The sequence below is a fragment of the Taurulus bubalis genome (assembly GCF_910589615.1).
Source record: "Taurulus bubalis genome assembly, chromosome: 19".
Classification (NCBI taxonomy): Eukaryota; Metazoa; Chordata; class Actinopteri; order Perciformes; family Cottidae; genus Taurulus; species Taurulus bubalis.
The window spans coordinates 2,454,522-2,598,700 of NC_136607.1; the positions used below are offsets into that span (position 1 = coordinate 2,454,522).

At 43.1% G+C, this 144,179-nt stretch overlaps 5 protein-coding genes across 6 annotated transcripts in view; all 5 read right to left on the minus strand.

Annotated features, from left to right (window-relative positions):
* Positions 1–10,698: 10,698 nt before the first annotated feature.
* Positions 10,699–11,811, minus strand: purg (purine-rich element binding protein G; the record flags this gene model as incomplete). Its single annotated transcript, XM_079234875.1, has 2 exons — positions 10,699–11,655; positions 11,698–11,811. The coding sequence occupies 2 exons, from the start codon at positions 11,809–11,811 to the stop codon at positions 10,699–10,701; spliced, it is 1,071 nt and encodes a 356-aa protein (XP_079091001.1).
* A 1,898-nt stretch (positions 11,812–13,709) lies between these two features.
* On the minus strand, positions 13,710–27,133 carry il6st (interleukin 6 cytokine family signal transduce; the record flags this gene model as incomplete). The annotated part of the gene is made up of 16 exons (XM_079234877.1): positions 13,710–15,964; positions 16,177–16,258; positions 17,656–17,752; positions 17,949–18,089; positions 18,212–18,358; positions 19,217–19,318; positions 20,049–20,219; positions 21,352–21,568; positions 22,826–22,905; positions 23,418–23,580; positions 24,341–24,495; positions 24,615–24,772; positions 24,943–25,090; positions 25,295–25,600; positions 26,243–26,315; positions 26,996–27,133. 16 exons carry the CDS (start codon positions 27,131–27,133, stop codon positions 15,359–15,361), a joined length of 2,784 nt encoding a protein of 927 aa, XP_079091003.1. The 3' UTR covers positions 13,710–15,358.
* Positions 27,134–39,042: 11,909 nt separating this feature from the next.
* On the minus strand, positions 39,043–61,434 carry tpm2 (tropomyosin 2 (beta); the record flags this gene model as incomplete). 2 transcript variants are annotated; one of them, XM_079235417.1, is made up of 9 exons in its annotated part: positions 43,378–43,744; positions 46,056–46,125; positions 46,234–46,296; positions 47,100–47,175; positions 49,518–49,588; positions 50,147–50,264; positions 50,736–50,869; positions 54,995–55,120; positions 61,205–61,434. In XM_079235417.1, the coding sequence occupies 9 exons, from the start codon at positions 61,316–61,318 to the stop codon at positions 43,662–43,664; spliced, it is 855 nt and encodes a 284-aa protein (XP_079091543.1). In that variant the 3' UTR covers positions 43,378–43,661. The 2 variants fall into 2 exon arrangements, with proteins under 2 accessions (XP_079091544.1, XP_079091543.1); XM_079235418.1 differs by lacking the exons at positions 43,378–43,744; positions 54,995–55,120; positions 61,205–61,434 and adding exons at positions 39,043–40,206; positions 52,090–52,221.
* A 2,291-nt stretch (positions 61,435–63,725) lies between these two features.
* On the minus strand, positions 63,726–118,606 carry tln1 (talin 1; the record flags this gene model as incomplete). The annotated part of the gene is made up of 55 exons (XM_079235188.1): positions 63,726–65,682; positions 66,022–66,147; positions 69,272–69,454; positions 69,540–69,602; positions 70,242–70,367; positions 70,674–70,798; positions 72,339–72,444; positions 78,551–78,658; positions 79,560–79,745; positions 79,943–80,059; positions 80,392–80,517; positions 80,963–81,146; positions 86,760–86,926; positions 87,044–87,190; positions 87,307–87,426; positions 88,438–88,686; positions 89,534–89,704; positions 89,803–89,904; positions 90,137–90,269; positions 91,478–91,659; positions 92,438–92,578; positions 93,499–93,660; positions 93,772–93,915; positions 94,422–94,544; positions 95,270–95,359; positions 96,587–96,680; positions 96,769–96,908; positions 97,539–97,736; positions 98,174–98,293; positions 98,808–99,016; positions 100,464–100,566; positions 100,673–100,801; positions 101,197–101,331; positions 101,951–102,064; positions 102,352–102,465; positions 103,452–103,580; positions 103,700–103,866; positions 104,181–104,475; positions 104,607–104,774; positions 106,586–106,684; positions 106,773–106,981; positions 108,169–108,277; positions 108,390–108,503; positions 108,998–109,178; positions 109,484–109,560; positions 109,972–110,073; positions 111,345–111,500; positions 112,596–112,700; positions 112,961–113,021; positions 113,164–113,291; positions 114,821–114,963; positions 115,435–115,587; positions 115,852–115,981; positions 117,402–117,499; positions 118,477–118,606. The coding sequence occupies 55 exons, from the start codon at positions 118,604–118,606 to the stop codon at positions 65,548–65,550; spliced, it is 7,626 nt and encodes a 2,541-aa protein (XP_079091314.1). The 3' UTR covers positions 63,726–65,547.
* Positions 118,607–140,165: 21,559 nt separating this feature from the next.
* Positions 140,166–144,179, minus strand: part of hmgcs1 (3-hydroxy-3-methylglutaryl-CoA synthase 1 (soluble)) — a 6,776-nt gene continuing 2,762 nt past the window's right edge. The window contains exons 5-9 of the mRNA XM_079235375.1: positions 143,631–143,801; positions 143,136–143,242; positions 142,887–143,012; positions 142,120–142,277; positions 140,166–141,800 (exon numbers count right to left, since the gene is read on the minus strand). Coding sequence (XP_079091501.1) covers positions 141,723–141,800; positions 142,120–142,277; positions 142,887–143,012; positions 143,136–143,242; positions 143,631–143,801 — 640 coding nt within the window. The 3' untranslated portion in view covers positions 140,166–141,722. The remainder of the gene's footprint in view (positions 141,801–142,119; positions 142,278–142,886; positions 143,013–143,135; positions 143,243–143,630; positions 143,802–144,179) is intronic.

Here is a 144,179-nt window from a genome sequence, read left to right on the forward strand (position 1 = left end):
TTTTTCCTCTCTCGAAACTCTGCGAAACAGACATTTCCTCAACGCGGTTTGAGGGGGAAAACGGAGCATTTCTCTCTCGAGTTCGACTCTTCTTCTTTACACGCAATTATTTTGTTGCATTTGCTGCACGTTGCGTTGTTTGAATCTTTTTTTGTAAAATACAGCTAAACTTTACCATCCGGCATTTTCTCTGTTAACCCTCTGGAGTCGGGGGTCATTTTCTCAATTTTACATAATTTCTCAAATTCACTGTAACAGGACCCTGTTACTCTTGTGCGTCTTGACCAGGCACAAAAGAGGGCAACACACTTGGCTTGCTTATTAATGTCTTTTATTTCAATGTGCACTCTCCCTGAGGGCACCCGCCTTGTCGTCCGGCTGCTTCAGCTGTCTCGGCCGTGTCCACTCCGCTTCCAGCTCTCCTGTTCCACAGCCGCTACTACTGTTTCTATTGGGGAGAGACACAAACACAGATTGCCCCCAGTTGAGGCCAATTACACCTCATGCTCACACCTGTTCCCTGAACCACCCCCTCGTTCAGTTCCCTCTGAGCCGAGCGCAAACCCCGCTTCACTGCCACATTCACCTTTTTAAAAGGCACTTGCATCTGATAGATACCCATGTGTTTTTACATAAAAAATTGCAGAACATCTCAGCTCTCTATATAACGAGGAACCATTGTGCTGAGACACAAGTGTAAAGTGATAATATGGCCCTAAAGCTGAAAAATTGACACTCGATTTTTGAAATTCTATATATCTCTTGTGAAAAGATAGCTTTACTCATGTGGACGAACTGTTTTGATGATAGAAATTGTTTTACCAAAGGTATTAAGTTCACAAAAGCTGTGGAATACAAGAATGCAATTGTAGATACATGTACATAAATGTCTAAAACCAAATGTGTTATTATATGGTGGGGATGATGTGCTGTGTCTGCCGCTGTGGCCGGCCGGCGGTGGTGATCTGTTTGGCAGGCAGAGACGGACTGGGAGGCTGCATGTTGTCCAGTTGGCAGCTGTGAATCCTCTGTAAAATACTTCACTACTAGTCAGTATAAATTCACTGAAAGAAAGTTACGATTACACACCGACACGTAACGGAGATCTAACACGGACTATGCCCAAGATATGAGCTACATGTGCTAACTTTGCTAAGCAAACGTCAACAAACTATCGATAGTTACAGTCTTACAAACACGTAACGGAGATCCAACACTACAAGTTGTATTATATTCACTGAAAGAAAGTTAACGGTGATTGACAAAAGTTGATTATGCACCATTCAGACACGCTGTAGTCAGCTATCTCTCCCGTTAGCTACTGTTAGCTACAGATACCATTACTCACGTAAATATGCTATTGCAGTAAATAGCACTTACCCATCTCAAATGGATCCCTTTTATTGGCGTTGTCCTCTCTATCGCAGGAATCGAATCCTCCAGGCTCTAAAGCTCCGAGATCCACTCCAAAATAACTTCGCTCAGGGTAAACTCTTAGCTGGGCATCTTCTCTGTCTTCTTCTCTGTCTCCCAGTGAAGCTCTGGACGCGTCATCGACATCTTTAGATGCTCAGATCTCGCTGTGAATCTCGTACGATCTCGCGGGAAGAAGGCAGCGGAAGCGGAAATTCTAATGAATCTTTGAGAGTTTTTTTTTTTTTTTTGCAGAATTATTGCGAAGAAATTAATATTTACAAAACGTAAATATTGTATACCGCGGATCCACTGGCACTGATTTCGAAGGGTTAAAAGGTTGATGGCTAGCTAGCTACTTTAGCTACACAACCTGCTGCCATGGCGGACTCATCAGAGTAGTGTAAAACAAGTATTTCAATTGGCTCAGGCACTGAAAGGAAGTACCGAAAGGAAGCGGTGCCATAGCGGTTTTCGGTACCCAACCCTAGTAATAAACGATGATATTCGACAGACATGTGACCTTCATTATATTATATATATATTTGTATATTCACATTATTTACCGGTTTTATAATTTAATTATTAACAGAGTGGTAAACTAATTGAAAAATTGTTCTTTGTGAATATGAACCACTGGATACATGAAGCTGGATACATTAGCTGGACCAGCAGACACTTCTGGACTTTCTGTTATTCTGTTATTCCTTCATTAAGAACCATATTAATGACTCATCTTGTGTTCTGACAAAAACATATTTTCTGTTGTATCCTTTCCCCCTCCCTGTTTCCTTATTCAGTTCTAAATAATTTAACAAAATGATGTAAAGCACCTAAACAGTTTTAAATGGTGCTTGATCTTGAAAATGTGGAGGACAACATTGTTATGATTGTTACGTTATGATTTCATGATCAAGTAGAAGCTTCCTTTACACTACACTTCATCTTTTCAGGAACAGAGCTGTACCCGGCCCACCCACTGGCTAGAGTCTCTCAATGAAAAACAATTGAAAACATTGATAATCCTGTAAAACATTTAATGAACAACATAAAAAGAACGATGATAATACAACCAATAAACATAGACATTTTCTTTTTCCAAATTATTTTCCAGCAACAATCAGCACAAAGTTTTCTAAACTCAAACATGTTTGACCTTTCAAAGACTATATTAAATATGTGCTGTCCTATAACTCTGCTACATGAAATGAAATATTTAAACACATAAACATCGGAAGAATTAAGAGTACAAAATGATGTCATTAGATTGTCTATAGATCTTTTAGGTCTTTGTCACAAAGGCAGTGTAACTGTAAATAGACATGACATGTTTCTTCTCTTAAAAACAGAACCACCTTCTTTAGGTTGAAATACTGTTGTTTTTTACGTTGCCTTCATGGTTAATTTCCAAATCTAATCATCCTGGCTCAGGGCTACACACATTCAGCCTGGAGCCTGGTTCTGGAGCCTGGTTCTGGTATGTCTGACAGCTGTGGATGCTGGTAACGATGACATGTACAGTTAGACTTAGAGATCCGGTAGGATATCTGCCACCTACTATGCGTTCAGTCAGAAATAATTCCGTGCTGGCAGATTGTAATTACCGAGTTCAGATGCCCCTGGCCAACAAACACTAAACATATGTTTGGAGAATACTGAAAGAAACATTGTGTGCTCAGGTTTGCAGAGCCGGCCGACGTGTTGTCAGACTTCTGTGTCGTACACCAGAGTCGGAATACGAACTTGCTGCATTTTAACAAACAGAAAGTTGGAATTTCCAAATTTCTAAAATCTTTGGGAGGCAGCACTCTTTTGAGAACAGCAGTAGGACATCACTTTTGTCTTTTTTTCTTCTCTTGATAGTTCCTCTTTGCATGCATTCAGCTGGGGTCCATAAAAGCACCTTTATATAATATAACATAGCACCATTTTTTCATATAGTTTCCTATTATACTGGGACCCAACCATTGACATGCATAGACTCTAAAACTTTGTTTTCTTGATTACCATTTCTAAACGTAGCATTGTTCAAACATTACAAGGCAAATCATGAATATTCATACAGTACTTTACATGTAGAGGATGAACTAATACAGTACACATTAAAGAAAGTGCTAGAGTACAAAAGTTCCTTTTGTTCTTACCCTAGAGGAATATAGGATACACTCATGTATTACATTACACTGTAAATATACACCTTTTCATATTTTCATTATTCACTTCAGACGGTCTTTAAATGATTTCCAAACATCGACATGTCTATATTTCCCTCTCCAAAGCTCTGATGACAAAACAACAGACCAGAACGTCTTCTTCAGTGTGCACACATTCACATCACTCTGCACAGCCACAGATATACACAGACACTTTATCAACCAGTCCCACCTCACTCCTTTGAATACTCACTGTTGTAAAATGATCATTTTCATCAAGGTATGTCATCCAGATATATAGTAACAATCCGATGAGAAGGAGTTTTCTGTTAGCTTTCAACAGTGGACCGTTTTATCATTTCTCATTTGCTAAAAATAAAAGACAGAATTGCAATAAGCAAAGATACAGTCAACTTGTAAAGGTGTGTTAAGGCGTCAGGGTTGGAAACATTAGATCCTTGTTAACAGTCCAGATCTGCTTTCATCAAGTTGTTCATCAAAGTCCAACATCCTGTTGCCCTCCTGCTGTAGGATGGCTCTCTATCCACTGACAGCTTGATTCCTCTCAGCCCATAAAAGACCATACCAGCAATTAGTATTTATGGTATTCGTCACTCCAAAGTGATGACCCCATATCTGTCTTCCAGCTTGATGCTTGTACTTTCCTGAGTGACAAGGAAGAGCAGCTGTGGTGACAACATGTGTGGTGACACTGCTTCTTGTTGTGCTCTCATACTCATGTCATGGTCTCACACTGACCCCAACACTGTATGATGCAGTTCAAAGTTAGCCAGTGGACCTTAATAAGAGTTGTCTTGTACGTGTCAAAGCAATGTTACAACTTCAATTTCGATCCTTGTTTTCCACTGATTCCACGGATCTTGTCGCCTTTGGATGTTGAGCTGCCCACAGCTGCTGTTCCCTCTCAGTGAGGAATCTACACGTCCTTACAGCCACCTCTAAAGTCTACAGACGGTGTTTGATGCACCTCTTTACATTATTAAAAAGATCACCTGTTTTCAGATTCCATTCATGTCAGTTTGCCATGCAAATAAACAGTAACGCTTTACTATACAGGTCCATCATTTGTGATTCATTTAACTGGAACGCTGGGAGGTCATTTCACTCCACTTATAATGAAAACGGAGAAAGTGCAATAATCCAGATGACCGATTTATTTAGAGATAAACTGAAAGTAAGTGCACCTTAAATGTTGCGAATAGGCCATGTTTGTAAACATATTTTAAACTTCATTACATGTTTCATTTAGAAAAGTGTGGGTTTGTTCAGTTAACAAATTGGTAAATTCAGCTCCATGCTCATTATCTTCTCTTGTTTTTCCCCCTTCAGTCTGTGCAGTTGATTGCAAAGGGCTTTTTTGTTATTTTAGCATGTTGCTTTACGATGCTGACTGCTGGCACACAAGGCGCATGGTTGCTGTTGCAAAAGGCAATCTTTTTAATTTGAGAAGTTCACAGACTCACTCCCTTTTGCATCATCCATGTTATCTTATCATTTGTCTTCTGGGTCAGAGGGTTGCTGCTCAGCGGTAATATGAAGGACGCATGATCTGTTGGTAGTGGGACATAAAAGCAAAGCACCAGTATGCCTCTAAGAGAACAAAAAGCATAACAAATATGAACTTATTAAATACCCACTTTTTATTACGCAAATAAGTGACTAACATTGTTAGAAATACAGACAGAGCATTTTAAACTTTTTTGTCCTTCTACCTATTTAGTTATTTTGATTTTGTAGGAAGAAGAATGAGGGTTAATTTGTTATTCGTATAAGTCAGGGTCACAAATTTTAGACAAATAATGAAAGTCTCACTCGGCTTTCCCAACAATCTTTTTAGCTCTGCAGTACGACATCATTTCCCAACAATTAGGAAATGAGGGCTCCACCGCCGACACCCAGTTCACCATTTTGATTCTACAGAAAAGACAGGAGCATACAGGACTAAAACAGGGGAGAGATGTTTTTCGAGCAGAGAACTCATTCATCTCGGTCTCATGTTGTGAAATGAGCACAAAGTCCTAACATGAAAAATCTGCTAACAGCAGTGAGCAGCTCCAGAGGGGGAATAGTCTGTTTGACAGAGGAGCTTTCATCCAGATGAGATAGTTTTCATAGTGTGGGATACAACAGTTGTCATTTTGGTAGCAAACCAAAAGAATCCATGCATTTTTTATGTGAGGTACAATGTCCTGTTTTCTGCTCGAATCAGAACAAACACCTACATCTTTTACATTTATCTGAATGTAATCTCATGTTGAACCACATTGTAGTGTTTACTGGCCCGATCCCTCACAGCTCAGTCTACTGATAGCTGGTCATGGATCAGATGGACAGTGCATTTACAAACTGCCCGCTCTCTTGAGCTAATAAACTGTGAATTTTTAATTCAATGCGAAGACTACACGTTAAACTTTTTTAAAACATTTTTTGAACCTGTAGTTCGTAATTTCATGTAGAAATCTGTCCTTCAAATGTTGTGCTCATTTCACAAAAATCAGAGAGACTTTAGTGTCTCAGTACATCTGATAATGACTGTTTAATATGACATTTAATTTGACGTTAGTATGCGCAGGATGTTCAACTCCAGACTGTCATCACTATAAGAAGCTGTCGAAAAACGGACACAGATCATAATAAGAGTTGTGTTTAGCTGCAGCTCATCAGATTCTATATGCAGGGATCCATGATTGTCACTTCATACCAAAGGCATGGATAGAAATGGTCCCTCTACGTCAACTGATCAGCAAGCAGCAGAACGAAAGTGCAGCTTTTATTTAAAGTGCTTTTTGGAGTGATATTTGGAATACAAAAGACAGATAACTTTATAGCTTTTAAGGAATTCTCATTCCACTTTCAGGGGAATAAATATCACGTCTTTATAATAATTTAATAATGATTAATATCTCGACTGAGGAAACATTGAAACATTTGCCTCTTGAGCCAAATCCTCTGGCTATCAACGCTGAATCAAATCAATGTAAAGAATCGGATATATATTCTGATTGCACGTCATTTTTTAAATAAATTGTGCTTTGAGTTATACTTCCACACTGCTTTATATAACTTTTGCCATTTATATGAAAATAAAACAACTCACGGTATCATTAAGGTTCATGCCTACACCAGACAACAAACACACCAAACCCAACTAGTCCTGTGCTTCAATGCACCTAAAGGCATCACAAGACCTGGCTGCCACCAATACAAATATTTTAGAACTGTTTCTGCATTTTTTTCTCCCTCCGATACCAATATCAGTCATGTCACTACATCTCAAGACCATTAAACGTGCCATTACACTGAGCGCAGTCAGTACACAGTAGAGTTACACTAAGACAAAGGGCCCGACTCAGACACTTCTGTGTGCTTTGTCTTGCTTCTGTTCAGACAAGGACTAGTCAGTAAGTGGACTAACATTATGATTTTTACATTTTACACTGCCTTTCAATAAGTAGTTGCTTTAACTTCATTTATAATATCAATATGAATAAGTACAAGAGGACTTGATTGCAACCTCAGTGCTGCAGCTCAGTGGTATCCAATCACAAGGGAGCACAGTACAAGAATAATACCACATTACAAACCACAGCAGGATTCATTCACTCTGTGAGGACACCTCAAAGTGGACTGTGCCACGTTGATGAACACCATAAACGCTGTACGCTAATCTCATCTTTTAAAGCACTGATTCCCAAAGACCGGGTCCAGACCCACAGGAGGGTCGCAGGAAATTTGATCAGGGTCGCCAAATAGTTTAGCAGAAATTCTTCCATACAACATTTCTATCTGCAGCACAGCTTCAGGCCACATGAGGATGCACATCCGTATTGTTCTGAGAGTCGTCGTCTAGTTATACCGTTCAATCTAATATGAAAGGTGAGTGTACAGTATGTTAACTCTGCCTAAATGCATTTATTCTGTCTCGTTTATAAAGTATTTAACATAAAACAAAGCAGTAATTATAATGTGCTTGTTATAATTATGAATAATAATGAATGCTGTTAACGCAAACTAAACAGAATGTAGAGCACATGTTAGTCATGTTATACTCACCGCTCTGCTGCTCTCACGTTTCTCTTTTGCGACAGAAATTCAGTTTTCATTCACAATGTCCGACACCAGTGAGTTGAGTCTGGGTTACATTAGTTTAACAGTGAACAAAAGAGTGAAGACGGTTGACTCTATAGTGCCCAAGGAGTCTTTGCTTTTGGGTTTGTACATTATATTGAATTAACCACTAGGTAAACCGACCCGGTCCTAGTGGAAGACTGGTCTTGTATAAGTGTAACGCCTATTACTTCACGACATCAGAAAACGGTTGTGAGCCCTTGATGTTGCTGACAGAATGATCTTACGGAAGACCTTGACCCACCTGGTACTGATCCAAGGCAATCAGCAGAGCGCACCAACTGTGGTTGTCAAAGTCTGAATCGGGTTCTTTGTCATGGTGACCAGCTCTCGCACAACACAGAGCTCAATGTACAGCAAACCATTGGGCTCTTTCAAGCTCTCGGGAAGTGGCAGCACTTCATGGACTCTTTGAGGGACTAACAGCCAAAAAAAGAACCAACAAGTAAGACGTGGACGTTTTAAGACAACATCACGTCCTCATGAGTAAATAGTGGGGAAAGGTCAAATACAGGGTTCAGCAGAGACGAGCACTGAAAGGCCTGATGGAGCTACCACGTCTCTGCCCGGGTGCCAATGAGCAGTGAGGCGTTCAATGACATCAAGGAAACAAGTCTGGTGTCTAAAACCACCTCTGTGTGTCATGTTGAAAACACAGAGGCTCAGATATAGGCCCTTTATACGACAGACAGAAACACGTTTCTATAGCACCACATATTTCAGAATCAAATCCATTATTCAGCCAGACATTAAGCAGTAAGACCTTAGAGCTAGAGTGATGTATAACATGAGTAGATAACTCATTTCCATGCCTCATCTTAAAATAATATTATCAGTGAGTAATGGTTGGAGGGGCATGTAGAAAAATAATATGAAATATAATTCGTAATGCTTCAAGTATCCACTAAAGTTTTAAAGGCATCACTATGCAACGGGCACTTGGCCTGTCTCTGTCAATGGGGTTGTGAGATAAATCTCAGGGCTCATAAGAGGATTACAGGATAGAAAAGCAATATATAGAATATATATATATATATATATATATATATATATATATATATATATATATATATATATATATATATACATACATATATATATATATTTCTGTAACACATTTCTTCCATACTTTGCTCCAATTTTTAATTTTTACTGAAATTTTTTTTTACCTCATGAAGGAAAATGTAAAAAATAAAAATGAATCTGCTTAGGAAATGCCTCTTTGGTGAACTGATCACAACTCGTGTGGAAAAATAAATGATAATTATTCAAAAGTGGTGACAGGTGATGCACAAATGGAAGAAAAAAAGATGTATGTTTCTCCAGGTTTCAGTGCAGAGGCGGTTTAGGTCTGCCTCCAGCTCGGTGCCTCGTCTCTGATGGAAGTGTTTCAGCTGCTTGTCTCTGCAGCGTGACTGCGGCCTGTTTCCTGCCATGAATAACATGACTGTGCACAGTGAGGCCACTGAAGACGAGCTGCGCGCTCATCTCTTGTGTGCTCAGCAGAACACATGTAAAATACCTTTCCTTCAGCCAACACAGTGGGTAAACCTGGCCTGCCGGGCTAGAATTACCAAACCGTGTAAATAATGTGGCAACAACACACTGGGTTGTTGGCGGATAGAGGAGACGTCTTTTCAAAGATATATTCATACAGAGATCTACCACGGCCACAAGTCAATTATTTTTCATGTGTTTGAGGTCCAAAGAAAGTATGAAATCAAAGATTAGTATCTGAATGCATCACCAAGCTAGATATGACAAACACGGCCCTGTGTTTGGGTAGAATCATAAAGGAGATGTATTGCACTAGCTAATAAATGTTTGGATTCATTTCTAGTCTCCTTTGCGAACTTCGTTAACCATCGCGAACTGTTTGGTGCTTTTCCCGCTGACAGCAGAACAGAAAAGAGGAGGCGGTGTTGTCACGGGCAAGTCTTGACTAAAGGCTCGTCAAAAAGCAGTCCTGGTTCTGGCTTTAGGCCGGGCTCTACGGCACGTTCTCCTCCGGCCTCGTCTCGATGCTGCCGAGGGAAGATCAGCACGATGCTACATCACTGCATGGTATTTTACCTGGTCTGGTCACGTGCACGCTCTTCATTGTTGCGTTTTGAAAAATCTAACGCGAAAGCCGATCATTTTTTATGTGAAAGCCTGTGTGTGTGTGTGTGTGTGTGTGTGTGTGTGTGTGTGTGTGTGTGTGTGTGTGTGTGTGTGTTCTGCAGTATTATTCAAAATGTGGCAACTGTAATAGACGTTGTAATTCTTGAATGAACTACACACTATAGTAGGAAACAGTCGTAGTTGGAGGCCACTGGAGGGCAACGCACACCGGCAGCGTGTGTGTGTGGACACACACACGTCTGTTCTTTTCTGTGTGAGTCCACAGCGTGGGTCGATGCAGCCGGCGTGTGTTGCACTTACAGCTAATTCTTGCTCGAGGCTCAGTGGCCAGCAAGCCAAATGTACCGGTCTTCTGTTCCTTTTAAGTCTCAAAAATGAAAATAATTGTTATTACAAATTTGTCCTATTTTTCCTTTTTGCGGAATCTATACTGGATACTTTTACTGTCAGTGAGGTTTCTGCACATGTGCACATCCTAAAACTACCAATGAGCTGAATTATTCAAGAGGCTGAGCCGGCGTTCCTACTAACACCTTCCAATGCAACTCATATCTCACACAATGCTGTAATTTATAGCACGCTCTTCAAGTTAAGGGGGCTTGGCTAAAGTGCATTACATAGCACTGAGAATTACATATACATTTTGTTTTACCACTCAAACTGATGTAGGCATTCTTGGCAGGTTATTGGTTTACAGCCCTTGGTGACACGAGCCAAAGAGTGAAGGTGGCCCTGCGTCTCGTGCAGGAGGCTGCGGGACCCACGCGGTGTCTCGGGGGTCTCGGGCGCGCTGCACAAAGGGGTATCTCACTAACACGGTCGCTAGAATACATGCAAAAAGCGAAGCCTACTGCCAAGGTCAGTCCTCCTGCTCCTCGCTGTCCTGCCGCGCGTCCATCCGCTTCTCTTTGTGGCAGGAGAAAATCCGTCGCATCTCCTCTTCGTACCGGATGAAATTCTCTCCGAACCGGGACCAGGCTTTCAGGGGAACCGTGATGGTGTTCCTGTACGGCTGGCGCACCTCGCTGACTTTTAAAAAGATACCGTACCGGTTGGAGCCGACGTCGAAGTAAAACCTCTTGTTGTCCACGCGGAAAGACGCGGCCTCCGGCAGCTCGGGGTTGTCGTCGTGGCTCCTGGTCCCGGCTCGGCCGCGGTCGTCGCTGTCCTCGTCGCCGTAGTCTTCGATGAGCTGCGACAGCGCGTCCCTGAACTCGATGAGCCCCTGCGCGGGCAACACGATGGTCTGCTCGATGCCCTGGCCGTAGTAGCCCATGGTGCCGTGTCCTTTGCTGACAGTCTGCCGTATGCGGAGGAACCGACCCCTCTGGTTCTCCTTCAGGTCCAGGAAGTACTTCCTGTTGTCTCTCTCGATGAATTCGCTCTTGAGCACGCGGTGGGCATGGTCGTCGGACACCGGGGAGCCGGTGGGAGACGGCCCCGCCGCGTGCGGCTCCGGCGCCCTCCTGCGGGAGTCGAGCGCGCGGCCCTGGCCGTTGCTGCTGCCGCCGCTGTGCGCGTCGGGCTGCGGAGGCGCGAGGCCCCCCCGCAGCCCGATGCGGGCGTAGTAATCTATGAAGTCTCCCAGGCAGTAGCGGAGCGCGGGAGCCATCGACATGGACAGCGTCAGCTTGCTCTTCCTGATGTTGTCGTGGCGGCCTCTCCCGATCCACACCTCGGCTATCTTCAGGAAGCGCCCGCGCACGCTCTGCTTGACGTCCAGGTAGAAGCGCTTCTTCTGGATGTCGACGCGTTTGGAGGCTAACTCCTGGATGTCACTGCCCGGCTGCTGCTGCTGCTGCTGCTGCTGCTGCTGCTGCTGATGCTGCTGCTGTTGCTGATGCTGGTGATGCTGATGCTGCTGGGATCCGGTGTGGACATATTGCTGTGGATATGTGGGTCTCGGTAAAGAATCGGATGCAATCTTACCCCTGCCTCTATCCATCCCTCTGCAACATACATCAGCCATCATGATTTATATTCCGCCAGCAGACAGCACAGGACAAAGCGATCCCTCCATCCCAGTGGGCGACTAAACAGGAGAATACAGCAGGCTTCTTTTCATACAGACAAGTTAGCCAGATGCCTCGAATGACCTAAAAAAAATGGCAGCTCGTCTGGAGTCACCAGCTGATCGAGCCTCCGTGTCCCGAATATAAGGTCAAGCTCGACTGTTTAGCCGTTTCCACTGCAAACTTCCACCGTCTTCCTTCTTCCATCACCTACTTGCCTCACAGCGACCCCCTTTCACCGAGACAGCCAGGGAAGCAGCCAACCTGGAACGGGAGGAGGCGGCGTCCAATACTACATGAACCCGATGAACCCATCCACCCTCCCCGTCCTGAGAATACCTCTGTTAAAGAGACACGGCGGCTCTCACGCGCTCAGCTGCACGAGCTGCATCCGCACATATTCTGAACAGGAACGTGGATTTATAATGATAACTTCATTTATATAGCAGCTTCAAAAACAAAGTTTACAGAGGGCTCTACAGAGAAGCAAAGCATAGTCATACATAGCTTAAATACTGGTGAACAAAAAGGACCATAAAGGCAATGAATACAACAAAACCAAACAAATAACCACATAGAGCAAATGGAGTAGAAAACAAACAAATAAATAAAATATAAAAACAAAAACAGGGGAACAAAAGAACTTCATAATAAATCATAAAAGGATGACATCACTTAAAAGCAATTCTATAAAAATGTGTTTTAAGACATGCAAACGCAACTCAATTCAGCTTGTTATTTAAAATGTGATAGTTATCCAGTAATTAAGAAGGTGTGCATCATAATGCACTAATCACATAATTATCATTATTGTCAGACAATTATATCATATTATTAAAGCCAAATAATGAAATCAATACAGTTCAAACCTATATTACATGATTTAGAGATGACTGGCGACAGGTAATAACTGCCCTTAAAGCCATATGCAATGTGTGCCATCTGTTTGGAAAAACTTGATTTGATGAAAAAGTGCATCATCTTCTGAAACAATACTAGTGACATGCCTTGCGGCTCTTTATTAACCTGACACACATGGTCAATGTGACCCAGAAGTCATTTGGTCTGGCCATTGTAGTGTCAGAAACCTGTCTGCTGAGTGGAGCTTCTCCTGTTTCACACAGTATAATATTATATTATATTCAAGTCAAGAATACGTTTCCACCTCAAATAAATCCACTGTTAGTTCTAATCAGCTGACTGGCTGTTATGATAAGGTAATGATTATACAGGTGTATTAACCATTAACATGGTACAGCCTCTCTTCTCTTAGTTCACATAGCCAGCCGGCCGCGTGCCCTTCAGTGCATGCGAGTGAAAATTAGTGCATGTTAATGCATTTTAGTGCACGTATGAGAGTGCCTTTAAGGGCATGTTAGTGAGTGTGAGTGCATGTGAGCTTGCCCCACTGGTTAGCTAAACATGAGACGTAGTCTTGGTTGTTGTACTCTTAGAGCTAATTAACGATTCATAAAAACATACATACATATATATATATATATATATATATATATATATATATATTATATATATATATATTACATGTTGCTGAGCAACAGCAGCAAAAATGGAACATCCACGACCCAAATGACCTTTAATCGACGAACAGGGTTTCAGTGCTGCCTCATATGTGCAATGTATCAATTTTGATTCACACTTAGTGGGCCCTTTTTCCTATCCTTCATTATATCGCTATACGATACTACTATACATTGCATGATAAAAACAAAACATTGACGAGAAAGTTATCAATAGATACCACTCTAAAAGTCAACATTTTGACTTGGTATCAATATATAACCTTTATTCTCTTTCTTTACAAGTCATAAGCACAATAAAACCAGCGGACATCAACACATTAGTTAAAACATTTATTTCATATTTCATAATGATCATCATTTACAGCATTTCAAAACAGGGAAACCCCTTAACCTTGTCAGCAGGTAATGAAATGCATGACCTCTGCGACAGCTCGTATTGAAATAGTGCTTTGAAAAAAGTGAATAATATAATAGTCAGTCATGTATTTTCATTTTGTAGAGAACTACGGTGGCCTTCAGGTAACATGTCACCGGAAATGTCCCTCTCTAGAGCCAGCGCTTGGTCTGCTGTTACTTGATGACATTCATGTGAAGAGTGTGTACTCCAACCGAGAACACACACTTTAAGTGACGAGGCGCGGGTGACCAGCCGTAACGTGCCTGCAGAGGTAAACCCGTCCACAAGAGGGCGCTACAGCAAGAGACTGCTCAAACAGAAACAAATCAAAGACAGCTTCATCCTCAATCCGCCTGCTGTAGCACCCATCACTCCTGAAACTGTGGTACACAAACGCAACATTTACTGAACATACATGTGCGAGTATGTTTTGGGTATTATTTACTATAAAGATGTGGCAGTGGAAGTTTTCTATGCGACTGCAAAGCTAGTAAACTACTGCTGCAAGCTCTAATTCCCCTTGAAGAGGACTCTCCCGAAGCATCTGGAAGAAGTTACACTTGGCTACGTGTAAAAGACTGCATCAAGAATTGAAAAGAACATTGTGACATTAACGTGGCAATAGACAACTTTTTTAAATCCCTGCAGCATTTACAAATGATATCATTGTTGCCACTGCTGTTGCAAATATAACAGGATTGCTTTAATTTTTCTTCAGAGAACTGGCAACAAATTTCGCAACTATCAGACCATCAGGGGAAAAAAATAGCATATTCAAATACATATTGCCATTCAATCCCAGTGCTGCTCAGAGTAATCACAGGCTCTTCTGTCAACAGTACGGGGGTAAGCTTTACGCAAATGAACGCACCACGATGTCACCAGTATGCAAATGAGCGAATGATGAATAAAGAGAACTGGCATGCTAATCTTTCCTATGAACGTTGCTGAGTGGCGCATGAAGTAAAAAACGTTTGACTTCCGAGTATAGGATTCAGATAAAGATGCATGGATCTTCCTGATCCCCAGATCCATAGAGCATGAACACCATTGTTGCCTTTAGCTCCGCCGCCCAGCCCTCGGTCCTGTCGCGATCTCATTCACATGCATAAAAGGAAGGAAAATAACTGGTTTCAACTATTAGTGCATTTTAGAACTTTTAGAACCGAATGAGTTAAAAAGGGCCATTCAAGGGTTCCAACTAGGAAGTTGATAGGCGTCTCTTTCCCAATGTAAGTCTATGGGAAAACGTCTTATCGTTTCCATGGTATCACGTGACGGATAGGGACGTTATAATTCCTCCGTTTGGCCACTCAAAGCTCAGCGCTCTTCCTGTGGGTTTGGAATGACGTTGGAGCTGGTGCTATCATTGGAAAAGAGCTGTGGACACTGCCTTTTGTTTTCCAGGTACTGCAGTTGATCCACCGTCTGCCACTTCCAGGCTTATGCGGAATCAATGGAAACAATGAAATTTACTTTGTAATGAAGCCAAAAACATGCCTATTGCCACTTTAACAAAAAGGTACAGAAGCATTCACATGGATGACACCCCAAGGTCCGTCTGCACTCCTACTGCGGCCTGTAGCCACCCAGCTGAGGCTTGTAGCTGGAGACCGGTGCCGCTGACTGGCCATCTGTAGGTGTTGCCTGCTCACAGTTCTCTTCCAGGGGACAGAAGTCCAGAGGCTCCAGCTCCCCCTGCTGCTCCGTGATGTCAGCAGGGTTGGTGCCGTCACCGCTCCCTGCAGTGTGTGTGGAGCATGGCCGGCGGGGGAAACGCTGGGACTGTCTGCTGCCCTCCTGCAGCAGCGTGTCTGGGTTCTCCTCAGAGTCCAGCAGGGGCTGCGTGGACTCGGACCGTGAAAAAATAGCCTGCTGGGGCTGGGAGTTCGGGGTCTGGCCCTTGTAGCCATTGGAGGCCACCACCGAGGAGTACTGGACGGTGCTGGCCGTGGTGTCGGCCATGTCGCCGCCCTCGTCGCTGTCGGACACACTTTGGCGAGGTGAGGACATGCAGGAGGAGCCGCCGATGCCGCTACTGTGCTCCTCGGACAGATACTTGTCCTTCTTTAGAGGCAGACTGGCCTTGTCGTCCTCAAACACGCATTTCCCATCGCACACGTCCACATCGAGCACACTGACGCCACACAGACCGTTCTCCTTTGGTGCCTCTGCCTGTAGAGGAGCACAAGTTGAAAAGAAAAGCCTAATTAGAATCAGACTGAAAACAAACTGACCTCTAGTTTCACTAGTGAGGCGGTGTCTGCTAACAGAGAGAATAAGGAAACCTCTTTGACAGGTCAGACTGTTAGGATGTTGGTTTGTCGCATGTTGAATACTATACATGCCGTCACCCTCATGTGTGTCACTTCAAAAGGACTCCTCACTTTTAAAGGATAATCAGGAGACCAGTTTCCAATGGTGCTCTCTCCGGGGTCTGGAATCCGGGGCCAAAAGTTCTCCTTGATCCTACAGGATGAGAGGAAACACTGAGGGTTATATATATGCGTAGGGACTGTGGCTCCAGAGCCAACAAGAACTTTAAAAACATTTTCATTCATTATGTTTTTTCTAGCTTCTTCTGGTTGCTATGGACAGTCCTGTGGCTTAGGGTCAGGGTACGCTCTAGATCAGGGGTCGGCAACCCGCGGCTCCGGAGCCGTATGCAGCTCTTTAGCCCGTCTGTTGCGGCTCCCTGAGGCTTTGACAACAAAAACAAAAAAAGACGTTTTTATTTTATTCTTTTTTTGCCCAGTGGAAAATCTTTCAAAAGGGAACTCCTCTCATCTTGGAGTTTTTGGTGATATTGGGTCACTGAAAATAAAAATAAATGTTTAAATATTTAAACATTTATTTTAAATAAATAAATACATAAAATGTGCTTGACAGGATGTGCATCACATCCTGTCAAGCACATTTTAGTTAAAGAATGTAGGATGTGCATTACATCCTGTCAAGCCTCTTCCCCTGCAGCTGGCTCCTCGTGATTCAGAGCCCCGCCGTCGCTAAACTATCAACGGATGAATAAATTAACGGAGGAAAGTAGAGTTTAATTCTGCGTGGACATATTAATTTGCTTTCACTGCCAACGATGCAGGCTGACCTGTCTGCTTGATATGTGACGAGAAATTAGCAAACAACAAAATATTTAATGTTGAAAGACTCTTTCAGAACAAGCATCTGCTGAAAGGTGAAAGCTGCAGAAGAGCGATTCCTCAACTGCTGCAGCAAACTGAGCAAAGTAAATATACTTTCAGGAAGTGGATCACGTCTCCAGACTCAACTACTGCTGCTGGTTCTGTGGCAGCTCATGAGACACTGAGGCGTCCGCTAGAAAAAACGGATCCGTCCTCCTCCGTTTGCGGTGATCTAAAAGTCCAGCGTAGGGAGGACGCTCAGTGTAAACGTAGCAAAAGATATGCGTTTAAAATGTAAAACTCACATGAAAAGGACAGGTATCGAACCTGCTACCTCGTGGTTACAGGACGAACACTTTACCACATGAACCACAAATATAGACAGTATTTAACAACCGCATAGTTGTGGTTTTAATGGACCTCAATGTAGCCGGCACATGACTATTTTTTATTTGATAGTTATAACTGGTAAAATAGCAATACAATGTCAAACATTGTCTTTATTCTTGTTCTATTATTTCATAAATACAACAAACTATAGTTTTTTTGTATATATAATATGACTATATATAAAACTTCAGAAGCTGTGATATCAAATAGTTAATCACTAATGTGATGAAAAGCCTGCCAACACGAGGAGTCACAGGACGCAGACAATTTATTGTAATGGTGCTCTTACAGCTCTCCTCAGAGACATTTGTGTTGAGCTTAGGTGTTCAGTTGACTTACGCATCCTTTTTGTAGACACAGAGCAGCATGGTCACAACAACGATGAACAGAAAGCCGAGGCTCACGCCGACCACAATGCCCTCCATCTCTCCTGGAGCTGAGGGAAACACAGAGAATACCACATTCTACCAACAAGCCAAGAGCAGAGAGAATGTCTAGCAAGCATGTCTAATAAGGAATAGATCTCAAAACAAAGCGCTCTCCGCTGCTGAAAGCATCAATATAAATATATATATATATATATATATATATATATATATATATATATATATATAACCAAGGTTTCCACCCACCATATTTCAGAGTGATGAATGAGTGATTGAAGCTGGGGGTGGAGCCGTTGACGGTTGAGGCTATGATCCAAGTGTCATACTTGGTGTTGCGCGTCAATGACTTCAGAGTGTATGAGGTGGTGTCTGCTGGCACGGTTATATCTGCAAATGAGCAAAACAGAAATTAAATGAGAGAGGCGTTTGGGTAACGTCAGGAAAACAACTCCTGGGGTCTGACACTAAATAGACAGCCGTCTGGTTCTATTCATGTCAGAGATACGTACTGGCTGTTTCGTTTCCACTTGAGTAGAATATGGTGTAGTTTGTGATGAAGCCTCGCCGGCTGCGTTCAGGGAGCTCCTTCCAGACCAGCTCTGCCTCGTTATGTCCTGGTTTACCGTTCAGTCGAACAGCGGGGGCTTCCAATGGAGCTGCATGAACACAGCATGGAGGCTAATCATGCAACTGGATTCAGATATAGTCTGACTTTGTACTGATGAGTTGTGGCAACATCTCTGGAGGAACTGGTTACAAATTAGCAATACGTCATATTATCAAGTCGACCAAAACTTGGTCGTTTTAATCAGTTCTTGTTTTTGCATGAAGAGTTAGACGACGGGAACAAAACACGTGAGCTGCTGGGACAGTTTCCAGCAGCCTTTAAAAAAAGTTACATAATGTTAGATCTGACCTGTAGACTTGAAGTTTATAGACCTCATTCAGATTTATTTATATGAGTATGCAAATATATATTTATGCGGAAACGTGCTTGTATCTGCATTGTGTGCGATCCTTTGTTCTTTTCATGTCTGCCTGTGAATCCCTTGTTGCTTGTTTTATAGTTTGAACTGTTATCAACCACACAATATGGCCAACAAACTAATAGCCAACAATGTAGTGGTGAATATTACAATTACACAGAAAAATAGGATTAAATATTGGACAACACGTGGTATTTGTTGTCAAATTGTCAAATGTGTTACCACGAGCCAATCAGCTCTTCGATCAGACAACAGCCAAACGTTTCCCATCATGCCCTGAGTCTTGTCTGGTGGAGAGTAACTGCAGCGTCTGGCTCTAAAACGGCCTTCAGCTCCTCGACCACGTGTGCACGGCGTCAGAGCGGGTAGAGATCAAGCTGGACACAAATGCACTCTTGGTCATTCTGTTTGAGGGTTTCCAGTTTTGATTAATTTTCTTGTCTCTTTGCCTTTTTCCATTTCCGTTCTGTGCATCTGTCTGTTGGGTCCCGTGTGTGTGTGTGTGTGCGTGCGTGTGTGTGTGTGTACCTCCTTGCTCCAGAAAGGCAGCTGTGCTCGCTGGTTTCCCAGTCCGTCCAGAGTATATAGGATACACAGACACGGTGTAGCAAACAAACTTCTCAAGGTTGCCTAGATTTTACATTGAGATCAAGAGTTGAAGCAAGTGTTAGTACAGAGTGAAACCCGTAGAAACCAATGTATTTAGAGTAAAGCGTATCAATTAAGTGATACTTCAGTATGACACACCCTGTGGGCTTGAAGTGTGGCTGTTAGCAGTTTGCTCTTCCATGGAAGAAAGCTGTGTCAGCTTGGATTTACACATTTTCACAGACGTAATGCAGTGCAGCAATCTGCATAAAAACTACATAACCATGCTTAATATGAATGCAGACTTGATGTGGACTGATGGATCACACAACATAAGCAGGTTTCTGAGTCTGTTCATTGGTTTTCATACTGTACAAAAATGAGTGCTAACGGTAGAACAATTCAGTCTGTATTCATGATTCACTCTGTTGGTATTCTAAGCTGCAGATAACCGCCTCACCATCACTGCAGTCAAAAAGCCCTACATCATGTCTAGATCACCATATCGGCCAGCTCCATTCAAAAGAGCATCTCCAAGTGATTACATTTGCATTCCCTAACATAATAGACTCCCTATATCATGAATCATGTTTCTATGAATGTTCAGACTGAAACTCATGACAACTTATTATTGAAAGCTATGGCAACTGTGTACATCCAAGCTGACCACAGTCCATGATGGAACTCCACAACTTTTTACAGCCACTTTACAGTTCACATCTTTTGGATGAAATATGTCTTTGATGGCCTGTTGGAAAGTAAAAGAGATGACCTTTAATGGCAGTGCGCCTGGTGTTTCTGCTTTCCCTCTGCCAGTCTGTCCGATCACCACTGACCCACTCCACCACGTACTCCGACAGAGCTGTGCTGTTGGGGGGTTTCCACTCCAACCACAGTCGGCCCCCTTGGGGCCACACCTTCAGCCCTCCAACTGGAGCTGGCTCTGGAACCCACACACACAGCTAATTTGAGCATTTATAACACTCAGAAAATGTCATTATTAGCCGTGTTGTGCAGCAACGTGCGTCTGTGTGAACAGGACTAGACAAGACGCAGCAGCGAACTACAGTCCAGCCTGCAGCTGAAAGCAGTACGTTGGTTGGTCACAACCGCCTCTAAGATCTTTGATAGAAAAGGTAGTTTTTAGATAGGACTATAGTTGCAGGATGTAAGTTTGTTTTCTTTAATATGGGCTGGGTAGGAAGGGACACATCCTGTAGATAATGAGGAATTAACAATAGCTGTTACAGAAGGCCAATAATTCGCAGAACTTTTGGATCCAGAGGGCGAGACGATGGCTTCATTTTTCATCACGTTTTGTAGGTTGATAGGCTGGAAATAGTCCAGAACAGTCGGAGAACGAGAGGGGCTAGAGTTGGAGGAACAAGTCCCAGAATTAACCCTGGACCTTAATAGCCATTACCTAATCAATAAAAAAGGTAAGCAACTTATACAATCATCTATAGCAAAACATGGTAATGTAGAGAGCGCCAGTGAAGCAATCTAAATACTGTCGAATAAAATTGTATGATTTCTTTTTGAGGAAGAAATTAAGTTTGCAAAGTAAGCAGCCTTTAGTACAGTATAAAAGAGTCTTGGAGATCTTTGAGGTACGTGGGAACCTGTTCTAGCCCAGTGGCTTTCCACAACTGCTCTGTCCTTTCACCTCAGGGAGCAGACAGCATCATCCACGGAGAAGTGTTGCAGACGGCCCTAGTCTAATCCTTAAAAGGAGCCACTTTGTCCAGCAACGTGGTGCAATGCTCATTAAAAGACTGCAACATCATAGAGATGGTTACTATCATAGCAAAATGATAGTAACTATCGGGGACGCAATGTTCGTTTAAGACACAAGGGGTCACCATTTACAGAAAGATTTAAAGAAAATACATTTATGATCACTGATCTGTAGGTTCTCAGGAACACAAAAAAACAGACCCACTGGACAATAAATGTAAATATAATAAAATGGCTTTGTGCATATGGTGTGTAGTGTTGCAGCACTGAAAATAATACATGCAGCAGTTTAGATTATACATTGTATGTGCATTTAGAGTGACACCATGGACACCTACCATGGGATTTTTCTGGGATGACCAACGATGCCTCAAAGGATTTGCCCACAGAATTGACAGCGGCGACGTATATTTTGACAGATGCATTGCCAGCCAGGCGAATCTGTTGAAGGACAGTGATAGCGCCACTGTCTGACCTTTTGACTGGGATGGGAACCTTTTGGTCTTGAATCTTTATGTTGAATTCTGTTATCCTCCCATTGGCAAACACAGGATCCTGGCAGAAACAAAGTCACACACTGTGATACCTTTCTGCATAAACTCAGATTAAAACTTCTGCCAAAACAGTGTGGTCTTCAGAAACTGGGTTGCAATAATCTCAAAGAAACCATTTGGGTACATTTTAACATTGCTTTGGTTACTATTATGGTGATGCCATTGTGCGTATTGTTACGTAGTGTATATGTCTAAGGCATTTCTTGTTTCTTGTGAAAGGCAAGAACGGAAGGATCTAGTACGTGCGGTCTTTGTCAAAGTGTAGTATGAACCAAAATGGCAAACTTTATTGCTCCATTAATCTGCGTTGTTGTTGTTTTATAATCCTAATAAATATAGAGGCAACTCATAACCTGTCGTGTCCAGGCGATCGATGAGACCCGACCATTTGTAAAAACCCTCGCAAGATGGTTGATGTTAGGCATTAACCTCTAATAGTCAAAGTTAGACATTGACCTCCAACGGTGAAGGTCAGGCATTGACCTCCAACGGTCAAGGTCGGGCATTGACCTCCAACGGTCAAGGTCAGGCATTGACCTCCAACGGTCAAGGTCAGGCATTGACCTCCAACGGTCAAGGTCAGGCATTGACCTCCAACAGTTAAGGCTAGACTTCGACTTCTAACAGGTGAGGTTAGACTTCGATTTCTAACAGGTGAGGTTAGACTTCGACCTCCAACAGGTGAGGTTAGACTTCGACCTCCAACAGGTGAGGTTCGACATTGACTTCCAACGGGTGAGGTTAGACTTCGACCTCCAACGGGTGAGGTTAGACTTCGACCTCCAACGGGTGAGGTTAGACTTTGACCTCCAACGGGTGAGGTTAGACTTCGACCTCCAACAGATGAGGTTTGACATTGACTTCCAACGGGTGAGGTTTGACATTGACCTCTGGGTCATACAGGTTGATGGGTAGAAAGTCTCACAGTTTTCGCAATTTCCGGGTTACCATGTAGACAAGGCCCTCACAACCCTTGGCTACATTATAGTGTACGTTTCGACCTGACGTCTGTTTCGTACAACGCAATTGGTTATTGACTTTGTTTAAGGTGTGAAAGCTTATTAACATGATGGCTGAAGAAAGAAAGAAAAGTTCCCGCTCCACATACGCACTGCTCTCGCAGTACGTGTGGCGCTAGAGTCTGCACAAAGACTTTCTACCATTTTATTGTTTTGTTTTTCCAATGCAAACAGTAATATGTGTATCATTAGGTGTGAGCGTCTTTGGGAGTTAAATTGAATGTGATGTGGTTATTTACCTTACAAATAAACTGCACTAGTCGTTCGTTTATGCCTTCACCGTCAGCAATTATTCTCCATACATCTGGTTTACCTGGTTCTAGAACAAAGAAGAAAAGAAAAAAAAGGAAGCTACAACTTAAATATCTCGTTTAACAAAACACAAATCATCATACCATATATATTACAAATCTACATTACAACGGGCAGATTCGCCGGTTCAGCAAGTCCTTTCACCACGGTACATTTGCATTTGAAATATTTGTGTCATCTTACCGGTTAGTGATCAATGAGGTTGCACGAAAAAAAATTCAAAATGTGTTTACCAGACTGCACACTGTGACACACCACTAGCCGAGTGAAAAAATGTTTTCCGCAGTTAAGGAATTTTAAATTTTAAATTTTAAAGCATTTCGCCGTTTCCATACAGCTCTTCTAATGCGAGACTTCAAAACGTGAATAAAAATATGTGACTGGAAATGCAGCTATTGTGTCCATCAAATAGAACAGATATTTGACAATACATCTATCTGAAGTTCTTCCATTGTTTTGTAACACCACGTTGTATTCAGTGGTCAAACTATTTCACAAATGTCATGTCATCAAACTCACGGTCTTCCGGTGTTCTCATGGTAGCGTTGGTACTCCAGTTGCTCCAGTAGCCATAGCCCTCTCCCGAGTTTTTGCAGCACACCTGAGTGACATATACCGTGGCTGGCTGAAGGTTCTGGAGTCTGAAGGACTGGATGTCCATGGCAGTGTCAACGAGAGGTACCTAAAGGACATTAAACACCACTCTTTCATTGATTTGGTTAACTAATAATGAGAAAAGACAAACAGCAAACTTGTCAGTTGACCAGGCATCCACACGTAGAAAATATCACCAAAATATGAACCTACAGCGATGCTCTGTGAGCCTGTACTTGGTTAGCCACAGTGATGCTTTGAGATAAATTCTCAAGCATCACTTAAACGTAACAGTGATGTGAGAACAAAAGGATGTGATGCATTTCATTTATTGATTTGTGTAGAATATTTCCTCATTATTAATTTCCTTGCTGTATTTCCAGCACATCAGAATATATTGTGAATAAATGCTAATATCATTGGCCAAATTACAATCTGCTTGGAGTTATTCATCAGCCATCTGAATGTTAGTGACTCTCAACAGCCTTGTTTAGTGCATCCAAGTGCTGGACAGTTTCAGAGTGAGTCCTGCACCAGGTGATGGGTAAAAAATGGATTTCAATAAATTCACAAGCATGGGTAAAAATAAACTAAATGCTGGCGGTGAGTGGGAGACAACCTTTAAAAAAAAAAAAAAAAAAATTCCACAGCTGGATTTGTGATTTAAGAACAGGGCACGAAGCCAAGGCTGTGCTATTGTGCAATGCTGACTCACTGATAATTGTGGGAAACTTAAATTGGAACCGCCTGCTTTTTGGGGGGGGCGGAGATTAATTTAATATCATTAGTTCCACCTCTGAATGAAAAAAAGACTGTATGTATTAGAATGAGAGAGAAAACATTCTTACATATGTCCAACTTTGAGATCCATGTGGGCAGAATCTTATTTGATATGTTAATTTCACATATTCTTTAGGAATAGGATGAGTCCAGTTTATCAGAAGGGAGGTTGGGAAACTCTTCTCTGAAATGACTTTGACGTCTGATGGAGGGTTTGTTTTCACTGTAAAACAAGACACAACAAGCTGCCGTCGTTAGTCACATCTCAGCATAGTGACTGGTGTGTATGGGTCATAGCCCTGACTTAGATCAGAACAAGCCGACATGAAGAAGCAGACTTACCAAACCAGCCGGCATCCTTCTTCAGATGCTCGGACTGGATTCTCCCCAGTTTATTGTGAGCCTCCACCCAGATCTCCAGCGTCATATGATTGGGGAAAGCGGTCAGAAATTCCACTGTGGCGTTGTTTTTTTGGGTTGACACATTATAGGTTGTAGAACTGTTGACAAAAGATTTGAATACTGTTTAGAGGAACTCAACAGCAAGGACTACACAAGCAATACATCTCTAGTTCTTGAGATATCCTGTTCATGAGAATGACAGACAACCTCAAATAAAACATAATTCCTTTTGCCACAGAGACATAAATACTTCTAGGGGTATACTCACGATATCACTGCGACCGTCAGTGTGTATGATGTAGGGACATGTGTGGTTTGACGTCCTACTGGGTCCCACTTACAGCTGATGGTTGTCGAGATGTACTTATTCTCCTGAACGGCCTGACAGGACAGATTCTCAGGCTTCCCCGGACGATCTGACATTGAGACAAGGGAGAAGGTTTTTAAATATACAAAATGACAAGTGTACTTTTTTTTTAATGACACAGGTATTAATGTATTTTAGAAACAAGTCAAAGATAAAAGTGAGGTTACGTTTAATCACATACATGTGTCTACTACTTCTTCAGGTTGCTTTTGAGCTCAAACTTAGATGACATTATTCCTCAACACAAACTTACATCCTTTCGTAAGGTAGATCCCGTGAATAAATTTGCCTTTGTTCAGGGCAAAATAGGGCGACGCTTTCTTGCAGAGGCAAAATAACCACTCTGACTTTTCATCGATGATGGGGATAGTGACACTGAGAGCCGATTCGTTGATCTTGGTGTATTGTTCTTTGGATATAGTCTGAGACAGATTCCAGTAGAGGTCATCTGCGGTGACTTCGGCTGTGTTGATGATCACGCACGTAGCCGTGAAGTTGGTCCCGATCTCTAAATCTGGAGACTGTGGGGCTATCAACAAATGGCTGGTGTCTTCTGAAGCTGAAACAGAGCAAGGCTATCAAAAAACAGCATCAAGTGAAGAAAAAGGTAACACATGTTACCCTTTTCTTCAGAAAACTAACAAAACAAGAAAACAATTCAATGCTTGTTATCAAACTAGTGGAACAACACATTTGTCTATCTGGTACACTGCATGCCCATCAGCTCAGCCAACTCTTAAGGAGCCACTTCAACCTGCAGGGCAAAGGTTATGTAACCGGGACAGGGAGGGGGCCGACGACATGGACACCTTTTTAATACCCCCCTGCTTTAGGAAGCAGGTAGGGTTAAATGTATTGTCAGGGCAGACATACTGACTTGTCATAGCAGGGGGGGAAACTGATGGAACTAACAGCATCAACAATGGTTATTGTGATATGTATGCGCTAAACCAGAGCCCATGAGTACAAGCATCTAGTTAAATGGAATTCACCCATCATTAATGTAATTGGTTCCACAGTGTTTCCTGCTGTGACACGTAGACATGTCGAGTGCACATCATTGTTAAAGTGTATGTCCACTCCTGGGCAGCAGCAGATGAGACATTTAGCTTGCAAACAGCAAAAGAGACGTGACTACGGCGACTACGTGTCCGCTAAAAGACAAATGGTGCAAGGACTCGGAAGGGAAAAGGGCACTGACCGGCTCGAGCAGGGAGAGCAGAGGCGATGCAGGCCAACAGCAACAGCTGCGCAGACAACATGATGAAGACGAGCTAGGAACATAAACAGAGAACAACACGTCAGACTGGAGAAAGTACAGTTAGCGTCAGTTCCGTCTCAACTAATAACGCTACAAACGCACAACGTCACCAACTAGTCCCAGTAATTAGTCCCAGTAATTAGTCCCAGTAACTAGCTAATCATTGAGTAACGTCGACGTCACTTATTGGCTGTTCCTCTGACCCGACACTCTTCACGTCTCATGTTCTCTGTTCTCACTTCGCTAAGATACTTGTGTTAACACGAGATAAGAGTGTATTACAGTGTTAGCTAATGGTAGTAAAGTTGTTCTAAATAAACGGAAGCACAGGCTATGTTTGCGTGTGGCTAACACGCACGTCGCGTTACATTGCAGTCATAGTGCTGCGAATTCAATATTTAGGATAGCATTGAGAGATCACATTTTTGCCATCGCCGTTAACGCCATGTTGTTTCCGCAGTCAAAAGCAAGGCGTTACCACTTACCTAACTGACTTCAATGTTGGTCCCTGTGTGCTCTCTGTAACGTCGATACCATATTTATGTATTCCTTAAATCTGAATTTCGCCAAAACAAGAATGTTAACGTTATTATGTTGTCCCGTCCGAGCCAATGATTCTGGGTTAGGACCGCCCACTTCCCGTAAAGGGAGACCTGTGTCGCAACATTGTTGCGCGTGCTGCGCCACACTGACACGATCTGACACCGTACCGATGGGCCCGCCGCTCGCTGTGAGCTCGTTGGTACACAAGTGAGAGTTTAGCGATCTGGTCAAACGCTCAGTGAAGACATACTGCTTGCTGATTCGTCCGATAAATTGTTTGTCAAACATTCCTGACGAATCAGTGGTTTCCACTGTTCCGGTCCACGCGTCCCCCGCCCTGATGTTTTCCAGTATGTCTCCGCCTCTCTGGTACGAAAGAATGGACGTGCCCAAAAGAGTTCATTGACTTGGCAGAACAAGACATAACATAATGTGATTGGGGAGGGGATCATTTTACTGTGGTAATCCGATTTTTAAAGGAGATTGCATGTGTGCCAAAGTATTATTTATTCTCAAACAGAGAGACAATAGTCCTACAGTAAATAGGTACATCGCAATGGAGTAGGTTATATCATTGAATGCAAAATATGTTTAAAAGCTTACAGTTACACACACCGATAGAAAGAAAATATGGCAAACCACAATGGCAAAAATAGGCTTTTACACAAGGCAGAGGTCATGAAAAGAATATACTGTATGTGTATAATTTTTTTGATTTTCCAGCAAACTTCAGTAATCAGCATATGGCAGCCCTAGATAAGAAAATCATTACATCTCCAAGATTCAGAACGAGTTGTATATTGTCAAATACAGGGGACCTGATATGCATCTAAATCTTCCCCAATCACAGACTTTAAATTTAGGATTTAAGGCATACATGATGAGCCATGCAACTTAAATTCTACATACGTGATTTTCTCTCTCACCTCATATCTTTTCTAGCATTGTCTTCTTGCAACGTAATGCAACAGTAATTCCAATCCAAATGTAGTCAGAGCATATTTAAAAACAACAACAGTTGACCAAAGTTAACCAAATAAAGCAAAGGGCATGAATAAAACGCAGTGAAACAACATAATAATAACGTAAAACCATAAGAGCTAAAAACAAAACGTACCGGAAGCCAGAAAGGGAGACCAGAACGGTGAAAATGTGCCGACGCCTGCGTTTTCCTGTTAAAAGACCAGATGCAGCATTGTGGAACAATTGCAGAAGTGAAAGGAAGGCCTGGCTGACCCCCAACATAAAGTTCATGAAAGGACCAGTCCGTATATGATTGAGGGGGATTAATTGGATGTAATTAAATGTAATATGCATTGCCATGTTTGGTAGCACTTTACAATAAGTACACACTATTTAGCATTAGTAAAGCATGGATAAACACTGAATTCATCGTTTATAAAGCATTATTCCAACATTAACACTCATTAGTATGCAATTCATGAACAGTTATAAATGTTTCATTCTTGATTAATAAGCTTGGGTTTCATACTTTATAAATTATGGATTCCCCATTTGTAAATTAAGTATTAAGGACTTATAGATGGTTACACAGGTAGCCAGCAGACTCGGCCGTATTGCAGCCGAGTGTCAGCTGACTCAGCTGTGTTCCAGCTCCATGCGGCCAAATGTGAGCCACCTTTTTGCCCATTTCATTGTTGCCATATCTGGCCCAGATGTAGCTGTTACGGACATGGGCCTATTCTGGCTGAGACATGGCAGCCGGGTTTATCGGCACCAAGCACTGAAACGGCTCTGGCCCGTTGATGGCTGACGATTCTGGGCCGGTTCTGGCATTATAGAAGCGAGCCTAAATTGACTGAGACACACAGACACACATTCTCATCAGAATCAGAATCAGCTTTTATTGGCTATGTGTGTAAAGATACATGGAATTTGACTGGTTACACGTTGATCTTTGATAGTTTTATAATGCAATAAATACATTATATTACATTACATATATGTAATAACACTAAAGATATCCCTCAAAGTTGTCTCTCTCATATAAAGCTACACAATAAAAAACTATTTTAACCAGTGGCGGCTGGTGGATTTGTTTTGGGGTAGGGCCAGCCAATCAATTTCAGTAAACATCCTATTATGATTCAATGCAACAACAAAAAAGGTACTTTTGTAACTTTGCAGTTACATTTTTATAATGTATTCCAACACTGACATAATAAGGACATATTATTCATACAATTCAGCTCACCTAGACCAAGAGGTTCCCTGGACACAGAGGAGATGTGACATAAATGAGTAATACCTGAAATGACTTGAGTTTTTTTAATAATAGGTGGCTCTGTAGGTTGAGCCACCGTCTTTCAGTAGATTTGCATTTTGCTCGACAGGGATCGAATCCAGGTCGTTGCGATCTTTTTATAAATATATTTTCTTTAATGTATTTCTTCATACGTGGTTGTGATGCAGCGCTCACTTATACAATCACGATCGCTGCAATGGAGATGAAATGTGGCTTGAAGATCTCCAGCAATATGTTTGTGAATTTGAGACGAATCTGGTGACCAGACAGAAAACCGCTGCAGCTGTGAAGTGAAGACAACGCACGCACGCGAAGGGAAACCAGTAGGTTTGAAAACCAGTTGGGGTGTAACACCGGTAGCTCATCGGTAGCTACGATGAGTGACAAGCTACAAGCTACACAGCTCATGAGACATTCACTGACTTCCTGAACCCAGTAATTACAATAACCAGTCTTCTTATCGAGAACAACTTCTTCCTGTAAACACAATAACACTTTAAACATAACAGGTTCACATGACATGTCACTCAGTTCGTTACAATATAGTTATTTACCTGTTTTTGAATGCTGTCTATGAACCTCTAGACAAGTCCTTTAATGAAGACAGGGTCGATGTTCCTCTTCTGCAGCTGGTTGAATAGCATGTCCACATTTGGCATGATCTTGCCCCGTCTGTAAATAAACAACCGTTTTCTCTTTGGTAAGCTAGCTGGCTAACGTTAGCCAGCTAGCTAACCCCTCGCCACTGCTTGGTTTCTGGAGGGCAATGCCAGGGAAAAAATGTAGCATAGCGTTGTTTACTTCCTCCAGAATGTAATCCGCAACATGTCCACATGTGCTGCGCGGTCTGTTCTTGTGCTGATTTCAGGAAGTTGATCTGGGCCCAGTCGTTTCACCAGGAGATTCTCAGCCACAGCCAGAGACAGGCAGGTGAGAACAGAACGAGACGAGAACACGCAATCTGGGGCGAGATGAGAATTGCCCCACGTGGGCTGCGGAAGTGACCATATATGGTTACTTGATTAAACAACAGGCAACCATTAGGGCCTCCCTCATGGGGTCCTTCTGCATAAAAGAACCGGGCCTCATTCTCGTTCGTTCTTTTCGTTCTCCACCGACATCCGCTCTTTTGGTAAGTACCCGCATTATTAAATTGTTCAAATATGGTGGGAGATCTCTATTTAAGACATATTTATAAATTACTCGTTTTTGAGAGAAGCTCAATTCCTCCACATCGCCCGTATATATCCAATGCTAACCTCGCTTAAGCTAGCACGTTAGCTAGAAAACGTGCCTGAGGACCCGAATAATGCTGTTAGTTGAGCACAGTAACAACGCCTCGCACTGCATCGTAAAACTGTTTTAACCGAGCCAGCTGGTTTACAAAGGCAATAAGGGTTGGAGTAACTTGAATGTTAATCAGAATGTAGTTACGATCTAGCGGACGTTTTTATCGCAGTGAAATGTGTGTACCGCATGGATTAAAGTAGAATATTCTTGCCGTGAGTTTTGGTCCAGAGCCTGCTTCTGGATGGATGGATGGACAGTGAAAATGATAAGAAAACTTTGCAAGTCGATTTATAGTGTGCGCCCCTAAATTTTCAGCTTGCGCCCCTAAAATTTTAAGTTGGGGGGGCCACTGTGCTCCTAGTAAAAAAAGTTAGTCTGGAGCCCTGATGTATGGTACATTGATGAATTAATCCACAGAGGAACTAGCAAGCGGTGACTTGTTATAAAGCCGTATTGCTGTCGGCAGGAATGTTCTCCTGTAACGGTCCTTATTGCAGCAGAGTGTGAGGAATCTCTTTGAGAAAGTGCTCCTCTGGCCCTGCAGCAGGTGGTAGAGAGGGTGGTCCAGGTTGTCCAATATGGACACGTTTCTTCAGCGTCCTCCTCTCCACCACCTGCTCCAGAAACTTCTGCTTGCAGCCGATGGAGCCGGCCTTCTTAACTGGCTTGTTAAGTCTGTTGGTGTCACCGGCTCCAATGCTGCTCCCCTAGGAGACGATGGAGAAGTACAGGGCGCTGACCACAACCGACTGGTAGAACATCTCCAGCATCTTGCTGCACACATTGAAGGATCGAAGCTTCCTCAGGAAAGAGTCGACTCATCCCCTTCTTGTACACAACTTCTGCAGATGGCATGACTCCGTGTTGTACTGGAAGTCAGTGGTGTACAGGGTGAACAGGAAGGGAGACAGAACGGTTCCCTGTGGGGCTCCAACATCACTGACCACCGTCCCAGACAGCACACGGCCCATTCTGACAAACTGTGGTCTGCCTGTGAGGTAGTCAGTGATCCAGGAGATGGTGGACGAGTCTACCCCCACCACCCGCAGCTTCTCACCCAGTAGCAGTGGTTGGATGGTGTTAAATGCACTGGATAAGTCAAAGAAAGTGACTCTCACAGAGACACCGGTTCCATTCAGGTGCGACTGAGCTCGTTGCAGCAGGTAGATGATGGCGTCGTCCACACCCACATGAGGCTGGTAAGCAAATTGTAGAGGGTCCAGCGACGATTTCACCTGCGGTCGGAGGTGGGCCAAGACCAGCCTCTCCAGCACCTTCATCACATGGGAGGTGAGGGCTACCGGTCGGTAGTCATTGAGGACGGATGGAATTCTTCTTCGGGACAGGGACCAGGCACGACGTCTTCCACAGCACCGGGACCTCCTCCTGCCTCAGGCTCAGGTTGTAGAGGTGCTGCAGGACACCAGACAGCTGGGTGGCGCAGGTCTTTAGGACCCTGGGGCTGATGCCATCAGGTCCTTCAGCTTTGCCTTGGTGGAGTCTCTCCAGCTGATGGTGTCTGTTTCCCATGATTACATGCACCTGGTCTGTTTAGGTGTGATGAGAAAGCTCCTAGAGCTTTGGGCAGGGAGCAAAGGTCCACTAGGTTGCCGCTTGCGCTCCAAGACATCAGTTATCAAGCAGTCGTTTGGCTTTAAAATGCCACATTCCTTCAGAGTCTGCCAGAAAGCCACGGTCTGTGGTCGAGACACAGATGGAAGGCTACTGAATTTAGGAAACTACTCTTGTATACTGGGCCAGTTGCACTGCTAGATGTCCTTAGTTCACCAGTGTACAATAACTTTATGTTACTTCATGTTGCCATATCAATTTTGACATGTCCAACACTTTGTCCAGTTCTCTGTGAATTTGCAAAAACACTAGTCTCTTTTGTAGAACACTTTGGCCAGCTTTATGGGAGGGAACATCTTGTGTACAATGTTCATGGTCTTATTCATCTGGTTGATGATGCAAAAGAACATGGTTTCTGCTTGGAAAACATTTCTGGCTTTCCTTTTGAAAATTTCCTTGGCCAAATTAAGAAGATGATTCGAAGCCCACAGTTAAGTTGCACAGATTGTGAGACGTATCTCAGAGTTTGAAAATGTAACTTACTGCAGAGATGCAAGAGATGGTTCAAAACTGAAAACCTCTCACAGTGAAGGCCCAGTTCCATCACATATATCCAGTCGCTCAGTACAAAGAAATAAGTCTTCCAGAGTTGTCAAGTTATGCACTGGTGACAACTGCATCAGGAGTAATGGCAAGATCGGCATAGTCAGAAATATAATTGTGGTTGAGGGAGATCAGTGTTTGGTGTATGATGAGTTCACCCAGTCTTCAGACGTCTTTGACTATCCAATAGTCAAGCCAGATAGGGATGTTCCTTCTTGATGACTTATCTCAGGATGTAAAATGTGTGAAGGTGGATGATAGCGTTTCCAAATATGTTCTTCCATTCAAGAACAAATATGTAGGAATGCCTATACATCATTTGTTGTAACTGCTTGTACTACCTGTGAAGTATATTGAGTTTCATGGTACAGTTGAAAGCTCTAGTATAGTCTGTCTGGGTCTAATTGATCACTTCCTGTTTGTACCCCTGTGTACTTCTGCCCTTTGTTTCCTTGTTTTGGAAGAATTTGGTTCCTCACTCTCCGAGCCAGCCGTGACAGGATGATTATTATTTGGCATGCAGATTAATATCAAATGTGTTCTTGTTTCTCACAGTATTTTTGAAATGTCCAGTCCTTAACATTGAGTCCTGCATGATGTGACGCGTTGTCTTTTTATTTTTTTAATTTTAACAGAACATGTACCACATAGTGGAGTTTCTCAACACCGGGGACATTGAAGTTGTTCCCGAGCAATGGGTGACTAATGGGAGAGCGGTTTGTGCTGTGTCGAAAGCTGAACCCCCTGTTGCTTCATGGGAAAGCGACGCCATCAAAATCGGGTCAACTAAAGGTAAGAATCTCACATCACATTTTGTATAGAAAGATTACGTGAACTTTTCTGGTTCAAGTATTTCCATTTGGACGTCGTATATATATTTTCTCTTCACAGATGCACATAATGGGGCTCTGCAGACCTCGGACCTCCAAACGGAGGATGAAGTGGACCAGCGCCCCGCTTGTATACAAAGGAGGAAAAGGTAAATATACATAATGTGCATCTTTTGAAAGTGATTATGTTTTTTTGTATTCTATTTGTTTAGAAAATATATATATATATATATATTTGGCAAATAAAATGTTCACTGCTATATTAAATGAAATTTGTATTTAATATATAGTATATATATTTTTTAACATAGTGCCCTCTGTGATACCTGTAGTCACCCATGTTACATAAACACTAAATTCATATAGAGCTTCTTGTTCATTACATTCCTTACACAAGTTCTTTTGTTCAACAGAACCACAAAACGATCCCTATCGGCAAGTGAAAGCGACGTGGAGCAGCCCGACGCCTCTCGGTTTAAGAAAGAAAAACAAGCCCCACTGCCTGCTGCCCCACACATTCTTTCTGCACCTTCGACTCCATCAAACAGGTCTCATCAGTCTGCTTTCAGTCGTAAGTATTAAAGATGAGCAAGTTGATAGAAACTATATATATATACACACACACAGATTCTGACTATTCTAAATACCAAAAAACTATTATATTCGTAATGGATTACAATGCAAAGTGAAAAATCACCAAAAAACAGGCACACTTTTTTACTACTAACCAAGACTGAAAGCAGTTATTAAATAATCAAGTATAACTAAACAAGTTTCAGCAAGAAAATATTCATTTTTCACATCATTTAATATCTTGCATAAATGTGTTATCTGGGTGTCCTAAAAAAACATCACATCTTAGCAAAGCAACCAATCACAAGCACTCATTGAGCTTCTTTCTGCATAGTGGATTACAAATATAGGTGTATTCAACTTCACAATGCAATTCTGCTTATGTGCATTATTTATTCCCCCTTTCCACTTCCAGTACAACACTTTCCACAACCATTCTCTCTGCCTAAACCCTCCTTCTGACCTTGTAGCAGCACCAATGACGGCCAGAAGATGGAGTGGGTCACAGTCCTGGTCGGCCCACAATGTGATGACATCTTGCCCTCCTTCATGTGAACGTAAGTGTTATCATCGTTTAGCTGCGTCTTCAGTGATACCACAAACGTATTTGACATAAAAGTTCCAAGATCTATTTATTTTTAGCAATCCTTCGTGAGATCCTGACCCAGCTGGAGATCATTAAAGAGCAGCAGAAGGAAATACTGGTACAGCTGCAGAGCCAAACCAGCGCAGCTCAACAAACTGAAGTGTCCGGATTTCCTCTTGCAACTCCCGAAGACCTTCATCAGATGGAGACTCGCATATCTGTCGATACAGATTTGAAAGAGAAATTGGTAGAGTAACGTTTTGCATACTATTGAGGCTTTTTAAATTGATATTTGACCCTTTAGTTAGTGACTTATTTTATTTTAGTATTCCAACATGACTACAGAGCTTTACAAAAAACGACATATACGTGGCGATAAACTATAAGCCAATATTTCTCTACTTTTGTCAAGTCTTGCTAAGTTTGTGACAAATGTGGAATTTTTGGATGTTGTATATATTGGAGTTATTCTGTGTTGATATCATTCCCCCAAAACATGTTTTTTCTCCATGTGCCCTGCGTTATTAGTTCATGTTTTATTTTAATATTTAGACGGTTGTGAGAAAATAATTGACTGACATTATCGTAATTTCCATCCATTATCCAAACCGCTTATCCTGTTTAGGGCCACGGGGGCACGGTATCGTAATTTATCAACTTAATTGTTTTGGGGTTTGCCTTTTTTTTCATTTTTTCTTTCAGGTCACCTATTTTGACCTTGTTGGGGGGTTCTCCGTTAAAGAGACAGTGTGGCGGGTCCTAAGCAAAATGATGTCCAACTCATTGGCTAAGAAAATTAATTGGAGGGGGGTGAATGGGAAAACGGGCTTTGAGTCCCTTGCCCTGAAAGATGTTGTTTTGAGTAAGTATTTCTTGGTTTCTCTCATTCTGAATATTTAACACTTACTGGTCTGTCAATACATTAATTAATAACATTTCTTTTTATAAAATTAAGATTATTTCAATGCATTTTACACGATTAGGGAGTGCTCCATAGCTTTGAACATAGTAGTAATAAGTGTCACCAAGAAATTAATTGTTTGTACTTTTAACACGTCGGAGCTCTAAATACGGTATTTACATATCAAACTTTTACACGGTTCATCATTTTTTATAGTTAACATGTAATTCTATTCACATGGCATTATTACATTATACATTCCCTTAACTCCTTTTGGTACTTTTAGGGTATATTTTGATGTAAGCACTTTGATGTGATTGTTGTATATCTTCCTTAAAGAATCAGTCCGTCGCAATTCTGTTATCGCAAATGCAAGCGAAGGAGAAACGGAGCGTTTCATAAAGCGTTGGCTCCAGCTGGCATCAGACCGGGAAGGAGGGAGAAGAGCAAGGAGGCAAGCGGCCCCTGAACCACAGCCTTAGTGAGTGTGCCTTCAATACTTAACACATGTGTCATTACACATATACGTGTCTTATACAAAACAAAAAATTCCCCAAAATGTGAGTTGCGACACTAACGACTGACTTGGCTAAGAACTTGGTTACGCATGTTTACAACAGTGGTGTCGTGACAAAAGTCCTGTTTGTTTGACCCGTTCACCTGTCTTGTGTGGACTATCTCACACGTCACACTACCTCGGATGTTCTCAGCTTGTAATAACAACGCATGTGTTGCAGTTAGTTGGAAGCCTGGAGTGTCAGGCGTGGGCGGTGTCGGACATTTTTACATTACATACATAAGGAGTGAGAACGGTTTGCAATACTATTGATAGATTTACCATTTATGTTTTGTAAATTGTGAGATTTCACAACTCTCTCTTTTTTTTTTCTTTTTTTTTTGTCTGTTTCTACCAGGCTGCAGCCTCCGGATTTTTTATTTTTCTTTGGAAGTGAAGATGCCGGAGGGACTGTATTGTGTTCAGTTAGTTATATTTTGAATTTAATTTGATGCGGCGTGCATTCTGTTCATAAAAATGTACTGTAACATTTTGGTCTACGTGTCTTATTTTATTGTATTGTTATATAATAATAAACTATATTTTCTTATTATATATGTTATCTTATTTGGCATTTGTTGGACTGCTTGTGGTTGCAGAAGTGTCCCAAATTTTTATTTTAATTTGTACAAAATATGAATGAGATGCATCTTTCTTTCTTGAGCTCTTTTCTCTACATACAACTATCACATTATAATAATTATTGTTGCCAAACAATGGGATCTTGATGGGCTTATTTTTGTAAATAAAATGGTATTGTTTTTGTGTCATAATGAATATATTCAACCCGATTCTGGGGCTTCATTCGTACTGAGACTCCAGAGTCGCCAACCGGACTCGAACCGACGTGTTCAGGCCGATGCTGACCCCGGTTATTTTTATTATGGCCGGATTCTGGGGTGTCATTCATGCCGCGTCGGCAACCGGACCCGATCAGAGTCGGCGACCAGGTTCGACGTGTTTCTTCTGGCGTGCCGGCTTCGGGCCGGCTTCGGGCCGATGCTGGCCTCGGTTAGTTTCGATTACGGCCCAGTGTTGGCCGCCAGAATCGTTGTATTCGCCGTCATTCATGCCGACTCAGCCGAATACAGTAATTTGTAAAGTGTTAGTAAACGATTAATTCAGGTAGTTGCTACCCGTTAGTTAAGCATGTTCTGTGACCTAATCTAAAGTGAAGACTCTGCTTTACAAAGCATTTATAAGCAGCGTCTGTTATCTTAACAGAAAAGGGAAATGGACACAACACAAAGTGATAAAGAACATTAATATGATGGTGATGGGGGTGGGGGGGGGGCGATGCCCGTCAATGGCATGAGTGTTCATAGTTGGTTATATGTATGTTCCACATACATATTATTGATTATGCTAGCTATGGCTAGAGAACAAACTGCCTGAGGGCACAGCCATAATATTCTTGCAGCAGTGGGTCAATTAATTAATAATTTAAAACAAGCAAACAGTCTAAACTCAAGTACAAAGGAACCACTAGGCAGAAATATGAATTCAACCCAAGTTTATGATACATTCCAATAGCTGTGTATCTTTCCTTCGGGGTGTATAAAAGGAGGCTAACAAAATCGAATGTGGAATCACCGTAGAGTTCAGAAGAGGTCCGGAGGAGAAGGGAAGGAACCACAGCGCCTCCTCACCCCTCGTTGATCTGCGGCTTCTCATTGCTCACACGGCCTCTCTCGGCTGTATTTGTCTCTGCAATGCTCTGCCGGCGTACTCATTGCTGTTAGTGTTGTATTTTTCAGGGCATTATTTCATGGTTTAAGAAGTTGGCTAAATGAGTGACCCATCTTTGTTCTATGGTCCCCAATTTAGCCGTTTCTAAACCAGACCTGGGCATTGAACGGCCCCCGGGCCATAACCGGCCCTTCGGCTGTCGGGAAATTAGGAATAAATGTAAATAAGTGAACATCATGCACGGAATACAGCTGCATTGCTATTATTTTATATGATATTGATATTTATTTTATTAGGTGACTGTTGCTGTTTCTTTTTTCTCAATTGATGTACTACGAAATGCATTTGATTTTTTGCCATTTGGAACGTAATTTATTGCTTTGGAAAAATGTCATCTAATCTGAATATTTTTGGAATATTTCAAAATCAAATATTGAAATATTGCACATTATACCAAAAAAGTGGACACATAATTCTTTAGACATCTCAAATTTGTTTTATGCTATTAACATGCGTTTTACATATTCAGCATTTAGAGTTGGTCAAATGAACCCTTACTTGACCAAAAGGTGAACTGTGTGTATTCTATTACATGGGACGCCGTGTTTTTTGGTAAGCGGAGGACCTATGTTCCTCTATCATTTTCAATAACTAAAAGGAATACAAACTTCAGTAAATAATCATTACAAATAATGAAGAATATATATATATATATATATATATATATATATATATATATATATATATATATATATTTATTTATTAGGAGTACCCTAACGTCCTTTATAAAGTAGAGCATATCCTGCATTTTGAATTGATCAAATCAAATTACCTTTCCAAAAATATTTTCTGGCATAAACACAATATTAAAGACGTAATCAAAAATGAAACAAGTAATCCTTTACAATGTAGTTATTTCTTAATGGTTGCAATCTAACCCTGATCGCCTGTTCATATTTGGCTTATTTAAAATGTTTTACACTCTTATGTCGATGACTGTCTGTCATTGTCTGATCCTTTTTCTTATGACATTTATTCACTATCCTAAGTTTGTAATGGTGTCTCCTTTTGCCATTGCTTGTTTATGTTTGGGTTGTGCTTCGTATTCTTCCTGTTATTATTGTGTTTGTCAGTATACATTTTGGGACCCCTTGATATAATTTATCCTGATATCCTTCATTTGGCTTTGGGTCAATTGGCCGGATCCCTGAGCCAACAGGCTAAATCTGGGAAGGTGGGACAGTGAGACCTGCATTCTCAGCTCTTCATCATAAATATATAGCTGAAATGCATTGAGATTCAGGTTTTTCACAATAATCACTCAATTGAAGTCAAGTCACTTGTTTTGTTTATTCCCAATGGTTTACACTGGTGATTTTACATCAGTACATGGGTAACAACCCAAACAATCAAACTTCACTTCATTTCAAAGTAAAAAGAAAAAAGAAAAAGATATGACTACTGCAACCAATTATTTGTGTGGAATGGTTTGTCGATCACTTAGTTAACTCTCTGTAGGGTAGTGAACAATGTTCATGTCAGACTATAACATCACTGTAAAACGTGATACCATCTCAAAGAGATCATATATTTTAACCATATATTAAACCTTTATTCAGTATTATACCTTCCACCAACACTATTCAATTCATCTTCTAACATGGAAAATCAGTACTCTCATATTTCTATTAGTAACTTAAATCATATTAATTCATCTACTACTGCAATGCCTAATATACCTGACAAATGACTTCAAATAATGTAACCAATCTAAAGGTGGTTCATTTGACTAGAAAAGATACGCTTTGTGTGATTTTGAAGGCAATACAATTTGTACGTTGCCCCGCAAGGTAAAAGACATTTTCCTCCACATTAAAAGATAAAATATGGCTTATCACTTCTTAAATATGTATGTTCTAATCTGATGCCCCAATCCGACAGCATTTGACGGCAACCTTCCAAAACTGTTAGAAATGAATAACAAAAATATTAAAAATAGTGTTTTCTGACTCGCCCCAGTTAAGCTTTGGTTATCATTATTCTTAAAATATGGTACACATGTGAACTCTGCTACATACACAAATATGCCCAATGAGGAATGCTTCGTCATTGTTGGTCAATCAAGAGAAACGTTTCTAGCAGAAACAATTGCTCTTGAGATGGTTGTGCCCAAGAGTGAATGCAAGGAACTATTTATTGATTGTAAGATCATTTCTGATGAACTTTACAGTGCATGAACACAAAGTAACTTTCAGTTTGAATAGACACATATTTGCTCATGTCTCTTCAGGGGCTCCATAGAAATATATCTGAACCAATTCTCACATGACTTGACATGTTTTTACCTATAACAACTGTTGGTGTTACGTGAGAGATTAACCATTGCTGTCCCCCACCTCTCTGCAAAGGTCTCTATAGGTTGTTGATTTCCAGAAGAGTTTGGTCCAAGACCTGGTGCATGTCCAAGTTCTCTTCTTTGGCTTTGGCCAGTTTCTCTGGAGAAGGAAACAAAGTAGCAGATGAGTTTCCATATACACGTCTTAAACTGAAAATATAGAAAATCCAGAAACCCTCTAATTCTACAGTCTTCATGCAGGTTGTGAATTGTATTACCATGAACAGGTTTGGTAAGAGAGACAAGAAGCTCAATCAGCAGGTTTGAGAAGATCCAAAGAGAACAATGAAATGCTGCTGGAGAACACCTCAAACCAGCTTTAAAAAGAGGTTTATACTTGGGCTATGGTTTTATACTAGAACTTGTTTACATGCTTTAATGTTCAAAACATATAAATATTCTCAAACTGTCTGTCTGAAACGTGCCTGATTCTTAAAGCCCCTCCCCAAACGGGAGTCTGTTCTGATTGGCTTGTGAGAAAAATATGGTGCACTTTTGCAAAGGTAGTTCTGTTTCATTCTCTCCTGGCTACCAGTGGCAGTAAACAAAGTGAATATTCCTCATTGCGCTCCACTTAGGTCAAGATTTGGAGACTCAGAAACGTTCCTCAGCGGCTCTATAAGCACTGAGCTGGGGGGAGGTTCTGCCCACTAGGAGCCACAGTGCATGCTTCAGGCGAAGGTTGGGCCGGATGATGTGCCAGTGACTCAACTTGTGGGAAATTGGGAAATTGTGAGAGCTCCTGCGGCCCAGCCTTTTGAAGTTCTGCTTTTTTGGAGGAGCTAATGCACTGCTGGGCAGACTCAAGGGCATCAGCTCTTCATGGCAGGGATGTAAAGACCCCTGGCCTCTCTGCGGGACGCAGGGAACATGCCCCCAGTGTATTGCCTCGCTGATCCTATCTCCAGATGATGCATTCAAGGACCAGGCCCACTGTCCCAGGCCACAGTGGCAGGTAATCTCTCGAAAGCTAATACTGCCGCATGGATAGCTCACATTGGAAACACCCTCCTCCTCGCCCAATTTGCAATGGTGCAGCCAGACGGTAGAGAGTTGAGACAAACGATACGGCGTTTTTGTTTGATGACCAAAGAATTGGATGGACTGATGTCCACCCCATCATGATTCATGACACAATGTCAGGTAAGCCTCGCACAGGCACCTGTGTCGGACGACTGCAGGCAAACCCTACAAAAGCGTCCTGTTGTGCCTTGTGAGAGGGCATTGGACCGCAGGAAGCAGTCTAGCCAGGCGGCACAAGCCTGGCGTTATCTAGGTAGGGGCATGGGACCCCCAGCTCAGCGCTCCAGAAGACGTGGTGCACGGGACCCCCTGTGTTCGCTGGACGTCAATCCAGCACCACAGCACTAGCAGCACTAACATATCACAGGCTTACAGGATGCAGTTCCAACGAGGTCGTACAAGGCACCCACATGGTCCCTCAGTTACACGGGTGGGTTACGGTCAGAGAAACGCACAAGTGTCTTTTTCAATTCCGGCGGAGGAGGGATCGCACATTCTTACTGCATGCCAACGCCTAGCCAAGTGGTATTCTCTATGCATTCATAGAGAATAAAATTGAGACCGTGCAGAGTGCAAGGGCTCCTTCCACAAGGCGTATTGAAACTGTTGGGTTTCCTTCATGGTGCAGAGACACGGGGTCAGATCCAGGTTGCAGGACACACTGAGGTTCTTGCATGCAGGGACGGGCTATTCTACCTTTGGCATCGGAGGTTGACCAGTAGGGAGTTGTGTGTGACAGTCATGCCGGTAACTAACGAGCTATAACAACAGGTATAAATACCATGTGTGGCCTATACCCGGCCTCTCAGCATCTTCTGTGACGCACATAACTTTGTTTGCATAAGATCTTGACCCGTACAGAGACATATCCACTCTGGTTACTGCCACTCAGTCATCCAGATATTCACGAAACCATAGTTGCATTCGTAATTTACAACATTGCTGCTGATACATTTTCTGTTATAGAAATTTCATATAATAATTGACTAATCATTTAAACCTTGAATTACAGTACATATTAAGCAGTGTTTAAGTAGACTACATACTATTCTGCCTTCTATTTAAATACAAGCAAACAACCAATTAAGTACGCATTTCTTAATTGAACCTTTATTTTCCATACATGATGAAAACTATTCTAGGTTACACTTAGCCTCGTTTCAGATCTCTGAGCTGATAAAACAATTTAGTAATTCAGTCTCATTATCAGGCAGTTACACTGATTTAAAATGAGAGTTAATTTCCAGGAAATTATTAAGAAATGATCAACTGTAAAATATTATTTATATCTTCATTTGATGAAACACTGTTTCTTACATTAAGCATAAACTGGTCTTACTCAACACATCTACAAGACATGTTTCACCAGCAAAGGGCCAGAACTTAAAACGTACAGAACATGTGTCTACATTAAAGTACTTTTTCTAAGCCAACACTACGATTCTTATTTTCGGGTGATTATACAATAATGAAAACAGTTATGAATATTATATTCCCTTTCTGCCAATTAATCCCCCTGCACTGTTCCTTTAAATTGATTATATTATACATAATAAGCCCTTTTTGTATCAAAGCCGTGCCCTTAGCTTTCTGGCCAGAACAGTTTGTTGTGTGTGTTTCTCTCCCTGCTGCATTGAGGGACAGAAACACGTTTTTCTCCAAGTGGGATGGTTCTGACTTTTTCTAGAGTTGTTAAGGTATTTATCAGTAGATGACGGTCAGCCTGCCCCCAGTTTGGAGTAACAGGCAATAATACCAGCACAGCAGCTAATCCTATTTTAGACACCTCAAAAAATATTTAACTAACTGATCGAGGCAGCAGTAGACCATCAACTCCCATGTTCTGCCAGGTCATTTCTGTTTTGGTCAAAGGACAAGAAGATTTGAAGATACCGTATCAAGTTTTTTCCCCACTCTCTGTAATTGTTTTGGCCTTGTCGCTGTCTTGTGAGAGTGTCTCTCTCCTTTAAAAGCGTCCTCCAGTGTTTGGTGCTTTGGTCCAGCCTTTGCCTGAGTTACCTGAATGCGTTGCTAAAAGTAAAAACACCTGACGTAGAACGAAGGAAATGATCAGGCTAAATATCTCAATGTAGCTGATACCGGTAAAAAAAAGAAGCCTTGCTTTATTGATTCACTTATTTCTGCTTACACATACGTTATGGTGTGCTACAAAGCAGTTGTTCATTATTCATGCACTGCTTATGAATATTAAGTAGAAGAAATAAACAAAATAGAAAGACAGGAAGGAGACAGAAAAGTAGAGAGAGCTTTAATACATTTATTACAGAGGGAAATGTTCAAGAAGAGAGGACATTAACTAAGTGAACCTGCAGACACACAGCAGTGACTGGGTGAGCAATAACTTAACCCTGTACAAAGACTAGTGCTGTGTAACGGACGGGTGGATTCAGCACATTGCATTTCTAGAATCTTCCAGGCCCTGATACCACTGTGGAATGGAACAAAACAACAAGAAGCAGGCAGAGAATAGTTCAGACAGGAAGGAGGAGCAAAGAGGAAGTGAGAGCGCCGCTACAGTGTAGTCATGTCGTTGAGGGCCAGGTCCAGCTCCTCGCTGAGGGCCTTGCCCTTCAGCTTCTGAGCATACACCTCATCTGGAGGAGGACACGACACACACACACACACACACACACACACACACACACACACACACACACACACACACACACACACACACAAAGAGAGACGAGGGACCCAACAGACAGATGCACAGAACGGAAATGGAAAAAGGCAAAGAGACAAGAAAAAGAAAATTAATCGAAACTGGAAACCCTCAAACAGAATGGCCAAGAGTCTCTGGGGTTAATACCATCATCACATCAGCTGGTTACAACTTCAAGCTCATTCAGACAAATAGTGTCATCTCTGATCACTATACTCTGGTTTCAAACACACAAACTGAACAAACCATGCGGTTATCGATGACTGCTGCTCAACAGTTGTATATACAACACATGTCAGAGACAACGGGATCACAATCACTCCTGAAACAGCCGCAGGAAAGGATAATGCATCCAGGTAAACCTCTTCCACACTTACTGGAACCAGTACATGTGTAACAAGTCCTATTGTTACCTCAATAGCAGTACTCAGATTCATGACGTGCAAAAACCTGGGATCCACCTGGGATCCACCTGGGATCCACCTGGCAGCGATACCATGCGCTGTAATCACTCCACTACTTGACACTGTTGTATCTGCTCAAGATGGACCTAACTTGAATCCCTTTCCATACTCTTCGGTGAGTTTTATCCATTACGAAGCAGAAGATTGATGATTCATAAGCTGATCATATTGTATGATTGAGTCTTAATCTCCTTTAGGTTGAGCGTTATTTCTTTTTGAGGGTATTTTCCAGGCAGGAGAAGTGAGACGGATGAGAGGGATCAGAAGGATGACAGGGAATGCTATCTTTGAGATGTAGCTGAGTCTTCCCTGACTCATTCAATGTTAAACGTGCTGGATGCAAATGAAGCGTTGCCTGATCTGGCCCTTTTAGGCATGTCTCAAACGGTGCGCATCATCGTGGATTATTGGGCTGCATGGAGACCTTTATAGTACATAATAAACGTCCCACTCTTCTGCAGCGGCAGTGCTATATGAAGTGAGTGCAACAAGGTTACAACGTGGCACAGTCTGTGCCTCCCTGCCTCATTACGCCTGGCTTGTATGTTTGTTGACCGTGGTGCCACATTGGGACATAGACTACATCACCTTCACCCTTAACCCAATCAGCTCTTATTGGAGTGGAGGGGGAAGCCTTTCTATGAGGACAGGTGTTTCTATGAGGATAGGTGTTTCTATGAGGATAGGTGTTTCTATGAGGATAGGTGTTTCTATGAGGATAGGTGTTTCTATGAGGATAGGTGTTTCTATGAGGATCGGTGTTTCTATGAGCATAGGTGTTTCTATGAGTATAGGTGTTTCTATGAGGATTGGTGTTTCTATGAGGATAGGTGTTTCTATGAGGATAGGTGTTTCTATGAGGATAGGTGTTTCTATGAGGATAGGTGTTTCTATGAGGATAGGTGTTTCTATGAGCATAGGTGTTTCTATGAGTATAGGTGTTTCTATGAGGATTGGTGTTTCTATGAGGATAGGTGTTTCTATGAGGATAGGTGTTTCTATGAGGATCGGTGTTTCTATGAGGATTGGTGTTTCTATGAGGATAGGTGTTTCTATGAGGATAGGTGTTTCTATGAGGATAGGTGTTTCTATGAGGATAGGTGTTTCCCTCTCAGGTGTGGGCCCCTCTGACACCAGACGGCAACTGTGGCTCAATCAGAGGATCGGTGGTCCGATCCTTGGCTACCCCAAATTGCTCCCGAAGGTTGTGCCATTAGTTTGTAGATGGGTGTGAATGGGTTTGAGTGCCTTTACAGATCTTCACATAACTGTGCTCATTAAGGCTACAAGTCCGCAAAGGGGAAAAAGCACAGAGATAATGCGTCTGTGTCATCCTTCCGTCATTGGGTACGTTAATGTCAAATGGACTGTACTTGTATATCTCTTTTCTAGTCTCCCGACCGCTCAAAGCTCTTTTACATTACTTGTCATCATTCACCCATTCACACACTAATGGCAACCAGGATGAGGGCAATTTGGGGTGAAGAGGCCACAAGGACACAACGATATGGATGGATCAAACCGCTGATCCTCTGATTGGAGGACGACCCTAACCCTAACCACTGAGCATCTGGTGATCAGTGTTTTTACACACTACGGTCAAGCTGAATAACCATGCACATGCAATTATTTTGATTTGGCTTCATCAGTCAACAATCAGTCATCAATTCAGTTCCAACAGCAGAATTGGAACTAGCAAGGATGTGTGTTATTTTAACATGAACATTGTTCACTGCATGACAGAGAGCAGGCATGTTACACAGGTGAGTATTTGAATACCTTCCAAGTCATCGATGGTCTTCTCCAGCTTGGCCACAGACCTCTCTGCAAACTCTGCGCGGGTCTCAGCCTGACAAACCACAGCACAGCATGTGTCAATACACTCTTCAACATGATTTATGAACTTCATGTGGCATAAGCAACAGAAACAGCAACAATGTAACAGAAAGAATCTCACCTCTTTCAGTTTGTCAGTAAGAACTTTGATTTCTTCCTCATATTTGTCCTCCTTTTGTGAGTACTAAAATCCAAATAGAAAAAGGTGTTAAAATGCATATACAACTCCAATATTAACCACTAAAAGAAAACATACTTCATTAAAGGATGATAAATACACTATTGCGGTGTCACAATTATTCTTTGAGAAGCAAGGGTAACTATTAGGTGTGAAATATGTAATTAAACAGTAAAATATTAAGACAGTTGTAAGGCATTTGAACCTTGTCATTATGATACTATAAGCATGTTACGTCACACAGCGTTGCCCTTTCTAAAAAACATGATTGAATCTTCTTTGAAAAAAACAGAAGGTTGTTTAACAAAACATTTTATGATAACAAAATATTTTTTTAACTAATTCCCCGCTTTTCACTTCTAAATCTTAAAGTTATGGTCCTTCCTCCTCTGAACTCTGATTCTCAGGCAGCAAACTATGGTTCTGAAAAGTGAAGCCAATGTTTAAGTGTCTTAAACTTGCATGTTCTCTCATGTCCATGAGGGGAAGACTCCTCTGGTTGTGTGGACATTTAGGAGAAAAGGACTTCTCACTTATAAAGTCACTTCCGTTTAGTGGTAGCAAAAAGTAGGCGACATACAAAATTGCCGAACTCAAGACTTCCAAACATCAGTCCACACACCAATGGCTGAGGCCACGGCGAATACGTCCACTTCTTATACAGTCTAGGGTCTAAGTCTCCAACGTTGGGTCATGAGTAGTTAAGTGGACATGGATTCCTATCACTGTTTGTGTTTGCATTGGTTAATGTCAGTAGTTTTGTTGTGAGGCCGGTCCCGTGGCTGAAGCACCCTCAGCTCCTACTGTACCTTCTCAGCCTGGGCTTCCAGTGACTTCAAGTTGTTGGTGACATTTTTCAACTCTTCCTCAAGGTCACCTGATTTACTGAGCAAGGCAAGGGACAGGGAAAGCAAGAGAAGAAAAAGCAGTAATTTGAAAGGTAGGAAAGCAGACCCTGACATGGTCTGAAGGACCATCCAACATGTGTATTAACGTCTCTGTCTCTCTTACTCAGAGACAGAAGATGGATTTCTGTCATGAAACCGCTCTGTTCACATCGGACTGAGTAAAAAGGCAAAGGAGGCTTTTACGTTTTTGATTAGAAAATGTCAGCCAAAAGATTAATCACAAATTGAAAAAATAAGTCTGTTTTAATTCTATATTTTTCCAGTTAGCCCCATGTGCAGACCCAAACTAACAACGTAATTTGCATCTCTCAATACTTTCTGACTTCCTGACTCCCAACCAATGAGATTGAGGCTCTCAGCTCTTCATCCTCAATTTAACGTTTCATTTTTTTAAAGGATCAGCTCATTTAATAATAGACATGTTTTTTGGGGACCATGTGATGGCAACGTTCTTGTTTTGATTCCAACTGGGAAATTTTGTTCTATTGCAATCTCTGTTTTTAAACTTAAAATACTTTGTGCCACGGCCTTTATGATAACCAAACCTTTGCAAGTCATCGTTGGTTTGAGTCTTTTCATGGGATTTGTTCACAAGAAAAACAACATAGAATATCAGCAGGCGTATACGTGTAGCAATGCTTAAAGGACATGCTCAAGTCGAAGTGCAAGCCAGACAGAAAACAGAGAGCGGGGTTGAGAGGCTGCAGGTCAGAGGAGCAGAAGGAGACCCTGGTTGAGTTCGTACAGTAAGTACCTCTTCTTCTCCGCACATCATGGACTTCATATTCTGGTCCATTAGTCTGAGCTCCTCCTCCAGCTCCCTCACTCTTCTGAAGGGGTTAGTCGGGGAGGTCAGGGGTGAGAGGGGTCAGTGGGCGGGGCCACAAAACAACAACACACAGTAACCGGTCCCATACAGGCGGTGGTGGTGTGTTCAGGCATGCATGACGTAAAACACACACCCAGGTACGTATTCCATATGTCCTGCAGCTTGGGATTCACACATGATCAAGTGAATAATCAATTAGTCGGTTAACGGGAAAATAAATTGTCAACCATTTGTATACTTGCTTCAACGTTTAGGTTATTTATAAAGCAAACTGTCAAACGTAGAATTCAATCTGAGGATAGATTAAGCTATTTGACTCTAAATAGTTAATCAATTTATTATAAAAAATAATTAGTAGATTAATCAAAAACAATCATTAGTTGCAGTTGTTAAGGGAATCATGCAGCACTTACACTGAGGCTGGGTTGCACCAACAAGGAACATAACATCATTTTACACCAAAATTAAAAACTAGCTTAAAATTAAGACATTTAAAAACCTCTCTGGACTGAATTTGTATTTTGTTGCACCTAAACTTGTAACTGCTATTTAAACTGTGATCCAGTATTAACTTTAAACTTAACACTTGAGGAGGCTTAACTTTTTAAATGGCTGCCTTTTTGAGATGGAGTGAAAACAATGCACAATGCACTTGAGTGAAAACAATTATCAAGTGCATTGAAGAAAGTGAAGGGTTGGAGTCAATCAAGTGAGTTTTTTGAAAGGAAACTGTTCTGGAGCTGAACAGGAAGGTTGGACCAACAGTTAGTGTTCCTTACTGTCGTTTTATCTTCCAGTCTTTGGTCACATTTATTATTTTAATTCAGCCACGTTTTTCTCAAAGGAGGAGAAATTAGAGCTCCTCTGTTGAACCATCATGAGTTACGTTTGGCTAACTAACTGACTTTTTAGCAAGCTAATTATTATTATTACTATTATTATTATATGACGCTCTGGTCGATACAATTTCATCTATGTCGATCCTTAAGCTTGCCATGTAAAGACGAGACTTAGACTTGGTATTCATATTTTTTTATTTCCAGCATTTCTAAGCTGGATGGGCTGGTTGGCTTTCTTATCTGTTCTTCTGCGTTTAGCTTTTCTTAAAAAATAGGAAACATAGATAAATAAATAAATAAATATTTTTATTTGGGTGAACAAGAATCTCCATACTAATTAAGCTATTTAATTGTGCTTTAAACAATTGTGCAACAGAGCTCTGCTTCATTTGAAACCAGGATTTACTCATCTTTAACCTAGTTTTGCGAAACTGAATAGAACTAAATCATAGATTAAATGAATTATTGTTGGTACAACCCATCTTCAGAGGATTATACTGTCGTAAAATAAGAAATGTGTCAATTACAAGGGAATGTGTAAGATCACATGTGGTCGTAGTAGTGATCACAGGACCTCTACTATGGCAACATGAATAATGCACAGTGGCTCCTGTGTCGGTGTGAGTTTTCATGGTGTGGGTGTTGACTTACGCCTCGGCCACCTCGGCACGCTCCTCTGAGCGCTCCAGATCACCCTCCAGGATCACCAGTTTACGTGCAACCTGCAGACAACCAGCAATCAGCACACACTCTGTTTACACTGACTGTTAGTATGAATCCTTGCTGGCTCTGTTACTGTGTTACAATGACATACTGTACCAATTGTGAAGATTATACTATATTCAGAGATGGGTTCGTCTCAAGTCTGAGCTGTGAGGCCCAATCCAAGTCCAAGTCGTAATAAATGAAATAAATGAAACTTTGAGTTTAATGTGTTGTCCCTGCTAAAATTACATCATAATGTGACTTTGGTTTGGTGTGTTGTTCCTGCTAAAGTTACATCAGAATGTTTTGTCGACCACAGCTAAATCTTCACATTTGATCAGACATATAATCTGTTTCTGTCTGCTGGTCTGCAATGACAACACACACCTTTACCTCTGACTCCTTTTTTTAATCTTTTGATTGCCCCTAATTTTCTTTACTGACGTCACGTTTCCAGCGTGAACATGCTACACGTGCAGAACCTGTTTATATGAGTGTGTAGCAGTATTTTGTAGCGCTGCACTGCAAGTTTATAACGTCCAGCAAAGACGTTGTAAAAACAGTGACTCCCCCACCTCTTCATATTTGCGGTCGGCCTCCTCAGCGATGTGTTTGGCTTCCTTCAGCTGCATCTCCTGGATCTCCATCTTCTCCTCGTCTTTTGATGCTCTGTTCTCAATGACCTTCATTCCTCTGAGGGACAAGAGGAACAGTCGGTCAGAGAGTTCATGTGTGACTCGCTACCACAATGTAACATCTTCCTACATGTGCTTGATCTGAATAGCATTCAGTAAGTGTTAAAGAGTCTCTTCTTCTTCTCAACTGTGAAACAATGTTGTCTTCTTTTACTGCGGAGAAGCTTCATCGATCCAACAGAATAACCCGGAAGAAGTTGACTGTGACTGTTCTTTCTCAAATCTAATGTTATGGAAGCGTGATACTAAATCGTAGGATTTACCTAACAACCTTTACGATCTCTGACTACAGTGACATGTTCTTGTGTGCATTGATACAGCAGGGCTTGTGGAGAACATCCTGGTCTGTGTACGATAGAGAACATGGCAACTTTAGCCCCTTTTACACAAAGTACACGCTGTGGCAGCTTAACCCAGCAACCAAGTGAAACACAAGCTACAATAGTTCAAGTGACATTAATCCCTTCACCTCTCGCTCTCATCTGCAGCTTTCTCAGCCTCTTCCAGCTTCTGCAGAGCAGTAGCCAGTCTCTCCTGAGCTCGGTCCAACTCCTCCTCCACCAGCTGGATACGTCTGTTTAGAGATGCCACTTCTGCCTCAGCCTGTAGCAATGCACACGCACACACACACACACACACACACACACACACACACACACACACACACACACACACACACACACACACACACACAACATTTGGTAGATCAGAGCCTGAAGAAGTCACATTATATCCATAACGACAATAATAACTGCATATATAACAGCAGACAGATTTACCAATTAAAAACATAATAAGTACAACAATTTCGGTTTTGTTTGATCTGTATTCAACTTGCCATCAAAAAGAGAATAATGATTAAAGCATCCAAACATAAATATGGCTCAATTTATACGGGAGACCTTTATGCTTGATTTAAGTGGCTAATACGTGACACCAGTCCAGGTAAAAGCAGCTAGAATACCTGGGACACTTCTTCATGTGAAACTGAATCCACACTGATCAGGACGTGTAGCTAGTTTGTTTTGTACATTCAGAAAATATAAGAAAATGTAGACAAAAGTAACAAACAAACAACAGCCAGCCCTTTGACCAGTTGCTATAGAGAAAGAAGGAAGAGTCCAGAAGCACCAGATGAGACATAAGGAGACGGCTTCTTTAGAAAACATTCGTCTGACGAAAGGTGCAGAATAATGAATACAATTTTACATTTCATGAATCTGTAAGTATTTGTTTTAGTGATGTTCTACGTCTTATAGTTCCAGAAGAGGGTTGGAAAAATATTAGAATTCTGAAGAAGAAAATATATTTCCTGCACTGATCAATTTTGAGAATTTGGTCTATTTTGCTTCCAGAACATGTTTTCTTCCAGACTAGTGGAAAGAAAACATCCAACATATGGATGTATTTTTCCAATTTGTATCTTCTTGTGATTTCTAATAAAGTCTATAAAAGTTCCCATTTCATCATTTGCTTTATTAAACATAACTCTTCAGAAATCTCCCCTTCAGTAGCTTACACCAAAGCTTCCAGTTTCATTCCTATCTATATTCGGAAGGCTTTTAAAGAGGGGTTGGTACCGATATCATTCAAAACGGGATACATCCAACATTTCATTTCTAAAACAGGAGAAAAAAGGAAAAAAAAATCTGACTTCAGATTTCAGATTTCTGGCTGATCTCAGAACGCGAATAAGTTTTCTCATGTGGCCTTAATTCCCCTCCGGAGGCTACTTCTGTGATTCGTTCACGCTGTGGGAGCAACTTGCGGAACTACAAGTGACGTAATGCCCTCCGTAGTCCCGGTCCCGGTCCCGGCGTTACCCTCTCTCTGCCGTGCCTCTCCATGTCCGCCTCCTCCTGCAGCAGCTGGGCTCGGTCCTCCGCCTCGAACGCGGCTTGCTGCAGCGTCTGGATCTTCCTCCTGACCGCGTCCATAGACGCTAAGGTCGCCATCATGTGAACGCTCAACTCCGCTTTCAGGTGTCACGGGGTTTCCGTGGCAACGGCGTCAGAGGTGGGCATCAACGCGCCAATTCTTCCGGACACGATTTCAAAATAAAGCAGTTGTCAGTAAGCCTCTTATTTTGAAATGGCAAGTCTTCAATCTAACTCGAGATCATTTGTGCGCATGAATCCGTTTGAATAGTTCATCATGTGTACCTTCTAATTGGGACTTAGTTTGCACTGACGAAGAATGTGCATCAAATAAATGAATTATCTTACTTATTTCACCTCTTTATCCAGAATATATATACCTATATATAAATACATAATGCATATAAGTCTGTTCTGTAAATTGTAAACAATACTAATAGTTTGTAAAGTAATAAATACTGAATGGGTATACATGGACTGTATACAGTATGCTAGATGTGAAGATACATAAAGCATGTAGGATTCATATTGACAGTGTCAGATTATATGTAGGCTTACAAGTAAAAAGGTGTGCATTTTAAACTGTAAAAGAATATCGTCTATAATGGGTGAACATGGATTTGGAACTGTTCTCCTGATGTGTGTGTGCATCAGAGTGGCGGCCTGCAGGAAGAAACTCTTCTTGTGTCTGCTTGTTCCAGCGTTCAGTGTTGTGCAGCCTCCATGAGGGGAGCAGCTGGAACAGGCTGTGTTCAGGGGGTGAAGGGTCTGTGTTCAGAAGGGTCTGTGTTCAGGGGGTGAAGGGTCTGTGTTCAGAAGGGTCTGTGTTCAAGGGGAGAAGGGTCTGTGTTCAGGGGGTGAAGTGTCTGTGTTCAGGGGGTGAAGGGTCTGTGTTCAGAAGGGTCTGTGTTCAAGGGGAGAAGGGTCTGTGTTCAGGGGGTGAAGTGTCTGTGTTCAGGGGGTGAAGGGTCTGTGTTCAGGGGGTGAAGTGTCTGTGTTCAGGGGGTGAAGGGTCTGTGTTCAGGGGGTGAAGGGTCTGTGTTCAGGGGGTGAAGGGTCTGTGTTCAGGGGGTGAAGTGTCTGTGTTCAGGGGGTGAAGGGTCTGTGTTCAGGGGGTGAAGGGTCTGTGTTCAGGGGGTGAAGTGTCTGTGTTCAGGGGGTGAAGGGTCTGTGTTCAGGGGGTGAAGGGTCTGTGTTCAGGGGGTGAAGTGTCTGTGTTCAGAAGGGTCTGTGTTCAAGGGGAGAAGGGTCTGTGTTCAGGGGGTGAAGTGTCTGTGTTCAGGGGGTGAAGGGTCTGTGTTCAGGGGGTGAAGGGTCTGTGTTCAGGGGGTGAAGGGTCTGTGTTCAGAGGGTGAAGGGTCTGTGTTCAGGGGGTGAAGGGTCTGTGTTCAGGGGGTGAAGGGTCTGTGTTCCGGGGGAGAAGGGTCTGCAGTGATGTTTCTGGACACTGGAGGAGTATTCGTCTGGGATGGAGGGCAGGCTGACACCAGAGATGTTCTCCGTAGTCTGTTCCTCCTATGGCTGATCCAAACCAGTCGCTGGACCAAACACCGAACCTATCAGCACATATAAGCTGAGAGGTAACCTATACCACGAACATTACACTGACCAAGTCTTGGTAGGAAGTTGAATGAACACTTACACGAATAGAAGTTAGAGATGGTGCAGTGTAGCTGGGCAGATAGTGAAGTTGAGGATTTTGAAGAGACTCTTTTTGCACTGAGAAGATTGCGTCCCTTCAGTTAGATATACTAACTCAGACATAGCACTTTTTAATCAGAAGGTTAAATGTGGATTCCAAGGATATGAATTAGAGAGGCTTATTGTAGAGTCGAGAGAAAGATCTGCCCGAGAAGACCAATTTAGGGGAAATAAGATCCAAGAAATGTTACCAGAAAGGTTGGTTAGCTGTCCTGCATTGACACAAGGCAGCAACCTCTGTTTTCAAAAAGTGAAGCCAAAGTGTCTTAAACTTGCATCCTCTCTACTGACCACCAGGGGGCGACTCCTCTGTTGTATTGAAGTCTATGAGAAAATGACACATGACACCTCGTATGTCCCTGTATAGACTTCAATGTTGTGTAAAAAAGGAGAATACCAGTTCTAGAATACTTTCGTATACTTAAGATTAATATTGGTCTATACTATTTATGTGTTGTGATACAGTGCTGCAGCATTATTTTATTCACAGTGTGAACTCAAGGGCAGCAGCATCTGCACAGGCTGCTGCCAGGCGAGGAATCAAGAAACCAAATCCTCCAGGCCAAGCTCCCCAGATTAGTCAGAATAGATGGCGTTGGCCTCAAGGTGCTGAAAAGCTTTATGATATGTTGGTGGAATCGGATACTCCACACGACAGATTTAATATGCTTCTGGCTGCTGCTGTCAGCGGTGAGACGGCTACTCAGCGTCAGGAACTAATGATGACGCTTCCAAGATGTAGCTCGACCTGCTTTAAATTGTGCCCCTGAAGGTCAGCATTACTTTATTGGACATGAGACGTAGGAGTCTAAAGTTTGACTGACGTTAACAAACTGCATATTTGAAATGCAGAAGGAGTTCATACTTGACACATTACTTTATAACACTGCTAATGTCACTGATGGTCTAAATGTACGACTGTGCAGTAATTTATGTTAAACAGCCTGGTGCTACTTTTCTTTTACAACACCTGAAAGAAACCAGTTTCAGTAGTAAATGAAACATGGTCAGCACATGTAGTCAACAACATGGCACCGCTGTTCCTGTGGAAAGGGTTCTGGTGTGAGGGACTACAAATAGAGGACTTTGGTCTTGATATAGTTTCCTCCCTGCAGTAATGTGAACAATGGCATCAGCTCCCTTCACTCACATCTGTTGCTTTTTTCTCTGCTTGCTCCAGCTTCTCCTGGGCATCCTTCAGCGACTCGGAGTATTTGTCCAGCTCATCCTCCACTCCTTTCAGCTTCTTCTGCAGACCCAGCAACTCCTCCTCCAGCTACAGGCAAACAGTACACATACACAGAAATACAGCATGTCAGATAATACATTGTGGATATTAAACATTTACGATGCTGAAGTGCCTTAAAGCTGCATTCTCTCTAATGTCCATCAGGGGGCGACTCCTCTGTTTCCTTTCAGAAGTCTATGAGAAAATGACTATACTTCTCTCTTGATTTATTACAATACAGCATGATATTCATTTAGTAAATCATGGTCCATTTAGATTCAAATAGATCATAAAGCAGGGTATGCTTCAGGGCGGGGCTACTAGGTGATTGACAGGTCTCTGCCAGAGCCATATAGGGTGTCTCTATGTCACTCAAATAGGTTCACTTCCTGCTCATTGGTTTCAAAAAGCCAAGATAGAGACAGCCATAATCCAAGATGGCGACGGACAGAACATCGAACTCAAGGCTTCAAAACGGCAGTCCACAAACTGATGGGGACGTCACGACGACTACGTCACGGTGACTACGTCACGACGACTACGTCACGGTGACTACGTCACGACGACTACGTCACGACGACTACGTCACGGTGACTACGTCACGACGACTACGTCACGGTGACTACGTCACGACGACTACGTCACGACGACTATGTCAGGATGACTACGTCACGACGACTATGTCAGGATGACTACATCACGGTGACTACGTCACGACGACTACGTCACGACGACTATGTCAGGATGACTACGTCACGACGACTACGTAAGGATGACTACGTCACGACGACTACGTAAGGATGACTACGTCACGACGACTACGTCAGGATGACTACGTCACGGTGACTACGTCACGACGACTATGTCAGGATGACTACGTCACGACGACTACGTCACGACGACTACGTCACGACGACTATGTCAGGATGACTACATCACGGTGACTACGTCACGACGACTACGTCAGGATGACTACGTCACGACGACTATGTCAGGATGACTACGTCACGACGACTATGTCAGGATGACTACGTCACGACGACTACGTCACGACGACTATGTCAGGATGACTACGTCACGACGACTATGTCAGGATGACTACGTCACGACGACTACGTAAGGATGACTACGTCACAACGACTACGTAAGGATGACTACGTCACGACGACTATGTCACGACGACTATGTCAGGATGACTACGTCACGGTGACTACGTAAGGATGACTACGTCACGACGACTACGTCACGACGACTACGTCACGACGACTATGTCAGGATGACTACGTCACGACGACTATGTCAGGATGACTACGTCACGACGACTACGTAAGGATGACTACGTCACGACGACTACGTCACGACGACTACGTCACGACGACTATGTCAGGATGACTACGTCACGACGACTATGTCAGGATGACTACGTCACGACGACTACGTCACGACGACTACGTCACGACGACTATGTCAGGATGACTACGTCACGACGACTATGTCAGGATGACTACGTCACGACGACTATGTCAGGATGACTACGTCACGACGACTACGTAAGGATGACTACGTCACGACGACTACGTAAGGATGACTACGTCACGACGACTATGTCAGGATGACTACGTCACGACGACTATGTCAGGATGACTACGTCACGACGACTACGTCACGACGACTATGTCAGGATGACTACGTCACGACGACTATGTCAGGATGACTACGTCACGACGACTACGTAAGGATGACTACGTCACAACGACTACGTAAGGATGACTACGTCACGACGACTATGTCACGACGACTATGTCAGGATGACTACGTCACGGTGACTACGTAAGGATGACTACGTCACGACGACTACGTCACGACGACTACGTCACGACGACTATGTCAGGATGACTACGTCACGACGACTATGTCAGGATGACTACGTCACGACGACTACGTAAGGATGACTACGTCACGACGACTACGTCACGACGACTACGTCACGACGACTATGTCAGGATGACTACGTCACGACGACTATGTCAGGATGACTACGTCACGACGACTACGTCACGACGACTACGTCACGACGACTATGTCAGGATGACTACGTCACGACGACTATGTCAGGATGACTACGTCACGACGACTATGTCAGGATGACTACGTCACGACGACTACGTAAGGATGACTACGTCACGACGACTACGTAAGGATGACTACGTCACGACGACTATGTCAGGATGACTACGTCACGACGACTATGTCAGGATGACTACGTCACGACGACTACGTCACGACGACTATGTCAGGATGACTACGTCACGGTGACTACGTAAGGATGACTACGTCACGACGACTATGTCAGGATGACTACGTCACGGTGACTACGTCCACTTCTACTGTTTATGACTGCCATTGTAGAACTGTTAATGTATTGAAAAGACTACAAACCAGTTAGTATGTAAACCTCAAAAAGACAAAGCCATCTCTGTGATAGTTTTCTTTCTTTTAATTTGATAAAACAGTCGTAGAATAGTCATAGTAGAAAATACAATTAAATTAAAAATAATGCATTTCTCACTCTCTTTGGTATTTTTGTCACCTACAGATTCACAATGATTATTGCTGGGTAATATGTATGTTCAAGTTCATTGACTATGTTGTAATTCTATGAGCATTCCTCCTCCGTTGCTCTCCCTGAGGTTTCTTCCTTTTTTGTACTTGTTTTTGGGGAGTTTTTTGGAGAGTTTTCTCCTGAACCGTATGTGAGGTCCTGGGACAGAGGATGTGTGTAAAGCCCTCTGAGGATAATTTGTGATTTGTGTTATACAAATAAATTAAATTGAATTTTAAGCATGGCAGGCGGAGTAAGAAACTAGGGTCCGTCATAATCAGTGTTTTAACAATAGGGAGTGTTACATGACAGACCTTTGGGAAAAGTCAAACTGGGGAACATGAAAATCTTATTGAAATAAAGTTAACTACAATCAAAATATAGACACGGGTCAATTTGAGCTGTTGGGTGTTAAAGTCAAAACATCTGTTCTCGAGCTTTAAGGCACAATTGTCTTCATTCAATGATCAGCCATATTTCATCATCTTGTGGACGAGAGCCAAGATGGAATGGAAAATATGTTTTCAAAGATATATTTTAACCTGTTCACCTTATTACTTATTCTTCATATGCAGCATTAGCCTCCCCCACCTCATACCAAATCACACACACGACATCTCAATATCTGAGAGACATATTTCCATGAAGTCTAACCATCTGGGACGCTGCAATGGTGATCGAATAGGCAGATTGTCAGTGGAGCATATTCATGATTCCATTACAGAAAATATCAATCTAACAAGCAGACTGCTGAACCTTTTCTTGTTTACATCTAAATGAGTCCCTTCCATTTTTGGGCTTAAGGCTTTTGTTATCCTATGAGTCATTTGCAAAGATTGTTTCAGTGAGTCTCCATTTGCAACAACAGCTTGTCGACTATAAAAAGCCAATTGTAAATGACAGTGATGTGGCCTGACCACTATGTCCTTTCTTAACACTTCTGACAGTCGGTCCCAGCCGCAGCCATGTAGGGCCTCTCAGTCACAAATAGCACAGTCCTGATCCTTCAGTCAACATTGTGGCAACTCCCGAACCGACAGCCTTGACCGTCTTTCTGAGAGGAGCAACGATTCAAAGAAGGTGGGGGAACTTTAGAGGGAACACAGAAATAGACATGCCAGTGTTCAGAGCTCCTATGGAGAGAGAAGGCATTGTAATAGCTGAGAGCTGGGATCCCCATGGGAACAAATGCTATGTGGACAGTTGCATATGTTGAATAGCTGCTATCTATTCATTTACTGCTGTGAGATCTCTTAGATTACACAGGAGAGACGCTCCCTCGACCATGAAGAGATATCACTGTGTTCTCTAGCTGAAACAATATGCCCGACTCATTCCTCGGGAAACTGTAGCTGCATTTTGCAGAACATTAAGGAAGCACTGGACGGCCATTTCCATCCTAACTGAGCCCTGGCAGACTTTGGCCATATGTTCCAATACATCGCCATCCTCCTCACGTCAAGTCTGCACGGGCTTTGGGACATGAGAGGATTGAAGAGTTCAGACCTCAGTTGGTCATAAAAATATTATTCTGAAGCTTCATGTAAATTGCTTTGGTTTCTTGACTTAGATTGTTATTTGTATGAAATATCAGAAGCCACTGTTATTTCTGGTCGATTATTGATTATAACGACCGGTGCAGTTTGGTATTTCCCTGAGAGGAACCGACAGGGAGGAGGTCCATTCACACAGGATGAGGAGTAGCACCAAGACAGAAAGAGTCTTCAACCACGGGTGGGCCTCAGGGCGCCACCTAGTGGGCCATGGAGGTACTGCCAAATGGTTATATATATATATCATTTTTAAATATATCTTTATAATTATTTTGATTAGATTTATTCAGATAAATTAAAGAAAATAAAACAGTTATTCAAACAAAGCCTCATTTTGATGACGACTTGCAATATGGCCACGCCATCACGACACTTTTTGCCACAGTTAGCTTGCTGGCGTTACAGGATACAGAGGCACTAAATGGCAAATTTAAATGAATTGGAATTATTTGAAATGAAAAAGTAAGGTGGGAGACAACCCTGTGCCAGTAGGAGTTTCAAAGTGTGTGGTGAGGAAATATGACCCTGAATACATTTGTTTTGGATTCATAATGGCAGGCAGAGAGATGAATACTTCATTACAGCTGCCTTCAGTAAGAAAAGGTTGAACCAGGATTTTATCAACAACAAACTATAATATTGGGAGTATGCAGAATGTGTCTTGATATTATATGAAGAATGAGATCTGCAAAATTTCATAACTTCATTGAAACACTTTTGATGTCGATTTATCCATTTATTATTACAAGTTGTCTATATTCAGCATACCAAACACCTGAGGAGTGCATCATTTTAAATGTTCTATTTGAACGCTTGTTAATATCCGACTGTATGAATTCCTCTTGATCTAAGTGCTGCAATAGACTCAATTGATCATGACATTTTAATAACTGTGTTGTGAATCATGAGGATTACGGTACAGCTCTCTCTTCTTTTAGTTGTTAATGTGTCTGCGCCTACACTGTGTGGATATCCATATCTGTGAGAAAGGGTTCCAATATTAAGGCTCCATCTTATTTTCAATATGCACGCTTCCACTGGGTCACAACATATTTTCCAAACATGCCATTCGCCAATTGTGACAGAAAGCCAACACCACAGTGGATTCAACTAGTTTAGACGCCTGTATTTCACTAAATTCTGCTCGCAGCCTCTCTTAGTTCCTAATTAGACTAATGCTTGATACCAATGATGATATCTTGGCCAGTAAACGTTTACATGAGACATAACAGAAAACATTTTGACGAGCATCTCTTAAATTGGGCACCTTTGCGACCCCCGGTTAAAGCAGTTTGAGTCTGGCAAATTATCTTTTCTGCATGTGATTTATCATCTCGCCACTCGTTTCCTGTCATGCTGTCACTCACTAATCAAGGGATACAAACACAATTTAAATTAAATTAAAATGTAGCCAGCCTTTTGCAGGACAAACTAATATGTGAAACACTGTTTCGAATAACCTCAAAACCATCTACTTTAGTTTAAAGATTTTCTTCATCACCGTAAAAGCCACCACCCTATGAGACTGTGTGACCCTCGAGCTAATGCAAAATACTACAACCAGTACAGCACAGTATCCATCTGAAGGTTACCATTAACTAACTTTAGCAGAAGTGTTTCCACGCTCATGAATTCAATGAGGTCTGTCGTTACACAGTCATGCTTCAGCCCCTGTTCTTCAGCCATTCCTCTTCTCTAGACCCGGATGGTCAGATCACCTTCCTGTCTCTGCTGAAAGCTCTTGTGACCTTGACATACAGATTGCCCAACATTGTCCTCCCCTGGTCTGTTTGAGTTGCAGTTTATTTAATTGTTTTTTTTAAAGGACTTGCACTTGTCACCCATGTCTCTCTACCTGTTTGCATTTGTCCTCCATGTCTCTCTACCTGTTTGCATTTGTCCTCCATGTTTCATACCTGTTTGCATTTGTCCTCCATGTCTCTCTACCTGTTTGCATTTGTCCTCCATGTTTCATACCTGTTTGCATTTGTCCTCCGCTCCTTTCTTGTCTCCCTCGGCCTGCTCTGCCCGGTCTATCGCGTTCTCCTTATCCAGCTTCAGCATCTGCATTTTCTTCTTGATGGCCTCCATGGTTCTTCAGGTGTGGGGCTCTCAGCAGAGGGAGAAGAGCACTCGGTTAGTCCGGACAGAGACAGAGACTGAGGTCTGCGGCAAGACGGAGGTGGACAGGAGCGCGCGTGCGGCTGGTCTGAGCTTGAAGATGGAGTCAGCTGCACGAGCCCCCTACACTTTTTTTCAGTGAGGATTCGCTCGGGGACGTTGCCCATATTTAGGCAGCGAGAGTTGTCCAGTCTGTGCGCGCGACTTGTGTCTTCAGCACGTTTGAGTAAATCACATCCAGGTGCGTCAGCTCCACCTGGATCACTGTGGTCCTGCCCTCACCTCACATCCATGAGAACCCCGAGGGAATAGATTCACCTTTAAAGAAGCCTCTACGTCTTCAGCGTGGCCATGAGTATCCAGACATAACGCAATGCTCCTCTTGACCAAGACAGAATAAGTTGATAAGTGATAACTATCAGAATCAGAATTCTTTCAGAATCAGATTATAAAAACTGTACATATAATTCATGTAAGAATTATGATGTGTGTTTAATCAACCCGGCAGTATTATACTATAATAAGCTATACATTTGTTCAAATGAGTCCCACCTTTACCAGCTGCAACATGAAGTGATACTTACACATATATGCATCAATAATTATGATCCAATTATATAACGTACATTTTTCTGAAATGGGCCATTCCGCATAGAATTCCTGCTTTTTGTACTTTAAGTATATTTTGATGCTACTTTTGTATAAAAACATTTGAGTTCACTTTTTAAATCCAAAGATAGAACACAACCGTGATCAAAATGCCCTTTTTCTCCTCCTTTTCTTTAGCCTCCATTTTCCTCTTCTCAGTTATGGCTATTTACATTTTTTAAGCCGTTGGAATGAAGAGCAGCCAATCAGAGCCCGTTGGGTGGGTATGGCACAGGATGGGACGGTGCACCCTCTCCCTTCTGTGACCCTGCTCACCTCAAGATGCAAACATGTTTCTAATATGCTCCACAAAAAGCCATAATTAAAACGGTGTCTCTCTTTTTCTTCATCCTCGTTATCATCTGTTTAGGAATTCACTGGATTCTATTCAGACAGCTACTTATGGTTCTGAAAAAAGAAGTCTGATTGTATAGAAGTCTATGAGAAAATGGTTCGACTTCTCTCTTGATGTATTCCCTCAGTAAACATTGTAAACATGAGTTTATGTCTCAATCTCTAGTTTCAAGTCTTCTTCAATACAGCATGATGTTCATTTAGGAAATTATGGCCATTTAGAGTCAGACCATAAAGCAGGGGATGCTTTAGGGCGGGCTTACTGTGATTGACAGGTCTCTACCAGAGCCGTATATGGCATCTCTATGACACTCCTCCAGGCCAGATATGGTAACTTCTGTTAACTGGTTGCAAAAAAACAAGATAGCTGCGGACCACAAACGTCACAACAACTATGACCACTTGTTAAAGTCTACGACTGTGACTTATTTTGATAGAGGCTCTCTGTGGATCACAGTAGAATTATTTTTATACAGAATAATGCAGCAATTTGTCAAGTTTGACAGCATTTTCCTCATTTTAATATTGTTTTGTAAAGAGAGTTCATTCTATTCCCTGTTCAGATACATTTACCTTCTGGCACTTGAAAGACTAGGTCCATCAGATTCCTAATAACTAATATAGTTAGAGTGGAGGACTATGTTGACTCAATGAGACTGGTCCTGAGCTTCCTGTTGAGATAGTTGGGGACTTTTATTTTGAAGTGGTTGGGGCTCATATTCTATGCAAGGCCTCATACCGAACATACTGTTACTCTCTGGGGCATTTATTTGGAAGAGGCAGAATCACACCGTTTGATATTTATAGAGAAGTTATTCCTTAATAATGGGGTATCATAGGAAAAGGCCCTTTGCCATAACATCTCCTCATTGTGTGTGTGTGTGTGTGTGTGTGTGTGTGTGTGTGTGTGTGTGTGTGTGTGTGTGTGTGTGTGTGTGTGTGTATGTATGTGTATGTATGTCTCATAATGCACTAATTAGCTCCTCTCAATCAGCTTTGTTTGCTGTCCACTAACATTTATTGGCAGGTGACATAAAGGCCTTTGTGGAAGAAGGTGGAGATCCTCTCACTTTCAGGCTTCTATACGGCCAAATGAATCACATAACTTTATGCAAGTCATTCAGCTTCCACAGCTAAATTATTTGAAATAGTACATAAGTACCTACATCTTGAGTTGAAATTATGTTTGGAGAGAGAACATTGTGGAAACGGGTGCAAGTCAAAGATCCTTTTTAAGCAGACTTCTGCGGCCATGCTCTGTAACTGTTGAGTCAGCAATCACAGGTTGACATGGTCATCGCTCAGTGACTCCTCGATTAGGCATCTCATATCTTCCAGGACAAAAACTGTAACTCTTATGGCTTTAATATTTTACTTGAGCATTTATTGAGCAGAGGAATATATTGTGTGAAATATATGTGTACAGATCAAAATGTAAACAAACGTTCAGGTTAGAAAACTGGTACCGTTTGCCAGCTTCAATGGCAGCGTTTACTTCTGTGCGACATTGTGTCAAGTCTGTTTTGTACTGTTCCTTTGTGCGTGCTGGTCGTTCAGGACTGTGACCGGTTCACACTGGAATCTGATATTGGAACAGCCAAACAGAGAGAGAACTGATTTAATTTAACACTAAGACATGCAGTCTGTGCGTATGCAATGTTATAGAAGACGTTGTAGAAATAAAAACAAAATAAACAGACTTGATATGATGAATGATTCAATCAGAAAATGATGGTTATGAACACAAAATATAGCTCAATATGAACTAACTTCCTCTTGTGAACAAGGTGAGAAGAGTGAGTGTCAAAGTGATAAGAAATGGATGTCAAGAGTTTCACTGAAAACTGGCTTTATTGAATATAAATCTCTGCTACAGCGCCCATGAGGTGGTGCTGCTGTAAGAAAGTCACATGTGAGCAAAAGAAGAAGGCTTTGTATGATTACAGTCACTTTGGTATTAGGCATGCTGTTCTAGCTATGCCATGTGAAAAGAATATGTAAAGAAAATAAAGACATGTGTGGTGTGAAAGAGGATTTAAATGATGCTCTGATAAATTATTTAACTGGAGTAATTAGTGAAGTGCGTCTAGAGGGTAAATGATTGGCAGCAGTTTATAATACTTGATAAATTCTATGAAGGCACTTAATATAGTGGGGCCAGAGAGTGATCAAACATTAGGCCCTTGGTAAGGAGAAATAAAGTGTGAGTCATATCTCCCAGGAGACAGACCAGCATCATGGGATTGTGCTGGTAACAGGAATCCTCTAGAAAGTATTAAGCACCAATATCGGCACAGATGACACATCACTGGAGCGACTAAACAAATAGTCAATATGATGTCATGTCTCCAGGTTAAATATATGGCTTCATACTCTTTACACAAAGATGTATCCTAATCTAACCCCGGCTTCAACACTGTAGCTGCTTACATCCAAATACTGATACAAAAAACGTTTACTAACATAGCGACTTTTCAATACAGTTCATAGCTCAATCTTTAGAAAAACAATGTGTTCCCACTCAGATTTGTTCCATTGCAAAGTATTTTTTTTCTCTCCAAATATAGTCTTAAAAACTGCTTGTGTCCTATCATTGTCCTTATTTCAGCTTTTAACAGTATGACAAGCTACATACTGAATATCATCACTGTCAATGAGGTCACTCACCACAGACCTCCGCTTCGCAATGGACTTAGAAACCGTCTCTTGAAGCATGCGCTCACTCGCTCTCACACACACACACACACACACACACTTACGCACACACGTACACACACATATCGCATAGAACATTTGCATAGATTATGCATAGTTTGCATAGAAAGCTTAATTGTGCTCGCCTTCACATCTCTAAAATCGAAAAGTAACGTTCTAACGGTGAAGGCCGAGCCAAATTTATTGGCAGGATTTAGCAATTTAATGAAGCCACGTAGCATGTACACAACAAAGACATGTAAATCCAGATTTTTTTCAAAAGAAAGATATGTTGAAAAGTATTTGATCATATATAATCAAAAGCACAGATACCGTAATAAGAATTTCTGTATTATCAAAATTCCTAATCATTGGCATCATTTGACTTTAAAAATTAAATACAGGAACATATTGAGAGCCTGCCTAATGTTACATGAAGCCTCCTCTCCCTTCATGTGGCTGGGGGAAGGTCCTGAGCATTCCACGCATCGCTACACGCTCCCTCACTGCTCCTGGCCGTCCTCACGCAGCTCCGAGGGAAGGAACTTGTACTGCTGCTGTCGGATTGTGGCCAGCTTCCTTCTGGCGTCGTCCAGCTCCCTTTCCTTCCGCAGCATCTCCTCCTGAGCGGCGATGATCTGCAAGACAACGTAGAGTAGAACTTCAGCTGGTAACATTATTTGTCCTGCCGACATCAGCAATTTAAACAAGCGTCGCATCAATGGCCAAGAGTTACAGCTCTAGAATGGAACCAGAAAAGTGTCCTGATCTTGATTGATTAGCTATCTGTTACCGCCGCCGTGATTTTGACAACACAAACAGGGCGAGCGTTTTTTCAAACAAGTGATCATGTTAAAACAATCTAATTGTATTTGTGTTGATTATTGAAAATAAGTATTTTTCATAAAGTATGTATTTTCTTTTACATATATGCACGTATATTTGTACTCCTGCTGTGTGTGGGACCTTTGACTCACCTGAGCGATACCTCCCACCATCTTGCTCTTGACCACCACGGCCTGGTCATCCTGAGCATCAAACGCCGCTTTCTGCGCCGCTTTCACCAGGTTATCAGCGGCTCTCTTCACGGCATTCCCAGCAGCCTGTAGAAACACACCAGATTAAAAAAAGATTAAGTTGAGTGTGTCATTCTTCACACCGGAAGCAGTAAACTGACAATAAAAAAAGTCCCCTTACTGGTTTGTTTTAAAGCTAGTAAAAGGCCTGTGCTTTAGGATCAAAGTCAAAAGAATAAAAGGAAGACGAGGGGGATTTAGATATCTTAACACATATATCCCTGACCATGGACCATGATTTAGTCTTTGAGTAAATGTTGAAACAGACTCATGCAGACTTGAGACCGCAGAAACATCAACTGTGCTTCTTGTGAACAGCACTTCCCGGAAAGGCAATGAAAAGTTCCACCAGCGCTCTGAGAGAAAACCATAACAGTTTTTTTTTCCTGCTCAGTGCCTGAGAGAATAACTGTAAAAGGCAACGAGCAGCAGCCTCCTGAACTGCACTCAGAGCCAAACGTTTGCCTCATTGGGCAGCTCGGCTCATACAAAGAGGAGTTTTCTCCTTTTGCGGCTCCGTCGACTGAAATCAGACACTGTGAATCCTCCTCTAGTGGTTTATCTTTGGCTGGAATGTTACTGTTAGTCCGGCCCTGACATACAGCACAACACTGTGCAGCTCCCGTCATCAGCTGTACTGTACACAAAGGCCACATACTAAACTGGGACTGTCACAGCGTTCTGGTATTCTAAAATGCACATCCAATCCATTGTTAAATTGTCAAATCAATTGTCTGAGGGAATGTTCCTCCAGTATGTTTCCCTCTGACCATCTGCACTGTCCTCATTTCAGCCATGTTTTCACTCATTTATCTGTTTACATCAACACAGCCGTCTACAGCAGTGACCTCGCAGCTCACATTTCACTCACACCCAAGTCAGATGGACATGTCGTTGTTCATGCGTGGATCTCTACACTCTCAGAAATAAAAGGTGCTAACTTCAACCATGACAGGTTCTTTAGCTTGTCCTCATCGGAGAACCAGTATTATACCTAGAACCAACATATCTGTGACAGGGTCCATCAAGAACCCCCAGAGTCCTCAGTGGAGGTTCTATCTAAGGTCACACACAGAATGTCTGGCTACTGAATCTCAAACATAGCGAAAATAACTAAATAGCCTAGACACACCACCATTGTTGTTCCGGCATCCAATTCCCATTTTGATGCAAATACATACATTTTTCCTTTAATTGCCATTTATCTAATGTGACAACAAGGCTAGCAATTTTGATTACCATCTTGAAATCCACTGGAATACCATGTTAACGCTCCCAGGTTGGCTGCCAGGTAATATTGCATTATTCTGGGTGGTACCAAACAACCTGGTATCTCAGTGTGTAAGACAGTTCTTTCCCTGAACCAGCTGCTGCCATCAGGAACTGTCCCAACAGCCACCTTTCCTCAGAGAGACTGTACAATACTCAGCACTCGGAATAATACAGCCATAAAAAGCCCAGCGGCAGAGAGTGAAGAGAGCAAATGCTGCTGGTGTAATCATAGATCAGGGCTAGTGTTTCCAGTTCTGGTGCCATGGGCGGACTAGTGGATTGTTTCCAGAGCTCCTGTACACATAAATGTATGGGAATTACTGTGGCGGCAGCTGCAAGCCCAGAAGAGGAGGAGATAAGCCACTGCTGATTGGATCAGAGAATATGAGATGGCCTGGGCAGGCTGATGTGCTCACAGCCTTAAATATAGTCTTTTTCGGTGGATGGGGTGACAGGAGATACTTGCAGTTTGTGTTATGTCTTGGGACTAACTGCATCCCTAACACTTAAAGGTCACAGCAACTAAAGGTCAGGCCTAAAAGGGACTAAACTACCACTTTCATGGTAACACAATACTAAACTTGTGGAGTAGCCCTGCCATGATAATGAAATGCAGCAGTGTGTTGAAGGCACTCTTACCTGTGCTGAATATAGAGCACACTAATCCTGATGGAGCAGCTGTACAGATCATGCAGCTCACCTGTAACCCTAAACACTCAAACTGCAGCCTATTAATAGACTGCCCAACAACCGCAGCTGTTACAGAATGACTAATGTTGTGGTGGCAGTATTGTTCCCTCAGCAGGTACTATAGGTCTGACACATAGTAACAAGGAGGATCTCACTATGCATTTGACAATATCAGATGTCAGTCTGACAAAGCAGAATTAGAGGGTTAGGGAGCTAACTTTGGACCCAAGTCTGGCTTTTCAGTCTCGAGAAAACACTGAGTTCAATCAAACTCAGTTTAACTAAAGCAGACGGGGACAGGCTGCTGAATATGTACTGTACAACAGACTGAGCTAATTAAAATGATGATTCTGGTTTCATCCTTTAGCTTTCCTATTGCCAAGAACTTATGTGCTGGTTTAGCAACGCGTCAGTCCATCTCTGTTTGACCTCTGGACTGTCGGAGGCCGTCTTGCTTTGGTGAACTTATTTTTCTACCCAACAGAAATGCAATCATACTGATGATTAAACAATTTAACCATCTCACAGAAAAGAGAGTGCGACGTAAAGTGTGCACCAGTGGGAAAGGGAGAATGCATATGAACGGACGGAGAAGTGAAACTGAAAGAGACTTTTGTTCTGGGAATGAAACATCACTCAGTATCAGTGAAGTGTATGAAACACACTGCAGACTGGAGTCTCTAACAGTGACCGGCAGGGTCACAGCCGTCTCAGTTTTGAAAATATCATTGGGTGTTTTTGCTCCTAACCGGTTTCAAAACTAACTCTGAATTCGTGCAAATGAAAGATGTCAATCAAACTCTGCTGTCCAGTAGTCTCTGGTGTGTAGCAGACCAACCACAGGGCTGTGTGGCAGCAGAGGTCTGATTTACCATGAACGCCAATGCTAAACTACTATGAAATCCATCTGCTGATGGTAAACTGTTAAGAAAGCAAGTTCTGTGTAGCCAGTATTTAAGCATAAAAAAACATCAGTCAGTCATTTCTGTGAGTCTATGTAGTGCTGATGCTGCAGGATGATATCTCGAAAAGTCTCCAATGAATGAGTCAGTATGACTTCCTGTTTTGACCTCTAGAGGTGACTGAGCTCTCATGTTCTTTCAGTTTTCGGTGTCCTGAGGTACCAGGGTAACAAACAGAAGTGGGCGTGTGTGAAGCAGCTTGATAGCCATTCATATGCAGTCCTGACCTGAAGCCTCTTCATGGTCTGGGAGTCCTGGTCAGCCTTGACCTTGCAGGCCACCAGCAGCTGAGCAGTGGAGGCTGCCACCTGCTTGGCTGACGAGATGAGCTTCTCCTCGCTGGCGTGTCCCTGCACCGCAGAGTTGGCTGCCTCACACAGGTTGTTGGTCGCTGCCGCAACCATGCGAGCCTGAGGGTTCAAGGGCATTGACGGTAAGATGTTTTACCAAGGACTTTGAAATGTCCTTAAATAAAGTTTGAGAGCGAGGACTTACAGCTGAAATCAGCCCCTGAGACCACTGTCCATCATCCACTGCATTGGCTTGGATCGCTCCCACCTGAAAGTACAAGAAAACTGGCTCAGAATCATCAATCTTCAGCATCCAAGAATATCTAAAGCATACAATTCACTAAGGGGAGAAGAATGACATGGATGGGCAAATTCAATCTCTGAACCAATCACAATCAGCCATATTTCTGGGGTTCTCGGTTCTCCTGTCCCAATGGGGCATGCAGAATCTGTACGCACCAGTCTGTTTGTTCAGGAGCAACTTTGCATTAGTTTGTCCTCCTTAAAAGGAGACATGTCATGCTAATTTTCATTCTTGTATTTAGAGTTTCTACTAGAACATGTTTACATGTCTTAACGTAAAAAAACACGTTATCTTTCTCAAACTGTCTGAATGCATCTGTACACATCTGTCTAAAACACTCTGTCTTAGTTCCGGTCTCTTTAAGTCCCCTCCCACAAAAAAAGCCCAGTCTGCTCTGATTGGCTCATGAGTAAAGTATGCTGCACCTTTGCAAAGGTAGTTATCAAGCTGTGTAACCTAATGAGGAAGGAGAGCCAAATCTGAATGGCTTGTTGAATGTTTTCTGATCTAGACAGCCCACAACAAACTGACTGGGTTGTCTTATTTAGTTTTGTGCGGGTTGATAGGCACTCAGATGGATGGACAAGCAGCGTTCAGACGTACCTTCCCTTGAGCCACCAGCTCCCTCTGTGCTGCGGAGGCAGCTTTAACCAGAGCACTGGTGGCAGCTGCAATGGACTTGGCTGCCTCCAGAATCTGCTCCTCAAAGTTCAAGCTCTCATCTGCCTCCTGTTTACAAGAGAGGGGAAATAACAACAGTCAATAAACGCGCTGTGGTACAGGGCTGCGATGATCTGTGGAACATTCATTTTTCGACAAAAAGTGAACGATGTTGTTCTACAGCATAGGGTTCACAAATACATAGAAGTGGAGGCATATACAATGCTAAGCGGGTGAGGCCCGTGAGACAGCTATCATTCATGGTGTGAGGAGCTAACAGGCCAGAAGACGTGCAACACACACACAGTATGTGACCCTGCAGTGAGGTTAACAGGCACACTGGCACTGCTGCTGCTCTGTAAAAAGCCCTCTAACCTTGGGTTTGGTCCTGGGCCTCAGCTGCTCCAGTTTCTTGGCAGCTGCTTCAATAGCTGCCGCTGCTCCTAACAGCTCGTTCTCAGCGATGACAGTGGGATCCTCGGGGTCCACCCACTCTGTGCCTACAATACACAGAAACACCCAACATGATTTTGTGGAATATTGTGTAATGGTAATGACCGTATGGCTCACAGTATCAGAACTCATTTCAAAGTTCTGCTATGCTAAGCTCTCTATACAATATTCAGAGCTCAAGCCATTTGAAAGTGTTTTCAGAACACAGGGGGCCATTAGCTGTTAGCACTGCTACCATTGTTTGCACTGTTAGCACCATTAGCTGTTAGCTGCCGGCAATAGATATGCTTTAATTTGTGCATTTAGTTATTTACTAATAAAAGTATTTCATTAAATGAACTGTGTGTAGTGAGTGATTTGAGATTTGACAAATTAGTACATAAGTCTTCAACTGTACATCGCCCAGTGTATCACAAACAGTGTCTGTTGCCATGATAACATGACACAAGGTCACATTCTAATATAAGGACTAATAGCAAATCCTGGAGAACGTTGCACTCCGGTTCTTCAGTGTCATTGGAGTAGGGTTCCAATAGGCACTTTCCATTTGGATCCTGTTCCAGATTCACTAAGCTCTGAGGCTAATAAACATCTTAGCATTTGTGTCTCTCCTCGCTCTTTTTGTCCAACTACAAAGTGTTACCTGAATGGTTTGTAGGTAATGCAAAGTAAGCAGTGTATATTTATTTAGGGATATGCAATGCATTCATAGGTGACTAAAGGCCAAATACACACGTTGTCTGTAGTCTGGTTTACAATATATAATGCTTATCAACCTAATACAGTAATCAAAATCAGGATCTCCAGTATTTGGTTACAAATATATGGAGTGTAAAGTTACCGAGCCGATATTTCAATGAGTGTAAATTTCTCATCTCATATCTTCTGTTGTTCATCTAATTTTCAGGTTGTCATTAATTAGACCCTCTCTACTAACCACAGGTGGTTACACTTCAGTCAGTTACTTATGAAGTAGAAGGCTAACCTCAATAGATTGGATAAGGTGTTGAAGGGACTGAGAAAGGAAAGACTGCAGCAGAGGGACGTTAATCACTAATATAAAGCTCTGAGGATGACTTCCCCTCCATTTGACAGTTGATGCATTCATGGTATCGCCTTGGATTCAATTGAATTTGTACTTGACTCTAAAGAAGGGGGATCCCCGAACAGAGCTGTGTGAAACTGTAGAACTCTACAGGGAGTAAGCACTAATCCTACTTCAGATGAAGTGCTCTAAATAAGACCTGATGCTGGGCTATTTCAGACGTGGCTTGTCTGCCCTTTTTGATGCTTCCACAGGCTTTTTTTCGTTTGTTAATGAAGCGGCTTAAAATCCATCTGTTGTACATCAGTACCATTTCTTAGATTCCATTCACATATGTATGACATTTGTAATCGTCTTACTACCATGGTTTAAGTTCACCACTGGTGACCAATACCTGGTAGGGGTCGGTGCCGTTGGCTACATCCAGACCCATTTAGATGGATCAATAAGAACACTGACACCATTAAATGTAAACAGAGACAAGAAGAGACACCCTAAGGAATGCAGTTTGGTTCTGCTGAAGAGGTCAAAGGTTAAGATACCTTTCATGGCCTCGGCAGCCTGGATGAGCTCGGTGACAGAGCCTGCCACCCGCTTGGAGTAGTTGGCCAACTGTTGCTTCAGATCATGCGAGGGCTTCTGGATGATCTGCAGGTGACGGGGAACAAAGTCACAACCTTCAATTCAAACCTTTCAACGTTCTCTTTCTGTATAATACTACTACTACTACTAATAATAATAATAATATTTCACTGCATGTTGTATATGTGTATACATATGCAACTTGAAAGAAACGACTAAGTGTAAATCATGGAGGCCATAAAGAAAACCGCACATATTCCATTTCCCCCACATGAATGTGTGATTACAGGAACACCTCCCACATCCTTCAGTGCTCTGGGGATGATATGATGAAGATACAAAAAAGGGCATACAGAATTAAAAAAAGAAACCATTCTTTGGGTGGTTAGCCAATTTCACTCAAATTAAAACTAAATGTATGTTGACTACATGTTCTACATTGAAGGCAGTAGTGTATTTATTTGTGTTTATTATGTTTTCATTGGATTCTTTATTGAGAGGAACCAAAAAAGAACTGTTCGAAGATGAGTGTCTTGAACTAAATCGGAGAATGATTGTTCGATCCCTAGAAACGATGCTCGACAGGTAAACGTGATCAATTGATGATAAACGGATAAAAGGTCACTGACGAGACTCTTCTTGTCGCTTCGTGTATTGACAGACTGCTGCAGCAGACAGGAGAAGTGATACACAAGTTCATTATAATAACCATGGGAGTGGGAATCAGGCCCATCCAAGGACTCCCAGTTCCACAGTGATTGAGATGTATAAACAGAAGCGTACATACGCATGGCTCTCTAGATGTGATGAAAATAATGCAAACGTAGGCATTTATCTGTAGCATACACAGAATTGTCGACATGAAGGTGAGATCTCACTGTGATGTCAGAAAATAAACCTACAGTATGTGTGCCCTTAAAGTCGGGCACACTGAACTATTCCTCTTTGAGTATTAACCACACACAGTCTTTAGAAAGCATTGCTTCTCTGTCACGTCTTTGTTACAGAAATACTTTTACACGGTTTGTACAGTCAATTGTACAATAGCGTTTTGCTCCTGTATCAGTGTTTTCCATTGTAGGAACACACGATGGCAGAGCTGAGTCTCTCCCCTGCCTCTATGAGGACACCTTTGATTGAGTGAGGCTTCATGTTGGACTTGGAGACATATCTGTAGGAGCACATTATTGCCTCACATACCTACTGCATTCATTATCCCTTGTGTTGTCTTGGGGTCAAAATGACCCGCGTACGAGTGTATATGTATGTGTGTTGATGGGTCATTTTGACCCCAAGACAACACGAGGGTTAAGTAGAACCATGTGGTTTTGGAGGCACCAATGTGACTTTATGAATCTATACCAATGTGGACAGAGACTGATATTACAGGGAGGAAATGAGACAACTTCTATCAATGGCAGGCCGGTCTCACAATTCACTGAAAATAATGTCAGACTAGCTGGATTTGTTGGTGCTCAGATGGGTTTGGGTTTGTGGTATGTGTCCTCAGACCGTCCTAGGTGGACATGCAGTATTCAGGTCGGAGCCGTGTGTGACAGGTGCAAAGCATTAACACGGCTCAGCCTATGCCCAGCTCAGGTTTATTCAGATGCGTTGTCATGAGAAGATAGAGGCGAGGACGTAACTGCACAGGAACGCATGCAGCAGGCCAAACTAATGCCACACACACGCACACAAAAATGATTTGTGTTACACAAATACAACATGCAGCAAGTCTAGAAAAAGGTTAATTCATCTGTGATGCTATGAGGCTTTAGGGGAAAAGCAAACTATGTCACAGGGCAACATGATCAGTAGGTCAGTGTGTTGTTCTGGTCCAACCTTCAGAGGTCAGGACCTCAGATTACTCACATCTACAGTATATGTATGGGCTCCAGCCGCCGTTCACCATTGGTGGAATATGTGACTGTAAAGTGAGGGATTGATCATGGCGGTGGTGTACATCTGCTCTCACACTGAAGAGGCACTAACGGTTCTCTATCAATCAGCGTCTTCATTCGGATTTCGACTTATATTCTGAAATTTTACCAGCATGTCACGTTTGCAACCAGAGGGTGAAAACTCTGAACTTTGAAGTTCCATCCACTCTGATAGAATAGGGCAGGAATACTAGGCTGAATGAGAAAGTAGTACAATGCTATTCATTCGAAGGTGCACAACTATTGAGACGACACAAAGTTTGCAAGAATATATGAATAAACAGCATTTGCAATTTGATGACCAGGCTGATCTGCTTTGAGCCAGGCAGTTATACAACAGTACAGAGGAATGGAGAGTGGAACATCCCTTACTGGGTTCGACTGGGAAATGCCCAAACCAGCAATACAAGGTGTCAACTTTTCCTCCGGGTGTAAAGGGAGATGGTGAGATGGCCGCCTACCAACATGGACCTACAGAGTCACTGCAATGATGAGCGCAGACGAGATGCTCGACTAACGTCAGCCTTAAGAAACGGTGCGGCCCACTTGCAAGATCATTCCGGATGTGAATAAGGCAAATGATTATGTACATTTTATTGCAATTACGGGTAAAAATAACACATAAACGTTTGCCCACCAGCCCCATCAGACCCCAAATCCCTCCCTTAATTGAAACCCTGCATGTAAGCTGAGCTTTCCACCTCTGAATGGTCAGAACAGAGACAATCAGTAGTCAGTGAGTGTCAGGTCTAACATCAGGCTAGAATTAGATTTGACCGTCTCAGGGGCGTTCAAACACCTCCCACCAAGTCAGATTCCTTCAGAGAGTTTAAATAAAAAGCTGCCCCCCCTCCACAAGCAGAGCAGGTCTGACTTAGGTCTTAGGTCTAACGGGCTGCTCACGGGACTCCGCAGCATTGTTGTGGTATTCAGTGTTCAGTAAAACATTCAACCAATGCAGCACACATGTGCAGGTCATTCATGTGGCGTACTCACCGGCTTGCACCGACATCAGTGAGCCACAAGTTTAAAGGAACATTGACAGAGCGATGGGAAAAGGAAACAAAAGAGGTCATCAAACACATGACAGCTGATATCGTATCAGACAGCATGCAGCAGCATGCTGTGAACACAGGAAATGCCAAATGACATTTTAAAAGGCTTAAGCAAGTTGGACTGCACATTTTGGAGACAACTGACGGATAAACACATTTGTTCTTTAGGGGCATTTAAGGCTTGATTGATGGGATGTAAAACTTGTAGAGTCATTGCTCGAAGGTTTCCAGTGTGATCTCAGGGCTCGTGGAGTGACTTTAAACTGGGATGTACAGCTATGAGCACTACTGAGGAGCCACTGAGCAAGCCCTCCCACACACACACTGTTTAAGTGACACTGCTCACCAGTTCACAGATACAGGCGGCTGTGGTAAAGGGCAGGGCCTTGGTGTTAACGTGTGTAGGCGTTAACCTTCCTCTTGTGTTAGCTTTCTGTTACTATCTCTTATGTTAATGAGTCGGTTTTGACCTTTAAAATACACTAGAAACAATTATCTATCATCCAATGTGTTTCTCATCTCTTGGTTACCTTGTTAGGCTTCCTTATCCTTGAAATTTTGCATGTATTGTTGTATGTTTTAATATTTTTGGTGTGGGCCTCTGGATACCCATTGATTTCAATTTTTAAAAAATGGTGAAATGAACCTCAAGAGAATCATATAAATAAATAAAAGGTTGTTGCGTTACCTGACTATTACTGAGGTGTATTAGAGCACATCTCTTAAATAAATTTGTTTTATTTATTTTTTCATTTTAATATTATTAACTATATTAACATCTATGGTGTTACGGGTCAATTTCGACCTATATATATTTACTTCAAGAAAAAGGCTAAAAAGTCTTCTTTTCAGCAATAAAAATTGAATATAAACACAAAATTAAAAGAATAATAAGTCATAACACAACATATAGATTAGCAAGGTCAAACAAACAACAACCAATCAAGCAAATCTTTTTTTTATAACTGGGTTGAAACCGACCTTATCAACACAAATGTCATAATTTCAACCAGAGCATTTTATAATTTAGTTTTATTTTGTTGAATTAGAGGTTCCTGACAAAGTGAAAAGGCCTTGATACAATAAACACATTTATGTGGTTCTTTTACGCATTTAAAAACCTAACACAAGAGAAAGGAGTAGAGTATGGTGCTGCTGAAAATAAAGACGGTGACCGTACCTACAGAACCACACAGGTGTGTCTATGAGCCCCTTTTCCTCACTGCTTTTAAACGCCTCTTTTAGGGCTCTTCTTCAGAAGCACAATGAGCAGCAGAAAGGTCAATGACGTTACCAATCACAGAGCGCTATGAGGAACACTGCTCATAGTGGCTTCTCACAGGAAGTACTACTGCAGTCTGAGGTGCAGAGCGGCAACGTGAGAATACAGCAACACTCACAGGATGTGACTGAAGGTTTCAGTCTTTTCACCATGTGTTCACGATTGGAAGCTTATGATCTGCACAGTTATTACTTTCTGTCTCTAAAGTGGAACAAAATTAGACCAATTCAAGTTAAAATTAATAAGGTAGCTCACAATATTTTTCAGAAGCAGTTTGTTTCAGCTATTTCTGAGACGCTGTAGAGCAGAGGTCGGCAGCCTTTTGGATAGGAAGTGACATTTTGAAATGTTCTTGTTAATCATAGTGCTATATTAACATTACGTTTTATTAAGACATCACATCAAAATGTTATTCTCTAACGGATCTGTTACTTTATTTCATCCATCCAAGCAACATGCAAATCATAATTATAAAAAAAAGGCCTTTCTCTCCCATAGTCAGACATTGTGATTATACACGCAAGCACAAGAAGCTGCCCTCCTGATGAAAACACCCACGTCCGAGTTGGAATTATCGATACGACCAACCTGACCACCAATCTTGGTCATCGGCAATAAACTTAAACTCTGCGAAGAAGGCGACGTGCATTAGCCAATCAGAGGCAGAGTAGGGCGGGTCTTCACGGATGGGGAAAACAAACAATCAAGCTACGGTAAATAACAGACCAATGGCTGTGAAGGAGGACGTGTAGCATGCGGATGAGAGGGCAGTTGCTGCATGACCACTGCTCTGCAGAAACACATTCCCTGCTAATGATTTGACCACTGAGCTGCTAGTCCAAATAGTTTTTAATCAAGGACAGTTGTTTTGTGTCTGTCTGTCTGGAAGAATCGTCAGTCACTCACTGACATGCATTGCAACGTATTCCTATAGTTCTAAAACATTATAATCCGATGCATTATAATCCCTGTTATAATACATTAGAATATGATAACACATTTGTCTTAGTGGTGCTTTAAGCAAAGTAATGAAATTCCTGAGGTATGGGCATAATATAACAATTATTTTAATATAAAAAGGTTATTATGTATTACAACTATGGGATTTATAATACACTACACGTCAAGCAATTATGAAATATTATGCTTCATATGCTTGCCTCATGAGACCTTAAAGCACCGGGTGCTATGTTGTGATTATTATTGGACAGCATATAAATATGTATATTTATGGTTGCTTATAACTATAATTACAGATGATGAGACATTATCAGCATGTGTATAATACATTATAGATACGGCTGTCATAGAAAGTCTTCCCAACATGTTTGTACATGTAAAATAATGTACTTGACAACAAAATACGTAATTCTATTATTTCTCTTTTCTTCTTTCCTCCACCTCTTTATTTAATGTATTTCTTTGCTTTGCTTTAAGGACGGAGCTATTTGCTCTGGAGCCCCCACCTGACTCTCAGGAGGTCACACCTGTAGCCTGTCCAGTGAGAGGAAAGAGTTATGATCTGGTGTTATTCATCCTCCTTCTTTCTCTGTTGAGGTGAGGCGGTATATTGTTGAACTGACGTGGCAGTAATGTCCAACCCACCTCAACTGAGCCTGCTGTTGGGTGTTTATGGTCTGATCCTCAGTTACAACAAAGAACAAAGCTATACAAATGGGAGATGATGTATTTTAAATTGGACCTTTGGCCATTTCAGTGTTGAGTTTTTGAATGAAGTGTTTGTTGTTTCACTTTTCTTCGTAGTGGCTACTTCTACTAGCAGTAGTGCTGTTTATTCTAATCATTCCCTTATTTTAGCTACTTCTACTAGCAACGTGAACTGCTGTTAGTACAGTGTGTGTTAGTGTGTGTATTGGTGGGTAAAGATGTCTTACCACCAGCACATGCTCCAGCAGTCCCAGATATCCACAAGCACATTCGTTGCCAAAGCGCAGAGCTCTCATCTGGACCTCCTTGCTGACCTCTGGGTGGTAGGCAGCTTGCTGAGAGGGCAGACAGAAAGAAATCCAGTGAACCAACACGGATAATGTGGAGGCCATTTTGCATGTCAAAATGTAATGCTTAAAAAGAGGAAATAATGTAAGAAAATTGACATAAAAAATGTTTTTAGGAGTTGGGTTTGTACAAAGATTAAGAAGTTGAGAAGAAACTTTACCAACCTGACTGAAATGTTACATTATGCCAATGTTACTTTGTATCAAAGATAGGAGAAAAATACTTCAGCAATGTAAAATGTAGTTCCTCCAGACACAACTTGATAACACTGATTATCATGATCAATTATAAAAGTTAGGTCTTTGTCTTTCTAAACTGTGCAGTTTAGAAATCAGAATGTAGTACCGATATTGTGAACATTTGTGAGGTGAAGAGGTACATTATAATCAGGTTTACACCAAGTAGCACAGTGGTAGACACTCGGTCCAGGTAGGTGATACGTAACTATAAGTATGCCTGCATCATCTTAATGTTACAAGGAATTCTGAATTTTGGCGACCCCACCGGCAGAGCAGTGAGGAGGAGCTCTGCTCCTGGAGGAGGAGGAGACTCTGCTGCCGGAGCTGCACAGGACTCCACCGACTGCAGGTCAAAGGGGGTTTCACCAGAATCTGACTCGGTAGCACCGATGAAGAGCATTAAGAATAACGATATAGAAATAGAGCATTTTCTCTCTGAGGGTCTCTTTCACTGTTGAAGGTCACATAGAGGACCAGGACTAAACCGAGATGGTTTCATAACCAGTTAAAAGACCCTCACTGTAACTTGACTGTCATGTTATTTCTAAATCCCATAGTTACAATTTTGATAAGACCCACCATACTTGTTTGAATAATGTCAGCTGGCTGTGGTTACCAGGCGGTCAGTGTGTATCTATCTCCTGCGTACCTTGCAGGAGTGCAGCATGTCAGCGATGGCCCTTCTGCTGAGGTTGGCCGTTGCGATGATGTCTTCCTGACGACAAGAATTCCCAGCAGCCACTGCCTTTGCTGTAGCCATTGTGATTCCTTTGGTCATGCGAATAAACTCCTCTGGTGTGGTCGTCGCTGGTGGTGGGTCAGAACTGTTGAACACCTGTGTGGTAAAACCAGGGGAATGTTAAAAAATGAGTTCTATCATCCAACTGGAGTGGATGCTACAGGAGCGCTGAACAGGAATCCATCTTGCTGGAAGGAGTCTGGTTTCAGCTGGTACTATGTACAGCTTCTTCTACTGGTTGTAACCGAACATTCATTCCAAATGTTGACAGCGATTGTTGTGAGAGTACTCACAGCCAGCTCCTGCTTGATGTGTTCAATTGTGGCTTCCAAAGCTCTGGTCCCCTTTGTGGCCTCATCCTCTACGGCCTTTACTGTCTTTAGGAGGGATGTCACATTGGTCACCATCACCTGCAGCAGGAAAGTTACATAATTAGGCTAAGAGCAGACTGACGGTGAAAGAAAAGGGCTCAGTGAAGCACCTACGGTGATACAGCCACAGGGATTTTCAAAATACACAGCATTGTTGAAACGTTTGTTTTCAAGTCTTTCTGTACCATGCAGTGTGGTTCATCAACATGCAACATACAATGTAGTATATCATACAAAATGTGAGCCACCGCCTCTGTTGGTCAAGCAGCATCTGAAACCCCTGCCCCAGTGCATCTGACAGTCCAGCTGTTCTCATTCATGAGGCAGAGCGCTGCTGTGGAGGAGCACAGGACTCGTGTCATGTGACTTACCTTGGCTGAGCTCTTCAGCTGCAGCATGCTGGGGTCATCATGAGATTTGCCCGCAGCCGCCTTGGTGGCACTGATGAGGTTGCCCAGAGCTTTGGCCACATCTTTCACTGCGTTGATCAGGACCACCTGTAGAATACATAACCAGTACTTTAAGCTTTAATGTGACGCCTTCACAGGGGAAGTGATTGCACCGAGACGCCTAGAGCAGTAGTTTGTGTGCTGGATTTGTCCTGCAGAGGATATATAATATGATATATAGAACTCAGCATAGATAAGATCAATGCCAGTATGTTCCTTAACATAAAACAGATCAAAATAAAGAAACAAAACAGTGTATTAGAAAATGAGCATCTCCATCTTCATTTTTACTTTGGAAATATGTTTGTTCTTTTATACTTGTCATTATTTTTCTTACTATTCATTGTCATTCCGAATCCATCTGTTTGTAATTTACATTTAGTAGCTGCTCTTAGAGGTTGGTCTATTTCGACATGTTGCATTTCAACCACTTTTACTAGGTTTAGGGTAATAGTGAAGACAAACACAGCTGACATGTTTTCTGCTGTTCTACCTGAGTCTCTGGGTCTTCAGAACCAAGGCTGGCAGCTCCCAGTTTAACCACATCAGCCAGTTTGGTGATGGTGAACACGGAGGACTGGGCAGCCTGGGCCAGTTTCTCCTGACTGGCTCCAGCACCAGACACCAGCAGCTTGGTGTCCTCCACTAGAGCCTTGGCCGTCTTCAGGATGTATTCTCTGCACACAGGAAGGGCACAGCGTCACATATTGAATAAGCAACATGAAACTGGGACAGACATATCTTAACAGATGATATTCGGATTCTCCACATCACAGCATTTCATAGTGAAGGTGATGACGCTGTCCGGTCGACACAATGGGGCCGATCTATTCTATTAAATTCTATGTTTACATGCTATAAACATTATAGTCTGGGTTTAATTCCTCTTACGTTTCGACCATTTTGTTGCTGCATTAAAAAGATTTACACCTGAATTGTAATTCATGTTCATTTTTAAGATTCTTTACCAGTGACGCGACCGAGAGACGCGACCCAGAGACGCGACCCAGAGATGGAAGCGAGGGACGCGACCGAGGGACGCGACCGAGGGACGCGACCGAGGGACACGACCGAGAGACGCGACCGAGAGATGGAAGCGAGGTACGCGACCGAGAGACGCGACCGAGAGATGGAAGCGAGGTACGCGACCGAGAGATGGAAGCGAGGGACGCGACCGAGAGACGCGACCGAGAGATGGAAGCGAGGTACGCGACCGAGAGATGGAAGCGAGGGACGCGACCGAGAGATGCGACCGAGAGATGGAAGCGAGGGACGCGACCGAGAGATGCGACCGAGAGATGCGACCGAGAGATGCGACCGAGAGATGGAAGCGAGGGACGCGACCGAGAGATGGAAGCGAGGGACGCGACCGAGAGATGCGACCGAGAGATGCGACCGAGAGACGCAACCGAGTGATGGAAGCGAGGGACGCGACCGAGAGATGGAAGCGAGGGACGCGACCGAGAGATGGAAGCGAGGGACGCGACCGAGAGATGGAAGCGAGAGACGCGACCGAGAGATGGAAGCGAGGGACGCGACCGAGAGACGCGACCGAGAGATGGAAGCGAGGGACGCGACCGAGAGATGGAAGCGAGGGACGCGACCGAGAGATGGAAGCGAGAGACGCGACCGAGAGATGGAAGCGAGGGACGCGACCGAGAGACGCGACCGAGAGATGGAAGCGAGGTACGCGACCGAGAGACGCGACCGAGAGATGGAAGCGAGGGACGCGACCGAGAGATGCGACCGAGAGATGCGACCGAGAGATGCGACCGAGAGACGCGACCGAGAGATGGAAGCGAGGGACGCGACCGAGAGATGCGACCGAGAGACGCAACCGAGTGATGGAAGCGAGGGACGCGACCGAGAGATGGAAGCGAGGGACGCGACCGAGAGATGGAAGCGAGGGACGCGACCGAGAGATGGAAGCGAGGGACGCGACCGAGAGATGCGACCGAGAGACGCAACCGAGTGATGGAAGCGAGGGACGCGACCGAGAGATGGAAGCGAGGGACGCGACCGAGAGATGCGACCGAGAGACGCGACCGAGAGATGGAAGCGAGGGACGCGACCGAGAGATGGAAGCGAGGGACGCGACCGAGAGATGCGACCGAGAGACGCAACCGAGTGATGGAAGCGAGGGACGCGACCGAGAGATGGAAGCGAGGGACGCGACCGAGAGATGCGACCGAGAGACGCAACCGAGTGATGGAAGCGAGGGACGCGACCGAGAGACGCGACCGAGAGATGGAAGCGAGGTACGCGACCGAGAGATGGAAGCGAGGCACGCGACCGAGAGATGCGACCGAGAGATGCGACCGAGAGATGCGACCGAGAGATGCGACCGAGAGATGGAAGCGAGGGACGCGACCGAGAGATGCGACCGAGAGATGCGACCGAGAGATGCGACCGAGAGATGGAAGCGAGGGACGCGACCGAGAGATGGAAGCGAGGGACGCGACCGAGAGACGCGACCGAGAGATGGAAGCGAGGTACGCGACCGAGAGACGCGACCGAGAGATGGAAGCGAGGGACGCGACCGAGAGATGCGACCGAGAGATGCGACCGAGAGATGCGACCGAGAGACGCGACCGAGAGATGGAAGCGAGGGACGCGACCGAGAGATGCGACCGAGAGACGCAACCGAGTGATGGAAGCGAGGGACGCGACCGAGAGATGGAAGCGAGGGACGCGACCGAGAGATGGAAGCGAGGGACGCGACCGAGAGATGGAAGCGAGGGACGCGACCGAGAGATGCGACCGAGAGACGCAACCGAGTGATGGAAGCGAGGGACGCGACCGAGAGATGGAAGCGAGGGACGCGACCGAGAGATGCGACCGAGAGACGCGACCGAGAGATGGAAGCGAGGGACGCGACCGAGAGATGCGACCGAGAGACGCAACCGAGTGATGGAAGCGAGGGACGCGACCGAGAGATGGAAGCGAGGGACGCGACCGAGAGATGCGACCGAGAGACGCAACCGAGAGATGGAAGCGAGAGACGCGACCGAGAGATGGAAGCGAGGGACGCGACCGAGAGACGCGACCGAGAGATGGAAGCGAGGTACGCGACCGAGAGACGCGACCGAGAGATGGAAGCGAGGGACGCGACCGAGAGATGCGACCGAGAGATGCGACCGAGAGATGCGACCGAGAGACGCGACCGAGAGATGGAAGCGAGGGACGCGACCGAGAGATGCGACCGAGAGACGCGACCGAGTGATGGAAGCGAGGGACGCGACCGAGAGATGGAAGCGAGGGACGCGACCGAGAGATGGAAGCGAGGGACGCGACCGAGAGATGGAAGCGAGGGACGCGACCGAGAGATGCGACCGAGAGACGCAACCGAGTGATGGAAGCGAGGGACGCGACCGAGAGATGGAAGCGAGGGACGCGACCGAGAGATGCGACCGAGAGACGCGACCGAGAGATGGAAGCGAGGGACGCGACCGAGAGATGCGACCGAGAGACGCAACCGAGTGATGGAAGCGAGGGACGCGACCGAGAGATGGAAGCGAGGGACGCGACCGAGAGATGCGACCGAGAGACGCAACCGAGTGATGGAAGCGAGGGACGCGACCGAGAGACGCGACCGAGAGATGGAAGCGAGGTACGCGACCGAGAGATGGAAGCGAGGCACGCGACCGAGAGATGCGACCGAGAGATGCGACCGAGAGATGCGACCGAGAGATGGAAGCGAGGGACGCGACCGAGAGATGCGACCGAGAGATGCGACCGAGAGATGCGACCGAGAGACGCGACCGAGAGATGGAAGCGAGGGACGCGACCGAGAGATGGAAGCGAGGGACGCGACCGAGAGATGCGACCGAGAGACGCAACCGAGTGATGGAAGCGAGGGACGCGACCGAGAGATGGAAGCGAGGGACGCGACCGAGAGATGCGACCGAGAGACGCGACCGAGAGATGGAAGCGAGGTACGCGACCGAGAGATGGAAGCGAGGGACGCGACCGAGAGATGCGACCGAGAGATGCGACCGAGAGATGCGACCGAGAGATGGAAGCGAGGGACGCGACCGAGAGATGCGACCGAGAGATGCGACCGAGAGATGCGACCGAGAGACGCGACCGAGAGATGGAAGCGAGGGACGCGACCGAGAGATGGAAGCGAGGGACGCGACCGAGAGATGCGACCGAGAGACGCAACCGAGTGATGGAAGCGAGGGACGCGACCGAGAGATGGAAGCGAGGGACGCGACCGAGAGATGCGACCGAGAGACGCAACCGAGTGATGGAAGCGAGGGACGCGACCGAGAGATGGAAGCGAGGGACGCGACCGAGAGATGGAAGCGAGGGACGCGACCGAGAGATGGAAGCGAGGGACGCGACCGAGAGATGCGACCGAGAGACGCAACCGAGTGATGGAAGCGAGGGACGCGACCGAGAGATGGAAGCGAGGGACGCGACCGAGAGATGCGACCGAGAGACGCGACCGAGAGATGGAAGCGAGGGACGCGACCGAGAGATGCGACCGAGAGACGCAACCGAGTGATGGAAGCGAGGGACGCGACCGAGAGATGGAAGCGAGGGACGCGACCGAGAGATGCGACCGAGAGACGCAACCGAGTGATGGAAGCGAGGGACGCGACCGAGAGACGCGACCGAGAGATGGAAGCGAGGTACGCGACCGAGAGATGGAAGCGAGGCACGCGACCGAGAGATGCGACCGAGAGATGCGACCGAGAGATGCGACCGAGAGATGGAAGCGAGGGACGCGACCGAGAGATGCGACCGAGAGATGCGACCGAGAGATGCGACCGAGAGATGCGACCGAGAGACGCGACCGAGAGATGGAAGCGAGGGACGCGACCGAGAGATGGAAGCGAGGGACGCGACCGAGAGATGCGACCGAGAGACGCAACCGAGTGATGGAAGCGAGGGACGCGACCGAGAGATGGAAGCGAGGGACGCGACCGAGAGATGCGACCGAGAGACGCGACCGAGAGATGGAAGCGAGGTACGCGACCGAGAGATGGAAGCGAGGGACGCGACCGAGAGATGCGACCGAGAGATGCGACCGAGAGATGCGACCGAGAGATGGAAGCGAGGGACGCGACCGAGAGATGCGACCGAGAGATGCGACCGAGAGATGCGACCGAGAGACGCAACCGAGTGATGGAAGCGAGGGACGCGACCGAGAGACGCGACCGAGAGATGGAAGCGAGGTACGCGACCGAGAGATGGAAGCGAGGCACGCGACCGAGAGATGCGACCGAGAGATGCGACCGAGAGATGCGACCGAGAGATGCGACCGAGAGATGGAAGCGAGGGACGCGACCGAGAGATGCGACCGAGAGATGCGACCGAGAGATGCGACCGAGAGATGGAAGCGAGGGACGCGACCGAGAGATGGAAGCGAGGGACGCGACCGAGAGACGCGACCGAGAGATGGAAGCGAGGTACGCGACCGAGAGATGGAAGCGAGGCACGCGACCGAGAGATGCGACCGAGAGATGCGACCGAGAGATGCGACCGAGAGATGGAAGCGAGGGACGCGACCGAGAGATGCGACCGAGAGATGCGACCGAGAGATGCGACCGAGAGATGCGACCGAGAGACGCGACCGAGAGATGGAAGCGAGGGACGCGACCGAGAGATGGAAGCGAGGGACGCGACCGAGAGATGCGACCGAGAGACGCAACCGAGTGATGGAAGCGAGGGACGCGACCGAGAGATGGAAGCGAGGGACGCGACCGAGAGATGCGACCGAGAGACGCGACCGAGAGATGGAAGCGAGGTACGCGACCGAGAGATGGAAGCGAGGGACGCGACCGAGAGATGCGACCGAGAGATGCGACCGAGAGATGCGACCGAGAGATGGAAGCGAGGGACGCGACCGAGAGATGCGACCGAGAGATGCGACCGAGAGATGCGACCGAGAGACGCGACCGAGAGATGGAAGCGAGGGACGCGACCGAGAGATGGAAGCGAGGGACGCGACCGAGAGATGCGACCGAGAGACGCAACCGAGAGATGGAAGCGAGGGACGCGACCGAGAGATGGAAGCGAGGGACGCGACCGAGAGATGCGACCGAGAGATGCGACCGAGAAATGAAAACAGTGAAAATTAAGTTGATGAACTTCCTTTGTGTTGATATTGTTTTTAAAATTAAACAATACAATAAAATAGTGGTGATTCATTTAATTGTAATGACTGAGTTATACGATTGACTCCCCAGTGATACTTTTCTTTGCTTTATCTTTGACAGCCTCCTTGCCATGATCTAGTTTCCTTACGCTAATTAAATATTTTCCAGGAGAGTCTGCAGTACCTGTGGTCAGCGAAGGTCTCTGCGTTCTCTCGGTTCAGAGAACCAGCCGTGGCAAACATGATGGTGGTGTCGAGGTCTGCAATGATTCCAGACACAGCGCTGGCTGCTGTGATGCAGGCCTGGGTGCCACGGTTACCTGCCTGCAGGGACGCCAACACATGGGAGACCTGCAAGAAGGAGACTATCTGTTATGAGGGGAAGTCAGAACTACTGTGCATATCTCCTTACATAATTCGGTTTTAACTGGTCAAATAACTGATTTACAAAGTAGACTGAGCTCTGACCTTCTCTGAGACTTTGCGGGCGCTTTCAATCAGCTCTTTCTTGGTGAACAAGTCGTTGGGACTGCACTGCAGAGCTCCAGCTTTGGTCACCAGTCCTGTGCAGCTGAAGCCCAGCTCGCCCACCTGCTTCTTAATGTGAGAACCAATCTGGACACAAACAAAGACATACATTTGAATAACAGGACCAAGAAGATGTAGAGTGAGACGCGGGGAGCCGGCTTGGCCTGCATAGTGTCTCTCAAAGGACGGCTGGTTTTATTTACTTCATCATTCTCTGCGGTCACGGCTGCATATTTGGCCTCATTTGCAAGATTTCCAAACTCATTGGTAAGGTGGTTGGCCAATCCCCCAAGGTCATCAGGGTTGGTGTTAGACTTAGTCACCTGAGGAGAGATGAGAAACCACAACAGCTGAGTGCATCTATTAGGTTTTCACTTGGTACATTATAAAAATAATACTGATAATACAATAATAAACCACATTGCACATTCATTCTGTGTATATGCCATATATTGCACTAGTGCATCCTGGGAGTTAGATCCCTGTTGTTTTTTTCCTTCCCGTTTAGTGTTTTTTGGGGGGAGCTTTTCCTGTTCTGATGTGAGGTCAGAGGATGTCGTAAAGCCCTTTGAGGCCAATTTGTGATTTTGGTCTATACAAATAACATTTTGATTTACTCTTCAATCATGGCTTCAACATTTTCTGTTCTATTAGTTTGACATATAATTGATCAGTGTTGGGAAGGTTACTTTTGAAATGTAATGACTAAGAACTTCATTAAGAATGAATTCATTTATAAAATGTTATATATTTAGGCCTTTTACCAAAAATAATATATTTCAACATTTTGATCAGTAAGTTTAATGTAATTACACAGGTTTTCTCATTACCGGTTACAATAACATTTATTTTGTAATACATAAATACGTCATGTATATGTACATACTGTATAACTAGTTACAATAAATTATCCACCTCACTGTCGTTTGCCTCAGTCACCATCCTTAGACTCACTACAGCAAAGCAGCATCCATTGTGATCTGCTGCTTGTACAGTTATTAAACTAGATTATATAAAACAATGGATTCTGAATTTGCTTCTGAATAAGAGGTTTGTCCCACCCACTCTCTCAAACTAGCTGGACATTGGAGAGCCTTGCAATTTTGCAGCTGGAGGAAAATGTGACTCACCCTGTTCTACATAAAAATGATGATGGGGAGAACATTTCAGTATGACTGAACCATGATGCTATGACAGAGGAAGGGCCGAATCGGGTCCCAAGGGACCGATCCTCATGTAGATAACAGGGGCGGGGGCCTGATACACAACTACATGTTGTATTTTTTAAACATTCAACTTTATTTCAGTCCTCAGAACTACTTAAAATGCCTTACCATCTCCTGCACAGTGACAGCTATGGCCTTGGCTGTCCTGACCATGGTAGTCTGGTAGTCCACGAAGGTGCCTTCAGGCTCGAGAGCAGGTGTGTCTTCCATGTTATTGATGGCATCATTGATTGAGTCCACCATGCCACCCACAGCACCTGCTGCACTGGCTGCCTCCGCCAGGGTGGCACCCAAGTCATCTACGGCTTCTTTCATCATCTGGACCGACTCCTCCAGGGCCTCCTGCATGTGTGCCGCCTGGAGAAAGGAAAACACATTTCACTGGGCAATGCTAAAATATTCAACCAGACCGTACAAACAATGGCCACTTAAGTGGTGAAATAAAACATTGGGCTTATATTAATAAAGAGCTTTTTTAAAAGCACGTTTTTTTAAAGCACTATACAAATAAAATGTATTATTATTATTATACCATCTGTCGGCAGTTTTTATATTTACGGGCAAAAAAGCCCCCTGATGGGGATATCTGTGTAAAGGCTCTCAATGTCAAATGTTACTGAAAATGATCCGTTTGGCATGGTGACATCAGGAATCAGTTATATAAAACAGGAGAATCTACTAATTGACTTGGACAAAACAACAAGTGTACATGGGAAATCCTATTCCTATCTCCTCAAGAAGAGAAGACTGTTCATCAAAATGTGTAGTATTAAATTGTGTCATAGCCTCTGCCACATAATCTGTAATGGTTTATCTGTTATATGATCATCTCTGGATTCCAGCATAGTTCTTCTAGTGCATTTTTCTCTTTCACACTGATAATATAGTTTGTTCTCTTAGACATCTCCTTCAACTATTTTACTAGGGGGGGGATCTGAGCTGAGCTCAGGTCAAATTAACGCTGACAAATCGCCAGCATCAGCTGTTAGTTATAGATCATTTGTTAATTTAAATTCCAGTGCTGTGAAATAAACGGAAACCAGGCTGAGATTCTTAAAATATATTATGATTATTAATAAAAGACCAACTTTGTGGAAACTGGTTTTTCTAAAATGCTAAATAAATGCTAATGCTGATTAATTTGGCCAGGTTCCTCTACCAGCTTCTCCAGAGGACACAATATGACGAGAGCCAGCTTTAGTACCTTGGGGTTTCCTCCGGCCTCCTTGGCGGTGTAAAGCATCTGCAGGGCTGACTCGGTCAGGGTTTTGGTCTGGTCCAAGACAGCCATCTGCTGTTGGCTGCTGACAATCTTGGACGCTGTGCCTATGGCTGCCATGATCAGGGGCTCAAAGTAACTGGCCATCTGAGATACCTGATCAAATGAAAAAACATGTCATGTAATATCTAAAGTCAGCCTTTAGATGACCACTAGTTGGTTCAGCTGTCGAGCGACGCTGTCCTGTCATCTACCTTGTGTCCCAGCTGGGAGGCCTCGGAGCGAGCAACCACAGCTACAGGATCAATCAAGTTACTGATCTCATGAACTGAGGCAGCCATCTGCTGATGGAGAGTCTGCAACAGATACACACATCCCAACCATGAATAAAGCTTTATTCCATCACAGATCCATCTTCATGCTCTATGGTTGTCAATGCAATACACTTATCACAGGTCTCTCTCTTGTTGCACAAGATGCTGAATATACCATGACATTTGTTTAATTTGCAAAGGGAGATAGAAGAAGCATTAGAGTTTACTGGACAGAGCTTATTCCTCACAAAGTTCTGTCTGTGTCTGTCTTTACCTCCATGGAGATGTCCTCTCGGGGTGTTAGCTGCTGGCTTATGGCAGCCAGAGAGGCCTGATCAACCTCCCGGATGCAGCCGTTCAGCACCTCAATAGCATCATCGCATTCTCTCTGGCCAGGAGCCTTTTCCCTGCACAGCAACACATGAGATGGAGGGTGTGTACAAAGAAAAGTAGCTGGAACAAGTGAGTACTATAGCACTCTTATAACACACATGCCAATAGCGAAGTAGAGAAACAAACCTTGCTGTTAGAATTGGCTTCTTAACTCTACACTCAGCATTTTTTTATGTTTAACAAACTACAGACCTTCCTCCAAAGTGTCATTCTGCAGTCAGATCTTGCGGTTATTACCATAGAAGTCTATATTCATAAACAAATTAAGTAATCGCAAACTAACAACCAATCCCTCAAAAAGTTGCAAACAATTATTTCCTTTTCTTCATTTTGATGTAAATTATTACAGCATGGCCTAACATCAGGCGTTACAAAAATCTGCTCTTAATAATAAAGGTAGGTTCTCCAAATGAAAAAGTGCATATTAGTGCATGTGAGTGTGCCATTTAGTGCATGTTAGTGTCCTTCTAGATGAACAGCTGATGTTCTGACCATCTTCCACCTGATATTCGATCATCTGAGCAGCTTCATAATCCGACATGCAGCTGGAAGGACTGAGAGATCTTCCGCTCTTAATGCCACTCCTTAAATAGTGGCATCAATTACAACAGTTTCCTCACACGGTTCTGGAATCAGCTGGTGTTCTTACTCTTGTAATGGTGGCTGGTCAGGATGTGTTGGAATTTGTGTTTTATTACGCATTTATAATATTATGGTATCATAACAGAATAAATTGTCTCAATGTGGCTGTTCAAAACTTGTGTTGATGAAATATTTCTTCATCCAAAACACAGTCACAGTAGAACTCACTTTGTTAGTTTGTTGCAATTTAAAGCTAACATACTAATATGTTAGCTCCAGCGCTTGAAATTTCCAAATATAAAAAAAGAGGCTAGTTTAGTCCATAATGGTCTTTTGAATCTGATGTCTGGTGGATGTGGTGGTGTTAGGTCAAACAACCCCCTTATAAATACGGACGTGTTCCCCACTCTGACAAATGTATATTAGGGTGTGTGAGACGTTTTACTTCGGTTTACTATAGCCAGCACGATTAGCCAGAAGTTCAGAGAGACAAAACAAGAAGTGGAACTGAAGAGTTGCAAATTATGAAGATGAATAATTGGCTCTGCTAAATGTGGAAGTACCAATGGATCCAAAACTGAAAAGGAGCACATGAGCCCTGAGTCAGAAGGTAGCCAGTATTAGTAGCAGTAGAGGTTACCTCATGTTGGTGATGAGTTTCTTGATGGAGTCAGACACAGTCCTGGAGTGTCCGGCCAGCACTGACCACTTGGGCGGATCTTTAGGGTTGACCGCCAGAGAGCGGGCCGTCTGGATCAGGCCGGTTGAGCTCTCCAGCATGGTCTTTGCTGCCACCACGATGGGCTCCATGGCTGCATGACCCTGAGAGAGTGATTCACTATAGTAAGAAATACTGAATGGTACTGTTTCCAGAAATGGTCTGTAGCGACACAAAAAGGAATCACGTACAAGTTTAAGCTTAACAAAAAAGGTATCCCGCCCCAAACTCACTCTTAATAGTGCTCCCCTTACTTACCAGCTCAACTGCTTTTAATGAGCACTTAACACGGAAACAAGTTCAAATAAAAGGCTCCTCTTCTCTTCATTATCACATTAGCACATCACCCCCACCCTCATCCACCTCCACTGGCTTCCGGTCAAGTCCCGCATCACCTACAAGATCCTCCTCCTCCCCTACAAATCCCTCAATGCCCTGGCTCCTCAGTATCTATCTAACCTCCTCCACCCTTACACACAGTCCCGGAACCTTCGATCCTCAGGCACGGGTCAGCTCTCCATCCCTCACACAAAAATGCAAACTTTTGGGGACAGAGCCTTCAGTGTGACAGCCCCCACACTTTGGAACTCTCTCCCCATAGAGCTCCGCAACACACCATCTCTGGACACCGTCAAAAAACTCCTCAAAACTCACCTCTTCACCAAAGCCTATGTCCTCTAGCTACTGTTGCATTTGTTATGTTTATTTATGTCTTTGTTAAGCGTCCTTGGGTTTCATGAAAGGCGCTATATAAATCCTAGCTATTATTATTATTATTATTATTATTATTATTTACCGTTATAGTAGACAGTGAACTGACTGTGATGGTCAACTCAAGGTCTCAACTCATTGCCGAACTTACTTGTTTAGGTGAGGACATACCTCAGGGCTGATCCGAGCAGGAATGCTGGCGAACTCTGGGTTGGAGGCGAAGGCAGTCAGGTTGTCAACAGCTTCTATCAGAGGACCAGTGGAAGCCTTACACTTCTCTCTGTTCTCCTGGTTAAAGGCTCCATCCAAAGCCTAGCAGACAGGGGTTTGAGCCAGGATTACACTGACTGTATTTCTGTCTCTTAAACCAGAGTGGCTCTGATTTAAGACCACCACAGTCTTGAATCATAACAGGGTTCATACACATTTTGACCAATGGATTTCATGACTTTTCTATGACTTTAAACCAAATTTCCATGACTAAACATTTAGTGAAATCTCGGTGTAAACATGAAAAGGTGAGTAAATGTAGTATTTAAAACTAACAATGAGAATACAAAGCATACAGTAAACCTTAAATGACTCAAATGAATGAGACAATAGTTTGATTAAAAGAATAAACATTTATATAGATGCCTGTATGTATGCCTGCTTATATTTTGAGCGTCTTTCTTTTAAAAGCATATTCATTATTTCAAACTCAGCGTAAATGAACGTCATGAACACATGAATGTAACAAAGTTCCATGACTTTTCCAAAACCTTTGGAATTTAATTTTTCGCCATGACTTTTCCAGGCCTGGAAATAACCATTTCCCAGATTTTCCATGACCATAAGAACCCTGTCATAATTTACAAACATTATGCTAAATAAATAGAGCATTTAAACTAAACAGTAGGCTTTATGTATGTCTTTTTTAGCTATCAACTACTAACACTTTAGAGAACAAAGCAGCCAAAAATGTGCACCATGATTCCCATTTGTACAGTTCATCATGTCTCTGTGATAGCAGGCTTATTGCCCCGCCATTCAGGACAGATATTGACACCTTTACCTTCAGATATGATCCAACGGCAACTTTACAAACTAGTTAGTTTGATGCATACATACACCTGCAATTAAGGTTGGCCCAGTACTAAGAAATGAAAACCAGGCAATTTCCTTCACTGAACATAAGAGTACTTTTTTTTCATGTCATTGATGGTGAATTTGACAGGACTCAAACTACAGACCTTTATTGACTTGACTAGGTTGGCAGTGGTGTTGGCCACCTCTTTGGCCGACTGGACAAACTGCCTCTTGGCAACAGGGTTGGGAGTTTTGGAGGAGGCCAGGCGGCAGGCGTTGCACAGAGCGGAGGTGTGCTTGGCCACGATGGTGGCTGCAGAGAGCACCTGGGCACAGAAACAATGCACAGGGGTGAGCACATATAGACTTACCAACCAAGATGTAGCAGAACGGTGAGGCCCTTTAGTATGATGTCGGAGTGAGGTTGGCATATGTACCTGGGATTGGGTGCAGGCTGGGTCCACCAGGTTCTGGCAGGCCATCTGAATAGACTGATTAGCCCGGGCAAACTGAGCAGGGTCCACCAGGCCCCTCTGACCCGCTGAGCTGTTGGGGTCTGACACTCCCACCAGATAGGCAGCCTAAGGACATCAACAGATCACTGGTCACTTTCCAATGACGCTTAGTGGAAGTTCATTCAGGAAGACTCTCTCTTCACTCATTCTTTCACAAATCTCTCTGAAGGTGCAGCTGATTGTGGGCGTTCACCTTTACTTGAACCAACCACATTCTGTTAGTTTCCTTAAGACAATCACAGAGTTGCTATCAACATTTTAAAGTGCTCTCCTCTCCTATGCTGTCCGTTGTCGATGCAGTATGAAACGACGCCACCCTCCTCCACCTCCAGTCTCCATCCTATCCAGAGCCAAGTCCTGCTTCTCATCCCATCACTGGATCTTTAGTTACTCCCTTCATCATCAACACCACCAGTGTCTAGACTCAAGGGGGAATATTTTTGATCTACTCTCCACCCCCCTTTTTAATAAACTATGTCACCATGGAGTCCCATTGCCAAAGACTCTTCACTATCATTTCATCATGCATGTGTAATACATTATTGTTTCACTCTCATGAAGTGATTTTTTACCTGTGCAGCTGCTTCAGTCAGACCACACAAAGCTTTGGAGCCAGCGCTGACTGAATCACCAAACTCTGGCAGGTTGGAGTTCTTGGCATTGTGGGAAATGCCAGCCATGGACTCACCCAGGACCTGTCAACAGGAAACCAGAGATTACTATAAAAGACATGGTTCAGTCTGGATAATGTCTTCATATACTTCTTATGATGAACAGGGAACCCTTCGTTGGTACGGACTGACTCCTGTCGGCAGCACAGGGTGTCACAGAGCTGATGACAGCTCTCATTTTATCCATCTTTGCTCAGACAGTTCCTGATATAATCCAAAACCACGCATCCTGTTTGAGTCAATCAAGTTATTGCATTTACCATTCGAGAATGTTGGCTTTTTTTGTTGTATGAAAAAAGGTAACCTGTAAATATATGTGTACGGTTTTGGTATGGGAACCAATAAGCACTGGTATACAAAAAAATACAAAGGATAGCCATCCCTTAAAAAAAAAAAAAAGAGAGACAAAGAGAAAAGGACAGAATGGGGTCAAATGTTTAACTCAACGCAATTAACTAAACTCCAACAACTAAACTCAGGATGTCCTTATAGTTAGTTCCACATCACAATGTCAAGAAATAACAGAGGAATTTCACTGGAACACTTTTAATAGTGGTCAACAGTGAAGGACAGCTCTTCCTCTGATAGATAAATGTATACAGGTCAATGTGCAGAGCAGCACCTTTTTAAGAGAGAAATTAAACTGTTGTTGATTATTTTAACAATACTGATTGTAGGGAAGTCAAGAAATGAGGAGGGCGATGGAAGAAAAGTGAGACCAGAACCAAACCCAGAAGATGAAGTTCTACCTTTGAGTTCTCCATGACACTGTCGATGCAGTCGAAGTAGGACAGCTCATTGACGGCTTCTGTCGGGTTCTCCAGCATCCCCCTTACCGACTGCACAACACACGGGAAACACACAATGTACTTGCATATCACAGCTGCATGTCTATATGATATATAAATATATAAATATCCTTGCTTTATGATCTGGTATTTTTGATGGTAACCATGTATTCTTTATAATCGTTGTGTATGCACAAAACGGCGCCTGAAAGAGGCGTACACCACTTCCCACGCAACGGTTGTGATCTATAAAAACACATTTGATGAGACACTGTTCTAACTGGTCTAATTACCCGAGGCAATGCCGAGAACTATAAAGGAGAGGTTGAATCATTTGTCAGCTGGTGAGATGCAATTCTTTGTTTTTAATTAAATGCCGTCAAGACTAAAGAGCTAGTTATGGATTGCAGAAGGAAGGAGGGTGTCGCCTCAGGGATAATTAAGGTTCAGCAGATAGAAATGATCCAGTCATACAAATATGTTGGCGTCTGGACAGTAAATTGAAGTGGAAAAATAACAGTGATATAATCAAGAAGGCTCAGTCAAGACTATTCCATCAGCAAAAAGCTTCTTCATGTTTCATTTCAGGGACTCTTAGCGAGTGTCCTCTTATCTGCTGGGGGACTGCATCATGGATGATAAAAACGGATCAATAAGATCAGAAAGGCTGGCTTAGTGATTGGCCTTACCCCAGACTTACTTGAGGTCACTGTAGAAAAGAGAACAAGGGCCGAGTTAAAAACAGTTGTGTATTTTAAAGGCCGGCTGTCAAAATGACACAGTGTTCAACGGAACCACTCAGAAGGTCTTTGGTTCCAGAAGCGGTGAGTTTTTTTGGGACGTGGCATCTTTCAGCTGTAAATCATGTCTCAAATGGCTTTTTATGGTGCTTTCTATTTGCTGTGTGTATTGTCTATTGCTTGTTGTCTGCAAAGGTAGATTTGGTGGCAATGAGTCTCCCCACTAAGGGATAAATGAAGCTTTCTATCCAATAAAAGTAAATTAGCAAAGTGTGGAAATAAAGCCAGAGACAGCTCCATATCCTCATGGTGCTCATTGGTTTGTGTACATTCAGGGTCGATTCAAAGCTAACGGCCACACAACAGGTTTAGTTATTGCTCATATACTAACTAGCTTCTAGTGTTGAGTTATCATATATAAAAGCCATCCCAATCACAGATACAGGCCTGACTCAAACTAGGGATTTCAGAAACATAAAAACTCAGACTAAAGAGAAGAGGAGATGAACCAGTAGAGAACTGATGGAAAACTCGTTACCTCCAGCTCTCTGAGAGCATTGTCACACTCCTTCTGCCCAGGAGCCTGCCGGGTGCACATAGTGATGAGCTGATTGATACTGTCTGTAACAGCTCTGTGAACAAAAAAGGCTCCGAGATGTAAAAGATGGATAGACAGTAGGATAAGAGCGGCACACAAAGAGACAGAGGGTGGTTTCCTACCTGGCGGCGGCTGCTAGCTGGTTCTTCAGGTTGGGGGAGCTGGGGTCAGTGGACAGGGCTTTGGCTGCCAACAGCAGCTTGCTGGATGACATGGATATTGTCTTCAGGTTGGACACAACCTGTGTCTGGTCCTCTTTAGACTGGAGGAGAGGAGGAGGAAATTATTATTGGTATTTCAGAAGCTTTACACTTACAGAAACTGTACATACAACTGCTTGCTGAAATAAAATGATGACTCTTGGCCCATGCCTACCCATCCTGACAACATGACATTTCCCTTCATTACTATCAACACACTGTACTTTCTTTTGACGCATCCACCTCTGAGCATCCACCTCTGAAAATAGTCCCAACAAATGCAGTATTAATTCCTGCTTGAGTAACGTTTGTTAAAAAACTACAGTGACCAGGAAATTACTGAGCGCTTTTATAAATGAAAATATATTTTTTTAAAGATATCTTTAGTTGGAACCTGAGCTTTTTTGTTGAGGAAAAGAGACATGCAGGCACATATATGTTCAAATGGGTTTCGGTCTTGGGTCTTGGTGTCAAATTACCGTCATCACCGATATACTATTCTATATTTATACAATTTTTCTGTTCAGGCTGCTGAGAGTTACTTTGCTGTTATCTGATCCAATCAAATAATCCAGTTGTCTCCCTTGCCGAGTGGATCAGTTGTCAGTAAAGTTAAAGAGCAACTCAGCAGCAGGCTGCTCCCTCTGTTGGAACGTTGTAGCATCACTTAAGTATCCTCTTATTATTCTGACCTTGGATGTTCCGGCCATGTCAACACCAGCATCCAGGAAGTTGCTGAAGTCCTGTCCAAACTTGCTGGTTGCCCTGGCCAGGTCCTGGGTGGTCCCTCTGGACGCCTGGACCACCTCGTTGGCTGACTGGTTGAGACCGGCCGCCACCTCGTTGAGCTGAGCCTGAACCTCCTGGAAGCTCCTTCCACTGGACGGGAACTAGAGAGGGAGGAGAAGGACATGAGAGCTGCAAGTAGCAACACGGCCGGCAGAGAGCAGTGTGGCAAAGGAAAAACACTTAAAATGTCAGCGGTTGCTTTCCGTATCATCAACATCTGGGAAATTGTTCTCACAATTACAAATGCATCGTTTTGGATGAGACTGGTTCATTGTCATGGAAAGGGCCTTATAACTATAAATACATTACTTGTCCATGTCTAAAGATACACATTGTAATATGAAAGTTATGATTTGTTTAAAAATACATACGTCTGATTTACATTTTCTGAAACTACCTTAATTGATCCAATGGAGGCGGAAAATGCCAAAAACCTTCCATAGACTGGGCTTGGAGGAGCGTCACTATAAAGCCCACAAGGCTCTTTATATATTATATATATTTATACGGCAGTATTAATGCAATCTGTCTAACTTACAGAATCAGACAGCAGAGTCTTGCTGGCTTCGCCCACAGTGCGGATGGCGTTGTCCACATCCCTCTGGCCAGGAAGGCAGTTCACACATCTGTTCAGGGCCTGAGACACTGCCTTAGCCACCTAGACACACACACACACACACACACACACAAAGTTTGTGTCTCTGCAAGTTGATTTTCAGTCATTGTCTACTCACTAATCTGCCTGTGAGCTTTCTCTCCTCACAGGTTTACATGGACGGATGCCCGACACCTACTGCTATTATCATTATATGAATCATTTATGTCATATTCATGTAATGTGCTGCAACTCTGTTACGTTGTTCATTCTGTACACATGACATCTATGGCTTCTGTCCATCCGGGGAGAGGGATCCTCCTCTGTTGCTCTCCTGAAGGTTTTGACCTGTTTTTCCTCATGAAAGTTTTTTTTTCTATTTTTTGGGGGAGTTTTTCCTGATCAGATGTGAGGTCCAGGGACAGGGATGTCTGTCGTATGTGTACAGATTGTAAAGCCCTCTGAGGCAAATTTGTAATTTGGGCAATACAAAATAAACTAAAATAGAAATGATCTTGATGAAAGTGATCAGTCAGGAATAAACCCCCGTCCCTGCATTGCTGACATCCTCACTAACCTGAGCCAGCCGCTGCTGATTCTCTGCATCTCCTGGCTTGGCGATGGCCCTCTTGGTCTCTTCGATCAGGTTGCCTGACTTATCCATGACGTCTCCGGCACAGTCGAGCATGGCGTTGCGCGCCTGTCGGTCAGCCGTGGTGGCAGCGACTCCTCTGGCGGCTGAGGCCAAGGACTTCAGAGCCTGTGCCACATCTCTGGCGGCCATGCCTGGTACAACAGGAGAGTAACTTCAGTGTTTGATATGATTGAATACCACATGAACGTTGTGGTGAATGTTATGGGAAACCAGGTAATGACCAAATGTAATATATAAATGAGATACAGCACATGAATAAATAAACACATGATTAAATGTACAGTAATGACACAAATTATTTAATCTTCACTTCTTTTTATCATGTCATTCTCCAGAGGTCTCTGACAGCAGACGGGTGCCGTTCGGCCAGAAGGTGCGTCGATTGCCAAAGCAAACACCTGTGTGTGGGAGGAGTTTGGGGAGACTATGCAGGAAGTTCTGACAAACTGTTAGACGACAAAGGAAAAGCAGGGCTTAGCTCAGGCTGCAGTTCTGCACTGGGATATTGTCAAGCAGTGGAAAGAGCACTTTAAAAAGGAACTCCTGAACCCGACCAACACCCGACCAACACGTCCTCCAAGGAGGAAGAGTTTGAACACTCCAGGAAAGACTCAGCCACATTCCTGCTGAAGGTCGTGAGGTAGTCAAAATCTCTTCGGTGCCAAGGCGCCAGTGGTGGATGAGATTCACCCTGAGATGCTGAAGGCTCTGGTTCTGTTCTCGGGGTGGTGGCTTCCATTTCTAAAAAGAGGAACCAGAGAATGTGCTCCAAATATTGTGGTATCACATTGCTCATCCTCCCCGTGAAAGTTTATTTCAGTGAGCTGGAGAGGAAGCTCTGACCGATTTTGTAAATGGAGAGGGTTTACGACCGTGTCCTCCACAGAGTCTGTGGGAATACACAGTATGGGGTCGTTGCGAGGAGCCATCCAGTCTTTGTATAACCAAAGTGAGAGCTGTGTCCGCATACTCGGCACTACGTCAAACACGTTTCCAGTTGGTGTTGGCCTCCGCCAGAGTTGCTGTTTGTAATTTTCATGGACAGAATCCCAAGAGTGTCCAGTTCATGGATCTCAGAATCATATCTCTGGTCTTTGCAGATGATGTGGTGCTGTGGGCTCCTTCAGAACGTGACCCGCAGCAGCACTGGAGCAGTTTGCAGCCGAGTGTTACGAGGTCGGGATGAGAGTCAGTATCTCCAGCTGAGGCCATGTTCTCTGCCAGAAAACAGTGGATCGCTCCCTTCGGGTCGGGAGTGATTCACTGCCTCAGGTGAGGGAGTTCAAGTATCTCTGGTACTTCACCAGTTCACCAGTGAGGGTAGAATGAAGCGTGACATGGACAGGTGGTTCAGCAGCGATGCCTGAAGGCAAAGCTCTCATCTTATTTATTTTGCTTTGGATCTCAGTATGATAAATTATTTTCGTGCTGTGGCAGCAATTTGTTGGCTCTTTCATGAATAATTTTTTGCTGTGTTTTTGCGGCAGTACACGATGTATAGTGAACCTCTCTGGATGTGATGGTAAAAGCAAAAGAGCAACATTACATTCCCTGTTTCTCTTGTCTAGTTAAACCCACCTGTGTAGTTCTCGTTGCCCTGGGTGGCCTCACTCAGCAGCTGAGCCATGGCTGAGCTCACAGCCTTGGTGCTGGTACCCAGATCCTGGGAACATTTCTCAAGCTGAGCAACACAGCAAGGAGACATGGGAAGAAACACACTGTTAGTCACACTGTTCATAGCGTGGCACAACCTGGTGGGTAAGGAGTTCAGACAGTGTGCGTCTCACCGTCTCTCCTGGCAGCGGCTTGAGTTTACCCTCCTCAGCTGAAGCCTTGGCTTCCTGCATGTCCTTCTCCAAATCCCTCACCATGGACAGAGCGTTTTCGATCTCCAATGGACCACACGCTTCCTGAGCCTGCACAAAATGTCAACTTGCTTGTAATTAATGTGTAAAAAAACAACAATATATGATCGCTAGAGCACAATATAATTCTACTTATTCAATAAATATTTGGCCTGGTGCAAGAACCCCTCGTGCCTACAGATCTGTTCTGAAGTGGCATGTGCGTTAAGACTAAGTAAGAAAAGTTTAGCATAAGAATACAAAGATGTTCTCGCAAGAAACACTGCCTACCGCTGCACAAGTCATACTAGTAATGCATCAAAAACACATGTCTTTAGGTCTACTTGGGCTCACTGAATAAAGTATCAATGACTGACCAGACAGTATCAGCACCGTCACAGTAGGATGGAGATTAAGTAAGTCCACATCACATGGACAATATAATGAAGAGCATAGATGTGTAGTACCTTCTGTGAGGTGGCACGGAGCTCAGCCAGGGCACTGGCCAGGTTCTTTGCACATTGGCTGAGCTGCATAGCTGAGGCCTGGTCACCGATGTTGGGAACTGTGGCCTTGGAGGCTGCAACCATTTTAGCACCAGGCTGACAGAGGAGAGGAAGAGACAAACTATTAACTCTACAAATAACTCACTGAGGGCTCCAAAACCTCTCGTGTTTGTCCTAAAGGTGAATTATTTAGCATCTAGCCATTGCTTCATACCATTGATCAATTACCTAAGCATAGTGTTGTGTTTTTGACTTTTTCAGGTTATTTAAGAACACTACAAAAATACACTTGCAAAGACTCTAAGTGTTGGGTAATCACAGCAGATCGTACGTCAGCAGTTTTTCTGTAACTTCTCAGTGTTGCATTATGTATCAGAGCTCCTGACCTGAATAACAACAAAACATTAACTAAAGCTCAATTAGAATGACCGCCTCGTGATTGTTTGCCTCCAAGCAGTCAGGCTGCAGTTAGCATCTGTGTCTGTGCAAAATGTCATCACTTCCTGTGAAGGTTACAGTGACCTTTGACCACCAATTTCTCATCAGTTCATCTTTGAGTCCACTTACAGACGGATGACGTCTGTAAGTGGACATAAACAAATGTTGGTGGCTGTATTTATCACTGCTGTATCACCATTACTGTTCAGAAGTCTGTGGCCCTGTTTCTATACTTCTATTTTGGAAAAATTAATGAAGATCATGGTATGAGGGTCACCTGCAGGAAGTTCTGGCTGGCACTGATGAGGGCCAGCTGAGCGCTGGGGCTGTCGGGCTGAGACTGGCTGCCTCGGACTCCCTGAACCAGCTGAGGGATCTGCTCTGCCACCACCTGATGTCACACACACACCCCACACACACACACATACATATACACTCACCTGCTGTGAAAGCACATGCTATGCTATATTTAGGAGAAAACTGTAATCAAAGGCTTTTTAGTTTCAATTAAGTCAAAGTCAAATATGTTTTGCCATATTTAAAAAGGATGCAACAAAAGATATGAAAATATAAAACACAGATTGATAGGACTACAAAATGAAAATGAAAGACAAAGCCACAGTCTAGTGTACGGTGAGCTGAGATGCACAGGCAGAAGGCTGCAGTGAGCAGGTTTACCTTGCAGCTCTGGACGAGCTGCTGCTGGGTCGCCTGGTTTCTGTTGGAGGAGGCGGCGTGCTGGGCAGCAGCTATGCTCTGAGTGGCAGCTGCTGCTGCTTGCTTGGCTGCATTCTGACAGGAAATGACATGCATCAATTTAAAGCGCTGCCTGTATATGACTTTCAACAAATATCATTTCAATTTGGATAACTGAATAATGTAGCTGGAACTACATTAGCAGCTAATATCAGCTGGTTATTACTTTAAATTACCCTGTAGCCATTTAAGCCCTTAACCCTAACCCTAATAACTCTAATCCTTTTTATTGTTTGAGTTGTGTTTAGAGGTTGTACTGGGATTGGGATTATATAGCTGGTTATCACTTTAAATTACCCTGTAGCCATTTAAGCCCTTAACCCTAACCCTAATAACCCTAATCCTTTTTATTGTTTGAGTTGTGTTTAGAGGTTGTACTGGGATTGGGATTATATATTATTGTAGCCCTGATTTTTATGTTTAATTTGATACCTAACATGTTTGTTTTTTTTGGGGGGGGAGGGATTTATACCATGATTTTTTCTTGATTTTCCTAATATAAAAGGTCTAGGGCTTAACAACCCACAGAAACTTTAGCCTTGTGTCAAGTTTGACATAACTGAATATAACTTAATACTAAGAGCAACAACTTCCAGAAGACACTAATAACAGGAGCATAATATTGTAGAAGTAATACTCCTCTTATGCAGCACTATCAGATATCGTCTTTGAACGGCATTCACTTTTAGCTCTTGAAAGCTAACACATGGCTGAAGCTGCCACTTGATCCCTAAAACTGCTTGGTAATCTTGTAGTGTGTCATCAGGTGAAGGGCTTACAGACACACAGAATATACATGGCACACATGGCATAAGCCTACCAAAACACGAAAAACAGAACTTTTATTTTGTGTTGATTCTGAACTCAGTAAATGCTGATTGTATTTTATTTATACTACCCGATGAGGACCTGTTAAACCAGCTTCCACTGGACAATCCAATCATTCTGACTAAACACAACCAGGGGTTCGTCAATGTCGCTTAGACTGTAGTACATCTTTGCTCCGGCTCCTTCCTTTTTACCTCCAGCTTGTTGACCAGCCGTTTCTTGATGGCGTTCTGAGCGGCAGCGTTGGTGGCCATGCGGAGGCCTTCGGCAGCCTCTCGCAATTTCTGCTGCTGCTCCTCACTGTCGGGGTTTGCTGCTGCCCCCTGGGATGAAACGCATACAGACACATTCATCTAACAGGCTCATGGAAATGAGGACGTCTGCTCATTGTATTGAGGCCAGAAGTGATGAGAGAGAGAGAAAGAGAGAGACAAAGGCCAACCTTAGCAGCCTCCACCATCTTAGCGGTGGCATCAGCCAGCAGCTTGGCGGCTGACAGCAGCTTGCGTGAGTTCTCCAGGTCTGACTCTCCCTCTGCGTCCATCTTGATGGCGTTGACCAGATCAGACGTGGCCTGGGCAAGGATACGAGCCTGACGGACCATCTCACCTGATGGGTTAAATTACTAAATTAATGAAGGGAGAGGGAGGAAACACAAACATTTGCTTCTTGCATTGTTAGGTACATGTATAGCATATTGCTATTCTCTCCTGAGAATATGGTGTAGTTTCCAGTATAGTGAGGGTATCGAGGTATACATCTTCTCACAGACGTTGAGGAACCAAAGCAAACTGTGAGGACCACCCGAACAACAGCTGTCAAAGTGTGTTGATCTGAAGCAAACGCAGGAGGGATGGCACCCTTTGGATGTCCAGCAGTGTGATGCGAGCCCTGTGGTCCTGACTTTAGCGGCCTTCACCTACCAGCGTCTCCCATCGAGCTGAAGATGTTCTCGGTGACATCCAGAATCCGGTCGGTGGCTTCTCCGTGGCGTCCGATAGGGTGGCCTCCACTGGCATACTGTTTGATGTGTTGGAGCAGCTCATTGAGGGCCTGAGTGACACCCGTCGCGGCCACGCCCACTTGTTTCAGGAGGCCCTCGTCATTGGTGGCCCCTTGAGACGCCTCTACACAGCCTTCTACCGACTTGGCCACCAGCTTGCTTGCCTCAATCAGCTGCTCCTGGCACACTGGGGAGCTGATGGTCGGTGCCACCACCTTGACAAGTGATGAGATGAAAGAATAAAAAGAGCGTAGGCTGCATTCACATGCAAAATGTTCCTCATCTGCTTTCAGACAATGAATATTGAGGCCACTGACTAGATGTATATCTCACGGGGACTACTCACCCTGGTGCAGGCCACCAGCTGAGATGTGGATAGAGCACACTGAGTGGCTGCAGCTATGACCCGGTTCTGCTGGGCCGAGTCCTCCGTCTTCTGAGCCACGTTCTTTGCTTTCAGCACCAGGGCTGCTGCAGCATTAGCCACGGCCTTAGCCAGATGCATCAACATGTCCTGCCAGCAGCAAGCAGTGCACACACACACACATATCACTTAGCAACTGACCATATTTACTCATAGGTGACGCAGGGACAGTGATTAATGAAAATTTAAAGAGTTGGATGCTTGGAATCACACAGATTATCAATGAAATTATTCACAATACATGATTGAAATCTGAAATGATTAATACATCTAGTGAACTTGCTATCAAACTATGGAAGGTTGATTCATTCAAATATGATTAGGTTTCATCTCTTCAATGCTGCCTCCAGCTTCCACATTGGTTCCGTCATATGATTATCCCCAAAGGGAGTGTACATCACGGTGTGCCAATGAGCAGCTCTGCCTAAAAGTTATCCGCTTCCTTTCTGTTGAGGCGCTCAGACAACACCCACTCGTCCTAAAACGCCATTCCAGCTCGCTGCTGCTATTTGAAACTTAACTCAACTGTTACCGACCGACTAATCGCGATCAGGTCTTTTTTAATAAACTACTCGTGTGGTCATGCTGTGGCTAATGGACGACTTGAGGCTTCAGCAGCCTGAGTTAGATATCTTTCTATCACATTTAATTTCCATGTTTCCCTGTAGAGCGTTTCCTTGCTGAGCAGCAGTGGAGAGACAGGAACAGTCCCAGATTTTATCCATGTACCATTATCATAGCCACAAGTCACAGGAACGATATTACAGCCATATCTAGAGAATAATATCTTAAATAATTTTAACAAAGCTATGAGAAGTTCATCTTTAACTTTGCTTATTGTGCGTTTTGACTCTTTTTGGTAAATTAATTGCACTCAAAATAGGAGTGCAGGGAGGAAAGGAAAGAGTATGAAACCATAACCAATGATTAAAGACATTATCATATGTGTATCATTAACATGATGGAAATGTTTCCTTTTGAATTATCAGAGTTATCGTTAATAACTGTATATTGTTACACCTCTTTTTCCAACTAAATAAAAAAGCCCACTTGATAAGACGTGTTTACAGAGGCAGCAGGGCTCTTATTGGGGTCACATCTCTTATAGTGCAGTTGTGTCGAGGACGGTCACCTCGCCATTAAAGCACTCTTTGTCCTCTAACTTGAGAACACACGCAGGTTTTAAAACTACAATGTGAGGGATGAAGGATGAAGGATCAAATATATGTGCCACTGCATTAACTCTCACTGAGTCATCTTAGAGCCGTTTAAATTTGAAATGAACAAGGATTGACAACATGGATTATGATTTTCTTTGACTGGATTACTGGCGACAAGATTGTTTTGATTGGCCTTTTAGAATGAAGCGTTTGTCTTAAGGACACTTTTGTTACCAGCATTTGACAATGAGAGGAGTCTCTCCATCTGGCACCCCTGAAAGATCCTTTACCTAGAAACTGTCAGAAATGGACATGAAACAGAGGATACAGTTTTATAACACAACCAAAGACTTAATGTCTTACACTAACTTTCAAATTCTTGTGGTGTCTGCACTGTTTTTAAAGGTTCATTTTAATTTAACCTAATTCATTTAACACTTCTTTCTACTTTAAATGTAGAAAAATAATGTAATTTCTGGACATTATATATGGCATTATATATATATATTACATATGGCATTTAAGTAAAGTTTATTTTAGTCATTGAAATCCCTTTTCTTCTCGATGACCGTTCTAATAGATGTGGAGTCGTGATAGGTTTCCTCCATTACTAGAGATATAGAGATATGGATAGGAGATATAGACTACATTGTTTCACCTAAAGGCTTTTCTTTGTAGTGCTACACAGGAAGAATGAGGTGGCACCCAAAAGTGCATTAATCAAAGTTGAGGAAGACACACCTGGAACTGTGGATCCGTGTCCGTCTCTCCTATGTGAGAAAGCAGCTCTCCGCTGGCCGTGCCAACGTTTCCTGCAGCCTGCAGCAGGATCTGACGAGGCTAGAACCAAACGATATTACGGACAAAAAGTTAAACAACAGGTTAAAACATGACTTATCTCTTTGGCCCTTGTCGTTTGCCAGTGTACCTCTGTGTTCGCAGGCTGGGCGGTCTTCAGCATGTCGGAGACGGCACAGGCCAGGTTCTTGGCTGCACCCAGCAGCTGCTGCCCGTTTGCTCCTTCATCCTCCATGAGTGCCGCCAGCAGTTTCACTCCCTTTGACATCTCTGTCAGGTTGGAGGAGATTGTGGTCACAGCACAGCCCACCGCTGTGTAGTCCGTCTCTGCTGGGTCACCTGAGGACAGACAGATCGATATATAACTGTACGAACTCCCAGAGGGAAAACAAGTTTGGTCAAGGAACTTATTTCGACATTGTTCAGGAAGTGAAGTTTCATTTTTTTACAAGCCAAATCAATATTTGTTGAAGTGCCCTGAATGTAAGTCAACTCTCCCTGAAATGAAAGTGCAAAACTGGATAGGTTTTATCATAATAAATATGCCTTCCAATGTTATGTGCTTCACTGACCAGAAATGTCTTATTACTGAACAACAACATATTCTGTAGCATTACATGTCTTTGTAATGAAGCTCTTATACAGTCTGATTATAACATCTCTGTATACAAAGAGGCTCCTTACACTTCTTTCAGCACTGGGTCATCCATATCTGGTCCTTTTAACTTCATGAAGATAATGATGCAATTGTAGATATCTATAAAAAGGTCTGTTTTTTTCTAGAGCATGAAGGTCTTTAAATTGTCCCTTCTCTTTTATGGAGTAAAATATTATTATTTCTTTGGCTATCTGGTTTTTAAATATAAGGTGCAATTGATTAGACTTAAAATCGAGGTTGAAGGCACACCATCTAATTATTTTTATCTCGAAATTCATATCCATCCCTAAAAAAGTTCCAGACTTTATGTTGAAATGCAATCCATAGATTTTTCACACTATATTAACTAAATGAAACCATTTAACAATTATAGTTACTAGCCATGGTCTCTTATGGGGGCAGTGAACAGCACTCAGAACTCTTGTGAACAAAGAGAAATGAACATAAATAAAAAGAGTGCCATTATGTTCCTTACAGTCTTCTGCTTCCAATATCAAGGCTTGTTATAAATAAGGGGCTTGAGATATTGCAGCACCAACAAAGGGATATTCTACATCTCACAAAGAGCAGGTTCCGCCGAGATGGCTGCATATCAATTATCAATACCATTTGCGTCCTGAAAACTTGACATAGATGAGGAGTAAGATGTAGGAGTGATAAAACCTCAAATTCACCAGCCCCAACAAGACTATGATGGTAACTGGATATCCACTAGTAGCCATGACTTCTGTTCCCTCTGCTGTGCTCTGATGGTCGGTGCCGTTACTCTAGAAAGCCGGAGTCTTGTTGGGTTGGGAGTCTGGAACTCCACCAATCTTTCTATAGGGTTATTAGGGTTATACGGTTTGGTGAAGCACAGTGTTTCTACCTGCAGTGAGGTTGACCATGGAGGCGGTGCCTGCTGTGATGGCATCCACCTGGGAGTGGATCTCATGTTTGGACTCATCCATCTTGTTTTTACGCCAGGCTTGGGATGCCTTGAACATAGAAAAAAAGTCCTCTGGTCCCAAAGATCTAGATCTCATACTCATCACATTAGCACTCAAACCACTCCACTTAGAACAAGAAAAAAGGAAAGTTCAATCTTACGGCATCGGTTCCCAGTGGAGGCAGGGTATCAAAGTCATCCAGAGCGGCCTGGGCAGCCTTGACAGCCTGCATACTGCAGTTGATGGTTCCAGTCAGGGCTTGCTGTGCTGAAGTCTGTGGACACACAAAACCGTCTCTCAATACTTTCTGATTTCTCTATGCCGTCTGTGGCTCTAAGCTCCAAGCTCATTGGTTCCTACTGAACATGGAGATCCTGAAAAACACCTTGCGAATATATAGTTTCTTTTCTTGATTTTCTAAGTTGTATGTGGGGCTGAGTCTAAATAAACTACAGTGTGTGTGTTTATGGTGATGAAGGAGCATGTCACCAGAGCAAAGGTGAGGATCATTTATACGTTTTAATGGAGCATGAAGTCAGAACTAATTAGAAAAATATATTACGTCTGGCCAAGTGAAATCTGATACTGACACTTCCATTGAAGCGTTATTACAGAGCTGTCCACCATTGTCTGTTATGAAAGTTGTCAGTTCTCCGCACATAGTATGCAATTTGGTAACTATTGGTTTAATACTAAGAGTTCAGACACACAAAAATCTCACATGATTTATATTTGTTGAGCTAAAACCTTTTGTGATATTTGTTTTACCAGTGGGGGCATGTGTCCTCGGTGCATCTGTCCACTTGTGATATGCTGCTTGGCCTGAGGCATGGAGCCCATCTGGAAGCTCTCTGGACCTCCAGCTCCTGAGCGCATGATGGCCGGCAGGGCCACTGAGCCCGTCTCAACCTTGCCCACCTTGTTGAACTGCTGCTGCAGCACTGTGGACCTGGAGTGATGGAGGGAAGAGAGAGAAAGAAAAGAAAAGGATAACTCACTTCAGTGTTAAAGGGTTTCTTCCAGAAGAATTGGGGAAGCAGAGGTGTTTGCTCAAGCAGCCACCAACTCCTGTGAGCACACGCTAACCATTGAACAGTCCGATCAGTGTATTTTGTCTCTGGGTTATAACAACTAGACAGTATGCATATGGATATGTCTATAACTGCTGAAAACTATTACTATTTACTGGTAGCCAAATATACAAGATCTGTAAATAATACCAATCATAGCATGCTGGAACAGAAACACACATACTTTTTGGGTGACACAGAGTCTTCCAGCATGGTTGACTCTTCATCTCCCTCCAGGCCAAAGTGGTCTTTGCTCTTTTTCTGTCGAAAGCAAGGAAAGACTTCAGTGGACACACTGGACCAGTGGTCAATAAACAAATGTAGGCAATTGAACCTGCATATTTAGAAGTTTGAAGGTGGTATTGCACAATGTGTCTATTAGGGCTGGAGATCAAAAACACCCTCACTACAGTCATTGATATTCTTTATCACTGAATATAAACCTGTGTAAAATGGATCAGAAGACAGAATATGAGCATAGATTTTCAATATATTCAAAATATAAAAAACTATTTAAATTAACAACAAAGCTCCTAGATATCCATTTATTTATATTTTAAATGAAGGAATTAAACTTAAGTGAAGTGAGAAAAGTCAAGTTAGTAACCCTCCACTAATACGTGTTACCATTGTACAGTATAATGTTGGTCTCAGAACAATGCTGACTGTTACCTTTTTAAGGATGATGTCGATGTAACCAGCAATAAGCTGAGCTATCTGCTCTCCCTCAGTGGTCTGCACAGAGTAGTAACCATCCTGGTAGTCTCCGAAGTCCTAAAAGCAGAAAAAGGATAACCTGGGATGAAAAGATTAAACACATGCAGACAGTTCATTCTCATTGGTCTTTAAGGTGTCCTCGTTTCACTCACTTGCATCTTTTACCTCCCATGTAAGATGGAAGGAAGAGATGCAAAGAAAAGTCATTGTGAGCAATGAAAGCTGGATCACAGCAGGATCCATGCTGGCTCACAACTTTATCAATGCTGGAGTAATGCTGGGTCAATGTTTGATCAATGCCAGGTAACAGTTGGATCAATGCTGGGTCACAGCTGGATAAATGCCAGTCTGCAGTGTTAACAGAGAGAGACGATATAGACGATGCCTCGGAGACGATGTAGTAATGTGCTCCAACACGTCCCCTTCAAACCACCAGCTGCACAATCATTACAAAGCTGTATGTTGTGTTTCTCTTGTGAACAAATGACCACAGCGGAAGCAATCAGGAGAATAACAGTATAAAGAGTGTTCCCGTTTACAGAGCTGTGTATGGACAGTGGGGTTTTCCAGCACACACACAGAACAGACAGCTAGCAGACCGAGAGCAGAGATTTACTGAATTTGTTTGACTGCATCTTTAAGGCAGGTATATTTTGTCAACTTTGGCAAAAACAATTGCGGTAAAGCATGAGGGAATATCAATCTGTCAAATCAATCATTTTCTAAGATGATTCTTCTGAGGGTTGTGGGCTGACTGGATCCCGGGTAAGAGACAGGTTACAACCTGGACACGTTTTATACATCGTTCAACGGCAATCCTTTAATCCTTCTGAATCGGTTTTCTAAATAGTCTTCACCCAGCTGTGAACATGTAGGTCTGAGTTCCTAACTAAACAAGAGTGCTCGTGGTATTATTCTATTCCGTCTCTATATCAACTTGCACTTGGGATTTGAAACCATGTAGTACTGTGGTGGAGTGCATTTTGATTCCAACAGCACCACCACATTCTCCAGCTACATAACTTTTTTTTTAATGGAATTTGCTCTCTCCGCACCTGCATGACCACACATGTCGAGCCCTACGGTTAAAGCTACGCCGGGGATCACATGCAGTCACAGGAGCTCATCGCGCCTCGGTACAAGCCGAGTCCAGACGCGCTGCGGGGAACACTCACTTCAACTGCTCACATCCATCATGTCATTTTCTCACACTCACAGGATGTGTGAGCGTAGGTGAGGGCTGGAAAGTGAACTGAGAAGTAAAACGTGTGGTACAGCTGACGTTCCCCACGGGGAGCAGCTTCAGGCTCAACGACGTGTGAACTCACCAAGGTGAAGCTCTTGGGAGAGGCGGCCCAGCGTTTGATGTTGGTCAGGTTCCACTCCTGGATCACCTCCTTGGTCTTCTCGTCCACCCTCATCACGCACTCCTTGGTGATACCCAGCAGACGAGGCACCAGTTTGTTCTTGCCCTTCATTTTCTCCTGCAGGACGTTCAAGGAAACTGTTAGATTGTTCTTACCTCAAATAAACCAGCAATTAATATATTTCATTTTCTAATACAAACATTTTGCTGCATGTCTACAAAACATACCATGCAAACCTCAAATCGGATTATTCACGAGCTGATCAGTGGAGCTGAACAGTTTTAGGTTCCTGGGAATCAACATCACAAAGAACCTCACACTGTCATCACACATCCTGAACCTGGTGAGAAATCTCTCAATTGGCTGTATTTCTGAGAGAAACTTAAGAATGCAAAATTCCTCTGAAAAGTTGTTGATATGTGATATACAGATGCATATAGACATGTATACATATAGACATGTATAAATACACGTCCGTACGGATCCCCTCACGGTTCTTCACGCATGTGAACCGTGGATTAATGACACAGTTTAACGTTAAGCATCACAGTGTGAAATAAAGTTTTACTGACGATCATAATCTAATATTCAGTAAAACACATGATCAGGACAACATTTATGTTTTTGTTACATTGTAAACAACCAATCAGTTTATATTGACAGGAGAGATGCTAATGTTAGCAGCACCGCTAACGGCTAACAAACAGAGGTTCAGGTCAGTTACATTATGATGCGTTCAAGCTCTGCTCAGTGAAAATGAGTATTGTGTGAAGGTAAATAACTTAATCATGATGTGTTCACATGTAATCTAGTAAAATTTAGTTTTGATGAAAAACCTGGATAAATCCAGATGTTTTCACATGATTATAAAATAGATATTAGAGATGAATTATGACTTGTTTACACCTCTAAGCAGCTTTTAATACATCACTAAAACTACTAATGACAAGATTTGTTTTAATCCATAACAAATTTAATATTTTATTTATTTATCATTTTAATTGACTTTTCAATTAACTTTTTCAATTATCATGAGCGTTGCACCACTAGACGCTATTGATCACCTTAGCAGCATAAGCTCTATCCCCATGCTGGAAGAGTCTACCTACATAAACTGGATCAACGTCTGCCCATAGCGTGCTGTGATGTCGACCGCTTCAGCCTGTTTCCACTTCTTTGATGTGAGACGTTGAGTGGCGGCTTTCTACTCACCTTGACCAGAAAGAATGACACTCCGTAGGTTTTTAGAGACCTGGCCAGCTTCACGTAGCTGACTTTGGCCTCGATCTCGGTCATGTTCTGACAGTTATTGTGTGCCTGCAGAGACGAAAGACACAATCAGAGGAGTAGACCGACAGCCTTTCCCGTTTTTCAATAAGACATTGTTACATTTTAAACGTGCTAAACATGAGTTCAAGATACAGCTTTGCAATACCTCCACCGAATCTCAAAGCCTCCTCTCGACTGATGTGTTGAAGTTTCAGTTTCAATATTGGAAAGTACAACTAAATCAGAGTGTATCTTCGAGCATTAACACTAAACAATCATTGCAACACCTCCATGTAATATTGACTTACCTGGAATATCTTTTTCTCCCCTTTGTGCTTGATGTACTCTTTGGGCAGGAACTCCTTTAAACTGAGATGGGGGAAAGACTTCAACTAGGATCAAACAAGCCTCACGACCATTTGAAAAAGACCACTCAAAACAGAAATATCAAACAGTCATGGATGGAACAAAAAGCAAACCAAGAACATGTGAATAAGAAGGCAGTGCTCACTCTAAGAATCCAGGCTTGTGTTTGGTCTCGTTGTGGTCACCGAACTGAATCTGACACTGATAGCCAGCAAACTCGCAGGCCTTATCAAAGGAGACTGGATGAGATCCATTCAGGATGTCATCACGGGCCTGTCCACACACAAACACACAAACACACAACACACAGCACACACGTCAGGATGTCATCCAACAGCAATCAGGAGAACTGAAAATGACTTGTACAAGAGCAGCATCAGTTTAAAAAAAACAGAGTCAGCCGTACACCCATCAGGCCAAGGAGAATATTTTATTCTGATTGGCTGGAGGAGTGCATGGTTTTTAGAGGACTTCGCAGTGCAGCGTCTTCACCAGTAGAGTTGTTCTGATACTGCCACCAGTTCCAGAAAAGCCTCAAATGCTGGATTGAGAGATTGTGAGTACGTCTATGCACAGAACAGAGATCAGGTTCTCGAGTCATTCATAAGCTCGTTCACGCGACACAACAACACAGAATCGATGTTGGAAGTAGCTAAAGAGTGAGCCATCTCAATTCTCTGTTGAGAGCTGCACATGCTCAGTAGCGATCGGGCCGCTGCTAGCAGAAAGTGGAACGTTAGTTCGAGCCATACAAGCCAGGCCATACAACGACAGCCATCAAATCACATTCATACTGGGTTAGTAGTATACAGCTGTCAAACAATAACAATAACAGAAAGTCTGATGTAGTATATTTGTTTTTAACAAATCCAAGTCCAGGTATGGAGTCTCTGTCGGGATGGAAAAATGGGCCGTTAAGACTCATGTGATAAGCTGCTGGTTTCAGCTGGAGCTTAGTTTAGGCTCCTTCTATAGGTAAGTAACTTCATATTTATTCAACAGTTAACAGTGAAAGTGTCCCCTTTAAGTCACTTGTCCTGTGTACTAATGACACGTACAAAAGCAAGTAGGTCGAATAGTAGATACATAATATGTCTTTCTTTCTCAGGAGCATTACAGCTGAATTCCATTCGTTCCTCTATTCAGGAATGTTTCTTCTGATTAGGTTTAAAAAAAACGGACAAAAGACTGATGTCTTCGTTAAATAGAGCAGCATTTACATCTTCCTCAGACATCATCGAGTCACCATCACAGCCCGTGTCTTATGTTTGGATTTGTTGGAGGAGCGCTTTGTCCCCCATGTGGGAGGATCCCACGCTGTTCTCCAGCGCTGCTGTGATTGGTCCAGTTTGAGATTTGAGATTTGATGGGCTCTTTGTCTGTTTTTTGCCCTCAGTTTGCTTATTGGTCCAGCAACTGTCGGAGTGTTTTGGATGTGTATACCCTACACTCTGTCTGGTTATTCCACCTTAAACAGCGTCTAATCCATCTGTTAACCTGCTCATGAAGTTGTGTTACATGTGCCCCCAAAGATATTGTTTCTAATGATAAGTTCCTTTTATCTTTATATATTCTTATCAGCTTTTATTTGATGAAAAACTACAGAAGGGAAATTACTGCTAATACAGTTCCACATCCCAAATAAAGACTTTCTAAAGTGGGAGATAAAACATTTAGAATTGAACCTGCCTATTGTCATATTTCAAACACAAGGAGCATTGATTCATTTAGAAAACCCTCCAACGAAGAAAGGGAGAAAGGAAAGGGATCGCTGACCTTCAACTTCAGAGAGATGTACGCACCTGTACGTAGAGCAGGTTGAGCTGGACGGGGTCTCTGGAGTCCACGTTCTGGTCCGAGTAGAAGAACTTCCTCCTCAGCAGCAACATCTCCGTCTCCTCCACACCCTGTTCCCTCAACGTCCTGCCGTGGTCCAACCAGTTCACTGGGGAAAACACGCAAACTGACTCAGGAACAGCAAAGACTTGATGGTCCTGCTCACATACAACATGCACAGAATGCAGTGTGCTGACGGTTTCAGCAACCAATCATTACAGATTAGATTTGAGCTTTACTCTAATGCTAACACCCAATGCCACACCATGGGCAAAGGTACTGCTAAGTGACCATTTGTAAATTGTAACTTGATAGTATTTTTCTCACATGTAAAATAGCATCAAGGGATGTTTGATTGATATATTAATACTCCTCTGGACTATTATTCATGTTGCAAACTTAAACTGTACAGAGGCCAAGCAAGAAGCAAGAGACGTATTAGTCTGTTGTGTGTCACAGGAGGTACAGTATAAAGAATACATTCACATCATCAAGCTAAGTCATCCAACACAAACAGAAGTGAAACCACATCATTGTTGGTCAGTTTCTGCTACAGGCCATGGGGTGTTTTTTATCTTACACTCATCATCTGTGTGGAGCTTCTGCTTCAGCTTCTCCATCTTCTTGTCGTCTCTCAGCAGCGTCTTGTCTCTTTTCAGGGTCCCCATGGTCTCCTCCTTCTTCTCCTCCATAATGTCTCTCACCAGCGAGTACTCGTCATAGTTTGTAATGCCTGTCCAAACAAATGGGTTACCGCATTTAATTTCAAATTCAGCCTGCAGTTCAAGCACACCCTGAGGGTTAAATTAAACACAGTGATAATATTTCTTGTTGTGGATGTGAGGTCCCGGGACAGAGGAGGTGTGTGTACAGATTGTACAGAGGCTAGTTTGTAATTTGTGACTTCACAAAACACATTTAATTGAATTGTATTCAAATGATTTCGCCCGAACACATCAGAGTTGTCCGGGTGACGTGTGAGCGGGGCAGAGCTGACCTATTCTAGCACAGATGGTCATGAGCATGTCACTGACGATCTTGGAGTCGTCCACCATGACGGTCTTTATTGTGCCGTCCAGCATGCGGATCCTCAGAGGCCTCTGCTTCTTCTTGTACTCCAGAGTGTCCTGACAGACAGAAGAAACAAGTCAGGAGTTCTGTGTTGCTAGATGTAAAAAAAAAAAAAAAAGCCAGATGTATTAGCGAGAAGACTCTGAAACAAACCAAAACTGATTCTGAGATTGCAGTGTCCATTTTTACCCGGTTGAGAATAGTCACACTGCAACTATTCAGGTATTTACACCTTGCCAAGTTGAATATGCAACTTTATTTAGCAATAGTTAGCTAGCTCAAAGGCTTTAGATGTAGTAGTAATAGTGATAGTAGTATAAAGAGCAACACAGTATGTGTTGGTAGTCGTGAATAAATGTGTCTAAGTTTGAATCCTGTGAGAAGTCTATTGTTACACTGATTGTTTTATTATTATCATCGTTTTCAGTGTGGTTCGGTTTAAGACAAATAAACACAGCCTACAGGAGGCTACATATACACATACAGTATCTAATGTGGGCAAATAGTATTTGGGGTTTCTGACACCAGGATGCTCATTGCATCTGCCTCACTCGATGCTCTCAGCATCTTAGGGTACTATTTTCATAGCGGCACAAGCAGTGCTCTGACTGTTTGGTATTTTAGAAATGGACTACTACTACAGATCTTTTCTAGTTATCTGACCACTCAAAGCTCTTTAACACTAAATGTCATCATTCACCTATTTACCCCCATTCATACGCTGATGACAGGGGCTACCATGCAAGGTGCCACCTGCCCATCAGGACTAACTAACATTTATACACCACTGGAGCAATTTGGGGTTAAGTGTCTTTCCCAAGGACACATGGACATGGTCTACAGGAGCTGGGGATCGAACCACCGATCCTCTGATTGAAGGACGACCCAGCTCTACCACTGAGCCACGGTCGCCCCCAACAGGAACAGGTTAACAAGTAAGTCTTCGAGCTTGTGCTGAGAACCGAGTCTGTTTCTGGAGCAAAGTCACAGGCGATTTAACAAGAACGACTAAATAATTACAGATAATAATAACAGAATCCATGTTTTCTGTGGTTAAAGCAGCAAATCAATGCGTTCTCTCTCAGAGAATAGGAGTGATTCTTCCACCGTCTGTCCACAGCTGTCTTTGTTAGTCTTTATTTTCTAGAGCTGGGCCCAAACAGGATGGATAGCAGGTATGGTTTTACTGGAGAAGCCCCAGACCTCCAGTGCCCCTGAACTACAGGACCTCAGATCTATATACAATAGAGAGGGGAGGCAGTATATTCTGGCCCTGATGTTATCTTTGATACTGTATATTAGAGAGTCCTGTCTATTTAGTCACACACCCTGTAGTTGTTGGGGTCCTCACAGGTGGTTTGTACTGACAGTGAGCACATTTTGCCATCCTTCCATTGGTGCTCTGCATGGGAAGCTGCTATGTGCTAAAAGTGAAGTATTTGAAGTGGTGTGCAGAGTGTGTGCAGAGTATCTCACCCCATTCCTCAACATGTAGTAGTCCAGGGCCTTTCCTGCCTCCAGCCAGATGCCTTTCTTTGGGTCTTCATCAGACAGAAACAGCCCATAGTCATTGGCTGCAGAAGGAAACAGAAACGCTGTCACTAGGCGTGTGTTTCTTGGCTGGATGTAACATTTAGAATACGTGCACAACTTCCCTGCCCATGTTAACTAGGTCAGTGGTTCTGTTTCAGCACATACATCTGCTCCAAACATTTCAGGTCCCACTGTACAACATGCAACCACTTGTCTTTTGAGTGTAAGACAGAAGAACTGGTCCATTTCATAAGTTGCAGAATAGAAACAAGCTTTTGAATGAGTGAAAGTCAGAGATACTGGCTCTAACTCTTTGTCTTTCTAAACGTACAATGACGTGGATTCTGCTGCTGTTCAAACAGCTTATGTAATAACACATAACTCTGCATGCTCCCTAGCTGATGCATTTGAGAGTTACTTTGTACCAAATGACACTCTGTTTTACTCTATCTTCCACGATCAAAGACTTTAGGTCAATCATTGTGTTTTGGTTTCTTTGACACTTTTATTCTTAGTCTTAGCATGAAGTGAATCACTCTTAATAGTGTATGCTATGAGAGCTCTCGCACAGTCACCCTGTATCCTCATTATCAGAATGCAGGCCAGGTTCATCATATCAAAACTTCAGTAAGTACATGAATTGTGTTCACCCATCAAACTAAAGCAAACATCTGCATCCCAGCAACCAGATGGCTTGGATAAAGGTAAAGATGCTAGAAAATAACTAGTTCAGTGTTAATAGTTGTTCAGAAGAGCCACACAGAGGTGGGGGGAGGAGCTGGCCTCCGTAGAGAGAGGGAAGACGCCTCATGGTGGCGTACAGAGAGAAGGCCTGAGACCCGGGTTCTTTTCTCACCATGCATGTCTGGACAATAAGCAGGTGTGAAATGTGTGTGTGTGTGCGTTAGCTTTTCTAGCATCCAACAAGCAGCTCTGATGAAGCCCATTGACGCCTTTTAACTGGTGTAGTGCTATCTGTGTGGTGAGTGGGAGGAGCCAGAGTGGAGGGAGAACTCACGCTGTCCGAGCTGCGCCTCAGGAACTCTCTCCCTGATCATCCGGCAGGCGTCGTACACCATGGTGGAGGGCTCAAACTGCATGGTCTTCACCACGTTCCCCACACCGATCTTTAGGGACAGGGCCACCATGATTGCTGCTATGCACCTCCGCCCGACTCACACCTGCATGAGCAATAAAGCAGTTAAGACAAATCCATAGTACAGCACTGTGGCCCACGACGATATCACATCCACCGTGTCCACATCCACAGTTCTGCACCAACCGAAAGTCTTCAACCACACTGAACACATGATCACATACAGTAGATTCTGGTTGGCATATGATGTTAATTCAGACTCCTCTTGCTATTAAACGTATAAATAACCTTTTATGTCTGTGCTTGGATTAGAAGTTTGGTTCAGGACTGACTGTGAAGTAATAGGGAAGACAATAGGGGTGTAACGAACTGTTGTTGATCCGTGATCCCTCACGATTCTTCACGCATCTGAGCGATCAGAGCATTGAACCCTAAGATCAGAGAACCCTGAGGTCATAACCCTGATATCAGAGCATAGAAGCCTGAGGTCAGATTATAGAACCTTGAGATCAGATCAGAGAACTCTGAGGTCAGAACCCTGATATCAGAGCATAGAACCCTGAGGTCAGAGAACCCTAATGACACAGTTTAACGATAACCATCACAGTGTGAAATAAAGTTTTACTGACGATCGTAATCCTCCAATATTCAGTAAAACATGTGATCAGAACATCATTTATGTTTTTCTAGTCTCTGATCATGTTACATTGTAAACAACCAATCAGTTTACATTGACAGGAGAGCTAGGAACGTTAGCTAGTAACGTTAGCAGCACCGCTAATGTTACATTATGATGCGTTCAGGCTCTGTTCAGTGAAAATGAGTACTGGCTGTAGGTCAATTATAACTATCATGATGTGTTCACATGTAATCTAGTCAACTGTAGTGTTGGTGAGAAACCTGAATAAATCCAGTTGTTTGAAGCAGATGTTTTCACATGAATACAAAATAGATATTAGAGATGAATTATGACTTGTTTACACCTCTAAGCAGCTTATAATACATCATTAAAACTACTAATGACAAGATTTGTTTTAATCCATAATAATACGATCTTTTATTTATTCATCATTTGAATTGTATGTTTTTATGAAGAGAAAAACACAATAAATGATTATGACAGTCAAAGTGAGAGCTAAAAATATCTTTGGGACGGTGGCAAAAAAAAAAAAAGTCTGGATCCTTGTAGACGAGCTGCTATAATCAAACAACAAAGGGAATTTAATATGGATCAGCAACTACTATCAATCATTTAGTATCAGCATTTAGTAAAAGACATGATCATTGATCTATGTTTTATGTTGATCCGATCCGTGATTTTAGCAAACCTGAGAAATACTGACAAATAAATGTTGTACGTGAACATTTATTTCTCTTTAGTGGCATTGACAAACGGCCCGCTGATCACTGTGCTCAGAGCTTACCAGTTATGTAGAGCTGACAACGGTACGGCTAACTGTGAGAGATGGCAAGGCCACGATATGTGTTTTATATCCCTCTCGTAGTGGAGCTGCTGGCTCAGTAACAAAACAGTCTCTCTCTAGAAAACCTTTATGTGCTTCTACCAAAGCTCCATCACACTCTCTCCAGCAGAGATACAGAGTGTGACAGTAGCTTCTCTCGGCTGCTTAGCGCCGACTAACAGCTCTACATTGAATAGGATTTCCCCTCAGTTTCACTAGAAGACGTACATGCACATTATATACATATACACACATAAACCGCTAGCTCATTGAGAGCTGCGATTTGAACAACCCAATGCAACACTCCACGCTCATCCATTAAATATGCCCGCCTCATAACACAACATAGAACAAGCAGATAAGAGAAAAGACAGTCACCACCACACACTTGTAGTGGGTCAGACGTTCTTAGCAACTTCCCTCATATTATACCCTTAAAAAGACGTCCCTAATCCACGAGGAATGACATGAGGCAGCAGGAGACTTCACAGAGGCTAGGAGGTCTGCTTTGTATATTGAGAATGACAAAGTATGGGGGGAGTGTGTGTGTGTGTGTGTGTGTGTGTGTGTGTGTGTGTGTGTGTGTGTGTGTGTGTGTGTGTGTGTGTGTGTGTGTGTGTGTGTGTGTGTGTGTGTGTGTGTGTGTGTAAACAGCTGCCTTTTGCTGCTGGAAATGAGGATGAGGAGCGTTGAGACTGAACCAGTCAACAGGTTGTGGAAACAGAAATAATGAGCAAAGTGAAAGAATTACTATTCCAATATTGGGAAACAGTGGTGCTCATTGAGTCATTTTCGGTCGCAATAATTGAAAAAACTCGTCCATATCCTGGAAGGTCTGGTGAGGGAGCTTGCGTATTATCAGGATACTTTCAGCACGGGGAAGAAACTAAGCGGGTGTGTCTTTAAAGTTGTTCGGAGATGACAGATGACTTAACTGCCGTGTAAAAACAGCATGCCGTGTGTTGGCATCAGAGCTTAGAGGAGTTGAATGTCACAACAACCCCCCACACACACATCCTGCTGACATGGGCTCACTATCAGTTCCTCCTTCCTTTTTCTGGCTCCCTCCCTGATGACAGGCGGATGTTGCTGTGAGGGGATCAGATCTCAGGATACGGCTCTCAAAATGAATGCTGGGTATTGTAGTACCAGTAACTAGAAAACAGGTAAGAAATTGCCTTTTCCCCAGAACTGATGGTGAAGACTAACAAAAGATCCACGACGATAAAGGTGAACTCAGTATAACTTCAACAAGGTCCAAACGAGCTGAGCCACTTTAGCCACAATGAGGACTTTTAAGATATCCATGATTACAATATCTTGTTAAACTATTGGATACATCGGACAACAAATGTTTTGAAGACGTGTATTTGTATGATTCTACGTTGTAATTTGCAGAATAAGTTAAAATAAGATTCCTCCGAGATCAACTGCTGATGCTACTTGCTTTTGCTACGTGCCTTCAATTAATTATTGCACAGTAAGGGTTGCCATGTTGTCATTGGCAAGCATTTTGAGAAATGTGCAACAAATTTTTGGCTATAAAAAATAAACTAAAATAATACATTTTGAAAAAAATATTTGTTGCATTAGTTAAATTTAAATATTGATGTTCCAGTCAGAATTGGAACCAAACAACGCTGCATGCCTGCTGGTGCATTTGCTCACGTGTTTGAGAGACAACGGTGAACCAGAGGAAGTAGTTTGGAAGTGAAACGTTGAACTAACCCGTTAACATCACAAACTAACGTGCCAATTGATTCAACTGAGCGAAGAAAAACCAAAAGCACATTTGTGAAGTCTCCTATAACTTTATAGTATCTTGATTACTCTAAATATAACGTTACCAAAAATGTAAAATGTAGTTTGATTTTTGTCAACCAAAAGCTGTTTTAATAGTTAGTGTGGAGCCCTGTCTTTCCCCCTGGGGTTTTCAATCTAAAAAGAAGGTGAGTGAAGTACATACCTGATGTTAAGGGTGTTTTGGTGACAGCCCTCCTGCCCCGTCAGGTGATGAACTGTGGGTTTTTGTCTCTGGCTGAAGGAAAGGAAAGAGAAAAGGTTATAAGCATTTTCATTGTGACACATGCATTCACATTTTCATGACCAATCAATTTCAAGATTGTAAAGAAATCAACCAATGCCCAAGAAATTACAATCGTGACATTTCCTGAACAGAATTTCAGCTACAAAAGTCACTATGTTTGTTGGACGATATATTGTCCCAGAAATAATTGCAATAAACAATATTATTATCATATTTTATGCCACTGATAATGATAATATTACAGCATAATAATGCAAGTACACCCTTTTATTTTTAAAGAATATATAGACATTTCGACATGAGAAAGAATATCCTAAATAAATAAAAAACAACCAACCAAAACAACACAACTAAAACAATAAATACAACAATCTCTGTTCACACAAACTGCACTTAAATTTAGATGAAACATTTGGCACAGAGGTATAGAGTCAATCATTCCTGAACTGGCAATAGTGTCCGACCAGTTTCTCACTGATGATTGGTACAGTTTGATAGAAGTAACTCCTCTCTCACTGCTCCTGAACCCAGAAAGTCCACAACCTAAAAGTTGTACATGGACAAGAAGATAGATCCAACTCTCTCCCTATCCAAATGCAACAGGACAACTTAGATCTTAAAAAGCAATGCAAGAACCTCCGTTATCACTTAAAGGAACAGTTCAACCACACGATATACCACGTAAATAAGACTTATTTCAATACACTTCTTAACAAGAGTTCAATTTAGTTCAATTCAGAGTGGCATAGCAAAGGATCTGAATTTAAGTAATGACAGATTCTTGTGAAATTAATTTGTGAACATGCCTTTGTACTGAAGCTTGAGCTGTCCTTTATCATCAACTGTTTACAAATTCAATAAAGTTCAGAAAAAAAGGTCACTCATCGTCACAAAATTGAAAAATCCTCCCAACTTGTCCAGTTGCCATTCTCTTTAGCAGAAAACACTCCGGCTCAGAAGCTCAGTTACAAGTCCCCGTTAAATGACGTCACTTCTCACTAGTGAATAAATATTTGAGAGGCGGGCTCTGGATTGCTCTGCTGCAACATGTATGAATGCACCTCAGGCCTCTGGCTGGAACCCAAACTGCTCACTGCTGTCATTCAGCACAGAATCGCTTCTAGCTTTGTTTAGCAACCATCCACCAAGCAACAAACCCTAAAACCTTCCTTCACTCTGGTATGACAGGGTTCTTGTGAGAGCCCCTTTCGATGAACTGATGTCATTTCCTGTTTTAAAAAGCCTGTCGATGCCATAAAAGGGCATTTCAGCCGTCTGTATGCTCCCAGCTCTGACTCAGCTGGGAGCAGAGTATCCTGTCTGCAGTGAATGGGAGGACTCTTGGTTTGGGCTTAAGGAGAGATATAAGGGACTCATCCAAAGCTCATTCAGGTCTGTATGTTTAGTATGGAGAAAACATTTAGGACCAAAAAGCAAAACCATGTCACCCTTCCAGTTTGATTTGCCTGAAGAAAGAGAAAATGTACTGCGAACGCTTCCCACTCCACCCTGACTGAAACAGGAAGTGCTGAGACAAAACAGTAATTACTGAGCAATGAGGAAGAGAGCGCTAAAGTCCACAGCAGCCAATCACAATCATTAGGCAGGGAAACACTAGAAACGGGGCAACGTATTGATGTGATGTGGACATGGTGATACGAGCCTAACCAAAGAAGTTTGATTAAACAAACAAACAAATTGAGTAGACTTCCAAATATGCCTAATTTCTTAAGGGGTTGACTTTACGCATAGGTCTTTACAGCAGCAGAAATACACATATGGCTTTGACACTGCTGTTTACTGGAGGTCGACCGATTCTGCATTTCTGAGGCCGAGGCGTGAATGTTTCTGACGGGCGTGTGCGTGTGTGTTGCTTTCAGCTTCATCATGGTTTGCATACTGAGGTCACATGGGGTCAGGACCTGGAGGTCGACACACTCAGTTTCAGAGTTACAGTTTCTACAAGGAGAAACTCTCTTGTCTGGATGACATGAGCATCCAATTCATGTGACACACGTCAGCACACCTTGAAACCACACTTTCCTTAATGTGAGCAAACTACAGAGTTTTCCTTTTGAACACAAAAGGACTGAACAAACACAGGCAGGTGTAACTGAGAACGTGAACAATGGTGCATTCTTTTGAGTTGTCCTGCTACTGTACGTGCCAAAGCATCACCTCATTTCCACACTTCTACGTGTCTCCACAGAGCCAGTACCAGACTTCTGCATGACCTTAGTGAGTGCAATGCGTGGACAAAGAGAAGATAGTGAGAATTGTCCTTTCAATGGAACTGAGCCATCATGAGCATTATTAAGTGTACCTGTGCTATTCTTGCTGTTCAAGCATCAAACACTGGCTCCTTGCAGCTACATCCTCAGTACTCGACTTTTCTTTGCCAACTTCCCTTCCTGTCATTTTGGTCCAGACTAACACTGTAAAGTAAAGGCGGGCAACTGTCATCCTGTCCCGTCAGCAGCAGCCAGATACTCTATCTCCTGTCCTCCAGTCCTCGCTCTGTTGTAAAGCGCAGAGGAATATTACAATAACTTCTTATCTTAATATGCCAGAACAACACATTCTACTTTCACAGCCGCTCTCCCCGGCTGATAAGTAGAGCATGTGATCCAGTCTATCCACCGATGCCTGAAGCTTATCGGACAGTACACACGCGTGTTGGTCCAACAACCCGATCACTCCGTTGGCATTCTCCTCGGCTTTACAAAAAAGGGAGAAATAATCAACAAATTAATTGATAATGAAAATAATCAATAGTCACAGCCGAAGCCTAAATTCTACCTGAGACTGTGTAGTGTAAATAAGCCTCTTTTTTTTTTTACATCTGTGACTCACTAAACAGATGTATCAATCCACACCGACTCTGACGTGCACCGGAGACGTCCCGGCTGGAGCAACATGTTGTTGACGCATTTCCATTATTTCGACCAAGATGGATGTTAGATGTGTGAATGTGTTTGGTTCCTAGTTAGGGGATCCAGCTAGGTAGTGCTTGTGACAGCGTGTCTGCTGTTGTGAGGCTCTTCCCTGGACCTTGTGTGATGCTGTGCAAGAACCTCACGAGTCACAACCTGAACCTCTTGATCTGCTGGTGGGAGTGAGTAACCTCAGCGACCCCCGTATGCATCTGTGTGCAATGTTGCTCTCTGCTCGTCAGTGATGTGGATGCATGTGCCACACTGGTGACTACACGTCCTGCTGCTTTGGCATAAGTGACATTTATGTTGCATGTTTGCAGGCCGCAACCAGCCAAAGTCAACTTGGTTGGTCAACTGGTGACACTGTGTGAGAGAGAGGCACCCTGGCAGCTATACATGTCCTTTTTTGCACTGCTCACATTTGTTACCGTAACCAGAATCTGTGTATTTCCAGAGCAGAGCAAATAATGTTTCACATTCACACTAATTCTCACCAGCGTACGGAGCTAAATGCTAGCGGTATAGGCTATGCTGTTGCACGCAGCAAATTATTTGAAAGCGTTGATCAGTCGGAAACAATCCAACGCAGAAATGAAATTCTACAAATAAAATAATAAAATATTAGGGGGGCCTGATTTTTTTATTTTATTTAAAACTGAGCAGAAATACACAATGAATAGGCATGCAAAAAAACAGAAACCAGTGCCAATTAACAACTTAGAATGTCAACGTTCTGTCAACGAAGCTTCAAAGCTTCCAACTCTTCGGCACAGCCCGACAGAAAGGTGAAAATGCCCTCACTTCTGCTTTCACTGAAAGTGTAGAAGAGTTGACGGTAAGGCAGTTTAGCAGAAGTAAAGCAAGCTGTGGTGAAGAACAGCTGACCACGAGGACGGTGCAGCCGAGCACACACAGCTCTACTGTCTCAAACATCCTGTGTGATGGTGGCCCCACCAGCCCTGCTGCCTGACTGCTGCAGTACAAGACTGATGTCACGCCCTGCACCACGAGCCACACACACATCAACCTGGAGGAGCGCAGTTCTCCTTCTTTGAGTGCCGTCAGGTTTTCTGTTAAAACATTTGAGGTCTCCTGTTGTGCGCCGCTGGGACACAGTGAAGGTAAACCTCGTTCCAGAGCTCAGTGACACTGAGTGATCCGTTCATATTACTGGATGCAGCTGTGTTTACCCTGCTGGCGCTGGATTATACTCTCGGCCACCCTGAGGTCAGAGCATAGAACCCTCAGGTCAGAGCATAGAACTAAGATCAGAGCATAGAACCCTGAAGTCAGAGCATAGAACCCTGAGATCAGAGAACCCTGAGGTCAGAGCATAGAACCCTGAGATCAGAGAACCCTGAGGTCAGAGCATAGAACCCTCAGGTCAGAGCATAGAACCCTGAAGTCAGAGCATAGAACCCTGAGATCAGAGAACCCTGAGGTCAGAGCATAGAACCCTGAGATCAGAGAACCCTGAGGTCAGAGCATAGAACCCTCAGGTCAGAGCATAGAATCCTGAGATCAGAGCATAGAAACTTAATTACAGTTTAACGTTAACCCTCACAGTGTGAAATAAAGTTTTACTGATGATCGTTATCCTCCAATATTCAGTAAAACATGTCAGAACATCATTTATGTTTTTCTAGTCTCTGATCATGTTACATTGTAAATAACCAATCAGTTTAAATTGACAGGAGAGCTAGTAACGTTAGCAGCACCGCTAACGCTAACTGATAACCAGTTTGTCAGCTACAGATGCTTGCACTACTGTTCCCACGTTTACATTAACCCTAACCCACTAAACCACAGCAGCTCTTTACATGTCAAGTCCTGTCTGACTTGTGATACCGAAACAACATCATGAAATGTCTTGATCTAACTCAACCTCACTAGAAGCAGCTCAGTGAGAGGATGTTGGTTCATACTATTCTATCATCAATGTTCTTTCAACCGCGTACTGAAGTTTTTCTTCACCAGCTGAACACATCCAGATGCTAGTTTAAAGTACAGAGCAGCTCTGTGTTCTTTGTATTGATAGCTGTGATCAGGATTCATGTCAGTACTTTGCCATTCAAAGGGTTAAAAGTACCTTAAGGTCAGCAGATACAGTATATTAGTATATTAGTGTACTCCATCAGTCCAAATGGAGCAGTTCATCTGGTATCTCTCCTCCATAGTGATGTGATGAATTAGTGGCACAAAAAGTAGTCACAAGACTTAATTTAATGTCCAGTAAAAAATAAATAAAGAGTATTCGAGTGAAAGTAAAGTATGATGCTATCATGATGAGTTCAAAGTATTCTGTAAAATTAAGTTTTTGGTGAGAAACCTAAATACATTTTGTAATTTGACAGAGGTTTAGTGCATGTTTGACAAAAATCATTTAATAATTCAAGCTATAATAAATATTTTTTTTCTGAAGAGCAAACCAATTAGTTGGTCCATCTGCTTTTCTCTTATACCAATGCTCTTTAATGAAGTAAAAGTATTATTTTATATTAATGGTCAGTAAGCTGCAGCTCTGAGTTGTACTTCTTCTTTGCTGCTTCTCATTCACAGCTCTACTGAGTCATAGAGCACTGTTTCTCCATCCATGTAAGGCTCCCTGTGAGCGCTGAAACCAGACTTGTGCGTCCACAATGACAAAGATTTATAAACAGAATCAGACGTGTGCCACTTTGTAGATCTTACAAAAAGAATGTGTCTGCAGATTTCTGTATTTGTGCACTTTAAGATGTGACACTACACACAGCTTTTGTGCGTCTGGCCCCAGGTCTTTCAACACCCTTTAAACTAGGTACTGGTATATATTTAGCAGGGCAACATGAGCACAGGACTGTATAGCTGCCTCCAGCCCTGCAGAGGAATTCAAACGTGCATTCCTCTGGAAGACCAGCATGAGCACGGAGACAGAGAGAGAGAAGAGAGGCTTTATTCAGACGTACAGTATGTCACTGGCAGCCAGCACAAGAACTAAATACAGCCAATCCCAACGGAATACAGGAATGTGAAGACGGAGACATTCTGTGGCAAAGGGAAGATAACATCTCATCTCCACTTCAGACTGTTTTAAACTCCCAGGAAGTTGACCAAAAACAAGGCTGTTTGGAGAATAGACTATATGCCATTTCCTGTATTTAACTTCCATTCATTTGCATTAAATTAGTTGCATTACCGTGTTAAGTGGAAATGTCTAATTGTTACAGCATTAACTCCTCACACAGACTCACATTTAGTTGGTTGAACAGAGAGCAGATACTAAGAGCTCTTTCCTTTACTGCCTTCTCTCTGACTGATGTTGAAGGACAACATTATGCTTCTCAGTTTGAATTCACACAGGAAGTTCATCATAGTCTGACAGACCCTGATTGGACAGGCAATCGACCGAACCCTAACATGCAGTACATAAAGCAACAGCCTAAAGTAGCAAAGGCTCATATTTTATGTGTATAATAACATATGTGATATAACAAAGCAGACATGAGCACCAGCTGTGACTAACTATCAGATCTTTAGTTGTAAATATCTTAAGAATTCACAGTAAAAGTGAACAGGGACAAAGCTTAAATGTACCTAACGTCTGATCAAGGGGGAGCATTCAATTGTAATATGATGCTGGATAGTTTCATAAATAATAATGCAAATGGGTTAATTGTTATATTTTCTCTTCTCTCTTCTTTGTTTGGTGAATATAGTACTATATTCTATATAGGTTTTGATTTGAAGTAGAAGTACACATTAAGCTTTTTCAGCTACATTTGAGAGGCTGAAAGCTTAGGTGTTTTACTAACCCAATAGCCAAACTACTTACTGAAATAAAAAATATAGGCCTATAATAAATAAACAAATTAAGTGGACAAAAAAAATATCAAATTCTAAATGTTATGCGTTTACTGTCTTACTGTGATCTTTTGTGGTTATTTCCATAGAAACAGACAATTTAAAGATTAGGAAATACATTATTGTATTTTTCTTTCGATATTAGCTTTGATAAAAAAATTAAAAAAATCTTGTTTTTCGTAGTTTTGATTATGTATTATAACACTAGTTAGAGTCCTGATGGGCAGGTGGCACCTCTCTCATCAGTGTATGAATGTGTACGCATGGATGAATCATGTGGTGATCAAAGAGCTTTGAGTGGTCAGAAGACTAGAAAAGAGAGATACAAGTCCATGTACCATTTACAATAAGAAAAGAAAACAGTGTATATTTTTAGTAAAGTGCATTTTACAATATGCACTTTATTTTCATATGATTTTCAATGGCAAGTGCATTTCCCTGACTATGTGCAGTGCAAATACCTTTTAAAGTAGTTTTGATGCAACTTTACCGCTTAGTAATCAATATGTATGCATTATACTATCCAGGAAGTACACAGCAAGTTGTATTTTCAGTCCATTTGCCATTTGAACACATCATGATAATGTCATTTACCCTAACCTTACACTCATTTTTACTGGAGCTTTAACGCACCATAATGTAACTGAATGGAACCTAGCTGTTAGCTCCTTATTCAGCCAAACAGGACTGTGACTTCAACAGATGTGTTGTTCACAGTGTAGCCTCGTCTGGGCTCGGCAACTGATCGCATACATTTCCTGAATATTGGTTCCAAACAATGATGACCAAATCGGACAACTGCAGGAGGCGTTCCACTTGCCCAAACAGAGTGTACTTTCCCAAACAGAGTTTTCTTGCCCAAACACAGAGTTTACTTTCCCAAACAGAGTGTACTTGCCCGTGGAGCCTTTTGTACGTTATGTACGTTGTACGTCAGAGAACAATGAGTTAGAATAGTAACATAATCCCATATTAGTCCTATCTAAACATCATAATAAATCTGAAGCTGATTGGGGCCCTTTTAGTTGGGGTGTGTGGCTCAACATGTCATGTCAGGTGTGATGTGAGGGTCAGAGGAAGCTTAGTGCCAAGTGTCAACTTGTTTGTCTGAGTGATTCTGCAGAAAGCTGCAAGCAGCAACAGCACAGGTCAAACATTCAGCCCGTTGTGAACACGCGTGGTTTCTCATCATCTAGTACAATTAATTGAAGATCATAGATAATTAGCTTGTCTTCGATGACCACCAGAATGTACAATGATTTGATACCACCAGCTATGTACAGTGTTTCATTCCCAGCACAGAGTGAGTTTCCTCCATCTTTGACAGGAGGGTCAGTGGAGGCCAAGGCATCAGAGACACACCCTGCATGTGAGCAGACAAACTGTGGTCTCAGTATCAGAGGAAAGCCCACTGCTTACCTTAAAACCATTTGCATGTGTGTTTGGAAAGGGAAATTCCTTGAATGAAGCAGCAGGAATGTTCATGAAGAAGTGCACATATCATCTCCCAACATTAGCCTGGCGTCCTAAAGTCTATCGCTGGAAGAAATAATCAGGTCAAAGATCAAACCCACTGACTTCTTCAAAACTGTGTCTATTTTCTCCAAACAGCCTTGCTGCTTCATCTGACCTGATCAAGTTTGAGTTGCTTTTATCTCTGGAGACTGGAGAGCTCTTGAAGGTCTGACTCCTCACACAGCACACAGGCTTGGGAATTGGCTCAAGTCTAAAACAAATCATTTCTTGTGCTGGAGTGGCCGCACATGTTGTCTTGACCAAATATGGCTGAGTGAAAACACCACAGTCTCTCTGCAGCACACTGGAATGAAAAGCAGGTTTCCTTAACTGGTGTGAGAGTGGGCCATGACACCAATCCAATGGAGCTTCAACTCAACAGGCTGAATGTGTGTGGAGGTGGCGGATCAGCAGTCACTAAAGCTTACTAAATAGTGGTGGAACGGATCCTTGTTGATCCTCACGCACGTGAACCATGGATTAATTACACAGTTTATCATCAGTGTGACATAAAGTTTTGCTGCTGATCATCATCAGCCGGTATTCAGTAAAGATATGCCATCAGGAGATCAGCTTTAATGCTTTCTATTTGGTGATCCCTGATAATCTGTTGAAATTGACAGGCAGAAGGTTAGTAAGGCTAACACGAATGCTAACGGCTAACGTACGGAGGTTCCATTCAGTTACATTGTGATGCGTTCGGGCACTGTTCAGTGGGAATTAATATTGATCAAAAAGGTACATTTTAACGTAATCAAGATGTATTCAAATCTCATCTTGTAAAATGAGAACGTTGAATAAATTCAGTTGTTTGAAGCAGATGTATTCGCAGCAACTTAAATTGATATTAGAGATGAATTATGAGCTGTTTACACTACCGCTAAGCAATCATTACAACTACTAATGACAAGATGTTTTTATCAATACAAATATATTCCTTTGAAGTGTGTTTGTGATGCAATCCTCTATTGACGACTTTAACAAAGTAACCAGAGAACATTTAACATTTTTGACGGTTCACTCTGACTTCAGAGCGGTTAAAATGATTTTTGTGCTGGTGGAGAAAGAAAAACATAGTCTGGTTTCTTGGACACCAACTACTACAACCAAACAAATCAACAAACAAAAATCTGAATCAAGCGACATAGATCATCAATGATCTGTAATTGGAATTGGCAGCAAAAAGGATTTTGATCAGTTGCTATTTCCCCTGCACTGTTGGCTTCTGAGCAGCATGTATGGGAAAGAATAACAATAAAACATGTTTGAATATATGTCTTGCTTTCTCCCTGATGGTCGGAGAAAGTCAACACATTGTTGCGAGATGCTTTTAAGAACCAAGTGGCTAAGGGGGCTGAAAGGTCACTAAGTCTAGCAGGGAAGTCACAAACATTGATGCCGTGTCACTATATAGTGACAGCATCCAAGTATCCCACAATGCATGGGGAAACGTGGTCTACAACTAATGAGCACTAACCGAGCACTATATACCATCATGCATTGCACTGAAGGAAAAATGTTGGAGGAGAGAGAGCAGCCAATTGAGACAAATCCAGGAGTTGTGGCACAAAAATGATTTCATGTAAGCGGAGCAGCACATCACAACACAAACAACCTCAAAGTACTTTGTACTTATCGCTTTGTGGAAATGTGTTTATTACCCCGACATTGACAACGACATCGCATACCGCTTTACTACTTCCGTTCTTACCTTTCACAATAAAAGCCCTAAACATATACACTGCATTGCTGTTTACCTGGGGAACAGGGATTCACTCAGGGCACTTCAATAAGAAGCAACTCAACAAAATGTTTACCACAAAAACTGAACTGTATTTTATATGGTAGTCCACCAGTCTACGCTGATCTGACACATTTTGATTGTGTGACAGCGATTAACGGCAGAGAGAAAATGACCCAAGTAGTTTCTTCTAATGGTAAATGGACCCGTACTTGTGTAGCGCCTTTCTAGTCTTCCGACCACTCAAAGCGTTTTAACACTACATGACATCATTCACCCATTCACACACTGATGAGAAGAGCTACCATGCAAGGTGCCACATCAGATGATCAACCATTCACACACCGTAGGCGCAGCTACGGGAGACATTTAGGGTTAAGTGTCTTACTCAAGGACACATCAACATGGGCTAGCGGAGCCGGGGATCGAACCGCCGATCCTCTGATTGAAGGACGACCCTGCTTACCACTGAGCCACAGTCGCCTAATGAGCTCACCATATAGTCCTCTACATAGATGGTGAGTAGGGAGCCATGAATGAGTGAGTGATTCCGCACTCATCCTGTGGAATCGCAAAGAATCACACAAAAGCAGAAGTTTAGCTTTGTGTGAGCCAGAGATGTGCTCTTATGGTTCCTGGAAATAAATCATTCAGCATGAAACAGCATAACAAAATGGGTAATGGACTAAGAGGGGCAGTCCTAATCCCTACCTATTTAAAGTAGAGCCTGGCACATATCACATTTCCACTGTCTACAGACACTGCTTGTTCTTTATTGGCTGGGACAAACAAATGCTGAGGCACAAATATCTGTGATAAACTGAGGTCGGCCGATAACATCAGCTGCCCGATTTGTTGACCAGGCTCTGATCATCCGATCATTTCATTTTAACCGACTACCTTAAGTGTACTGACTCACCCTGCGAGTGTTGATTTGCTCTGTAACGTCTATTGGCTACAGCAGAATGCACAAAGAATCAGATGGCAACAGTTACATATCAGCTGACGGTAGCGTCTGAAAAGAACAAGCCCAAAACTGTTACTCACTTCACATATACTACATGGAGCAAAAGGAATACGTAAATTCAGGGGAGGGCAAGTTTAACACTACATTCAAGTGATTGGGAGCAATTGTGTCGACTTTCTTTTGTTTTCATACTCAATTTATGAGGGCAGCATGTACAGGGAAGGAAGGAACTGGGGACTAAACTTAAACTCAACGCAGACCATGTATCTGAACCCCTGTATAGCAGCTGCTCTGTGAATACAGTTTATTATTAATATATTGGCTGATTATCAAACTAATATCAGAATGGTATGTGTGTGGCTCTCCTCTGCCTGTATTGAGACCTTTTGTCCACCCGACTGGGACAAACTGCACCACTTTTGCCAACCTTAAGACTGGAATAATCATAGTTCAAATAAACTGTGCAGCTGATCAATATCTCCTAATCAGATCCTGATGGTTCTCCTGATCCATACAGTTCCAGCACAAGACAACAGGGTATATGACCTCTGCTGTGAGATGAACTGCCTTTTTTGCGTGCATGTGTTTGGCCAATGCAGCACCACGTCCTATGACGCTGTGTCCCGTTGCAGCAACACTTAAGCCGGATGATCCTGTGTTGTGTTGTTGGAGCCCTCTGTTCTGCAACAAATCTACTCTGCATGTGTTCAGTACATCATTGATGCATTTGAATAATCAACCGACATGTTGTCCGTCCACGTCGGAAATGAAAAGTGTTTACCATTTTCAACAGCTACACTGGAAGGCAGACTGAGAAACAGGTGGGGAGGGGAAGGGGGGTGCAAATCACACTAAAGTGACATGTATGTAACATGTATGTAACTCCAACTCAGCTCCAATCACAGCGTGAAGTCGCTTTCAGAAAGTCACAGAAAGGGTTGGACAACATAAACACTTTCCATGTAAAAAAGCAGAAACATGCTCACATTGTGTCACAATTTTCTTCTGAGAATAGAGAAGCAGTCCACAGTTAAACTCTGTGCGGTGAAACTATTTTCATCCATCGGGTCCAATCTTCTATGTTCAAACAACAGAGCCAGATCACCATAGTTGTACACGCGTCATGTAAGAACTCCTATTATTACATATAACTACTTTATCATCAGAGATTTAGGAAAACAATGACTTTAACTATTATGTAAGAATGTGAGCCTTGACTTGAGACTGTGCTGACAGAAACTTCTGATAGAGCTCTGTTTTTAGACCTCTCCAGCATCTCCATCTATTACAACAGAGCTGGTAGGTCATCTGCTAGTAAACTCGCAGGCTGCTGTGCCATTTAGAATAAAAAAACACCGCGGAATTACAGTAGAGCTTTTAGGACATCCGTGTGGAGGCAGTCCTAACATGTGCCAACATGAAGCGCGTACACACTGTTATTAGGCCTTATAGAATCCTCCCAGACCAGGTTTTCACAGAGGAACTTGCCTTCTAGTCCACTACTGACAGAGGTTTATTGCTCGGAGTAAACACGTCTCTATGCAAACTCCTCCATTCTGTCGCACACCGCCACATCACAGAGGTGGAAGAATTTGCACCCGGAGGCTACCTTTTCCTGCTCGCGGTGTAACACGCCCAGCGCTCGGCCCTGTGCAGCCAGAGCGAACGGAACCGACAGACGGTCACATGTGAGCTAGTCTGGACCCAGAGGTCCGGGGACCGGGTCTGAACACAAGGAGGGTTATGCAGCGGAACGGCTGCTGGAGGTCAGCGCCGAGCCGAACGGGGTCGAGACGGCAGCTCCTGAACATTCGGAACTTTGACACAGCAACATTAGTCAACGCTCGACCCGTCACCTCTTCAGAATGCCAGACTCACTCTACGGAAACTTGGACACATCACTGCATGTTCCTCAAGAGCCCACAGGACATTGAGCTGTGTGTGTGTGTGTGTGTGTGTGTGTGTGTGTGTGTGTGTGTGTGTGTGTGTGTGTGTGTGTGTGTGTGTGTGTGTGTGCGTGTGTGTGTGTGTGTGCGTGCGTGGGGCATATTTCGCTGTCTGTCTGTCTGTCTGTGTGGCGTGTGTTACTTACCAGCACGTCGCTTCCTATAAGTTCATTCACTAGCAGGGCTTCACATACACGGTCGTTTGAACTGCGGCCTAAACTGCGTAAATTACTTTTCGGGAGTTTTCTCGCTCCCACGTCGAGTCTAATGCTGACGTCAAGGACTTCTTGTTAGAATGGTGAAAACTTTTCAAAGCAAAAAAAACTATAAAAACAACAACATTCAGCCTGACCTGCGCGCGTGAATCCACTCCCGCCCGGCGGCCCCTTGGACTTTGAAAACCAAAATAGTTGAAGGTGTTTGGGTTATTCCGGATAGAGAGCGAGGTTTGGAGCAAAGGGGAATTGCCAGATAGCGACTTCTTCTGAGTTCCCCTCCCTATCCGCTCTCACAGTGCTGCTGCTTAAACTCCACCCTGGCGGGCCGCGTCGCTGCCGCGGGGAGGTGTCGCACTTCCGTGGACATTTCAGTGTACTGCTGCTACATGTCAGTGTACTGCTGCTACATTTCAGTGTACTGCTGCTACATGTCAGTGTACTGCTGCTACATGTCAGTGTACTGCTGCTACATTTCAGTGTACTGCTGCTACATGTCAGTGTACTGCTGCTACATGTCAGTGTACTGCTGCTACATGTCAGAGTACTGCTGCTCTGTGGCAGACGGCGGGCTCAGCCATGATGACTCTCCTTTGGCAAAAACATGATACAGGTTTCTTACGGTCATGGAAAACCTGGAAAAGTCATGGAATTTTAAAAATGGTTATTTCCAGGCCTGGAAAAGTCCTTGAAAAAAGTCATGGAAATGTGTTATATTCATGTGTTCATGATGTTCAATTACGCCCAGTTTGAAATAATAATAAATAAGCATGTATATGCTTTTAAAAAAAAGACGCTCAAAATATAAGCAGGCATACATACAGGCATCTATATAAATGTTTATTCTTTTAATAACACTATTGTCTCTCATTCATTCGAGTCATTTAAGGTTTACTGTATGCTTTGTATTCTCATTGTTATAGTTTCAATACTACATTTACTCACTTTTTCATGTTTACACAACATGAAAAAAAATGTTTTTCATGAGATTTCACAAAATGTTTGGTCATGGAAATTTGGTTTAAAGTCATGGAAATCCATTGGTCAAAATGTGTATGAACCCTGATGATAAAACATAATTGTAGTCTTTATTAAAATGGTTTAATTTCAAGAGATAACTATTGTGAGCACGGTCTTTGTATCATTCAATTATTCAATTAGGACGCAGCAGAATTTGTATTGGACATCAGCATGAAGATTGGTACCTCACATCCTGTTACAACAGCAATCTAATTAATTCTCCAGGGACAGGAGCTCCTCTTCATCATCTCACTCTTCCATCATTACTTTTACAGCTCTGGAATTTGGCATGGGAACGCCTTGCAGTTCCCCAGTAAGAGCCCGGAGAGCATAGGTATAGGGGAACGACCTCTGATGAGTGGAATGACAATGAATGGATGGAGTTGTGTTTCCCAAAATAATATGGTTTACTGAATCAAATCAACCAAAGAATACCCGACAGAGGATTTGAAAAAAATCATGGGTCCAATCAAAGAGAAATAACGTCACTCCACATGAAATTTAAGGAATTTCAAAAAATAATGTTGGAAAAGGGATAGTAACCAAGTTCATCGGTGATGATAGACGGAGCCTGTTCTGCATGTTGGAGGGACACAATGATATATGACACTCACATGGTGCTCAGAAGAGACCCTCCCCAGGAGACTATTCTCATCGACCTTCAACAGTTTTCCAGCAGGAGCAGCAACCCCAAACAGCCTGGGTCCAGAACCAGCAGCAGCTCCTAAACATCCTCTGACAGTGAGAAGAAGGAAGCAGCAAGCTGGGGAGGCGGACAGTTTTGGGTGCTCATGTTCTCCTTCTGGTCTACGGGCTTTGACTCAACGGGGCTAAATGTCATCTCAGCGATATGGTCTTGTGCAAATCCTTAAAAAAGTTACTTTGCAAGGGGTACAAAATTTGAAGGAGTATATTCATTTTAATAACAGCTATCAGTCCCAGCCAAGAAAGTAAATCCAATTTAATCTGTTTGAGGATAGGAGCCAGATTACTTTTCACCATGTCTTCACCAAGTTGGTAGGAGATATGGATTCCCAGACATTTAAAGCCATTGTGAGACAAATGAAATGGAATGTTGTGCTGTTATCCGGGTGTCTACTGCCTCCAAGTGGTAGGGCGTTGATTTACATTGAACCTTTAGCCAGAGAATCTACCAAATTCACCAAGTATTTCGAGCACAGAGGGAATTGATTGTTTAGGGTTATGGAGAAATAGCAGAATATCATCAACAAAATAATATGCTCCATTTACCCACCGTTAATACCATTCACCTGAAGTGAAACAGACGTGGGGACAGTGGACAACCTTGACGAGTGCCACGCCAAGAGTGAACCGGGTTGAAGCGAGCTATTACTATAACCATTGCTTGTGGAGAGGAGTACAGTCATTTTACTCAATTTACACATGTATTGCCAAGGGAATCATTTTCCAAAACATTGCAGATATATTTCCATTCGATTTTTTTAGATTATTGTCATAGTACATACTTTTACATACATACATGACATGTATTCTCTGCATTTGACCCATCCTTAGTATTAAGGAGCAGTGGCCCGGGGCGCAATTTGGGGTTGGGTGTCTTGTTTAGGGACACTTCAACATGTGACCCATGGGGAGGTTGGGGATCGAGCCGGCGACCCTGTGGTTGCAGGACGACCACTCATCCCCATGAGCTACAGCCGCCCAGATTGAACGCTTTCTAAGCATCTGAGGAGACCATAGATTCTAGAGGATTGTTTTTGACATGTTGAATGACCCCCAATAAGCGCACATTAGTATAAGAATGACGACCTTGCACAAATCCTGTCTGATCAGGCCCAATGAGGGGGGGAGGATAGGGTCGAGTCTTTTAACTAAAAGCTTTTGTTTTCCACACCTCGCAACCTAATTGGTCATATGAAGAGGGCTCTTCTGGGTTCTTCCCTTGCTTTGGTATTAAGGTCATTGCAGCCATCTGTGTTGATTTAGCTAGTTTTCGTACATTTTACTTAAGAGTGGAATAAAAATATCTTTAAATTCTATATATTTCTGGAGGAAAGCCATCTGGGCCAGCTGCTTTCCCAGAGGGGATGTCATTGATAGCTTCCTGTATCTCTGCAAATGTAATTGGTTTATTCAAAGCCTGTTGTTGTTGCTCATTCATTTGTGATAGGTTTAAATGTTCCAAGTAGCCGTTTATTTGAGTCACTTTTATTGTATTTCTGATGTATATCATTTATAGTAATTTGTAAATATGTCATTATTCTCTTCAGATTTAAAACAACGTTTTCTGTTCAAGTCTTTCAGACACGAGACCGAATTATGGCTTTTGTGATTATTCAAGTAAATTTAATTGGTTTGTTCCCATATTCATACAACTTTTGCTTTTTAGAAAATAATACTTTCTCGGCTTGTTGGGATATTAAAATATTAAGAGCGGTCCTTACAATAATATTTGTTCCGTAGTTTTCTTTAGTTGAATAGTTTGTCTGTTCACAGTTTAGTAATTCTGCCTCCAGGTTTTCCTGTTCAGATAATATTTTCTTCTTCTTTCCACTACAAAATGAAATAATTAGCCCCCTCAAAAATGCTTTAGTTGTTTCCCAGAGTATTGAGGGTTTTACAGAACCATCGTCATAAATTTCCAAAAACACAGAAAGCTCTTTCCTGATGTAGTGGCACAATTCTGGGTCTGATAAAATGGCCTTATTGCGTTGCCATCTATAGGTGTGTACCGGGCTTTGCAAAGTTAAAATGAGAGTAATCGGGGCGTGGTCTGAGATGTGAATTGAGCCAATCCTGATGCTAATGTGCGTGGAATGAGGAATAATCTAGCCTAGAGTAAGAGTTATGGAGATTTGAGTAGAAAGTAAAGTATTTTGTTGTGGGTTCTTTAATCGCCATGCATCTACCCATCCCCGTTCATTCGTTGTTTTTACAATCGTTTTAGAACTTTCGCCTGGGGGGGATCTATCGAGATTAGAATTTTAGATATTGTTCCAATATCCCCCAATAATGATATTTAGACATTTAGTATAAGAAGAGTCAATTCAGGAAACCTGTTTAAAAAAAAATGTGGTGGTGAGTTTGGTGGGGCATAAACATTCAAAATAACATTTTCTCCATATAGATACATAGCATTGAATCTGTTATTTTAGAGGTGGAGATTCAACATCATGGTCATTCTGCATTATAGAAGAGGTGTTGAATAATCAGTCTGTGCCCTCATTGATATAAAAGGGAGAACAAAATGTTAGAAACATCTGCAGCGTCAACACCACCACTAAAAAGTGATTGGCAGCTGGATGGAGGATTCATTGCAGAGCTGTTGTCTCACACTGTTGTTCTCAGCTTGGTGGACCTGACACACTGCTGCCGCTGGCTGGAGCAGTGAGTCTGTTTGGACTGGGGGCAGATGTGTCTATTTGCAGCATAAACCTAACCCCTTACATACTTTAAACAAGTTGCCTGGATATGCATTCATTTTCAGAATATCAAGCCCTTAAGAAAAGTTACACACAAAAAATCAGGATACTAAGTGATTTTATTTCACAGTCTGGGATATGTCAGTGATCAACAACACATATTTTGATGCACTGCATCAAATACTGCAATGCTCTATTTTACAGCAGTGATGAGGCTAGTGGACACCAGAAGAATAGCATATTTTACCCCATATAAAGCAAACATAAGAAAATAGTTCAATTGGTGGAAAATAGTACAAGTACAATGTTGAAGCCAGGGCTCTAGATTGTAAGCTTGATATGATATAATCAATGATTTTATGCTTTGATGGCCACAGAGTCAAACATTGTGGTTTTATTGGTTTTCTATGGGGATATTTGGCCTTAAGGGATTGAGTGTCTGTACTTCGGCTACTTTCATTTATTATTATACTCATTATAGGACCTGTGTTTCAACTTCCGAAAAATAAAACTCCCCTTGCAAAAATATTTATTTTGTGCATGAAGACAAAAACAACAGAATTATCAAAAAATGAAGAAAAATAAAATGTAAGTTTTAAAATTGCTATATGTATCTCTATTCTTAGTGAAGGACTGTAGGTTTCCCAAAGGGTGGTAAATTGCAAAAATCTTTTTTGTAATCTAGGAATGTGTTTTAGTCACAGCTGAAAAGACATTTTGCACTTTTAAGGATGACAACAGTGTAATGTCTTTCTGTTATCACTTTTGAGAAAAGTCTAAACCCACTGATGTTGACCTCTCACTACAAGAAGACACGCATGACGACTGTAAAACATGACAAAAAAATTACAACATTTTTCAACTTGCTGCTTTCTCTTTGTTCATAATTAAGAACCGTTACTGTACATGTGGTGGGAGCGACTCAAAGACACTACTTGTGTCTTCTAATTAATCATCTGGTCTGTAAAAACATTAAAAGGAATACAGTGAAAATCTGGTTGTTTTCTAACAAGAGACACTGAAACCATAGGAAGTTTGCTTCATAAATGAGTTCAATGATTTATCCTGTATTCATAGATTAATCAACCATTTGTTAATTCAATTATTAAGAGTTACAAACTATTTCATGACAATGTTGCCGTGCATCTACTCAAGCGGTCTCTGGAGAGACTTTGAAAACAATCACAATGACTTCGGAAGCTTGCGTAAAGCTGACGGAGAACAGCAGTAGCTCCACACTCAATGGGTTGAGGCTTTTCATGGCAATACATGACTGGTGTTATCCAGAACAGCTTCGGCGCAACATGGAACACAAGTGTTGAGGATTCTCATCAAGTGTGGGACGGTTAACTTCTTCTGTGTGGGAGAATGTTGGAAAAGAGACTCCACCCTGTGAAGCTCTCTGTGGAGTCTTGACTTATTTCACTGTTCCTGATGTGTGGTCATAGGTTCACATGAGGAACCTGCAGAGTCCTGTAGAAAGCGAACCACATCTTTTCATAGAAAACTGAGGTATTGAACACAAAGAGCAGAGTGGGGTATGCGCTCCGTCTCACGCTGGGTTGCTGTGGCGTCAGCACTTTTTCAAACATTAACACAGTTGAGGCACACTTCCCTTTGATCTTTTAATCAGCAGGAGGCCTGCAACCACATAATTATGTCCATTTCCTCTTCCCGTCACTGGCTGCCAGCTGCCAGTAGAAAGACTGCTCGTTTTACTCGACATCAGCAATAATCTATGCAAACATCTGCCTGTGCTTCTCCCAGATATAAACGTTCCTTTTTGCATGAACGCAAAAGGAAAATATGTACAAATGTTAACATTGAAATGAAGGATTGCTAAAACAATTGATTATCGTGATCAAAATAGATTCTGTGGTCAAATATGGAGTTTACTGTCCGACAGTATTACATGTGGACGACAGGGGCATGATGGGAAGTGTCACACTGTTCCAACCTAATATAGTTTGTCTGGTGTTTTCAGAGGGGACACTGTTGGGTACTAGCCTTCGGACCTCTAGTGTTATCTATTTATTAGAGTTTCCTTGATACCTCTCAGAGGTAAGCCAAGTGCTCAGTTGCTGACGGCAGCCTCTGGGCTGGCGCTGGCTGCAGGGATGCGAGGCATCTTCTTGGCTGGACTGGGGACGTGCTGGAGGAGGAAAACAACTGCTGGTTAACAAAGCACTAAATGGTTTCGGGTCAAATCCAAGTCCGATCTGCTGCTCCGTTATGAACGAGCACTAATCACATCCATAGGACAAGTCATGTCACAGTCCACTGCTATAACCCTCGTCCCGAACATTTCGGCACTTTTACAGAGGTCAAATTCCAAGCATGTGATTAATGTAATTAAGTGTTTTTAAGACTTGATAGTGATGTCACCGTGTGCCCAGATCGTGGTTCCTTTGATCTACAGTAGATATCATGTTCAAAGTAGCAAACTGTCCAAAGGTTTAAGCCTTCTGTACCTCGGTGGCAGTGCTGGAGCGAACAAGTTCTGGCTCTGATTCCAGGTCATGGTCCAGAGGTCTTCGGGCATATTCCCTACGGTGCTTGTCATCTATCCGTGTCAGGTACCATGTCCCTGGGAACAGATCCTCCACTGGCCCTCGAGGGACGTAGCTGGCTGTGGGGACAGATTGAAAATAAAATATGTTCACCGTGATGGCAAGCAGCGAGAGATGCAGGATTCCAAATATCAACTGAAATCCTGTTAGTCAGTGCTGACACCATCTCAAGGCTCATGTAGCGGAGTTTGGGCCAGTACACCCATTGATAAATGCATTCCACCTATGGGCCCACTATGGACCATTAACCCTTCTGTATGAATATCTCATCTCAAATCAAGCCATGATGCTGGGACACATTCCTAGATTTCAAAAGAGTTATGCCACATATTTGATTGGCATTGCGTGTGATGATTTACATTGCATGTAATTGCTCATTGTGTTTCCTGGACCGCTGAACGAGTGTCGTAAAGGCTAGAAAAGCTGCGCCGGTTAAAATAGAAATGCTCCGTCAAAATTGAATAATTCTCAATCAGGAGGCAAAGGCGTCTACAGCACCCAGATGCTGTTGCATCTCTAATCAGCACCCAGGGAAATTGAGCATCCATTGTTTTAGGGAGATTCTAAGAGCTTTACTTCCTGCCAGACTTGTGACGGTCACTGTAAACAAGCAGTTGAAACGTGTCCTTCAGAATCAAACATGAGCAGCAGTGACGGCCAGGTCATACCAAGGTGGTGAGTCTCTTCTCTCAGCTTCATGTTCTCAGAGAAGACAGCAGGCGAAACCTTCTGTCTCGAGTCTAGTCGGACCTTCAGGTCACTCAGGCTGGACATAAGTTTCTCCAGACCAGATCCTGAAACAAAGTCAATTAATCCCATGGAAGAACACACCTTCTGTTAGTTTCTACAGCTTATAATGACTCCAGGTTGTAATTTCATCCCCATCACACAGGGGAACTGAACCGTGGCTGACTCACCAGGTGTGTGGTCCTGTGTGACTCTGACAGAATACAGAGTAGCAGCAAATCCTGAACCGTAAGAGAAAAGTCCAATCCTCTGTCCTGCCAACTGTGAAGGTGTGTGCCTGCAAGACAGAGAAAGACAAACACCAATTGTTTCAACCAGTTCATTAAGCCCCACCAGTGACGTCCCAGAACAGTTGAGATGCAATAAACTGTATAAAGAGTAACAATTTACTGTTGTTTGAAGATCTCACCAGTCATCTCGCCTTACAATTAGCTGCAGGATGTGTCAAAATAATCTTTTGAGCTGGTCGTATTAGGTAAACAGCAATGTCACCGCTCTCCAGTGACCTTTGTTGCCCGTGAATGGGTCCCGTTAGGCTCTGCTCTCATTTCTACCGAATCTAGAAATGCTTTGTTTTCCTGTGCTTTTGTTTTGAGGCGTTTTCATCTTTTGTGATCAAATACAGTAAATGATTGAATAAAAAAAAGTCAGAGACTGAGACTTACTCTGCAATGAGGGATGCCAGGCAGCCGTAGACGGAGGGGGTGTACATGTTTCCGTTCTGGTTGGAGATCAGTAGGGAGGGCTTGGTCTTCTTCTCAAACAGATCTGCACTGGCCTTCATAAAGGCCTTCTCCACATCCCGGTCAAAGTAGGTCTCTTCCGGTCGTACATCTCTATCATTCAAACACACATACCATTCATCAAAATACTGGTGTTGTCATAGAATAACTAGGTTGTACTTTTGCCACATGGCGAAGAAAGAAAAACTCTTTGATTAGTGGAATATTGCGATTCTACGGACGATTCTACGATTTAAGGTCATATGTTGAGGGATGAAGAACTTTCAAAATGTTGCATTTGGAGGATTAGGAGGAAATGTGTGAAGATTAAAGTAATGTGGTAAGTTAAGTCATTGGGAAATACTTTCCACATGCAGAGAAAAGTGTATATTAGACTTTCATGCAAGAAGAATTTAAAGTTTATTAAAACAGTAAAAATATATAATAATATCTTATGAAGCGAGTGAGCACTAAGTGAAGAGTCAAGATGGT